Source organism: Epinephelus fuscoguttatus, linkage group LG11, assembly GCF_011397635.1.
Source record: "Epinephelus fuscoguttatus linkage group LG11, E.fuscoguttatus.final_Chr_v1".
Classification (NCBI taxonomy): domain Eukaryota; kingdom Metazoa; phylum Chordata; class Actinopteri; order Perciformes; family Serranidae; genus Epinephelus; species Epinephelus fuscoguttatus.
The window spans coordinates 9,506,471-9,650,649 of NC_064762.1; the positions used below are offsets into that span (position 1 = coordinate 9,506,471).

A 144,179-nucleotide genomic window follows, 5' to 3' on the forward strand; every position below is an offset into this window, starting at 1 on the left:
CCCACCTCTCCTCTAAATAAAGGACAAGTTGTCAGAAACACTGTGAAGAAAAATGATTTAACATAGGACCATAAAACGGTTCTTTTAAGGTGCGGACACACCAAACCGACATCAAAGAACTAGCGGCGACGAAAGCCAACCGTTGCGTAGTCTACATCACCTCACGTCGCCTCACATCGCCCTGTGTTAGTTGCATTTGAACACACTACACGGACTACATCCGACGGCCAAGTAGCACGTACGTTCTGCGCCTGCGTGAGAGAGAGCGGAGTGACAGAGTGGTACATCCTGACAGCCGAGGGGTTTCCTATCTGTGCAGCCGAGCACCGCAGCACCTCCATGGACTGTTACATCCAGACGGTCCCGGTGTTTCCTCCGCAGGCTCCGCTTCACTCAGCTGCCCGATAAACCCGCTGCTTCTTCCCACTTTAACCTGAATAACAAACCAGGGCTCGATGCTCCAGTTGGATCCAAACGGAGAGCCGGGGCTATCTCAGAGACTGGCGGAGGCTAACAGGCTGTGCTTCCCTCCGGTCATGCTGTGGCTAACGCTCCACTAACCCCGGCTCTTCGTTTGGATTCTAACGGAGAGCCGAGGCTAGCTGGGAAACTAGCGGAAGCTAACTGGCTGTGCTTCCCTCCGGTCATGCTGCGGCTAACACTCTGCTAGCCGCTCCCAGCTAGCTCCAGTTTGTTATTCAGGTTTAAGTGGGAAGAAGTCAGCGGATCTGTCGGGCAACTGAGTGAAATGGGGCCTGAGGAGGAAGCACTGGTTAGCCCCGGTTTCACTACAGGCAGATTCACTCGCTACAGGCATGAGGAAATAAAACCTGAACAGTCAATCAGAGTGATCTCTCTCACTGACAAGCTCCTGTAAAACGACAGACGCTCATCGACGGCCCGACTTTGGTTGGCGGCCGACTGTTGGCTTGGTGTGTCAGGGTCTAGTAACCAAATGTTGGTACAAATTCAGGTCCTTGCTGCTGCTAAGTTGCAGAAATCTGAAAGTTTGTTTGAGCTATTGTTGTATTAAAGGGTAAGTTCCGTATTTTATGACCTGGACCTTAATTTCCCCATGATTTTATTTCTAAATGACTAATGGGAACAATAAAACAAACTGGCAGCGGTGAAACAGACTGCAATCTCACTACTCGTCCATGTACATCCACTAAAAGCATTTGTTTTTGTCATTGACAGGCTCAGATTGTTATTCTAAGTATCGGACAACCTTATGGAAAGGATCCCTACAGAGATAGAGCTTTTTGTTAAACAGCCCAAAAATAACCATCGGCAAACCCACCAGACTCCATTTAAAAAAACAGTTATCTTGGCTGATCTTTCCGATGTAGGGCTGCGACTATAGGTTATTTTTCACTGCTGATTAATCTGTTGATTCATTTCCTTGATTAATGAATTAGTTGTTTGGCAAAAGAAGTGTCAGAAAAATGGTAGAAAATGCTGATCAATGTTTCACAAACCCCAGAAGTGTCTTTTTTAGCTACACCCCAAAGATATTGTGTTTACTGCCATAGAGGAAGAGAGAAACTAGAAAATATTTTTTAAGTTACAAATTAGCTGCTAATGAATTTAATAGTTTGAAACCAATCGATTAACTGCCGCAGGCTGAAAGATGCCAAAGTTACTCTTTAAACAGATGCAGTGACCTCACTGAAGAACCCTTAGCAACCCTTTATTCTCTCAGAGGAGAAGGAGAACAGAGAGGAGAAGAAGAGGAGTTCCCAGCAGTGAGGCCTAAACCTGTAATCTCCCAACACGTCAGCACACACTCGACAGCCAACGGGAACCCTCAGGAATCTGTAATGTGTCCAGATTATGGAGCATAGCTGTCACCAGCAACACCACCACCTCCAGTCACACCTTTGAGTCTGGAGTCTGTTCACACAGGTGCACACACACACACACACACACACACACACACACACAGGTTCATTTTTAGGTCTTAAATTCGAATGTTCTGGTTAAATTCTTGATACTTGTTTCTTGTGTTGGAAAAAAGGTGTTGTCGATTTCTCCCAGTCGTTTCTTATCTCTGTCGCCCAGAGTCATCCTCTGGTTTGAATTTATCGGAGGCAACACCCAGTCTGGAAATTCACACAGATTAAAGTGCTTTTATAAATTCTTTATTCATCCACAGGAGGCTGCTGAGTGTGTGTGTGTGTGTGTGTGTGTTTCACTGCCGCAGGTTTCACAACAGCAGAATTTACAAAAACGCGGTGAAATACATTTTTTTATAATCTTCCCCCTGCCTGAGCTGACGCACATTTCTATTTCTTGTCATAAATCTGTCTCCTCTGTCGACATGCAACACAAGATTTCCTTTTATCAGCCACCCTCTGAATTCTTTATTCTCTCATCTTTCTGCTGGAGCAAAGTTTTGTAATGCTGTGACGCAGCAACATCTTCAGAGTCCCGGGTCATTCCCTGCATCAAAAAATATATATATACATATTTAATGAAGAACTAAAGCAGCATGTTCTTCATCATCATCACCAGCTGTCATTAAAACACTAATCTCATCTCTTCATGTCAGTATGTGTGAGAGTCTGTGTTTGCAGTGAGAGCTCCACTTTCCTCTCAGATGTCCTGTTCAGCATTTGTCTCACCTCAGAAGGCTGTAACACACGTCACACACATTCCTGTTAATGCCTGTGCACACACACACACACAAACACACACACACACTGGAGAAGGGCATCTGTGGTCTGTAGCAACATTGTTGGATAAGCTCTTTCAAAAATCTTAAAAGTTTTGATTGATGTTGTTACTACTCTGCCCCCCAGTCCGGCGGCTGCTGGCTGCTAGCTGCACCGCCATTCAGCAGCTAGCTAAACATGCTGGTGCAGACTGTTTACTGGAGTTTACCAGCCTGTCGCTCATGTGGCATTTGGAGATAATTACAAGCACGGCTGCATTTGGCTTTCAGTGCCTGGTAGTCCACCACCAGCATTTTCGTTACATCTTCTCAACTAAAATTAAACATAGATTTCGTCTTAGTTTTTATTAACAAAATCTATTTTTAGTGCATCATTGTCTCCTTTTTGGTCATGGAAAAAAGGTCTTTAACGAAACATTTTCGTCATAGTTTTCGTCAACAAAATTCTTATTATCTTTTCTCTTCTGCTTAAAAGTGGTGATTTTACAGCTCACAGATAATATGACACAGTCGGTAACTTTTGTTTGATATCTAGTGTCGGCAAAATTTTTTTTTACTGTAAACACGTCAGAAACACGCTTGGGTTCAAAGGGGAACACACGGTAAAATTTAAATACTGTTCTGCCATACCTGCCCTCGAGCAAACCCATCTCTGTCTATGTTTCTTTTTTTCTGTTGTGAAATAGTCAGGAGCAATTTATAACAAAATTACGTGTTCATTTTACACAAACTATATAAACTCTTAAACTTTTAAAAATCAATTTAATGAATAATTTCTTATTTTATTGGGTATTTTTGTCATACACAGATTTGCAGTGACGACTGGTAACATGTATGTCGATGTCCAACGTCAAGTCTGTATTTGATCATGGGACAATACTATAAAATATATGAGAGATGTTTCGATGCAAAATGTGGCCCATCTTAACAGTGTTCACCGGGGCCCATCCTAAATACTGTACGCCACTGCTGGTGGCGCTACCAGAATGCATCCCGCAGCTGCATACACAGGCAGTGAATGGGAAGCGTGGAAATGATGAAGCCTGTGGGCACGGATCAGAATGCATGCAAGTTTAATTCAGATTTAACTGCAGACCTCAGATCAGTCTGCTGGTTCTGACATTCTCCTCTTCGGGAACGTGACCCGGCTCATTGTGGCCCTCCTGACCCCACACGTTCCACCGATGGGGGGCCGCAGCCTGTGTGCGTGTGTGTGTGTGTGTGTGTTGACATTTGTGGCACATTCTAAAGAGAGAAAGTGGGTGTGGGAAAGACCTGCTCGCCCATCTCTCCACGACACACACACACACTCTCACACACGGTCAGCTGATATCCAACTCCCCCAACTCTCCCAGCACTTTATCTTCTTATGTTTGTGTGTGTGTGTGTGAGTGTGAGAGAGAGTGTGTGTCGTCTGAGAGCAGAGCTGCTGGGAAAGTCCCGTCAGCTTCGATAATATTTCAGTGTGACTCGATGTCATACTCTGAGAAACATCTCTTCTCTTTCACATTTTAGGTTTTGTAGTAAAAACTCCCGCACACTGTCTCTCTTGCAAAATTACTGATTTTAATTTGACCATCATCAAGCAAAACATTTTAGTCTTTGAAATAAATAAATCTTCATCACATCTGTGCAGACAGAGTCCAGCTGAAGAGCTCAGAGGAGCCTCACAGTGGTTTGCATGTTTTAGTGTGTTTGCTGTGCATCAGGAGCGGACTGGCCATCAGACGGTTCAGGAATTTTCCCAATGGGTCGGCCTTGTGTGTGACAAATTTTTTTCCAACCCTGGCATTATGTTCCCTTTGTTAACCTCTTATTTTGAACCCAGACGAAGTCAAACGTGTATCCTTCTGCTGACCTCACCAAGTCCGTCACCATCTCTCCCCGTCAGCTCAATCTCTCAACAATTTTTGCTTTCTATACACACAAACATCCACCCTGGAAATCCAGAGTTCTCGTGAGAGCACAATTTGAATTTGCTCAGCGAGTCACTCTGGCAATCAGTAATGATGCTCATTACCCATGCCGTTGGAGCCGAGCTGCACCAATCACATTGGTGTATCTGATATATGCGGGCCAGAGGCGAGCTAAACAGATGATGACAGCGCTGCGACGATGAAGTCTGGAATCAGTCAGTAAACATTGCAAGATGGCTACGGATGAACACCAGTTGTTTGAAAGGGCTTTGGCCGCTACAATGAACGAGTTAGACTTGGCTTTTTCTCTAAAAGAGGAACAGAAGACGGCGCTCGAATCTTTCCTTTGCAAGAAGGACGTTTTTGCTGTTTTGCCGACCGGATACAGCAAGAGTCTAATCTACCAGTTAGCTCCGCTGGTAGCTAAGCTCTGGATACGTCACTCCGTGTATTGTTCTGATTGGTCGTAGTGTTATCCAATTGCGTGCAGTGATATTTACAAATGCATGCTTGGTGCCGCCCTCAAGTTGGGCCATTTGCATTACTCATAGCCAGACCCTAAATCTTTCTAGATTTGGGTCTGGATTTCCAGGCTACAAATATGGAGGGAAACCCTTGAAAACTAGTTTTGTTGTTTTACATTTGAGCCTCTCATAAACAATAATGACCGGCAAACGTGTTTGTAGGAATTTAGTTAGATTTACAGTCTTTACAATCACACAGGAAGCAAAATCCAGCCACCCAGGTGAAAGTCAGTGGTTGTTGAATCTATCTCACTCACTCTAATCAGACCTCCACCGCCTTAATGTTCATTGTTGTGCGGCTTGGTTTCCCCCTGACGCTGCTGGGCGCCATTAAACAATAATGACAACTGGCTGTGTATCATGCCAACATGAAAGGATGGCTTTTTTTTTGTAGCGTCTGACACTGGAAGTCACTGCCCAAACATCGTTTTTGGCGATGAAACCCCAGAGGCTCAGTGAGGGTTTTCGTCAGAATCGCTTTGAACCACTTAAACTGGACTCAACTAGATACTATCTTTACAATATTTTTACCACTTTACTTGCTGTCAGACAACCACTTTCTTTCACTTCCTATATTTTCTAGACCAAGACATGAAAACAGTTATAGCGAGTTACACTGAATATAGACATCGACACTCCACCCGCAAGACTGAGATAACTCGCATTTGCAGTGAACATTTCTCTAAAGAGGATTATATAACCACCACAAAATAAGTGAGAACACTTGCTGAAGAGCCAACACATTCTCACTCCGACAATGGACTTCGGACCTGCCATACTTGTGATTTTCTCTCTTCACCCAGTAGATTTCGACTCACTTACCTCACCACTACATCTACCTGCCAGCCTATCACCTGTCCACACATCTCCTGCTCCTGCCGGTCCACCACACCAACCTTATCAAGCCAACTCTGCTCACCTGTGGCTCATTACTCCCTGCTACAGACCAAGAGCTCTGTTGTGAGATTACCTGCTCTGCTGTCTGTGGTTTCCTGTGCTGTGGATTACCTCGCAGTGTGGGTGCACATTCTGCCTTTGAGAGTGCACCATGGAATCAACTCATCATCACCGCTGATTGTTTGACTTTTCGCCAGAGCCACCCTACCTACAGCGGTGTTGGCTTCCCTTGTGTGTTCTCCTGGGTTCGTATCCTCTGCTTGTCTGACATCGTCTTCTGCCTGCTTTCTCACACTACAGTTGCACACTATTGAGCTGTCTGGTGCGTGTGTGTGTGTGTGTGTGTGTGTGTGCATCTGGCAGATGCCGGCTACTCACCTGCTTTCAGCTTTGCCGAGCCACGCCAGGAATCTTGGACTGAACCTGTTTCTTGGGGGGCTCTGAGCCAAGATATCGACTCTCCTAGTTGTATCACCTGTCTGCTCATTCTGTGTTAATCAAAGTGGTGCATTAAAGTTCATTATAAGCTGTCCTGCTTGTCAGCAGTGTTGCTTTTGAGTCCTACACCCACCCGTCACAGCTCCACTTCAAGAAATCCAAACTACCACTTAAAAAAAAGCTAAATTTTCAGGTGAGAAAGACGTAATGTAGATGATTTTCAGATTCACGTTGAGATTACATTATGTTCACATGGACATCATTTGAAATGAAACAACTTCTCTCTTGTTGCTGTGTGCTTTGCTTGACTTTGAATCCCAGTGGGGCAGAGTTTAATCTCCTGCTGTGGTACATTAGGTTTGGTCAAGTTCTCTGACTCACAGTCACATCTGACATGATTTTTAGTTTCCATTTAAAATCTTAGACAAGTTTTCACTTCTTAAAACTCAGATGTGTGCGCTTCCATGACGACACGTCTTTACTTTGCCTTTACTTGTGAAAAGAACAACTAATGTCCTTTAAACTGATGAAAGAAAACAGTTCACACAGAAGTGTTTGATCTTTATCATTGCTGGTGCTGATATCCTCGCTCTTCTCACTAACACAGGAGTCTCTGTTTGATCCTGTCGACCTGACAACAAGTGAACAGCCAGTCATTGGTTTTTGGGTTTGTTTCTGGGAAAAAGCAGCACTCTGCACCATCCATCAAACGAGCCTCAGAGCGAACACGAACTCCACAAAAGTCCTGTTTCTTTATTTCCCATCAGTTTCTATAAATACAGAGCACGAGAAGCTTTGCCAGTGTTGGACCCTCATGGAGAGGATGAAGGGGATTTCTTTGTGTAAAGTTGCACTTTAAGTGAATTAACATTTGGCCGATGAAAGAAAGGAAGGAAGACGCAGAGTGGATGAAGAGAGAAAAGGATAATTGTGTGTTTCTGCTGTGAATGCGTGTTATTCTTTGGTGCTGCTGAGAGGCGATCATTGTTGAGCGGAGTTTACCAGTGGCAGCGGTCATCTGAGATCACACATCCTGATAGTCGCCCTCAGACCTGATCTCCACGAGCCGCCGGAGGAGGTTTACCCAAGATTATCTCTCTGATTCAGCACAAAGACTGCGACCACAAAACTGAGAGACCGCCTGTTTACTTGTTTGTTTGTTCATGCATCATGTGTCCCAGAAAAATTATCAGTGTGATGCATCTTACAGCTGTCTGTCTTTAGGCCAGGGGGACAGACACGGTAACTACACCGGTGAAAACAGGGCGATACAGAGGGATGAAAAATAAAAAGTGGCGAGATGACTTTGATCTGAGGGATGTGAAGTGCTAAAACTCAGACTGGAGAAGTTCGGAGGCTAAATTACACTGAAAAAAAATAAATTCAACAAGTTTAAGCTATCTTATAAGACTTTTTTCATGCACTCAATATAGATTTCGCTTAAATTTTGGTGCTAGTGAGCACTTCCTATTTTCCAAGATAACCTAACCCCGTCTCACTCCGAAATCGTCAAAAACCAGTGCTTGGTCAGTGACTTCCGGCGTCAGACACCAATGAAAAAAGACTTCCTTTCATGTCGGCATGTTACACAGCCAGTTTCCATATTGTTTAACAGCACCCAGCGGCATCATTGGAAACGCAGTGGGACAACAATGAAAGTGGTGGAGGTAGTAGGTTAGGCGGGAGGGGGTGTTGGATTGGTCCAACAACCACTGACCTTCACCCAGGAGGCCGCTGTTCATTTGAAAAGCCAAACTCTGTTCTTTTTTTCCTGAACTCAAACACATGTGTGTGTGTGTCGGGTAAACGTAACCACATGCGTTTGTTGGCAGTGTTGTACTGACTTAGTGCTTTTATTTTGAAAGAGACTGTATGCAAACTGTACATTTCCTGTGAAAACAGGAAGACTGCCATTAGCCCTCGCTCATATCAGGGCGCTGAAGCACGAAAATGTAACTGCAAAGACTTTAAACTTAAAGTCAAAAGTTGGCTTCCTTACAATGTTTGTGTGGTAATGTGATTGCCGATGGTGAGTTCAGGTGTTTGTGGGAAGGTGGGAAATATCTGCACTGCTTCGAACATGTTCCCCTCCTCCTCTCCTCCTGTCACTCCCTCCCCTCTGTTCCCATGGTTTTCCCAGGCCTGCTCTCCCAGGGTGTTTGACCCGACTTCATGCCCCTCTCTGCCCTCTCTCTGCCCCTCTCGCTGCTTTCCTGCCCCCTGCTGCAGCGACACAGGCTCTTATTGTAGCAGAGCCTACGCCTGCCACTGCCACTTAGGCATATTAAAAATGCTCATACATACAGAGGCAGGCAAACACACAAGAGAGAAATACTGTAATGCACATTATGATGTTTTGCTAACGCTGGGCTAACGCGACAGAGCAGGCTTTTTATCTGCTACACAGACTCCATCTCTGCAGCATGTGGTTGCTGCTAGTTTTACTGTGTGTATTGAGTTTCACAAAGTAATAATACGATTGGTTACAGAGGGTTTGGAAGTTTACACTCCATTAACTGGCACTGAATAAATTAACTGGATTGTTTCAACAACTGATTGTATTTTTCACATAGTTCTTTGTAGTTTTTACCTGTTGGAGGGCAGCGGAGAGAAACACAGAGAAAAATAAATACACCAGCTGCATAAAAATAACATACGAGCGCAACTTCGGAGGTCTGCTGTGGACATGTATGTAGAAAGCACAAACACACACACACACCCCCTTCCTTTCGTGCCTCCTTGGTGACTGAGGGGGAAAACCAGCCCAACCGTCACACACACTCACATTCACACACAGTTTTAAAGAACTGATTTATATTTTGTCTCATACTTTAATTGACACCTGCAGGACTGACGACATTCTGTACAACATTAATTGTCCCCAGAGGAACAATTGGTTGTACGACAGTGACAACGGTTAAGAAAAAACAAAAAAAATACAGTCAAACACACACACACGACAATTAAGTACAACATATAATATACACTGAACAAAAATATAAACGCAACACTTTTGTTTTTGCTCCCATTTTTCATGAACTGAACTCAAAGATCTAAAACATTTTCTATACACAAAAGACCATTTCCCTCAAATATTGTTCACAAATCTGTCTAAATCTGTGTTAGTGAGCACTTCTCCTTTGCCGAGATAATCCATCCCACCTCACAGGTGTGGCATATCAAGATACTGATCAGACAGCATGAATATTGCACAGGTGTGCCTTAGGCTGGCCACAATAAAAGGCCACTCTGAAATGTGCAGTTTTGCTTTATTGGGGGGGTCTGGGGGGGGTCAGAAAACCAGTCAGTATCTGGTGTGACCACCATTTGCCTCACGCAGTGCAACACATCTCCTTCGCATAGAGTTGATCAGGTTGCCCACTCAAGTCGGTTACGATGACGAACTGCAGTCAGGTCGAGACCCTGATGAGGACGACGAGCATGCAGATGAGCTTCCCTGAGACAGTTTCTGACAGTTTGTGCAGAAATTCTTTGGTTATGCAAACCGATTGTTGCAGCAGCTGTCCGGGTGGCTGATCTCAGACGATCTTGGAGGTGAACATGCTGGATGTGGAGGTCCTGGGCTGGTGTGGTTACACGTGGTCTGAGGTTGTGAGGCCGGTTGGATGTACTGCCAAATTGTCTGAAACACCTTTGGAGACGGCTTATGGTAGAGAAATGAACATTCAATTCACGGGCAACAGCTCTGGTGGACATTCCTGCAGTCAGCATGCCAATTGCATGCCAGAGAAAACTTGCGACATCTGTGGCATTGTGCTGTGTGATAAAACTGCACATTTCAGAGTGGCCTTTTATTGTGGCCAGCCTAAGGCACACCTGTGCAATATTCATGCTGTCTAATCAGCATCTTGATATGCCACACCTGTGAGATAGGATGGATTTTCTCGGCAAAGGAGAAGTGCTCACTAACACAGATTGAGACAGATCTGTGAACAATATTTGTGAGAAATGGTCTTTTGTGTATGCAGAAGATGTTTTAGATCTTTGAGTTCACAAAGTGTTGCGTTTATATTTTTGTTCAGTGTATGACAGTGTAAGACATAGACTAAAACATAAATTAAAACCGATGTTTACCAAACATAGTTGGCTGGTCAAATGAAATGACCAATTTTTACTGTACACTGCTTTACTGCTACTTAACATATGTTGGTTACTTTAATGCTACTGTGAGTGGAGGAAACAATTTAATGAATGTTTAGTCGTTATTTTAATCATGTTTGTCTTTGTATGAGTTGACCCCTTTTCCACCTAAATTATCCATTTCATCCGCTTATCCAGGGCCGGGTCTCGGGGGCAGCAGGCCAAGCAAAGCACCTCAGACATCCCTCTCCCCAGCAAAGCTTTCCAGCTCCTCCTGGGGGACCCCAAGGTGTTCCCAGGTCAGATGAGATATATAATCCCTTCAGCGTGTTCTTGGTCTACCCCGGGGCCTCCTACCACTGGGATGTGCCCAAAACACCTGCAGCAGGAGATTCCCAGGAGGATCTTGATCAGATGCTCGAACCACCCTAACTGACCCCTTTTGATGGGGAGGAGCAGTGGCTCTACTTCGAGCTCCTCCCCCTATCTCTAAGGCTGAGCCCAGCCACCTCATGAAGGAAATTCATGGGGTGGTTGGACCAGTAACTCGAAAGCTTTGCCTTCTGGCTCAACTCCCTCTTCACCATGATGGTCCGGCACAGCGCCTGCATCACTGCAAAAGCCGCACCAGGCCGCTGCATCTCAGGCTCCATTCTACCCTCATTCGTGAACAAGACCCTAAGGTACTTGAACTCCATTGCTTAAGGCAGTAACTCTCCCCAAACCCAAAGGGGACACTGGTTTCTGGCAGAGAACCATGGCCTCAGATTTGGAGGTGCTGACTCTCATGCCAACCGCTTCACACTCAGCTGCAAACCGCCCCAGTGCATGCTGGAGGTCATGGTGTGATGAAGCCAACAGAACCACATCATATGTTCTGTCTGCTCCACTAACATTAGCGCAGGTTTTTTTAAACACAGGAAAACCTGCTAAGATATGAGATAGACTCCTGTCCCATTACCAGTAGACCAGAGCCGCATACACAGCTCTGCTGCAGACAAACGAACCTCTCTGATTTTCTTTTTTCTGTACTGGTATGTCATGTTCGATGTCATGGGCAGGCTGGAAAACATAGTAAACAGTAGAAAGCAGCATGGAGGCCAGTGTGAATGTGACTATGGGTACTTCTTGTTATAAATATCTCTTATTTTGACAAGGTCAACCGTAACATCCTGTTAGACACACTGAGTCACTGGGTGGGGATATGTGGTTCAGCTTTGGAGTGGTTTTGATCTTATCTGCTGAACAGGAGGTTTTGTGTCTCTGTCAACAATCACTTCTTTTAATTTTCATCTCTTAAGTATGGTGTGCCTCAGGGCTCAGTCCTGGGACCAGTGCTTCCCTTTGCACACATTACTCAAAGACATTTTCAATTTTATGCTGATCATACACAGATGTACCTGACTGTTAGATCCACAGACCCTAGAGCAATGTGTTCACTCAATGACTGCCTTGCTGATGTCAAAAGCTGGATTTAAAACAATTTTCCACAGCTAACAAAACAGAGATTGTCGTCATCGGGCCCCAGACCATTACCCAACAAATTCTGCCTTTGGCTGGTCCTCTGGTGGGTTATATAAAAACTATTGCAAGGCACATCACAAAGTTGGAGCAATCATGTTACGTCATCTTAGAAATATTTCAAAAATACAATCAATTATAACTTTTAAAGACACAGACAATTTTACGTGCCTTCTTCCTTTCAAGCCTGGATCATTGCAACAGCCTCTTTTCTTGCCTGAATCAAAAATCTATTCATCGACTCCAGGACAGCTATGGCTACGCCATGTGTGGGTATTGTCATGGCCTGAATGGATGATGACAGATCCATCATGCAGCACTTGGCATCTGGAGCCAGTCCAGTGATTTTCATTTATCCCCAGGATGTCCAGAAGGTATCTCTTCATCTCACTAAGGACTTGTGCTGTCTTTGTGGTCTCGTACATGGTTTGGACATTCCACGTTCCAAGGCAGATCTTGGATTTTGGACCAAGTAGACCCTCTTTCACACTCCTGATTTCTTTTCGGCTTTCATCAGGAGTGCTCATCCTGCCACCATTTTAGTGGCTGGGGTCTACGAAGGGCCTGATGTCAATAGTCTTCTTCACTGTAGTTTCTGTAACAGTGTGTTTTCTATGGTTTGGCATTATTATTGTCACGCCCAGTCCCCAAGCCTGGAGGACCAGTGTGCTGACTTTCATCTGGCGCCTTGTCTGAGACCACAAGCTTCTCTTCCACGACAAGGTAACAGCACAGGGAGAAGAATCAACTCCAGACTGTGCAGAATTCAGCTGCCAGGCTTTTAACCATAACCAAGAGACATGATCACATGACTCCAGTTTTAACCTCTTTACACTGGCTTCCAGTACATTTCAGAATAGATCTTAAGATTTACTGATTACTTTTAAGGCTCCTCATGGTCTCTCTCCCAGCTCTATCTCTGACCTCTTAGTACCGTTTACGCCAGAACGTACTTTGAGGTCCTTGGGCAACAAAGGTCTCTTGTCTCTTCCAGAGGTCCCACTGAAAACTAAAGGGGACAGGTAGTTTGCTGTCAGGGTTCCAAGGCTCTGGAACAATCTGCCCAAGGAAATCAGGACAGCCAGGTCAGTGATCTCTTTTAAGTCTCTTAAAACATACTTTTATTGGTGAGCCTCTCCTGATTTTACTTGAATTTTAAGTTCATTTAAAACCTCCTGAGACCTTGTGCCCTCATATGAGGACATCACATTTTGGGTTTACTTGACCTAATACTTAATTCTTCCTTATATAGACCTGTTGTCCTCGTTCGTGGACACTTTTTGTGCCATCTAGTGGTAGTAAGAGCACAATACACAAATCCATGTAAAAACAAGATGGCAGCCATCAATGCTAGGTCAGTCTGCAGCCGATCCCAGCAAAAGTTGACAAGGTCCAAAACCTGATCACATGTTATGGATGAAACTTGTTTATTTATGATTAATGTCTATAGTGTGACATGGCAACATGTTGACCATTTTTAGCAACAGTAACAAGCTAAGACACTCTTCATTAGGAAATACTCGGAGACTGGGACTTTATGGTTGTCTCATTTGAGGACATATTACACTTATTGGGCCCTACCGATTCCAAGTACCTATAGCCCCTTTTACACTGCCAGATTTTCAGTGAATGTTGGGCCGTTTTGCCGGCAAGCTGTGAGCATTTAGACACACAGAGCCGGATTGGCGAGTTGATCCAAGGTGCCCAATTTTCTGCATCGTAGGGTAGTCATATTGGCGGAACACTTTTGGTTTAAACAGACCGAGGCAGCCTTCCACAACCGGAGGGGCTGTTGATGACGCCGCACGTGCGACCCACTGGTGGTGGATAAACAGGAAACAGCTGATAGCAGGAATTAGGGAGCAGCTAGTAGCAAGAGGTAAACACAAACCTGACAGACACTGTAAAGATGAGCAACTGGGGAGACAAGGAATTGCGCGCTCTCCTTGCCCTCGCAAACGAAGAGGCCATTAACCGTCAGATGACAGGGACGGTGAAGAACGGGCCAACTTATGAGAGAATCGCCGAAGGACTGACTAGCCCTGGCTTCCCTCCCACATCACTGTTTACGTCACATGCTGAGCTACATGTTTTGTTACTTGCTCACGCCCCCCATTGCCCCGAAAAAGGTGCATTCTGTATAAACAAAAGTAGGTAGGTGGCATTTTGCTGCACTCCCCGATTTTGTATTTATACTGCCAATGCTGAAAAAAGACTGATTGGACTTTCCTGCAAATTTGCACAATTCCTATCTAAAAAGGGCTTATGAGAAATCAAAAATTCACATTAAACAAAAGTTCAGGTCTAGGAGGTCAAACTGTCTTTTCTTTCCTCAGTTTTTCCAAAGTGTTTTTATCGTTTCTTTTAAAATTTGTTGTTTTCATGTCTTGTCTGTTTTAACTGTTGACACGTCACTTTGTAACTCTGTTTTGAAAAGTGCTGTATAAATAAATATTATTATCATCATTATTATTTATTCAGTCTCTCTTTCAAACTCAGTCAATGTTTGAGTGTGGCTGACCACGAAATACCACAGTATTTTGTGGTGGTGCATCGTTGCAATCTTTCTGCAAACTCTCTGGTTAAGGAGACTAAAATTTGTGTGTTCATCCAGGTGTTGCATTTCCATCAATGTCCTGTGACTACTGCAGAGTCATTTGGCCTGGAGGTGATTGGTGATTGTAACCTCTTCCATAAGCATCATCCATTAAAAGTGTGAATGTGTGAAGCAGCACGAACGTGGAGAGGGCCGTACGTTTGTTTCTGCCCTGGATAAATAAAATCAGGAGAAAAACAAGTCCAGCGCCAGTGAATCAGCAATCCTCCAGTTTACTGTAGAACAATGAGAGAGGAGGAGGACCATCAGAAATACCACTGAAGAAGGAGGGAAGTGGGAGAAAAGGAGGAAGAGAGTGAAGGACTCGGAGAAAGAAATGCCGCCCGTCGTGGCGTGACTGAAGGTGATTTAGTGGTAATTAATCAGAGAGAGAAGAAGAATAAAGAGGACTGTGAGCGAGAGCAGCGTTAGGATGTTGGAGAGGCAGAAAGCAAGGAAGTAGCGCACGGCGGCCGGAGTGTGTGTGTTAGGGTGTGTATGTGTGTGTGTTTGTTGACTCAGGCAGCGAGAGGCACGACAGCAATTGTTTGGTTTCAGTCCCTGAAGTCAGATTCTCAGGCTCAGAGTCCCCGACAGCTTTAAATACTCTCTGAGCCACTGGTTTCCTGACTGGATCCATGACTAGACCAGTTCATATACTCACTGGTTTAGTAACTGGATCCATGACTAGACCAGTTCATATACTCACTGGTTTAGTAACTGGATCCATGACTAGACCTGAATACCAGTTTATGTACGAACTGGTATTGAATTGTACTGCAAAGTGATTACAGAAGGCATTTTCTGTAATTCAAAAGACTGTGTGTGTGTGTGTGTGTGTGTGTGTGTGTGTGTGTGTGTGTGTAATTGTATCTCTTCTGGCCGACAGTGACCCATTTCTCAGCCTGTCTGGGACTGTGTTGTGTGTGTGTGCATACGTCTGCTCCCACGTCCTGATCACCCCGTTCCCAAGACACTGCCAACACCCCGACACACACACACACACACACACACACACACACACACACACACACACACACACACAGAGCTGCCGCTGTCTGCTGATCGGCTCACTGTTACATAACAAGAGAACAGAGAATGAAACGAAACAAGGGATGGAATGAGAAGAGAAAGAAAAAGACAGAAATGTGATACGAACGAAAAGGAAAGACGAAGATTTTACAGAATGACGGATGAATTTACAGTAAAATACTGTGTCTTTACTTTTTTTTTTCAGAAAAAACAAGGACAGCAGGCGGGGACATCACAGGTGAAGGTGAAATGATTAATATCTTGTAAAACAGAAAAAGAAAAGAAGCGAGGTTACGTTGTAGTGTCACAGATGACAGGTCCTTTATGTCCATGATCGTCCTTTAAGATCACAAAGGTCCTTATGATCCATAACTTTGATTCACGGAAAGCCAAAGGAGGGAGAAATCTTCCACTCATTCATAAACTACAGTCCATTCTGTATGTCTCAATACTGAGGGGAATAAAACAAAATTCACCTAACAAAATAAACATGTGCTAAATAAATGACCACTTCAAAGTCAAATAAAATTTCCATTTTTTAAAAAGAATATTTTTCTTTTTTTTAGTGGCACGTTTCAGGGAAAAAGTCAGTTGTTCCATAACTTAAATCTACTTAACTATTTCTATCCATTCACAGTTTGTTGGAGACTCTTTACTCAGCCATGTCCTGGTTATTGTTTTTTTACAACCTACAATTTTTTGTACTAAATATCTGTCCTGCTTTATCGGCCCAGTTGACACAAAAACATTAAGGCAGATTTATACTTGTGTTGGCCTACACACGAGGCCAACGCCATTGTGAGCATTTATACTTGTGCAATGCGGTCCGAAACACTACGCGGTGTTGGGGTTTCTGTTAAGTGCTGTAAAGTTGAGTTGATTCAAAACACACATTAAACACACATTAAACATGGCTTAATAGAGACAATTTCAAACACAAGTACACAAATCAGCTTCACTATAACTCGCAGCATTCACAAACAAACACTTGTCTTTATCTGGACACATTTTCCCCACAAATACAACATGCTAACGTTATTATCACGAGCCTATGGCATTTTACATTGTATAAGTTAGCAACTAGCAGAGTTTTCCTCTACTCATATGAAGCCAGGGACAACAGCAACATTTAACAAAGGTAACTTTATAAAATTCAGCTCCATTGCAACTCACAAGGTTCACTGACAAAACAACTGTCTTATACTAAACATGTTTTCCAAAAAATACAACATGCTAACGTTATTAGCACAAGCCTATGGCATTTTACATTGTATAAATTAGCCTAGCGACGAGCTGAGATTTCCTCTGCTCATATGAAGCCAGGATAAATCACACACAGGACTTAAAATGTTATTTTTTTGGAGGCTTTATTGTCTTCCCAATTTATTGTTTCTTTTCTGTGAAATTAAAGTAAATCAAAGCTTTGTTTGGTTTCAGCTTACAGAAACAGACAGGAGGTCTGTGCTGCCCAGATGTGTGGTTACATTTCTGGGGAGGTGCACGTCAGGCTACGGCGTAGGCTGTAAGTCGATGCAGAGCCTACACTTTAGGTACGGAGTCGATTTGACGCAGAAGTATAAATCCCGCTCTACACTTGAATAAAAATCCAGTAAAAGAAGAAATTTTAGGACACTCTCAAAAAAATACAACAGTGACCAGCAGACATGTTACCAGACATTCTCCAGCACCACTGACCATGTTCAGGTTTGTTGCTTTGTGATTTTTTAATTTTGGGAAGCTTTAAATGTTTCTCCAGCTGAATTTGCTCCACAGATCTGAGATTGATGTGGTAGATTGTGTCCTACATGTGTTGTAAATAAAAACTAATCATAAAATGGCTGCATATATTTTGCTGATTCTGACAAATGTTATGGTCGATTCTCTCCACAGATTTTCTTCATCCCTTCATGAACCTCAGAGTGACGTCATAAACTGCACATCCACGGTGCTCTCAGTCTGTGGTTTGTGTGTGTTTTTAGGACTTCCTGCTGCCCAGTTGAGCCCTCTGATTTCTAGAGACTCTATTTTTAGACTTGGTGACCTTTGACCCCCTGTTGCTTTATTTAGGCCAGTTAACAGTCTGGGAAACAAAAAGGGATTTCCCCAACATGCTGCATTTATTTTTGTGATCCTGTGTGTGTGTGTGTGTTTGTGTGTGTGTGCTCTGTGCATAAAATGAGACTTTTCACTTCTCTGAAATCTGAGCTTCTCATGAGATACTCCCTGAAATGTAACGTCAGTGTCTGGATAATGTCAGCTACACCGCATCCTCAGAGCTTTTTAATTAAAAGGGGATTTCAGCAAAAAACAAAAACTTTTATCAGCGTCAAACCTTCTAATTTGTCTGTAAACTGGCAGCTGAAGCCTGAAGTCAATCTGGGAGCCAAAAATAAGTGATACAAATTGGTTTTTCTTCTTGAATGATCCGTTCAGTAACTGAGAAGTTCAATCCTCAGTCAATCACTGACTGCTGCTGCAAACTTATATGACGACCACAGATCAGACAACCAGACTTCCGTGGAGTGCTTGAAAACTTCCTTTCCCCAAAAAAGTTCTCTCCAAGAAGACACCGTTTGATAACCATCTTTCCTTTCAAGAACGTCGGACAAAGGTCTGCATGTGAACAGCAGCTCGAAAATTATAAAAGCACAAAAATTATAAAAGCAGGAACAGTATGAAAAATCAATGTTATGAATTATAGTAAAACATAAATAACAAAGATCTGACAAAACATGAAATGTACTTCATAATCTCTTCTAGAAAAGTCTCAGTTTTTGTTTTACGGTTACATTTAAAAATGTTCCACATCAATTAAAAAAATACCCAAAGTTTATCTTAAATCATGAAGGCGACGTTTCCTGAACAGAGAAAGTTTTACGTAGTTGACAAAAGTTTTGTTGTCAGAACAATCAGGTAAAAAAAAAAAACATATTTTTTGTACAACAACTTAGTAATAAGTGCAAAAGGAGAAAATATCTGAAAGAAAGTCTCCCAATTTTATATGTTTTATTAACCGAATTATCTTAAAAATATGATTTATGATGCAGACAGGCACATTTATTACTGTACATTATGTTCATATTATCAGATCAGATCTGAGTTTGGAGTTCAGGACTTTTTGGAGCGATGTCGCCTCCTAGAGGCTCCTGATGAGACCTGCAGCCCTCACTGTCTTGTCCTGAAATGTGAATGTATTGAAAACAGCTGCCTGTTTCTGTCCAAAGGCAACATATCCACCTACAAGCACCCCAAGAGCCCCTTTATCCTCATCTCTAGGAAAGAAGGCAAATGAGAATATTCTCCAAATTTCAAACTTTTCTTTTAAAGCAGAAAACAACTGATGGTAGACACAGTAGATCTGTGGCAAGAGGGGATTGTGCAACACCTGAGGGAAGGTCTGCCTTTGGACACTCGGCTTTTTCAGTGAGAGCAGTGCACACATGGATCAGTCTATGAACACTTGTCAGAGACTGTTACACGTTCATTTAAAAATAACCTAAAATCATGGCTGTAAGACAATCAAGAGTGTGACTATAACTCATTTAAATTTTAAATGCGCTTTGTTTTTTAAGGTAGTTGTCATGACACCTGCCCAGGAACTACAGCTGAAAATTATCCAAGCTGGCTTAACTGGAAGATTTTCAGAAATGTTTATTACTATGCACTGTCCCTGTAATCTGTAAATAAATAAATAAACAAATACAATTAAGTGGTGAAATCTTCAGTAAGAAATGAAACAGGAAGTAAGGAAATATGGTTTGTCAGGTCAAGATTCTTACTTTCATAGTAAGACTTGTTTAATATTATAAATACAAAACAATGTGCAACAATCAGACATCATAAGTTTGATAAAAACAATAAATGAAATAGAATAAATAAATTAACAAAAAACAATAAAACATTATTAAATTGTTTTGAATAGTATCATATAAATAATAATAATAATAATAATAATAATAATAATAATAATAATAATATAAAACTTTATGCAAATCACCTCTGAAATGTGACGTTGTGACGCGCGGGGGCGGTCGTTTAGCGTCTGACCGGAAACGGAAACACACCGTTGTTTTCTTCTTCTCTCGTTTTTCCCCAGCAGGCAGGTAACAGGAGTTTTAATAGAAGATGGAGCACAAACTCATCATGGCTGTCTCCGGCTTCCCGAGTCTCTACGACACCAACTCTCCGACCTACCGGGACCTGAACATGAGAGCCGACTCGTGGAGACAAGTCTCAGAGATCGTCGGTGTTCCCGGTGAGTTTGCTTTGATGTTACCGGAGCTCCGGGGACTCTCCGTGACCACCGGGAGTGTCACCGCCCGGACCGAAAGGAGCAGAGTCACCGTGGCTGTGACCTGAGACTTTATCAGGCCACTTTAGTTTTACAGTTCTCTACAAATCTCTTCTGGAAAAGATCAAAACAAAAGATCAAAGGTCCGTCTGTGAATACGGTCCGACTGTCTGTGGCTGCGGACACATTGGTTCCTACCGAGGACGTCAATCTTTAAAAGCACCTCACAGATACAGATATATGGTTACATCCTTAAAATAGGTTCAGTAAAAAGCTGCTCACTGCAGTTGTTGGTAACGTTCACTATAACAAGAACAAAACACTTCTTTACAAGTAAAGCACGTGCATTATAAGTACAGTGGAAGTATTCTTAAGGCTGAAAAATACCCCTAATCCTAGGTATTCTTCTTCTTTTTCTTCTTCTTCTTCTTCCGAGGAAATCATACTTCCCATGGGTGAAAACTCACCAAACTTTGCACAAAGGTCCAGTCTCATGTCAGATATCCTCAGCTGTAAACTCAAGCCAGTAGTCCTGATGGTGGCGCTACAGCAAGCGTCTAACGTTCAAAAATTTGAAAATTCATAACAAATCAAGCATACGTGCTACAACTTCACAACTTTCATCAAACTGTAGCCCCAATACTGAAGAAGCTTTTGTACATTTAAACCTATTAAAAATTATGAAGTCCATCACTCTGTTTTTTTCAAAAAATGTAAAACTTCTTAAACCTATCTCCTCCCACAGTTTTTGCTCAATTGACACCAAACTCACTACAGAGCATCTTCAGACTGTCCTACACAAACTATGTTTCTCAGATTTTTGATTTATCAAAAATTGAGCCTACAACACAGTACCTAAACGGCACTGTAAACATATACATGCAAATTCTTGCTAAATAAATCTTCAGTGTTCATGAAATAAATGACAAAATTCTCGAGTCATGGTAGATGATGTGTGGCAAATTTCAGAACTTAATCTCAAAAACTGAATTTTTGACAGCATTTTGAATTTTGCTCTAATGTGAACAATTGGAGTCAATGTAAAAATGGCAATTTTAAACATCAGTTTTTCCACTTATGGAGCAAATCAATCATTGTTAAAATAAATTACCAACATCTCCATGCTGTCTAGATGCAATATGTGTATTTTCAACTGAATTTTTTGCAGCGGTGTGAAATCTGCTTTTCCATGCATGGACGGCTGCTAAACCTGCACGTCTGACTTAGTCAATTTGTGAAGCTACACATGAATTGTCTCTGACTAATTAGCTCAGTGAGATAGAAATTGATCCTTAGTTTCAGAGGTTGTGAGTTCAAGCCTCAGCTGATAAAGGCTTCCAATTCTTCTGCTTGTTGCTCAGAATTGCCTAAAAATGCCCGGACCCGACCCATCGCTGCGCAACAGCTATAATTTTTATTATTATTAATAATTGTTCAACAGAAAATTAAAGAGCAACTATTTTGATCATCAATTGTTTATCGTTTGCAAAGAAAAAATGGCAAACTGTGATACTTCCAGGTTGTCAGATGTGAGGATTTGCCACGCCCGTTGGTCTTATAAAATACTAAATTTGATATTCTTAGGTTTGGAAATGTTGGTTGGACAAAACAAGACATTTAATGAAGTCACTTTAGGCCGTAGGATGTCGAAACAGACAATTCTCATAGTTTTCTATAGATTCGTAGACCAATCGATGACGATAAAATATTGTACAGATTTATTAGTAACGAATATAATCATTAGTTATCAGCCAGTGTTGGCCTTTATGTTGTCCACTATGCACTGTAATGAAAAGTTGTTTTTTTTAAACAGAACATAATGTAGAAAAAAAAAAGGTTGGAGTAATTTAGGATTATTAAATTCCCAGTGAAGTTTACTGTGTCAGTGCACTGATGTCATTTTGGACAATACAATCTATGGTTTAACTGTAAGATATCCTTCTCCTGTTACATATCGAAATGCTCACAGAGTAGTTTGTTGGTTTGAGTCTTCACATGAGATTTTTTTTGGATATTAAGAAAAAAGAAATCAAATGTCAAATTTGTTTTAATGTCGTCATATTCTTGCTCCCTGTGTCCATCAGAGTCTGAATGCAGGAGGAAGTGGAAGACGCTGAGGGACCAGCACCGGAGGGAGAGGCAGCGGGAGAAGGAGAGACGCGAGAGCGGCATCGGGCTCTTTAACTACAGGCCGTGGAGATACTCGGCCATTTTGTCCTTTCTGAACCCGTTCATCGACGCCAGGGCTGCAGGCACCAACGGCTGGGCTCTGGACCCGCAGCCTTCTCACCTCCACGCGTCTGAAATGGGCTGCAGCACGACCACAGAGCCGCGGAGCGACGACGACGACAGTTACGGTTTGTAGAAAAGGATGTTGAGAATTCCTCTCACATATTGATCCAAGGCTGAAGGGACAGTTTGAAGAAGTTTATTCTTGTACATTTTTTTCTTTAAGATGGCAAAAAACTCAGGTGGTCTTAAGACGAGGGATGGTGTCAATTTAAAAGTCTTTCAAAGTCTCCTGGTGTGTGTCAGTCATAGGTGTTGAGATCAGATACTCAGCTGGAGTTGGTGGCTGTGTATTGAATATTAAAAGATCCTGCTGTGGGGTGAAAATGAAATTGTTTTACCTGTGTTTGCAGACATCTCTGTGGTAGACGCCACAACGACGTCATCGTCATCCTTGGAGTTTATTCAGAGGAAGCGTTCGTCTTCTGCCATCACGGACATGATCAGATTTAAAGAACCAAAGTTGGAGTTGACGGACACTGCCGCCAAAGACGACTGCGTCCAAATCCAACAACAGGATAACATGAAGGAGCTGTTTGAGATGATGATGCATTCAGTTACGTCTCTAGCTGCATCCTTAGCGTCTTCGCACTCTTCCTCGCAGCCCTCAGATCAGCTGATGCCTCCCGCTGCGCAGTCCGACCTCCATCACCCTCAGACGAACCGCGGCCTGCTGCCACCCTGCTCCGCCTCCAGGCTGAAGACAGAGGAGCAGGATGCCGAGGCGGCCGAGCTGCTGGACCAAACTGACGGAGAGGAGGAGTTCAGTGCCGCTGCTGTGTCTCCGCGTCCGACCCACGCCAAGAGGAAGAGCAGCGACGGTTTGCTGGAGGAGTACCTGAGGAGGATGGAGGCCAGGGACGCTCAGAGAGAGCGTGACCTGGACCAGAGAGACGATGTCACGCTGTTCTTACTGAGCCTGGCTCCGGCCATGAGGAGACTTCCTGTGGAGAAACAGTCGTGGCTCAGAACAAAGATCCAGCAGTTTGTGCACGAGGCCGAGTTTGGTGCGATGAGTTTTCAGTGATGTCAAACTATTTTACATTTTTATAAATACTGTATGAATCATATATATTTGTGGACTTGAACAATAATTAACTTGCCGACAAAGTTTTTGTTTTTTGCATTTTTATGATACAGCGACTGAACTTTTCTTTCTTCCTCATGTTTTTGTGCTGTTTATAATAAAATGACTCCTGTGACAGTATTTTTTATTTTGTCTGAGTCTGAATTGTATTTGATTTATCTGAGAGGTGATGCACCTTTTAATAATGCAAATCACAGCACACAACATAGCATAGCGCACTGATTTCATCTGTACCTACTTGATGAACAATATAAAGCCATCTGAAGAAAGATAATCAGAAAAGATCAAAGTTAAATTGAGTTGTTGAAATATTGTTTTAAGCACCCAGAACAAAAATGAAAATGAGTTTCTCTGTGTCTTCCTCTGACTCAGGCTCCCTTTCTTCAGATAAATATGTGCAGTAGGCATATCTATGTCCGCTAGATTAAAATGGGGGCTTTTTATGCACCTGTCGCCATGGTGACAGCGTCACCAAATTAACTCAGGGTCCAGGGTTACACTCAGAGCCTCTGTAACAGACACGGTTGGATCACTGCTGGTGTTTTAATTCAGAAGAAACACCGCCATCTATCGACGTCTTAGGAGTATTACAACTGCAACAGCGCTCATCCGGGTATTTGGATCAGCTGATCAAAACACGGAAGTCGTGCTGCAGTAGTGAAGCTGTCAGGCGCTAAGGAGCAGAGGAGCTGCTGGAACCGTTTTCTTTATGGTTTTTTGGACCGTTTTCAGGTTGTTTTAACGTTTCGACTTTGCGGTGAAGTCTGAAACTGATTCTCTTCCATCTGTGAGTACCGGGACATGTCGGTAACGGTCGGTAACGGTTGTCTGAGTCAGTTGATAACGTGTTACAGTGATTATCTGGTCATGTTGGATGTTATACATTTATTTTAACCACTATAGAAGATGTAAAGTGTTATAAAAGTCTTAAACTCATATATGAGCAGTGGCTGAAGTATTCAGATCGTATACTTTAATAAAAGTAGTGACACCACAGTGTAGAAATAATCTGTAGCATCAGCATCCAAAAGTAAAAGTGCTCATTATGCAGAATTATCAATCACAGAGCAAATCTATGATATAATTTAAATTATTAATGCATAAATGTGTTCATCAGTTCATTGTTGCAGCTCAGTTTAATCTGCAATAACACATCATATATTATTAGTTGATTTATATTTGGATTAATAATCTGAATCTACAAACCTGCCCTCCTCTGAGATGTAGTAAAGTAGAGGCAGAAAGAAGTATAGAATTAAAATACTTAAGTACAAGTATCTCAGAATTGTACGGAAGTATATTGCATTCACTTGACAAATAAAAAAAAGCCCTGTTTGTCTGAGTAATATTTTCTGTTTTTTAGGGTATTTTTTTTCTGGTTTTGGTGTATTTTTTTCAGTTTTTCTGAGCATTTTTTTTCTGTTTTGTTTTGGGTTTTTTTGTAATTTTTTTTCTGTTTTTCGTGGTAATTTTTTTTTTCCTGAAGGAGGAGACAAGATACTTAAATTACAAAAAAAATACTCAGAAAAACAGAAAAAAAAAACCAACAGAAAAAAAATTACTCCAAAACATTACTTAGAAAAATAGGGCTTTTTTATTTGTCAAGTGAATGTAATACGCTTCCGTAGAATTGTACCTGAGTACTGTACTTGAGTGAAAGTACTTAGTTACTTTGCACCACTGAATAAGAGGTCATTCTGAGGTCATTCTGACCTGCACTCTGTCCGCCTGTGTGTGGGAGATGAATAACTGAGATCATAGCTGACTGAATATGTGCTGTGTTCTCTAAATCAGATGTGCAGCGGTGATTTTATCGCTCAGTTAGAGACAATGTTTATTTATGATATCTGCTATCACAGTCAGTTCAGGGGCCGGTTTCAGAACGCAGGTTTAACAAACATGAGTCTAACCTTGGACTCTGAGTTAGTTTTTGGTTTCAGAACAGCTGATCAGAGTCAGTTTAGTTTACTCTGAGTATTTTCTATCTGTAAGTGTTGAATGAAAAAAGCCACCACCAGTGGAGCTCTGATACAACAATTCACCATGGCAACAGGTCAAGAAAAGGTAGAACCTCCATTTTAATCCAGTGGACGTAGAGTTTTTAATGCATGTATGTGGAGAATGCGCACTTATATCTTGAAAAAAAAAAAAAAGAGCCAGAGTCAGAGTGAGTGAAAGTGTCAGTAAGTTCAAACAAAATTTTGTTTAACCGTGTCCATTAATTCCTCATTTTAGATATATTTGTCCAGCTTTAATGTGACGTGGACTAAAACAAAACACAGGGGCCGGCAACTGAAGATAAATATAATAATATATATATGTGCGTGTGTGTGTGCGTGTGTATAAAAGTTTTCCTAGATAGTCCATTATTATTATTATCGTCCATTATTTAGAATTAGCATACGTAACATTATAGTTTTATATATAGTTTTCTCAGTCACAGAATCCAAAAACTGAGAAAATTCTTGATGAATTAGAGTAAAAAGGGGTTTGTTTGTGTTTAACAACAGCAAACTACATCAAAACATCTTTCATTTGTGCAGTCGTATGCCCAGTACTCAGAATGTTCAATAAAACCTTTCTATTTTAAACTGCACTAAAGGTGAAACTTACCTGTGCTCTCTTCAAAGCCAGACTCCATTTACAAAAACAGTAATTTTCCCTCACTGAACACAGGAGCTGCTGGTCTACTGCTGCCTCTATAAGTTAGTTAGTTTGTGTGACTTTGGTGTTTCAGAGGGTTCATTCAGATTCACCAGAGTCACACAGTCACACAAACTAACTAAGGGGGCGATCACACAGAAATGAGACGCTGGAAACACGGACGCTTCAAAGACGCTTGAAACGTTGGAAGCGCTTATTCAATGCGCTCTAGACAAAAAAAACCCCCAGCAAGGAGCGCCTGTGGAGCAGGGGTGCGTGCGCAACACACACACACACACACACACACACACACACACACACACACACACACACACACACACCTCCTGTCATCTCCCTATGTCTCCCCTTGAATCTAGTGTTTCCCTCAAAGACAGTAGAGACAGTAGCTTACATGAAACTATCACAAGCTATCAAATCAAATCCAACTTTGTCTAACAGCACTTTTCATACATAAAAATGCAGCACAAAAACTGCGAACTACGAAATAAGGTCACCAGCCCTCTCACATATCCCACTGTCTGAAAGTTAACTAGCTGCTACGACGGCTAGCTAGCTAGCATATTATCGTCGTCGGTCGTCAATTACATTGTACTCACCAGACAAATTCGTTGCGCTGCTCACACAGCTCCATGCGTGTCTCCTCCTGTGTTTGTTCGATTCGGAGGTGTGCATGTGTTGTATAATTCTTCAGAATCAAATATTGTCAGGATAAATTTCTCGTCTTCGGGTTGCATTGTGTTGTCTGTCGCTCGTAACTGCTGTAACTGCGGTAACCGACCAAACTGCGGTAACTGCCACAACAAAAGAGGATTTGGTTTGATTGGCTGCCTGGGCCAATGACGACAATGACGAATGGTGTTACTGGTGTCTGACACTCAAAGAGTTGAAAATGTTTTAACTTTTCAGCATCTGCGTGCATCTAAAAACGTGCGTCTAAAAAGATGCTGGAAAAACACCTGTCTAAAAAGTCACTTGAATGCCTGTCAGATGCGCCGTATCGTAGGAAAACAATGGTTTTAATGGCGTTGAGTTTCTAGCGTCTCATTTCTGTGTGATCGCCCCCTTACTGATTGAACCAGCAGCTCCCAGATTCAGTGAGATGAAATTATTGTTTTTGTCAATGGAGTCTGGCTCGCAGAGTTGAGCTCCACTCTCTGTTCAGTTTCAGAGAGGGCTGTCTGTTTGTGAAGTGCTGAGCATACACGTGACTTTATACTGCACGTGTTGTGTGAGAGTTTGATACAGTGTTCCTGTTGTCAAACGTGGACCCCTATGACCTCAATTCATCAAGACATTTCTCCGTTTTTGGATTCTTGGTTCACTGTGGAACCATGAGAGAAAATCAAAGTTTTCTTCATGAATTCAATACAACACCTTGAAAGTAACTGACATACAAATGATCATTTAGAGAGTGAAGTTTTCCTTTAACTCCACAGTCGGTCTCAGTGGAAGAAAATAGCCAACACTTTAATTTCTGTTTCCAGCAGGGAGCCCAGCTGGGCTGCAGGAAGCTGCTGAAAATGGTGAAGGTGTTTCGCTGTCCGGACCGTCATGGCTACGCTGTGGAGGTGTCTCCGTTCATACCCAACAGAGTGGCCTGTGCTGCCTCCCAGTACTATGGCATCGCTGGTCAGTATGGTGCATTTACTGTATAACGGCTCATACACCATCGGACAAGTGCTCCCTGAATGGTTTCTTTCCAATATCCAATCTGCTTATGAAATCCAAAAGTAATAAACGTTATTAGCTTCAACTTTAAACATTTCCAGCCAACCAAAACTCAACATTTGTCGTCTGAGAAGCTGAAAACACGACAGGTTTTAGAGGCAGCCTCATTAATGTTCACAGTCTGCAGCTGCAACCTGAATGAGCGGCACACTGATGTTTCCACTTACATGAGTGGCTTGTTCAAAATACTTCTCTCTGTGCATGATTATTAAGTCGTTGACCTCATAATGTTGATACGATATCAATAGACGTAGGAAATTCTTATTAAAATTGGATGTGACTCTAGAGAAGAGCCACCCCTCTGGTTGAGAGTCTTACTGAGGATGTTTCTTTCCCCACATATGATCTTTGTGTCAGTACGCACCCCGGCGTGCAAAGAACTCACAAAACCAAATGTTTCATTACAGCCATCACAGAGTTCAGTTAGTGACGGCTGATATAATCTGTTACTGGCTGAAAATAAGAAGCCTGTTACCTACATATTTTTTGTCTGCTCATAAAAAACAGGGAAAGATAAAAGGTTTTAGAGGAGGTTTACTAGCAAAGTGACAAAGCTTTATTTGCCTTACTCATTGATCTTTAGATATCCAGAGGTGGCACACACAGAGCACCATAAAAACATGTTGTTTCATGTCACACCATACCCCAACTTAATGAAGATAGAGTTAATGTTGAAAAACCCTTCAGAATGCCACATAAAGACACAAAGACCTTGAGGAACAACATAGAAAAATTCATGCTGTGATTCGGTCTCGAACACTTTTGACGATTAGTCGACTAATCGATGACTAATCAACTATTAAAATAATCCGTGACTATTTTAGTTGTTGACTTATCGGTTTGAGTCATTTTTCATAATGCCCGTTTCCACTGAAGAAGTTCCTGGTACTATTTGGGGGGCAGGAACTTTACAGGAACGTCCTCTCGCTCGGCCCTCTCAACCGCTGTGTCTCCACTGAGAGCAGAGTAGGAGGAAGGTTCCTGTAAAGTTACCGGGCTCTGGATGTGACGTAATCGTTGCGCGACCATTTTGACCGGGGCGACGCGGCAAAGAAACAAACAAACAAGAAGAACAACAAAGAAGAAGAAGCAGAAGTAAGAAGAAGAAAGCAGACATAAGAAAGACGATTATCAACATGGAAGGAGCTGAGGTGGTTGCTGGGTTTCTGGCGTGTCTCTTTGTTGGCAGTGGAAGCTATGAACAAGAGGACTCCTCGAGTTTTAAAAACGCCGGCTATTTTGTCGCTTTCTGTTGACGTCACATCCCGCCTTGAGTATATCCAGTCAGCACCAAGTAAACCCCAAGCCCCACCCAGGAGTTTTTCGGGGCCGTTCTGAGTACCTACCTAGTACCAACAGCCCCGGCCCCGTAAAATTACCCCGAAGTTCCTGTGGTGGAAACGGGCCTATAGAAAAGTACTATAAAGGTACTCCAAAATACTCTTATTGCAACTTGTTACGTTGAAATATTGGCAGCTTTACACACTCTCCCATGACGGTGAACTCAAACCCTTTGGCGTGAGTATGAAACAAGACATTAGATGACAACATTTTGGGGTTTGGGAGAGACAGACCGACATTTTTCAACTTTTTAACACATTTTTCAATAAAATGATTAGTCGACTAATCGAAGACGTAATCGACAGATTAGTCAACAATGAAAATAATCATTAGTTGCAGCCCTAATGGTGAGCACCTCTGCTAAACCCCCTTGTTGTCAGTATACTTATGAATGCCATTCATCTGCTGAACGCACCAAGTCTCTAGTTTGTGCCTGTAAAGTTTCACGAGGCTGTGACTATCTCAGAGGTCAGTACGGGTCATTTTGTACAGTGATGTCTGTTTCAAAGAAACGGTCTCATGACAATAAAATGGCTGCTGTGGGGACTAACATCATCGCACATGAATAAAACTGGGTTCTGTGACTACACAACAGCCTCAGCCGTGTAGTGAGACCTGGTTTATGCAATTTAAAGACTGCTTAGGGACCCCAGTTTCCTGAAATATCCAAATGTAATAGGTGAAAATAACATTTATACTGCATGGTTTTTGCCCCAATCCGCACATGATAAGTAGCCTGGAAATCCAGACCCAAATCTAGAAAGATTTAGGGTCTGGCCATGAGTAATGAAAATGGCCCAACTCAAGGGGCGGCACCAAGCATGCATTTGAAAATATCACTGCACACAACTGGATAACACTACGACCAATCAGAACAATACACAGGGTGATGTATCCAGAGCGCTACCAGCGGAGCTAACTGGTAGATTAGACTCTTGCTGTATCCGGTCGGCAAAACAGCAAAAACGTCCTTCTTGCAAAGGAAAGACTCGAGCGCCGTCTTCTGTTCCTCTTTTAGAGAAAAAGCCAAGTCTAGCTCGTTCATTGTAGCGGCCAAAGCCGTTCCAAACAACTGGTGTTCATCCGTAGCCATCTTGCAATGTTTACTGACTGATTCTGGACTTCATCGTCACAGTGCTGTCGTCACCTGTTTAGCTCGCCTCTGGCCCACCTATATCAGATACACCGATGTGATTGGTGCAGCTCTGTGCCAACGGCATAGGTAATGAGCATCATTACTGATTGCCAGAGTGACTCGCTGAGCAAATTCAAATTGTGCTCTCGCGAGAACTCTGGATTTCCAGGGTACATGATAAGCATGAAGAGGGCAGATTCCTTGCTGCAGCCTCTTTCCTGAGAACCTAGCGTGCTATGGTCTGTACAACTGGATTCTTGGGATTCTTCTTGTATCCTCATTCTAGCTTTAAAACTGGGCTGGGATTGCTGGTGGCCCGGCAGGTCTCATACAGGTAATGAATCTGGGTATTTTACAGACCAGGAACAGAGTCACAATGTGACCAGCTCTCTGAACCGATCCCTAAACTTCTGGGGATACTGGAGTTAGACGTTGCTTCCCACAACCGTCAAATAAGGAAACATGTTTGGAGGGATGTTGTTCAAACCTGCTGCAGAGTTCAGAGACTTTATGAGTCTGTGACTGTTAGTTTGGAAAAATATGATAAATTAACAAAAAATGCATGTGGTGCATGTTTCATAGGTTGCGGCACCCTCCTGGTTCTGGATGAGACAGAGACGGGGGTTGTTCTCGTGGGAAGGTAAAGTGTCTGTCTGTCTTTCCCCTCTGAATTTAGTGTTATTGTTTGTCTTGGCTTCTTTCACCCGGTTTTATAGTGAAGGGGAAAGTTCATCCCAAAAATCAATAGAACATATTTTTCCTTGTACCTGTAGTGCTATTTATCAGTCTAGATAATTTCAGTGTGAGTTGTTGAGTGTTGGAGATATCGGCTGTAGAGATGTCGCCATCTCTTCAGTATAATGGCACCAGATGGCACTCAGCTTGTGGTGCTCAAAGAGGCAAAAAACATCTCTCTCAAGATAATCCACAGACCTATATTTTGTGAGTATCTCAATCGCTGCCATGAACATTTACCACGGATCATAATGTGCCTCAGATCGGCTGTAACACACTGATTCATTTTTAAATGTAGTTTCCATATTTGTGAGTCAGTGATAATACAGGTGTTGTGTGTGTGTGTGTGTGTGTGTGTGTCTCAGATGGGAGTGGAGTGACGGTCTGTTCGACGTAGCATGGAGCGAAGCCAACGAGCACGTCGTGGTCGCTGGGGGAGGAGATGGCAGCCTGCAGCTGTGGGACACAGCCAATCACAGCGCTCCCCTGAGAGTGGCCAAAGAACACACACAAGAGGTGAGACACACACACACACACACACACACACAGACGGATAAATACGCGCTTTTTGTTAGGATGCTTTGTTTTGACTCTGTGTGTGTGTGTGTGTGTGTGTGTGTGAAGGTGTATGCTGTCGACTGGAGTCAAACCAGAGGAGAGAACCTCATCGTCTCCGGGTCGTGGGATCAAACCGCTAAAGTTGTGAGTTCAGTTTGTCTCCATACTTCTTTCTTTCTTTTTTTTTTCTGATGGCGCTGTTTTTATTTTTGTGTATTTTTCTTCCCTCCAGTGGGACCCCGCTCTCAGCCAATCACTGACCACACTCAGGGGTCACGAAGGGGTCATCTACAGCACCATCTGGTCACCTCACATCCCAGGATGCTTTGCTTCAGCCTCAGGTGAGCCAACACACGACACGAAGCGTAGAGATTTGTTCTTGTGAGTGACTGAAACAATGGACAGAAAGAAGAGACGGAACTAAAAGAATAAAGTAAGAAACAGAATAACATAGAATATGATATTAACTTGTGAACACTGGTTAAATGTAATCTTAGTTTACTCCGGCCAGTTTGATAAATTGGCTCAGTTTATGTAATCTGGCCACAAGGTGGCGATGTAGCAGTGTTATAGTACCAGCTGTGTCACATTGTCAGATCCTGCTGTTGGGATATTGAACCTCTCAGTGTGTTTCAGGCCTGTCGGGTTCAGCTTCTGTCAGTGACTTAAACGTTTGAACTCAAAGTCACAAAGGAAACATCACGTTTGTTGAGGTGGAAGATCAGACACAGAGGAACTGTTGTGCAGTGTTACATGTAAGGAAACAAGATGTTACAGTTGTGAACCGCAGTGCGATGGTGCTCAGGGTTTCAGATCATTGAACTTTTCAACTTGTTCTTAGATTTGTCAGTGAATTAAGGTCTAAACAAGTGAAGCTATCATTCTGTGTTCGGTATATTAAACTTATATGACTATACGTTATTTTATTTACACTACATACATGGAAAAACGTGTTTGAGAGTTTGCAGCAGAGGTGGAAGAAGTACTCAGATCTTTTACTTAAGCAAAAGTTCAAAACTGTTGGCATCAAAAGGGTTGGGGAGCGTTCACATTTGAACCGATAGCTTTACCACTGCAGGTACCTCAAAATCTGTATCGGTATCTTACTGCACCTTTTTTTCTACTTTACTCTTTCTGTAATAATAAAACTTTAATTGTTCACAAGCTGCAGTCAACAATAGAGTTGGGTATCATTTAACATTTAGCACTTTGGTCCACCGCCAGGACGCCGACGTCCTCGCCCCCCCCCCCCCCCCTCTGTTAAATGGTACCTCCCAGGCGCACTACGTCATCAAACCATGTGATGTTTGGTATTGTTAGATTCAGGAAGCTCTCGACTTTTCAAAAATAACATCGTTTTTCTTTTATTTATTATGTATTTCACACCAGAGCAGCCTAAACACACAAAGTCCAAAATCGCGATGAGTGGTGACAAGTCATGTCATGCCGTTTTTCGACGAGAAAAGTTAAAGGATTGGGGCGTGGGTGGCTTAGTGGTCGAGCAGGTGCCCCATGTACAAGGCTGTTGCCGCAGCGGCCTGGGTTCGACTCCAGCCTGTGGCTCTTTGCTGCTTGTCACTCCATCTCTCTCCCCCCTTTCACGCTTGTCTGTCCTATCAATTAAAGGCTTAAAAATGTCCAAAAAATATCGAAAAAAAAAAAAGTTAAATGATTACTTGCGATCTTATGTGGAGCTAGGGCTGCCACTAACGATTATTTTCATTGTCGACTAATCTGTCGATTATTTCTTCGATTAGTCGACTAATCATTTCATCAAAAAATGCGTTTAAATGTTGAAAAATGTCAGTCTGTCTCGCCCAAACCCCAAAATTACGTCATCAAATGTCTTGTTTTGTACTCACGCCGAAGGGTTTTAGTTCACTGTCACGGGAGAGTGTGTAAAGCTGCCAATATCTGAACATAAAAAGCTGCAGTAAGAGTATTTTGGGGTACTTTTACAGTACTTTTCTATGAAAAATGACTCAAACCGATTAGTCGACTACTAAAATAGTCACCGATTATTTTAATAGATGATTAGTCATCGATTAGTCGATTAATCGTGGGAGCCCTATGTGGAGCTGTTAGCAGGCATGTAGCTGTTTTATAAAAGGTAAGAGTCTCACTCCTACCACTATTTTTGGCTGAGATACACCGTCTAGAAAGTGGGATCATAACTTTCACGTTTCATATGGCTTTATTTGGTGATATTTTATGGTGTTTCTGTGTCATAAACAACATCAGCTATCATAATCACACCTGATTTCAATAAGGTACAATGTTTGAAGCTGGCTGGATCCGTCTGGATCTTTTCATGGATAAAACTCTGTAGAATGGTCATACTTTGAGCAATCTTCTTCAAATTTGAATCAAATGTTCATTGATAGTGTGCCTGCAGCTCCACAGTGTCATTTACCTGCTCAGATGAAGCCACAGACAGTTAGTCATCCTGAAAAACATTTTTTTATTTTATTTTAGGCAAAATCTTCAATTTTTTTTACTGACTTCAGAGGCCCATTACTCTGTCTGTGTATCACCTAGAGTGTTTCTGACACTTTCACAAGAAACTTCAGAGAGTTTTCTTTCTGGCAAGACCTCATGCATGCATGTAGTGAGAGCGGTTCAGAAGCTACAGTCATTTTAATTTGGGTATGTAATTTTAGGCGTTTCTGCGGCAAAATGGGGTTGGAGTACTGAAGGAAACAAACCGAATTATGTCGGGACAGCTGAGTACTGATTCATGTTAAATCAATTAGTGCCAAATTTTGGTACCTGAGAGTGCACTTTCAGACACGATGTGCAAGCATTGCAAAACGGCCCGAAGCCAGATGCTAGAAGCTGCCTGTGGAATTCGATGGATGGCCTCCTGGCTTCCTGGGTTCAGGTGCCTTGCAGCAGAGCCACCAGGTTCAGGGAGGCGGCAGATTTGCTTCCACCTCCTGTCCGAACCCGGCGTTCTCACCCAGGTGCTCTCTAAGGCACCAAAATTTGGCACTAATTGATTTGAGTGAGAAGAGCTGGTGTTCGGCTCCTGAAGTCTGTACAAACTTATCACAAGAAGAAATCAATCAAGCGCTTCTTGTGACTTGAACAATGTCTAAAAGTGTCCCTGTACAGAAAAGCTGTGATGATGAAGGTCAGAGTAAAGAAATGAAAATAGTCCTGCTGGTGGTTCTGATGCAGCTCCTCCTCCTCTCGCTCTATCGGGGAAGAAATGAGATTCATTCAGAAGACAATTAAGTCAATCAGTTTGGACCCAGAGGGAGAGCTGGGATTATCTTATCCGTTTGTGTGGGAGCACATACGCTAACATTATCAGAGGGGTGGAGCCTTGCTGCTGATGGATGCTGTGTTTCGTCAGCTCTCTGTTCAGATTGTAGACCGACTGGAGTCAAATGAATGTGCAGCAGCTGTCTTCGGTTCCGTATCAGTTGTGAGGCGCTCTCAAACAAGTTGGGCTAATGAGTTTTGGTTAATTGGTTTGTGAGAGCGAGCGGAAATCTCTGATGAGATTTTACAACCAGGAAGATGTTAAGCTCCTGTTTCTCCGGGCGTTCAACTGTGCAGCCTTTACGGTTTCATATTATGCAAAGAGTCAGCAAGTTTAAAACCCTTGTAGCCCACATGTAGACACCACAATAAAATACAAACATGTGAACTCACCTGTTGAAAAAGACACCAGTGATGTAAATAAAGATGAGTTTGAAATCAAAGACTAATTGAATTGCAGAATCCAGAGGTCAAGTGTTATTCGTTGAGTTTCAGACCAGTGACGGTGAGCTCATTAGATCAGATAAATCCTCCAGCGGAGCTCTGGAGCTCTGCTAAATGATTTACTGAGCACTGAGCTCCATAATAAAACCATTACTGTGGACTGACCGTCCATGTTCCAGCAACTACAGCTGCTTACCTCCATGTTCATATCTGATCTGATGCATCAACCTGCCAACAGCTCATCCAGACCCCCCTCAGTTCATGCAAAACACACACGCTAGGGATGCACCATGAAGCAAGAATAGTGGCTTAGTGAGGTACGTTGAGCCCAAAGTCAGAATTTTTCGTCCTAGGAACATGGCTTTCTATTTTTATGGCCCGTAATGACGACTAGGAAAATTCGTAATCAGGGCAGCCCTAGCTAAAAGCACTCCTAAAAGAAAAAGAAGATAAAAGCATTAAAAACAAAGTGATACCAAAAGCTAAACTACTCAAAGACAAGTTTTCTGTAGCAACACGCTGCACAGTCACTTCATGGTTCAGAGGAGTTCTCCAGTAATGACTACACCTCCCAAAACACTAAAGAAACAAACTTGTGTCCAGACTGAATTATTTGAGGCCGAGTCTGTGTTGCTTGTGTTGGTTTACTGCAGCACCTCGGGGTGAAGGTCCGGAGCTCCACTCTGCTTTCTGACCCACGGCAGCACCGATACAACACGAGAACAAATGACCTCCTGTCTTCATCTCCCTCGCTGTGTTTCTGTGGACCTGCTCCAATTCAGAGCAATTAAGCCGAATGCAGTTCAGTCGTTTATCTTGCTGCGGCTCTACTTTCTGTTTCTTTCTCTGTCTCGATTTTATGCTGTTTTAACTTTTCTCTCCCCTGAAGGCTCAGTCAGACTTTACTGCAGCCCAACAAACTGTCCTGCGATCAGAATGTAAAAGCTCGGGTCAGATGTAGAACCACTGCAGTTTAGTTTGGTGAAAAATGGGGTGATGTTTGAATCAGTGACTTCTTCTCAGAACACGTCTGGAGAGCATTGTTTCTAAAGTTCAACAAAGGTGAACTTTTCCAAGGTTTTTGTGTCTCAGTGACAAATAGAAACACATTATTTTTTAAAATTGCTCCAGTATTGAGTCGGGATGTAATGATTTATTGACACACCTTTAGTATGGAGTAGGGCTGCAGCAATATACCAGTTTGAAGGTATACTGTGATATTAAAATTGACAGTTATCATACTGTGTACATTTGCTTATGTACAATAGTGAAAAAAAAATCAACTGGTCAGAGAATCTCACCTTTATTTTAGTTATTTTCAGGACTTTTTGCACAGACTTTCATTTAAAAAACAGGTTTCAAGAAGGGTTGCCGTGGTCAGTCTCAACTTTATTTTACTTTTTACACAAACTTTGATTTAAACAATGGATTCAAGTTTCAATTATAGTTATAAAACGTTTGTTCAACCAAAAATAATCCCTCTGTTTTCATTCTTTTATGGGTCATTTTGAGTTACAATAATACAGAAGCATATTGTGTTCACTTGACAAATAAAAAAAAATCTGTTTTATTGAGTAAAGTTTTTATTTTTCTGTTTTTCATGGTATTTCTTTCTGTTTTTCACGGTAATTTTGTTTCTGTTTTTTGTGGGGTTTTTTGTTTTTCGGGGTCATTTTTTTCTGTTTTTCTGAGTATTTTTTCCTGAGTTAAGAGAGCAATAGAACAACAGACGCTTTCATTCCTTTCTTGAGAGCTTGATATAATGGAAGCAAACATGACCCGCTTGTTTAGTTTAATCCAGTTTTACTTTGTTTTGGGTTTGAGACACAGGGAGATACTCTTGTCTTTAAGTCATATAGACGGTGTTATCATTAGTTTGTCGACTTTACGCAGGCACCTTAAGACTTTGTGGTTGTTCAGACGAAAAGCCCATTCAGATCTGCTGGACATTGCAGTGTTTCTCCAGAATCATAACCGCAGAAAACAGAAAAAAAATTACCACAAAAAACATAAAAAATACCACAAAAAAAACCAGAAAAAAATTACCACAAAACACAGAAAAAAATGACCACAAAACACAGAAAAAAATGACCACAAAAAAATGACCACAAAAAACAGAAAAAAAATGACCACAAAAAACAAAAAAAATGACCACAAAAAAATGACCACAAAAAACAGAAAAAAATGACCACAAAAAACAAAAAAAATGACCACAAAAAACAGAAAAAAACGACCACAAAAAAAACAAAAAAAATGACCACAAAACACAGAAAAAAATTACCACAAAAAAACAGAAAAAAATGACCACAAAAAAACAAAAAAATGACCACGAAAAACAGAAACAAAATTACACCAAAAAAAACCCCAGAAAAAAATTACCACAAAAAAAACCAGAAAAAAATACCACGAAAAACAGAAAAAAATTACACCAAAAAACAGAAAAATAAAAAAATTACTCCGAAATACAGAAAAAATTACTCAATAAAACAGATTGGTTTTTTTTATTTGTCAAGTGAATGCAATACGCTTCCGTACAATAATAATAATAATAATTCTGTAATGCTGTGATACAGTGAAACTGTGATATTCTCTGGGACTAGGGATGCTGCTATCTGATATGCCAATATGTAACTTATTTGACTGATAACTGAGGCCCACCTAATTTTAGTGATCATCAAGTCTCTTCTGAAGTGAAATTAACACCAAAGTATACATGCATACTCTCATCGTGACGGCCCACCAGCAGATGGAGACATGAACTAGAATGCTTTTTAATGTATGTAGAGGGCGGGATATGAGGCTGAGCCACATGCAGACAATTCCAAGTTGATTTGGGATTTATTAAAGGAAATCGCACATTGGCAGGCGTTTTTTTTTTTTTTTTTTGGGTGTATGTACATTTCCTTATTTGTACATACGCCAAGATTTATAGTGGATTCTCCGCAGAGTTCAACCACTACAAGGAGTTAAAATGTCAGTTTAAGTGTAAGTGGTCAAAAGACAAGGGCTGGGCAATAAATCAGTGTTATATCTATATCATGATATGACACGAGAGATCGTCTCAGATTGTAAATGTTGTAATATTGTAAGTGTTGTATTTTCCTGAGCCTCCACTCTGTTTCTGCCCCCGAGCAGCAACGCTGTGTGTGTCTGTGTGTGTTCAGTATCTGTGTGTGTCTTTTGCCAGATAGTAAAGTGCTCATCAGCCCAGGGATGCACTCACACACACACACACACACACACACACACACACACACACACACACACACAGTTAATTATGTGTGTGTTTGTTTGTGTTTGTTCAACGATAGCAGGTAGGGTCTGGTTAAATAATTGATAGCAGGCATCCATCAGAGACAAAGGTTCACTGCCACACACACACACACACACACACACACACACACACACACACGCCCTGGCCTCGGGGAAGCCTTAGTACAACATGTACTGTAACTCTTTGTGTTCTAACCAAGAGCAACCACCAAACACCAGGAGAACTGTAAAGCACTCAGGGTGGAAAAAGCCAAAACTAAACTGGATCAACACACACCAATGTCCCAACCAGAAATAAACCAAAAGTAGACATAACTCACTCAAACTCCTGACTCAGAAAAACAGGAGAAGAGACGGCCATTAACCAAAAAACATACCGACCTCTATGTCAGTGGTTTTTGACTTTTTAAAGGAAAGCATCGTCTGCTCAAGATCTCTGTTCCAGTGTCAGATTGTTTTATTGGAATAGTTTTTAGGGGCCAGAAGAAGTAGAACTGTTCAGAGTTTCTCAGCTTTAAAGACAAAAAGTCCATTGTCAGGATAACCAAATAGTAAAAGGACGAACAGTTCCAGGATCCAAAGTTTGGTTTTGCTCCAATCAAAGCAAAACTGGCCAGAGAATAATGCTAGGGTACACTGTGCTAAAATGGTTTGTCATGTTGTGAAGCTTTAGAGATACTGAATATGTGTGAGAAAGTATGTATGTTTGTGTGATATCCTACAAATTTGCACTCCACAATTGACATTACGCCCTCCACGAAATTAAGTAACTAACGTAAAGTTAAGATTAGGAAAAGAAACATGGTGAGGACGTACCTTAAAATGACTCAAAGTTTCCACTGATACGAACACGTGACCTCAGGGGAAAGTTCCGGGCGAAGGTCAGTTTTTTTGTCTCCTTACAAGCGCTTGGGACTACCTCCTTGTTTACTGTCATTAGCACATTGGTCACGTGGTCGCAGCCTTTCAAAATACTTGGAATATTTACGAGTTTGGGTGCATTGCTTTTTATAGGAAAAAATACGAAACATTTGTGAGAACAGCCTGGTGTGGAATATTACTCGAGGCAGTTTAATCTTACAGTTCACCCTTAAGGGAACACAAATGTCTGAAACTAAACTTATTGAGGTACTTCACTACAAACCAAGCAGCAACCTCCAGGGCTGAAAAATAAAGCCAACATGATGCCAAAAACTGCAGTTCTTTTAACGGCCACTTGAGGCTGGCTCCAGAAGCCAGTGAATCCCCACAGACTCCCATGTCAAAGAAATAAACATGTTTACAGTCTGGAGCAAAAAACTGTTTTTTTTTTTTCTCTATAGCTAATTTCAACATTTATAACAACTGCACGGGGGCTGAATTTTTATATAACCCACCCGTTTATATTTTATCAAACCTTAAATGTATACATAATTAAGGGCGGGGCTGCTTTGACTGACAGACTGCCTTCTTATCGTATCCGCTGCTTCTCAGTCAGATCCACTGCTCGCTCCTTCCCAGCTCCACCCCTTGCCCAAATATGGTCACTTCTGGCTCCAAAAAACCAAGATGGCGACAGCCGAAGTGCCGATAAAGGTAGCTACGACCATTATTTTTACAGTTTATGGACACGTCATAATTACTTATAGAAATGACGGACAGTTAAAACAAATACTGTCACTTCTGGCTCCAGAAAACCAAGATGGTGACGGCCAAAACACCGAAGTCAAGGCTTCAAAACAGGAGTCCACAAACTGATGGATGATGTCACAGTCGCTACGTCCATTGTTTTTACAGTCTATGCTAAAAACCAAAACCTCATATTGGTGCAAGAGAAAAAGGAGGAAAGAAGGATTCACCGTCTGCAAGCTGTTAATATTTATTAGATATTATTTGACTATCACACAGCCGTTGAGATTTCTGAACTTTCTTTTCTTGTATTCTGTCCTGTTAAACATCGTGCAGCCCACCACATCTCCCAGGGCTGCTGATAGATGTTAGAACACTTACAGTATCAGTACTTAATATAACTGACCTCATATCCCCAAAGCCTTTAGTGAACCAATCGTAGTGCCCCTGAGCAAGGCATCAACGGATGAAATACAGACGATAGAAAAGTGAGACAAAAGCCGAGAGGAAAACAGAGATACTGAAAACACAATGTTGTGGTCTGCTGCTGTCACTTCCACACACACATACTAATACTATCTGAGGTTATACAGTGGTCACACACACACACACACACACACACACACACACACCTGGACAGGAAGGAGGAAGGACGCTCTGCAGGGTCGGTGTTGATCGAGAGTTCTGCTGCAGGCCTGGTCAGAGCTGTAATGAGAAGATGGCCAACGATCAATACATAAAGAAAGAGAGAAGCTTCCTGTGATAACACAACTTCATTCACATGTTGAATGTATTTACTGTGTGTGTGTGTGTGTGTGTGTGTGTGTGTAGGAGAACAGAGAGAAGGTGTTACTGAGGTGAGAAAGGTCGGAGTCGACTCATTATTTGTTGTGAAGTTCACAAGCTTGCTTTCTTCCTTGTCATCAGTGAGCAGTGCAGCTTTGTCGATGTTGATGTTTCATTGAAAGTTGGAAAGAGAGTGGATCGTTTTCTTTCAGACAAAAGGTTCAGTATTTTGTATTTGTCAGTCAGCAACAATATTATTATTATGGTTGGTGCAAAATCACTGTATTTTTGGAGACTAACAAAACAGCAAACTTGTACCAAAACCTTTCTTCCTGAGCTTTAGATCTCCCTATTACAGAATCAATTCTTAAACTCACAGCTGTGTCCTATCCTATCTCAGACCACCTATCTCATCTCAGAATGTACCGCTAAGCTGCTGCAGATGGACAAAGCTCTCATTTGCCACTGGCTAGCTAGTTTGCTATCATGGGCAAATAAATACGGAGGTTCAATTTTAGCAACGAGGCATCGGACACACTAATTATGCCGGTGGAGGACGAATAGCTATGTTTCCATCCAAAAGTGATTTGAATCATTGGGAAATGCGCATTAAAAGAAATACGAATCCTGTGTGTTTCCATTAAATGTACGGACTTTGGTGAAAGCTACAAACTCGCACGAGTTTTCCACAGAACCGGAAACAAAACAAGTCTTGCATTCTTCTTCTTCTATATTTTCTGGCGGTTGGCAACCAGCTTGTAAATGCATTACCGCCTTCCCGACCCGGAGTGTGGGTATCACCATGGAGAGAGGTGCACTACGTCAGACTTAATTCAAACATAACTGTTTCCATCCCCCGTTGTGCGAATCAACATTTTTTTGAATCAACCAAAACCCGGCTAAAGCGAGCGTATTTTAGTTTGTGCGAATCAGGGGATTTTAATTCGAATTTTGGCGTTTCCATCATAAATTTCCGATGCGATACTTCTAGATGCGCATTTAAACAGGCTGATGGAAACATGGCTAATAAAATTGAAATAATTTTTATTATTTAATCATCTTGACCCTTTTATACATGATTTGGGAAATTTAAAGCATCATCATATGGTTTGAGTAGCCCTTCAATCTTTATGTTTTGGTGAGACCCCAAAAAAGAGATTGTGCATATAGGCTTGGGCGGTACGTAATTTTTCGTACCTTCATACCTTCTTAAAATGTCTTTGGGGTATATGGAATATGACGGTATGAGTATATGGCATAGCCCCAAATCCCCCGAGCGGCAGGTCTGCTACTTTCCGGAAGCTCTTTCAGGCTGTTTAAAACTAATAAATAAACAATAGAAACTCACACACTGTTGAGAAAAGTAATATTCTCACATCTGTTTTCCTTATTAAACAGAGAAATACAACTGTACACCTTCTGAATTATTGTTTCTCTTGGTCAGGGAACTAAGACTGGCTGAACTGTCTTGTTAACTCACAATGACATGCAGCAAAGGGCCACAGGCTGGAGTTGAACCTGGGCTGCTGCGGCAACAGCCTTGTACATGGGGCGTCTGCTCTATCCGCTAAGCCACCAACGCCCCAGCACCTGGATTTATGATGGTATTGAAAGTTATACCATTTGCATTTCTGAATACCCTGGTATACTGTAATACCGTGCTACCGCCCAGGCCGAAGTGAATATACTTGTACTTTGCTTTGTAACTGGAAAATGCCAAGGCACAAATATTCCCCATCTTCACTGTAATTGCCATGCAGACCTTGCAACAGTGCTGCAGCCATTTTTGTCACTTACTTTAAATTTCAGACAGTGTCTATGCCATCCTACGTTAGGATTCCTAACTTGGAAATCCCGAAGTTAGGACAGTTTTGTAACCGCTAAATTCCTATCCTAAAATAAAACAAGTTTCTGTAATGCCAAAAATGATAACACCTAAATGTCATCCGAAACTGAGCTAAGACTTTAGACTTCTGTAATGAGCATTCAGGCCCCGAATTATGTACATTTTGGCTGACTGTGACTCTTAAATGGAAGTGTGCCACTGTTTGGGTTCGGCTTTTGCTGCCATAACAAACACCTGATGCTTAAAAGATCTGTCCATGTGTAGTAGCATTCAGATTTTTCAGATTAGGAAATTCAAAGTCCGGAAAGTAGAAGCTGGAACATTTTCTGTAGCTTTTACAGAGGCTCGCAAAACAAAGTAAGATTTCTGGATTGTGACAGTTTGTGTTTCAAGTCTTTTCACATGGACAGTTTAATTCCCTTTTCATTCAGAGTGAAAGTTCATTCCTATTAAAAGTGATCTTGTAAACACCTAATTTGGAATGAAAATGGCCAATGCGATTGAAAATTCAATCCGATGTAAGGGGCTAGAATATTCTGTTTCTAATTCCGAATGAAAGAATTTCTCGCACTTGTATACACTCATTCCTCTTTAAGTTCATTCCGGTCTTTCTGCGCATGCTCGTTTCCTTGCCCTTCTGGCACGATGACGTATATAGCGTGCATAGCAACGGGCTGAGATAGAGCAGCTGGACTCGTTGCACTCACCGGTTTCCATTCACCAAAGCACGGTCTTCTATCTCCCTTCTTCGACCTTCTACCTCCCTTCTCCTCCTCAACAGATGAAGCATTAGCAGAACAAGGTTGTTGTCGTACTGCTGCTTCAAGAATATAAGCAAAACAAGCCCAAAAAAGGCACTAAGAATGGCGTTGTCAAGCATCTTGTTATCCAAAGCGAGGACTACAGTGTTTTCTTCCGTAAACACGTAACATCCGCCCCGCCCCCTATCCAATCAGAAACCTTCCCTGCCCCAAACCTTGCGCAGACCCGAATAAAGGCGATTAAACTGATCTCCCGTGTAAACCCTCACTCGGAATGAATATTTCCCATGTAAACTACCTGGAAAGACTTTAATTCCAAATGATTTCATTCAGATTTATTTCATTCTGAATGAGAAGCCATCATGTAACCGCACCCAATATCGTGTCAAATATACAAATGCTTTTTAAAATATTTTTTTCCGACTTGACTTTTTTCGTGGGATTAAGAATGGAGATGTCTTCTTGTTGTGCAAAACCTGAAAATGTTGACTAGTCTGGATGAGACTGATGCAGCTGCACAGGTTATTGTATTTCAGTGTGAAAAATGACAACATTTAAATCAGAATGTTTCACAGACATGTCACTCACTACCAGCAACATCTTTGAAACCAGAAAATGGCCGACATGAAGACAAAGTCAGACTGATGGAGGAAGCGAAATGAAAGAATGAAGATGTTGGATGTGAAAGATGGATATACGGACCTTGGTGTAATGGTGTGGTTCCCAGTCTCATGGCTCAGGGACTGAACTGGGTCCCCGTGGTGGTGCTCAGTGACTACTGGTGATCTGGAAAGGAAATCGACCTTTCACTAGCACGTCTTGAAATTGCTCGTTTCCCTGTAATGTCATCCGTCTCAGTGGAGCTGCCCTGTAAACCCTCAGAGGTTTGTGCTTTTACGGAGAAGATAAAAGTGAAGTCAGGCGTAGCTGCAGAACACTTGGTGCTCACTCAGAACTTTAAAGGACTGAAATAAATCTAAGTGTTGCCTGATGCTTGGAGCTCAGAGGCCTGCTGTGGTGTTGTGATATAGTTTTTGTCTCTTTGACCTGTGGGTGCTGAACTTTGGGCTCCTGCAGACTGAAGCTCTTCAGACCAGAAATGTGTTGAAGAACTAAAGGCTTCAGAGTGCCTCAGATTATGGGTACATTTATGGAGCAGAAACAAACATTGAGTGGATCAGCTCAAGTATCTATAACTGGAATACTTGTTACAAGAGACGAGTTGTTTGTTTGCAGGATTCATTACAGATATCAGGGAAATCTGGTTTGTTCCCTCTGTCAGGGAACACACGGTACATTAACAAGGTGACGAAAACATAATTTTTCCACCTCAGAAACATCGCTAAGGTACACTAAATATTTTTTAAAGAAAGCTAAAAATGAATCTGTTTACTTTAGACTTCAGCTAGCTCTGACTTTCCTAATACAGATCTGAAACTTTCTTTTTAGACTTTTGTACTGCATGCAAAAAAACAGCATGGTTTTTGTTCAGATCTATCCAGGCTGGATCACAGCCTACACAGCTCCCATGTCATTGCTCACACACTGACAAACGTCCAGATGATCTAAATCCAGCAAAATATTTAGTCCAAACTGCCACTGCATTGCTTCAAATGTTCATAATCCTCCAAATATGATCCATAATTTCTCTGTCTTTCATGTAAGCAGACTGACTGGCTGGATGCCAAAATGGAGGCGAACTCCTGACCTTTCCATTAACACCTCACTTGAGCCAATACAAGCTTTCAAAGCTGTTGCTATGGCCTCAGGAGCCAACCAGAGCCTGAGCTGAAGGAACACATTTCCTGTAGTTTAGAGGTTGTTAAAGAGCCAGCGATTTGCTCACCTCACCCGAGGCTTATGGGTCTTGTTGTCAATAGCCCCTTTTACACTGCCAGATTTTCGCCGAATGTTGGGCCGTTTCGCCGGCAAGCTGCGAGCGTTTAGACACACAGAGCCGGATTGGCAAATTGATCCGAGGTGCCCAATTTTCGCCTCGTAGGGTAGACATATTGGCGGAACCATTTTCGTTTAAAAAGACAGAGGTGCCCTTCCACCACGGGAGGGGCTGTTGATGACTTGTGGGAGGAGCTGTTGATGACGCCGCACATGCGACCCACTGGCGGTGGATAAACAGGAAACAGCTGATAGCAGGAATTAGCGAGCAGCTAGTAGCAAGAGGGAAACACAAACCTGACAGACACTGTAAAGATGAGCAACTGGGGAGACAAGGAATTGCGCGCCCTCCTTGCCCTCACAAACGAAGAGGCCATTAACCGTCAGATGACGGGGACGGTGAAGAACGAGCCGACTTGTGAGAGAATCACCGAAGGACTGAGCAGCCACGGCTTCCCTCCCACGTCACTGTTTACGTCACACGCTGAGCTACACGTTTTGTTACTTGCTCACGCCCCCCATTGCCCGAAAAAGGATCACAGCTGTGAATCTGTATAAACAAAAGTAGGTAGGCGACATTTTGCTGCACTCCCTGATTTTGTTTTTATACTGCCAATGCTGAAAGAAGACTGATTGGGCTTTCCTGCAAATTTGCACAATTCCTATCTAAAAAGGGCTATAAATACCTTGGGTACGCCATGGATAAGTATTTTAGATGAATTTTACAGGACGCTTAAGAGAATCAATCTTGTTTAAAATAAAAATAAAACAGATGCATTTATGCAAACAGTCCTTTGCATAAATTGAGTTTGTTTTATGCTGTAAGCCACTGCTAAATGCCTGCTTGTTGAGCAGTTTGTTAAACTGGGGGTGCTGCTGCTGTTTTACATAATAACTAACTGTAATCATTCAGGAGGCCACTAAAGAGATTACATCGCTCAAAAAATATGTGAGAATATATTAAAAAAAACACTGTTCCTGAGAATAAAACATGAATAAAAAACCATTCCTAGTATGAAGTGCAGCAGCGATGTGCTCTTGTGTTGGGTCTAACAGATGGATGGATGATAATGAGTTGTCAGACAACTGTAGCTAGCATTAACGTACGGTGGAGAATTGCTGCCTTATCTCCCTGTGGAGGCTTCCCCTCTGGTGGCATTTTGCAGTTAGCATGAGAGGCTACTGCCACTGCTGGCTTTGAAGAGAGAGAGAAGGCGAGGAGCAGAGCGACAGAGAGAGAGAGAGGCGGAGATATGGAGAGAGCAGGGGGGCGATGGAGTCTCATTCTGATAAGCTTATCGGGGTTTCCCATGCTCCTTACTGCCTCTCCTCCTCGCATCTTCTCATGTTTCTCCTCCTCTTTTTCTTCTTCTCTCTCCTCTCATCCCTCTTTTCTCTTTATTCAGCCCCTTAAGCGCCACACAAGACCCCCACCTCCAGCATCAGCAGGAAGGAAGAGGGAGTGTGTATCTGTGTGTGTGTGTGTGTTAAGCTTCAATCTGCCCTCCAGATCTCCTCGAGTGTCATTTTGTGGTGCCAGAGTTGCTCACAGCTCTGCAACAAATCACAGCTTCAGTAAACAACAACTAAACTTTTTCCAGGTTTTTTTCCCATCATACAACCCTGCTGTATCAGAACGAGCAACAAATGATCAACCAACACATTCTCTCTCTGACCTCAGCACATATCAGCGTTTGGTCATGGACTTTCCACGTCCACATATGACGTTCAAGGTACCCTGGGTGTGTTGGTTGTTGACATTCTGGGATGCTGTGTCAACTTCAGCATCTCCTTCACATAGAGCTGATCAGGTTGTTGATTGTTGGACACTCTTCTTCAGACTGAGCACTCCAGACATGTTCAATGGCAACTGGGATGTTTTCCAACCCAGTCTCACTCCAAAGCCATCGAAAACTGGCGGTGAGTCAGTGACCTCTGGTGTCAGATACTGACCAAAAAAGCCATCCGTTCACATCGGCATGATATGAGGCTGGTTGCCATTATTGTTGGACAGTGCCCGGTAGCGTCAGGGGGACATGCGGTGGGACAACAACAAAACTTAAAGCAGCAGAAGTCCGAGTAGGGTGAGCGTTGGCTAAATGTAACCACGTGTGTTCGTTGTTGAAAGACAAATACTTCTATTCGCAGTGTTGTACCCACATAGTTCAAGACTGTATGCAAATTGTACATTTCCTGTGAAAACAGAAGTGTATTTTGAAAACAGACAACGCATGTAACAGGCTGAAGTTGACATGGTGTCCGGACCGTCTACAACCAACACACCCAGGGTACCTTGGACGTGGAAAGTCCATGACCAAAACGTGGACAAGTGACGAGGTCGGAGTGAGAATGTGTTGGTTGATCATTTGTTGCTCGTTCTGATACAGCAGGGTTGTATGATTGGAAAAGAACACTCGAGAAAGTTTAGCTGTTGTTTACTGAAGCTCTGATTTGTTTTTAGGATTTACAATTTTACGGGAAGTGAACACTGGACACCTTCCGGGTGAAAGTCTGTGGTTGTTGGATCCGTCCACCACCACTCCCAACTTGCCCCACTTGGACTTTCACTCACTTAACTTTGGTTGTTGTCCCTCTGCGTATTCCCCTGACACCTTCGGGCCATCATGCTGACGTGAAAGGATGGCTTTTTTTGTCACTGACCAATAGGGCTGCCACTAACGATTATTTTCATTGTCGACTAATCTGTCGTTATTTCTTCGATTAGTCGACTAATCATTTCATTGAAAAATGTGTTAAAATGTTGAAAAATGTCGATCTGTCTTGCCCAAACCCCAAAATTACATCATCTAATGTCTTGTTTCGTACTCACGCCAAAGGGTTTTAGTTCACCGTCATGGGAGAGTGTGTAAAGCTGCCAATATCTGAACGTAAGAAGTTGCAATAAGAGTATTTTGGGTACTTTTATAGTACTTTTCTATGAAAAATGACTCAAACCGATTAGTCGATTACTAAAATAGTCACCCATAAACTAGTGGCCTATGCCTCTGTCACTGTGTTTACGTACATAGTTAAGTCGAGCTAAAGTAGCTCGACAAGGTCATTTAACTGGACTACTGTCCTTGTCCCAGTATACAAGTACAGGACAGGAGTCCATTTATTGACCCAAGTATGTGCGACTCCTCTACGATAGGTGGAGATATGCCCCCTTTCAGCTTGTTAGTGTTGGACCTTTTTCCTGTTGACCTATAATGAACAGGTCTCCATTCTGTGTTTTCCTACCATCCATGTATTTTAAAACATCTAACTCTTTCAGCTGACACAGCATGAACTGTCTCTTCATCCGTCCACAAAGTCACGGCTCTGGATGTAGATTTCTCCATGTTGTTACCGGCTTCTTCTTCTGTTACACATTTAATGCTAGTGGAAACTGTGGAGCACGCTCAGAGCGCCTCGGCTAGCTTGGGTCTGATTGACTGTATACATGCAGGAGGAATTCAACTCCCAGTCACATGATCTGGGTGTGTTAGTGCAACTTTGAGAAATTCAATTTAGTACGATTTCAGTCAGACCAACATGTTGGATTTTTAAAAGTCTGGTTTTAGTCGGTCTAACACAATAAATCCATTTTCTCTGATGTCATGTAAATGTTCTAAGTGTGACCAGGAGAAAGTTGCTTCTGTATTATCAAAATAAAATCATACCATAAGATAAGGTGAGCAGCAGGTGCAATACAAAGTGGAAAGAGCAAAAATAAAAGTCTACATGTGCATGTAAATTGTACCAAAACTGATTTGCTGATTACTTGAAATCGGTTTATTTGGGTTCAAAGTTCATTGGAACCCAACTAATACCTGCTTGTATTTGGTCCCATGTTTGTGAAACACCTTGCACACAGCATCTGACATTTTTTCTCACCATGTTTTCTGTCACTGTTGACAGAATTGAGGCGACAGTGAGATGTAATCTCAGAATAAAGGCTTCACGGTGTCTTTAGTCTGCATGTAATTCCTCTGGTTGCTTGTGTTTCACCACATGGCTGCTCTGCCAGCTCGCCTCGATGGAAGACACGATCCGACTGTGTGTGTGTGTGTGTGTGTGTTTTCATCCCCATGCCACCGCACCAGTGGTATTAAAGATTAGCTGTGGAGGAGGTTGATGTCGGCTTCATCGTCTAATAAAAACAATCATGTAAATCTGTGTGAATGCAGCTTTCTGGCTTTTTATTTGAACCCTTTTTGCTGCAGTCACCCACACAGCTCCCTGTGATCACATTCAGCCTCAACTCTGAACATTTAGTGAAACGAGAAAGAGGTTTTGAAATGCAAATACCTATGCACAACGGGTGAATGTGAGAAATACCTCCGCCTGCCGGGGAGGGATTAGCCGGAAGAGATGCCATCAGCAACAGGGACTAGTTTTACTTTGGAACAGAAATGAAATGGCTTTTGGGACCACAGAAACGTGTCCAAGGGCCTTTATGGAAGTCAGTATTGACTGTTTTTTGGATTGCACCTCTCTTTTCTCAAAACTCTTTTTATTGGTGTTTTTTGAGACGCGTTTTAGCTGGTTTGCATTCTTCCCAAGAGTAACTGTGTTGGTGTTTTTGTTGCTATTTGCAGCGCTGTAGATGATGAAAGTAGCATTGATTGGTCAGAACGTATCAATATGTGGCAATCAGTGAAGTGTTTTCCTTTCAGAGTAACATTTCATGTTTATAAGTCAAAACAATCCGGTCTCACTCCGAAGTCTTCCAAAACCAGTGCTTGGCTAGTTACTTCTGGCGCCAGACATTAATGAAAAATGCTGTCCTTTCACGTTGGCATGATACGTGGCCTGTTGCCTTTATTGTTTAATGGTGCCCAGCTGTTTCAGGGGGAAACACTGTAGGATACAATTAAAGTTAAAGGCGCTGTATGTAAGAATGTGGCCAAAACGGTTACTGCACTCAAATTCAAAATACTGCCGCGAGTCGTGTCCGCCCCCCCTCCCCTACAGATTCGAGGTTGCTGGACAGCGGCACGCTGGAGACTGATTTGTTTGCCCACGGACAGCTGCCATGGCAGGACTGCGTCACCACGTCCTTGATCTTCCGTTTTCCAGCGGACCATTCGAGCAAGTCTGGCTTCTCTGCTGCTAACGCTGCTGCCGGGATACAGCTGAGGAGACTGCTAATGCTATGTACTGGGACACTGCTAATGCTGCTTGCCGTGCTGCTGTAGCTCAGTCGTAACTGTAACTGATGCTGAGACTCTACTGACTGTGTGACTGGTAGACAGTGGTGGGTGGCGCAACAGGCCAAAACACAAATTGTCCATAAAATATTTTTTTAAATGCGAATGTTCTGGCTGTACTATTGTTGTCGGTGAGATCAGTATGTTATATGAACATTATTCCTTCGTCTCTGTGACATATTAGGAGGATTTTACGACTATTTGCTTTAGATTTCTTACATATAGCTCCTTTAAGATGGTGGGAGGGGTGATGGATGTCCAACAACAACCGACTTTAACCAGGGAGGTTGGTGTTCGCTTCCTGGAATATTGTAAAGCCAAACCCTGTTATTTTTTTCCTAAACCCAACCACGTGTGTGTGTGTTGGCTAAAGGGAAAAAAAAGGTAAATTCGCAGTGTTGTACCAATCTAGTTTGTGTTTTTGAAAACAAACAATTCATGTAAGAGGCTGAAATTGACACACCCAGGGTACCTTGGACGTCATATGTGGACGTGGAAGATCCATGACCAAATGTGGACATGTGACGAGATCTGATTGAGAATGTGTAGGTCAGAGCGTCAGTGTTTTTAATCACCACGTCAGGTGAGAAGTTAGGATTTAATATCATTTTTAAAAACTGAAATCGAGTATTGACTCTGGATCCCGTTGAATCCCTTATCGCATCTAATTTTTGCAGGTTTAGCCTTTCACATTTGCCAAGTACCAAAACTCAAAGATCTCTAATCACTTCTGTTGTCAGAAGCTAATTAGTGTTCACAGCCCACAGCTACAGCCTGAAAATGAGACGAGCAGCAGATGATATGAAAACCTGAAATAACCTCTGACTCTACTGATTATTGGAGGTCCTGATTCAGAACTGTGAAGTCAGTCATATTAACATATATTCGGTATTTAACTGGGAGATTCTCTTAAAATTGACGGGATGCTGTTAGAACACCTACAAAACAGCAAAAACACATTCTGTTTGCTCTCAGAGTTACAGAGAAGCGATGACGACTCCAGTACTGGATGGACAAACTCCCATGGCCCCTGCGGCTGTCCTGCAAGGGTGCAGAGCTGTTCCACTGCTCTGAATAATGTGCCCTTTAAATAGTGGATATACTGCACCATTCTGACTTTAGACCAGGTTTGTGTTGGTCAGTGCTGCAGTCAGGTTCTGCTGCCTCACAGCAGCAACACGCCAACAATGAGCCTGACCACACCTCGATTTAAAACCTGCACGCTCACAGGCAGAAGTACATTTGCTACTGACACAATGTGGCCGCTGGCCATAAACATGACAACGGCATCGCTGTGAAAGTTGAGCTGCGCTGTGAGCCGGGTGTGAGATAGGGCCTGTAGTGTTCCTCTCTCCGTACATCTTCCAGGATTAATTCACTGGCATCAGGTGTGCGTTGTACATTGGCAGAATTTTAAAGTTGTCTCACGTCAGTAAGAAGCTTAAAAGTGGCTTTATGTGGGACACAGCTGTGTGTGTTTGTGTGTGTGTGTGTGTGTGTGTGTGTGTGTGTGCGCGTGAGTGTGTGTTTGCTGAACTTGCTGATACAGCAGAGATACCAGGTGTAATAGTGTGAGACCCTTTTACAGAAGTCAGCTCCTAATGTGCTGCAGAATCACACACACACACACACACACACACACACACACACACACACACATTTACATGCAGAGCCAGAGCCTTTTGGCTGCTGCTGCAAATTAAACACTGTTAAACTGTTTCAATGTTGTAAGCGGTGACACACACACACACACACACACACACAAACACACACACACACTACTGGAATGATGCCAGCGGAGCTTCCACATATGGCTGGGCCGCTGAGAGTGTGTGTGAGTAAGAGCATAAATAAAAGAAAAGAAGGACGTGAAGGGTTAAAACGGTTATGGAGAAATCGATAAAGAGCGGGAGGATGTGGTCTGGTGGAGGCCGCTGCTGAGAGTTGGTTTTTCATCCATCGTTTGGATTAAAGAGGAGGTGCAGGGAGTGAAGAGGACGGGGAGGAAGTGGTGAACGGGAGGAGAGGAAACAGGATTAATCTGCTGGTCAGTAAACATGAGGAGAAGCCAGGAAGGAGCTCCCTCGGTGCGCTCTTTAATCTGTTCCCCACAACAACAAACAGTCAGGATTTGTCCTGAGCTGTTTATTCTGGGCTCGCTCCTTCTTCTCACTGAGCTCAGATTCCAAAAAATATTCTGGCCGGTTTACTCCTGGTGCTCGCCTCATAGGGACTTCTGGTGGCGGTGTTTCGGAGTCCCAGTCACATAATCCTGTTAAGCTCATTCATTTTGTTGGCGGTTTCCAGATGGTGACTCCAAGGTGGCCCAAACGTTTATCCCTCTTCCTTCTTTGGGCCAAACAAGCACCATTATTAAAGTAAAAATAAAGCCCTTAGTTTTCCCAAAAGAAAATGTTAGAACCTCTGTTCTCTGAAAGGAGAGCAATGAGATGCAGCTGCCAGCTCATGTCAGATACTCCTGGTTGCAAGTTAAATACTAAAATGAAGTACAGCAGCCCTGTGTTGAATCCTGTCTTAATGATGATGGGGTAGATAGAATAGATTACATGGGAGTGAGTTACTGCCCCAACTGAAGGAGTTCAAATATCTCAGGGTCTTGTTCATGAGTGAGGGTAGAATGGAGCGTGAGATGGATCGGTGGTTTGGCGCGACATCTGCAGTGATGCAGGTGCGATGCTGGAGTGTTGTGGTAAAGAGGGAGCTGAGCGAGAAGGCAAAGCTTTCAATATACTGGTCCATATATGTCCCAACCCTCACCTATGGTCACGAACTATGGGTAGTGACCAAGAATGAAATCATGGATACAAGCAGTCGAAGGTAAGGGTCGGAAAGGGTAGGGTAAGGAGTTCGGACATTTGGAGAGAGCTTGGAGTAGAGCCACTGGTTTGGGCATCTGAGTAGGATTAGAGGTGTTCTGAGCATGTCCACCTGGCGGGAGGCTCCAGAACACGCTGCAGGGATTATATATCTAATCTGGCTAGGGAATGCCTTGGGATCCCCCAGGAGGAGCTGGAAAGCGCTGCTGGGGCGAAGGACGTCAGAAGTACTTTGCTCAGCCTGCTGTCCCCACGACCTGGCCTTAGATAAGAGGTTGGAAATGGATGGAGGAATGGATTGAAGGATCAGTGTTCATGAAGAGATCTGGAAGGCAGCAGTCGAGTTTCCATTCAAGTGTAGAGCAAATTCTAATTGCCAGAAAATTGGCAAAAAACAGCAACTAATTAATACAAGTTTTTGTCCACTCTGGGTCATTTCCTGACAATGTTGATTAGCCACACTGGTTGTTCAGCAATTTTTTTTTGACAAATAACTAATATATGCTCAAAGTTTTTTAAAACAGAGAGATGAACGTTTGGCTATAGTAGAAGCTGCAAGCTATAAACATCACTGTGAGCTAGCTAGTCATTGCCATTAGCACATACCTGCACTGAGCTGCAGTGTTGCAGTAGCGTCACTACAAGTAGCAACGTTACTAACTTAACTACATGTCTCAGTACCGTGGTGGTAACGTCACTACTTTCTGAGTCAAATAGCTTTTCAAAAGTGAAGTTGATTGATTGACCGGGTAGCGTGGCAGCGTCCACAGAAGTTACAAGCTATTATTCCCAGGAAAAGCTCTAAGACCTTTTATCCTGGATACAGCGTTAAAGGCAGGATGCTGTTCTTTTCCAAGAAAGTTGCTTAGTGGTTCGTGAAGCCAAAAAAAAAGCTATATTTCTGCGGTATAAGATTACCCAGATGATCAGTGCTGTGTCCGCATCATTGGGCCAATAGAACAAGCACACTAGCGACTTCCCGTCGGCTGAGCTGCCTAATTTGGGTTTGAATTGGGTTAAAATGATTTGTCCTTGTGGCTCTTCTAGACTTTCCAAATGTTATTGGACTGAATGGATTAAACATTTCAGGAGGTTGTAACACTCAAAGAAATGTATCCACTGACTTACAGATGTATCTTTCCCAATGTAATTCTATGGGGAAAAGTTTCTTGGGGCCAGACGGTGTCACGTGTCAGACTCGGGAGCAAAAGCCCGGCACACTTCCTGGGGGCTAAAAACCACTGCAGAAGAAGAGGAGCTGATTCAAAGAGCTCCAGTCAAAGCTCAAACCACGTGGAAGAAAACCTGATGGGAATACGACATTTCTGTTTCTAGTATTAATGTGAGGAGGTTACAGTCTCCTCATCACCCCACACACGTCTCATGTTTCCAGCTCGTCATGCTTCACGTACGTTATCATTTATTCACTCGGTCTGTTTCCATTTGGTTTTTAATCGATACTTGCCCACCTCAGCCACGGCGTAAAAACTCTTTTGCGAAATTTCAAATGTTCCGGTGTCTCCGCTTTTTAAAATTGAAAATTCACATAAAAACAGGCGGATGGGAAGGCAAAGGATTCGTTTGAAGCACACTGAGGCCTTCGCTCTGACTTTGGCGGACAGGCTGCAGAGTTTGAATAAACCTCTCAGAACCTGCTGGCTGTGAAATTAATGACGAGGAGGAGGAGGAGGAGGAGGAGGAGGAAGATGAGAGTGTAATGGTTCTGCTTTATGATTGTCGCAGTGTGTTGGCAGACCCTCAACCTCTGCCCAGAAACACACACACACCCACACCCACAGACACACACACTGTTGGGTTGACGCCATAATGAAGTGGTCCCTGAAATGAGTGTTCACAAGAGAATATGTTATACTGGGACACACACACACACACACACACACACACACACACACACACGTTAAAACAAAACCTGAGGTCTGAAGGAGCTCAACACTGGCAGCTGTGTTCCCCTCTATTAACCTCGATTTACTCTCTGTCTCCCTCCATCTGCCTTTAGTTAGATTTTCTTTCTCTTCACATATTTTCTGTCACTTTCTTTCTCTTTCTCTTCCTCCCTGTCTTTCTTGTTCTGTAACGTGCTCACTCTGTAATTCTCTTTCTAACTCTTCAAACCTCCATCAGTTCATTTCACATCATAGCTGCTCACATGGCTTGACACTTAAAGGCCATGACACACCAAGTGGACGATCGGCTGTTGGTCAGTGTTGGGCTGTCTGTGAGAATCTGTCACCCTAGTTGGTGCCGTTACCCCTCATCGGCCCGCATCATCTTTTTTCTGGCTGATTCAGCGTGTAGAAGCAGCGGCAATGAATGAAATCACTGTGATTGGCAGTTCAGCTCAGCTACGCTTGCGAGAATCTCCCCAAATGGAGACTTTTTACACCAACTTCCCTTAAAACTGGTTTCAGGAAAGTTTTCAGTGGTCAGTCTCAACTTTATTTTACTTTTTACACAAACTTTCATTTATTAAATGGTTTCAAGTTTCAGTTATAGTAATAGAACGTTTGTTCAACCAAAAATAACCCCTCTGTTTCCAATCCTTTAAGGCTCATTCTGAGTTAAAATAATAATAAGAATTATTTAAAGCCACTGTTATCATACCGTGAAAATCTCATACTGTTGCAACCCTAAGCTCAGCATATAGGGAGAGAAACAAAAGTGAGGAAAGTAAACAAAGAGCTAAAGTCCGGAGGGAGTGAGACAGAAACAAACTTGTTCCATAAGGTCAGATTATTTTTCTGTGGAGCAGAGACATTTCTTGATGGTTTGTGTTCTTGTTCACTGGCAAATATGCTCTGTTCTTTCAACATTGGATTGTGTTGTTAATGTGCTAACTGGCTAAAAAGCTTCATGACAGTCTTCCTGTTTCGCGTTTTGAATGACACATACAGGCGACCACCAGCTGCTGGTTATTTCCTCTCACTTAGGCTCATAACGTACATGCTTTTTGGCTGTTGGCTGTAGTCTTTGCAGCATGTTCATGTGCAGCCTTTTTGGCCAAGACACAGGGGACATCAGGTGGTGCAGCAGGGGGCCTTTGTCGTCGCTAGTTCTCTGAAGTTGGTTTGGTGTGTCTGCGGCCCCGTTTATACGACAGCGATTTCATTCATTCTGAAAACGGTAAACTTTAGTTGCGTTTTGGTTGATCGTTTACATGACAGCAGCATTTGGGTGCCTGAAAACTCAACGTTTTGAAAACAGGTTCCAGAGTGCAACTTTCTGGAAACGGCAGCGTCTCCGTTGTCATGCAAACTCGCAATATGCAGTACCTCTGAAAACGGACTTTTCACACATGCGCATTACGGTTCCAGTCACTAGGCATGCCGACCGTCACAACAACAATGCTGAGCTCTGTTTGTGCTGCTCACCCTGTTGATTTGAAGTGAAGTGTAGATCTGTTACTGTAGCAACTCCACCTCGTCGTCCATCCAGACAAAGTTATCTGTGCATGCTTTTGCCATTGTGTCTTCTTTGTTTTGGTTTGTAATCACCGCGTTGTAGAGGAAGGCGCTTCAGCGCAGGTGCATGGCGTCATGCCGTAGTGTTGCTTGCTTGTGCATACTACAGCGTTTCCAGTAGATTTTGCAGCTCTGTGTGAACGGGGATCGTTTCAATAACGTCGTCATATAAACGCAGAAGTTTTTTAAAACGCAAAGGACAGACTTTTCCATTTTTAGAGAAACCGTTGTCGTCTAAACAGGGCCTGAGCTGTGACACTCAGGGTGTTTTAACACCTGTAGTTTGATTCATTTTTCATTTGAAAAAAAAAAAAGATTCAGTTTTGATTCAGTTCCTGTTCACACTGATGTTTTGCGAATGAACCAAGAGAAGTAAACATGAAGTTCTATTGGCTGACAGGTAACTCTTTGAGTGAACAGTTTTGGTGTTTGTCGTCCTGCATCATCAGGACCCACGTGGGGAAATCTAACAGAGATTTCTTCAGCAGCACTTTAATGTTTCTAAAGTATTTATATGTTTTGTTCTTTGGTTTCACAATGAGCTCACAGAGAAATAACTGACTGTAAGCATTATTAGGAGGCTGTTATTAGACTGCTAATCAATGGCATGTGATGAATAATGACCAACACAGAGACAGGATGAAAAGAAGGCATCTTGTACAGTAATGATCCAGGGCTTCATACTGTGGGATCACTGTCACACACTTCTTAATGAACACAAAGTACATGGAGTTGATACAGTGATGGCAGTTTGAACAGTTCTTAATCAGGGAAAATACCCTCACTGACGTGTGTTACCGTGGTTACATGTATGCATGAGCATTAATAGGTTATGGGATATACATGGCCTTTATCACAATCAATGATGAGATGGCGGACAGATTTCACAATCAGCAGAGGGATTTATTTTTTGGTTTAGCTGTTGCTAAAATCACATATCTGCATCATTACATCCTGTGGTTGGTTTGTTTTCTTTCACACCACAAACAAACCGCACCAGGGTCCATTTGGAAGCAGACAGAGACCCACTTTTTGGAGTGGTCTTGGTGCAGTTGTTTGGTCCACACCAGGGTTTGATTGACAGCTTTCATACCAGCCTATGGTGCTGTTGCTGGGTTGATTGTTTGTTGTTGTTTGTTGTTGTTTACTATGAGCACTAAGTCAAATTCTGTATGTTGGACCAGTTTAATCAGTTTTTAACTTAATAATTGTTGATACAGTGGAGTTTGAAAATACAAAATGTAAAGGTTAAACCTGTTTCCATGGAGTCAGACGACAGTGGTGAAGTAAAGGTTAGGTTAGGGTTAGGGTTACACTACAGGGGAGCTACTAATTTCCTTTCTCACATTAATTTAGGTGCATGCTGGGTAAACCTGTATCTCTCTCTCTACTGTGTACTTTCAGGTGACGGGACGCTCAGGGTTTGGGATGTGAAGAGTGCTGCCTGTCGACTGGCCGTCCCAGCACACAAGGCTGAAATCCTCAGCTGTGACTGGTGCAAATACGACCAGGTAACCGCCCACCTTCTGCTGTACCTTTTAAAGGACAATACACTCATTTATTTTCAAATAACTGGGTTTTGAATAACAGTGAGTTGCTGTCTGTTTGCAGAATATTGTGGCCACAGGCTCAGTAGACTGCAGTGTGTGTGTGTGGGACCTGAGGAACGTCCGACAGCCTGTCAATCAACTGCGAGGGCACACCTACGCCATCCGCAGAGTCAAGGTATAAAAACACACACAGACACACACATGCCCTGGTTTCTGTTTGCTGTCGCATGCTCCATCAAATGTCCTATAACTACACTTTGTTCTTAGAGTTGACAGTCGCAAAGTGTGTGTGTGTGTGTGTGGTGGCAGAGATGCAGTGCAGGGCCTGACAGCATCAAAACACCCACTTAAATGGACCTAATAAGACCACACACACATATCAGATGTGTGTGTGTGTGTGTGTCTGTGTGTGTGTGAGAGAGAGAAAAGACAGCTGCAGAGGAGTCCCCAAACACATCCCACTGACTCAGATTCGACACATATCACTTCATACACACACACTGATGTCATGAATACGTACACACACTCACAAACACACACGCAAACACACACCTGAGTTCACCCAATCAAGGAACTGTCTCGCTCAAGCTGTGTTTTTCAGGACAGGTGTCGCTAATCGATCGAGATTTGAGACTCACTCTAAAACTGTGTGTATGTGTGTTTTGTCAGTGTTTGCAAATGTGTCTGCTTGCATCGATTTCCTGGAGGAAGCAGAGAGGAGCTGAAGGGATTCATGACCAGCAGGAAAAAAAGAGATAAAAATAAACTGAGAGATGGAGACGCTTCCATCCAACTGTCAGTGAGATTTAGGATAGTTTTGAATCTTATTTTAGTAGTTTTGTCCGTCATTCTTAACAGTTAAAATATTGTAAAGATCTGTGCTCACAGTTTTCCTGCATTGAGGTATAATTATGTACATTTCATCTCCAAACAGAGCGGTTTAGTTTATTTGGATAAACTGGAGGTTTGTGCTGCTGCGACCTGTGCTGAAGCTGGTGATAAACATTTTATGGAAATCAATAGGAGCGATGGACAAAATAAAAAATGGTACAAAGTGGTGCTTCTAACATCTAGTCTACCCTTATTGATATAAATGAGGTAGACAAATATTGAAGACTCTCAGTATTGAACAACACAGATCAACAGCACCATAAATAGTTTCCCTTGACAATGATCATCAACGCCTGTAAAACAGCTTCAACATAAACTAAATAGTATAACCTTCATGAATGAGGTCCATTTTTGAAAACCCGCATTCGTCGATACCCATAAAGCTCAGTACCAGAACCGACCCATTACCCATCATTATGTCTAAGGCAAACCTGCACCCATGATTGAACACACACAGGCTACAGTCACTCACATTAGGCTGCTTCCCTGTTCTTGAATTACAAATCCAGTGAAGGAAAAGTGTCTTTCACTGGCTGCACTTGATGCCAGGATGGAGAAAAGATTCTGCGCAATCAATAGTGGGGTTTCCATCCACCTATTTTTATTCGCATTTTCAAAAGTTGTGAAAAAACTTGGATGGAAACACCAGAAATTCGCAAAAAAGTTTTTACGCTTGGAGGGGGTGGATTTGTCAGCGTATCCATAAAAGGAAAACGTGACTTTTTGCTATGGAAACAGGTTTTGTGAACAAACGATGACGTACCGGCACACAGATCCTCAAATGTGGCCCTTGACAAACGGAAATGTTTCAGCCAGAGTTCGTGAGTGAAATGCTGCTGGACAACTACTTCCCAAAAGTCCTTCACACGCCTACGTTCCCATACACACAGAGAATGACGCAGTGGTCTCCTTCCAGCTATTTCCGACAGTACTCTTAACATTAAACTTATTCTTTGTCGTCTCTTCTTCAAGATGGTTAGGTACGCTGTGAACGCTGACAAAATGCTGACCAGAGTTCTCCCAAGAACCGACAGGTTTATCAGGAATCTGTTCATGGTCAGTTGTTGAGTGTCAGTTGAGTGTGTTGTTGTTTACAGTGGGCATAAGACGCTCTCTTATGATGTCATCTCATGGCATGATGTCATTTCTTATGATGTCCTACTGCTCTTCCTGTTGACTCCCAATAATCGCAAAACAATAACGAATGGAAACGGGCATAAATTCGCATTTTCTTTTGCACATTTTCATGAAATTCGCTCAAAAATTTTGATACATTTGGATGGAAACCCCACTATTGCCAGATGATGTAAATCTAAGGATATTGCAGTTTCAGATGTCCTGGTGGAAAATGATGTGGCATGAAGGTCGTCAAGTTTATTTTCAACATCTGGACAATGGCTTGCAGGATGCTGATGTTTAAACAACCTCTTGTACTCCACCCCCATTTTGTAGCAAAAACGCCTAAAATGACATACCCAAATTAAAATGACTGTAGCTTCTGAACCGCTCTGGCTACATGCATGCATGAGGTCTTGCCAGAAAGAAAACTCTCTGAAGTTTCTTGTGAAAGTGTCAGAAACACTCTAGGTGATACAGAGACAGAGTAATGGGCCTCTGAAGTCAGTAAAAAATTGAAGATTTTGTCTAAAATAAAATAAAAAATGTGTTTCAGGATGAATAACTGTCTGTGGCTTCATCTGAGCAGGTAAATGACACTGTGGGGCTGTAGGCACACTATCAATGAACATTTGATTCAAATTTGAAGAAGACTGCTCAAAGTATGACCATTCTACAGAGTTTTATCCATGAAAAGATCCAGGCGGAGCTCCAAATGACAAGTCGGTCACTCGGCTTCAAAACAGTACTATCAGTGATCAAAGAACACTCAGCCAGCTTCAAACATTGTACCTTATTGAAATCAGGTGTGATTATGATAGCTGATGTTGTTTATGACACAGAAACACCATAAAATATCACCAAATAAAGCCATATGAAACGTGAAAGTTATGATCCCACTTTCTAGATGGTGTATCTCAGCCAAAAATAGTGGTAGGAGTGAGACTCTTACCTTTTATAAAACAGCTAAGTCCCGACTAACGGCTCCACATAAGATTGTGAGTAATCCTTTAACTTTTCCTGTCGAAAAACCGCATGACATGACTTGTCACCACTCATCGTGATTTTGGACTTTGTGTGTTTAGGCTGCTCTGGTGCGAAATACATAATAAATAAAAGAAAAACAACGTTATTTTTGAAAAGTCGAGAGCTTCCTGAATCCGGCAATACCAAACATCACATGGTTTGATGACGTAGTGCGCCTGGGAGATACCATTTAACAGAGGAGGGGGGGAGCGAGGACGTCGCCATCCTGGTGGAGTTAGAGAGGTTAAATTTGAACGCCTCAACCTGTCTCGCTAGCAGAAGTTGACAGAAAGACAGTTTACGGACTGGTGAGTTAATTTCCTACATCCCGATGAGTTACTCACAGCCACATGCCACAAACGTCCAAAGTGGACCAAAAAAAGCACCACCAAGACAAGCAAAATAGAAAAAAGAGCATAAATTTAGCATAAGTTTAGCTAAGAAGTAGAAGAAGAAGAATTCCAAATACACACTTAAAAGATTGAAATGATGAACTGATGTTATTGAGGACAAATTGTTCTTTACTTGAAGACATGAACAGAAAAATGCTCCGGGATGATTGTGAAACGTCCCCACAGCTGCTCAGACTCTCGTCCTGATGATACCAATAAAGCAGCTGTTAATTTAACAGAGACAGAGAAAGACATAGAGACGGCTGCAGAGAGAAAGGTGTTAAACGAGTTAGAGAGTCCCTTTGAATCTGCCTGATAAGAAAGGTGAAACTGTCAGAAGCAGAGAGGTGGAACAAATGAACGAATAAATTAATTTGAGAGTGCTTAGCCGACAGTCGGTGAAATTACTCTCTGTGGACTCTTTTCAGCCTCTCTGTGTCGGCACAATCCTGTTACTGCCGAGCAGAAAACTCTGCTCATCCTGCCTGAAGCTGGTTTTCGCTTTGATGGGAAAAAAAGTCACGTTTTTTTAAACATTCACACCTTTTTAGAAGATGAGGGACGACCTCCAGCTGCAGTACAACACGAACAGAAGCTCTCAACAGATGGAAACATGTTACTCAGCAGGATCCACAACAAACTGTAAACAGCGCAGCAGGTGTTCTATTTGAAAAGAACAGCTCGCACCGTTCTTCTTGAGAGAGAGAGAGCTCTTTAGTTAAAGGGATAGTTTGGATATTTTAAAGTGGGGCTGTATAAAGTACTTATCCATAGTCAGTGTATTACACACAGTAGATGGCATTGGGCACACCCCCAGTTTGGAGAAGCAGGCAGGAGTACCAGCTTGGAAGCTGAGCAGTGCACTGCTGTGGATGGAGGCAGCAGCAAAACATATCTTAGACAGCTAAAAGAAAAATAATATCAATTTAAAGGGAAAGTGCACCCAAAAATGAAAATTCAGCCATTATCTACTCACCCATATGCCGAGGGAGGCTCAGGTGAAGTTTTAGAGTCCTCACAACTCTAAACTCTAAGAGGGGGTAGCAACACAACTCCACCTAATGCAGGCTGACGGCACCCCAGATTCAAACGTCCAAAAAACACATAATTGAAACCACAAAATATCTCCATACTGCTCGTCCATAGTAATCCAAGTGTCCTGAAGCCCCGACATAAAAAGTTGTTTGGAAAAACGTCATTTGAACTCTGTTTTTAGCCTCATTGTAGCTCTAACTTCCTCTCTGTACACCGCGCTCATGTGTGCTCGCTTGCATGCGAGACCAGCGAAAGCACGTGAACACACATGAAGGTGGGGCCCATGTCTCACAGTCTCTGATAATAATCTTTTTCATTCTTCTTTCTGCAGTTTTCTCCATTCAGTAAGACCGAGTTGGCGTCCTGCTCATATGATTTTACTGTCAGGTAAGATCAATGTATATCTACACTTTCTTCTTTGCTGGTGTAGCGTTGCCCTTTATATCTTTTTGTCCTGATCATGAAACACTCAGTGAGCTTCTTTAAATGAAGCTGTCAACGGCTTCTTTACAGTGTTTTACTGTAATACATCAGGAGTAAAGAGCCAAAGTGCCAAAATCTGTGAAGAATGCATGTAAATCATTTAACATTAATGATCCATGGAAATGAAGGAGGTTTTACAGGTTTAAGTTTAATGTGTTTTCACAAAGTAATTATACTAAACATTAGAGAGGAAAGCCAAACAGTGCAGCTGAGTTAGAAACCCTGGGGAGCTCATTCAGACTTCTCTCAAGGGGAAATCAAGTTGACACACATGAACAAATATTCTTGATTTTATTTTTTTCTCCTGAACTGAGTTTTCCTGATTTTTTTTCATTTGCAGTGATACTTAGACCAGCTCCTTCTTACTGTCACTTCTTATATGTATAGTAAAATCTTACAATGAAAAACATTTTTTTTCATTAAACAAATGTCTTAGTTTGCTGGATATTGACTCCATTATACAGGTTATTGACAGTTTTGTCTCTTATAATAATTTAGCAGAATTAATACTGCTGTACTGTCGGTGAAGGACAGGACAAACTCCACTCCACTCCACTGCACCGTCCATTATGGAATATTTCACGACATGTCAAAGAAATAGTTTGTATCTGGTCCTGGTTGACAAAGCTGGCACATTTTGTATTTTTTCACGTCAAAATCAACATGTTAAGAGAAAATTTAGTCCTCTAGTAAACCATATTAAAGCAGCTCTGGGGCACCGGACAGCTCTGACTTCCTGCTGGATTAGCAAACTTTCTGTTGCTGCTGTTACACAAGTGAGCAGGCACTGTGGGGTTTGTACTGGCTGAATTCAAGCCCCTACAGCTGTTGAGTGCATCATGGGGGCATTATGATTTCAGGTTGGCCGTCTGTCCATCCATCTCATTCTTGTGAACAAGATATCTGGGCGACTGTGCGGGTCGTCCACCAATCAAAAGATCAGTGGTTCGATCTCCGGCTCCTCCAGTCTGCATGTTGAAGTATCCTTGAGCAAGATACTGAACCCCAAATTGCTCCTGATGACTGTTCCATCGGTATGTGAGTGTGTTAGCAGGTGGCACCTTGTATGGTAGCCTCAGCCATCGTGTATGAATGTGTGTGTGAATGGGTGAATGTGACTTGTAGTGTAAAAAGCGCTTTGAGTGTTCGAATGACTAGAAAGGCGCTATACAAATGCAGGTAGGGCTGCAACTAACGATTATTTTCATTGTCGACTAATCTGTCGATTATTTCTCCGATTAGTCGACTAATCATTTTAGCGAAAAATGTGTTAAAATGTTGAAAAATGTCGGTCTGTCTCTCCCAAACCCCAAAATTATGTCATCAAATGTCTTGTTTTGTACTCACGCCAAAGGGTTTTAGTTCACTGTCATTGGAGAGTGTGTAAAGCTGCCAATATCTGAGCGTAAGAAGCTGCAATAAGAGTATTTTGGGGTACTTTTTTCTATGAAAAATGACTCAAACCGATTAGTCGACTACTAAAATAGTCACCGATTATTTTAATAGTCGATTAGTCAACGATTAGTCAACTAATCGTTGCAGCCCTAAATGCAGGTCCATTCATATCTCAAGAACGCCCTCAAAGGAATTGGCACATAAGTCCACTTGGACTCCACGATGAACTGATCAGTTGTTGGTGGTCAAGGGTCAAGGTCACAGGTCACTGTGACCTTGTCTGTCTCATTCTCTTAATGCGATATCTCAAGAACACCTTAAAGGAATTTCTTCAATTTTGACATAAACATTTACTTGGCCTGAACAATTAACTAATTAAATTTTGATGGTCATAGGCCAAGTCTGTGGGACCTCCTCTATCTCATCCTTGTGAATGTGATAATTCAAGAATACTGAGGGAAGTTCTTCAAATTTGGCACAAACGTTCACTCGGACCCAACAATGAACTGATTGGATATCGATGGTCAAAGTTAGTGCGACCTTGCATCTGTCTCATTCTCATGAACACTTTATCTTAATAACACCTTTAGGGAGTTTTTGTAAATTTGACACAAACATTCACTTGGACTGAAAAATAAACTAGACTAGAATTTTGTGGTCAAAGGTCAGCCGCGTTGTGACATCATAACGGCGGCTGTAATTCTAGTTATGTGATGTAATAGACGAGTTTGACTGTTTGAAACCAACTTTTCTAGAGGTTAGAGGACTGCAGCGGTGGATGTGGTCTCCGGCGTGGAGTCCCCTTTCTGCTTGCACTCCTCTTCTTTCAATTACCAGCCAAAGCAGATGAATGGTGTCATCCTGAAAGTGGTAATGAGTAAGGACAGTGCGATAATGTGTGATAAAGTTAACTGGTGTGTGAGATGGAGAGCTGCACAGGCTGAGTTAATACAGTCTGTAATATCAAGCAAGACTGCCTCTGTGTGTCTTATGAGAATATGCTACTTAATAATCTCACTCTTTCTCTCTCCCTGTTTCAGTCGTAGCTTTTATGAGTTTCTGCAGCTTGTCATTTAATATACAGTCTATTCTGCTGATGAGTCTCTTATACCTGTCTGTGCATCGGTTATGATGGATAAGATGGGATCAGATGGATAGATAGATGAATGGTAGAGAGATGAAGGGCAGGATGGCCTACAGCCCTTCAGAAACACACCGAAGTTCATCATTATAAATTGAATAACTTTGGGGGGTTTTGGCTGGTCGAGCAAAATAAGCAATTTAAAAAAGTCACCTCAGGCAAATGTAATGAGAATTTTTCTCTATTTTTCTTTGTCTTGACAGATCAATCAATAATAAAAACAATCAGGCCTTGGATGGAGGGATGACAGAGGAGGAGTTTAGACCTCTGGCAGTATTAGTCTAATTGGAAATTTGCATTTTAAAGAGGAACACCAACTAAATTAAGAATTCCAATATGTTATTTCCAAAGTTATTTAATCAATACTAGTGAACATGACCAGAGAAGGAAGTCTCAAACTAGAGACTCGTTTCATAACACATTCTCACTCCGACCTCGTCACATATCAATGTCTGGTCATGGTGTGTCCACACCGTGGGATGCCGTGTCAACTTCAGCCTGTTACGTGCATTGTCTGTTTTCAAAATGCACTTCTGTTTTTACAGGAAATGTACAGTTTGGGAGATATAAGCTGGAAAAAATTTACTGAAAATTCAATTGCAAGACAGTTTGTAGATTAAATATTCAGTTGGGATTGTTGTGTTGTCAGAACAAGGCATGCAATTTAATCTTTTATTAAAAAGATAAATATAATATAACATAATGACTTTTCTTGGTTAGCAGCAGAGAACAGCAGAATGACTGTAGTAAACATTGTGTTCAATGTACCGATGCTAAGGAGAATGAGTCTTGAAAGTGTTTCAGGTATTCAGAATCAATACGTACTGACAAATCAATATTTTTGACAACACCATGGGACTGTCAAAACAATACGTGAACCAGAAAGGACGTGAAATAAACATCAGATACAAGAAAAAAAAATATATCTGTGGCACAAAATTACTTCACTTGTCCAGAAGTTCCCCGACTCTGCTTTTTATAGGATCACAAGCAAATAGTCCCAGAAATATTGGAGGGATAAATATCACCGTATGAATATTATATCAAGGTCTTTTCACATGTTGTTCACGCCTCCCAACCTGAGCAACTTTTGTTTTTTCAGCATTCTTCCTGCTTTTTACATATATTTTGTTTGGTGAATGAAGACATGAAAAAAGAGAGAGATGGAGGGACCATTGGTGGCAAGTTAAAAGAGGAGTGATGCTGAAATAAGCATCCGGCTGTTGGATATCTTAAATGATGGAGAGGGGGAGGGAGGAAGGAGGGAGGAAGGAGGGAGGGAGTAAAGTGCCAGAGGAAAAGAAGGCAGAAAGATAAATGTGGTGAGAGCTGGCTCTGTTCCAAACCTTGTGTTTTATTGATCTGAGCTTTCATTGGCTCAAATACTCGATGCTGAGTACTGATTTCATTATAGGCTCCCCTGACACACACACACACACACACACACACACACACACACACACACCACCTGGCAGATTCTGGAGTTTTGCCTACGGCGGCTCAGATCATCTCTGTAAAGTAAGAAACAGCGTCTGCACTAACAATAATCCTCAGAAACAATTCAAAAAGTACCAAAACAACATTTATTTTTGTTTTCCAAGAAGCCTGCAGGCTGCAGACAAAATAAAACAGATTGCCGGGCATTAAACTAATGCATAGACATAATTCATGACAATACATTTTTGGAATCCTTTATTTACGTGAGGGTGGTTTACTGAATACAAATGCTCCCTCCCTCTTAGTGGCGCAATGCTTTGTAGCCCCTTTTCCACTGCACAAAAACAAAAAAAAAGCTAACATGAATGTAATATGAAAGTTTACAATAGCCATTCGCACCTGCAACACACTCACTCCAGCCTTGTCACATATCAGTGTTTGGTTATAGACTTTTCGAATCAAGATATGATGTCCAAGGTACCCTGAGTGTGTTGGTTGTTGACGTTCTTTAACTTACGCTGTTATCCAGCTACGTTTCCCCTTGATGCCACCAGGCGCCGTTAAGCAATAAGAATAAGCACTCAGTATTTAGTATTTTAGTGTGGTTCCAGTGTCAGTCTTTGGGTGGGATGGGTGGGATGGGTGAGGTGATGGCTTTGACAGCCTGGAGGAAGAAGCTGTTAGTGAGTCTGGCTGTTCTGGCTTTAAGAGAACAGTATCTCTTTCCAGAGGGGAGGGGGGAGAGTACGAAATGTCCAGGGTGAGTGGGGTCTGTTGTTGGTCTGATGTTTCTGGCCTTCCTGAGAAGTCGGCCAGTGTAAGTGTCTTTGAGGGGGGGCAGTGTGCTCCAGATGATCTTTTCTGCGGTCCTCACTACTCGCTGTCGGCCCTTCCTGTCCTCTGCGGTGCAGCTGGTGAACCACACTGTGCAGCAGTAGGTCAGGATGGACTCAATGGAGGCCCTGTAAAAGTTAACCAGCGGTGGGCCTGCTTTAACTTCCTGAGGAAGTAAAGTCGCTGGTGGGCCTCCCTCACCTGATAGGAGGTGTGGACGGACCAGGTGAGGTTGGCCGAAATGTGGAGACCAAGAAATTTAAAGCTCTCCACCCTCTCAACGTCCTCTCGTTTGATGGAGAGGATGGGGGGCTCAGTCTTTTTGGATTTTCTGACATCCACAATGATTTCCTTGGTTTTGGCTGTGTTGAGGTCCAGGTTGTTATGGAGGCACCAGTCTGTCAGGCGTTCAACCTCCTCCCTGTAGGCTGACTCATCATTGTTCCTAATCAGTCCTGCAATGGTGGTGTCGTCAGCGAACTTGACGATGGTGTTTGTGGGGTGGATGGGGTGAAGAGGGAGAAAAGGAGGGGGCTGAGGACACACCCCCGTGGCCGGCTGCATATTAGGCTGACGTGAAAGGATGGCTTTTTTTGTCTGTGTCTGATGCCAAATGTCACTGACCAAGCGTTGGTTTTCTACAACTTGGGAGTGAGATCAGGTTGGCATACACGTGCTAATTTTGGTGGAAAAGGGGTGTGTGACGCGCTAGTGTCAGTTTTGGATGCTCGGTGACAGCGTATCAGGTTCTGCTTGTTACATGCACAGTGTCTTTTAAAAATAAACTTCCAGGAAATGTAGGTTTTATCACCCAAACTACCTAAGATTAATGCAACAAAACTCCTTGGTTAAATTTAGAAAAAGATCACGAGACCTCACATTGTGTCAATCGCGTTTGCACACCGACTCTGAAATTTTCGTTGATCATAAATTTGTCAGATAACATATTATAAAAAACACAGACTCAGTGTGCAAAGGCCTTAAGTCCTGTGTTTCTTTGGCCCCTCCACCTCCTGAACCACATCTGTGTGCAGACTTTGGGCCTGTCCCAATACCCACACCTCCCCAAGAAATACCCACTTGCACTTGGTTGTGCGCGTTCACGTTTAGGCTAGTTGTGTCCCAAAACAGAATTGAGGTAGTGGAAGTGGTTTCCAAACTTAAAATCCGCCCTAGATTCCAAGGGAGCCCCGACCCACACTTAGAATGAAGTGGAAGATGAAGTCAGCAACTTCAGCAAGTTTTGGAAAACAATTTGTTACTCTACGATCCGAATGTAGGCTATACAAACAACAGATGGTTGGACTAGTGAAACTCATCAGCAAATTGGTTGAACACAGCGTCAAAATATTGAAACAAATCGACTTACCCAAACAAAATCAATCAGAACTAGAAGACGTCGTAGGCACCTCCTGTTTTCAGCATTTTTTCTCTGTTGATTCATCAGACGGAGAAGAATAAACATAGCACACACCACAACATAAGCACTGGAGCCGGCATTTTCATTGCATCGCTACTCTGCGTGACGTATGCCTGCACGTCGGCCACGCCGATTTGCATGAAGTGGTGTCCCATTTCTTAAGGAAAGATCTCTACCCTAATATTTCTCACTTCCCTCATCAAACAAGGGCACTCAATACCAAGTGAAAGATTTAAGGGGTAGAAATGGGACAGGCCCTAAGTCACTCTTTGTACTATGTCATTGCTGCAGATGGGTTTACATTAGAGTTAGCTAAACGCCCAGTGAGTCTGATACAGACACCAAAGGGTGGGTTATGTGTTGGAATAACAGACTGTATAAATAAGAGAAGTAGCCACCGTAATGTCAACGATTCGTTTGTGGACTCCCACTTTGAAGCCTCGAAGTCGGCATTTTGACCATCGCCATTGTGGCTTTTTAGAGCCAGAGGTAACACTAGGGCAGAGGAGGACGCTCTCGGCAGAGTGCCTGTCACTGAACGCTGCCTGCCCTTAATTATGCCTAACTTTAAGTCTTAATACAGTTTTCATAGGTGAATTATATAAAATTCACCCCTGTCCAGTTGTCATGAACGGGTAAATTAGCTATAGAGACCAAAATTGTTGCACAAGGTTGTAAACATGTTTATTTCAGCTGTGAATATGGACATTTTAACATGGTGGTTTATTGGGATTGACTCGCTCTTGCAGCCAGCCTCAACGGGCTCTTTAAAGAATTGCAGTTTTTTGCATTTCCTTGTTGGCTTTATTTTTCAGCCCCGGAGGTTGCCATTTGGTCGAAATCTGTTGCCAATGCGCACTGACCAAACTGCTATGTTTGATACCCTGGGAATGAGAACGGGTAGAAAAGTTCAGGCCCAGACACACCAAACTGACTTTGGAGAAATAGCAGCAATGACGGCCCCCTGCTGCGTACACAGTCCAATGTTGAAGTGCACCAGTGGACAGTAACACAAACCATTACGAAATGTTTCTACTAAAGAAAAATAATCTGACCTTATGGAACAATTTAGTTTTGGTTTTGCAGCACATTTACAGACAAAGTTAGAGACTGGCTGTTGAACACAGTGGAGCATTTAGCAGCTGAAGAGGCAGATATTTTTCTCAGGAGCTGGTGGAGCCCAAAAATTGAGCTTAAATAGAGAAAATATTAGACCGACATTTATCAGGTGGACACAAACATCACTCTGATGGGATGATCATGTTTCTCTGTGTCTGCTGGATGTGTAAATAGAAACTGTTTAGCTGTAATAACTTTATGAGTCCTGACAGAACACCGTCACAGAGCTGCCTTAAAGCTGAACGTTAATGATGTGAAACATGAACACGACGATTTGTTCTCAGTGTTTCATCAGAAAGTCACCAGAACGTGTCGGTGCAGAGGAACTTTTTTTTTTTGCATTCCTTTAACATCGTACTGTATCTTTAATTTAATCTTCCACTCTGTCTTCTCCTTTATTAACTCGCCTACTGTCCATTCTTTGAGATCATCCCTAATCCATTCATTACTGCTGTGATACTACAGTTTCCGTGGGTTTACTTCATCTGATGTTATCTTATTAAAACACTGTGAATGGGACAGAGCCAGGGCTACAAATTATCCTGCGTTTTTGTGTGTGTGCTTTCCTCCGTAGCAACATCACGTAGGTTTGTTTTGTGTTAGATACAAAGGGTATCAAGCTAATTATCACCTATTCTTAACTTGTGTCCAGCGTGTGTGTGTGTGTGTGTGTGTGTGTGGCCATGCGTGTGTAAACCCTCTAAGCATCGATCATGACTGACTGCAGGAGGCTCTAATCACCTCATTAACTGAAGAGTCGTCTCTTTACATCGTTACCCATTAGTCTCTCCTTGGTCTGTTGACCAGCAGATCATTCCTGCACTTTTTAACTTCTTGTTGAATTTCAATATAACTTCAATTTAAAAAAAAATCTGAAATACACGATTAAATAACATGCTGAGTTAAAATTGTGAATGTTCTAACACACATTTATGGAGCTTTCTTAGGGTTTAATATAACATTTTACTACCAACATTAAAAAAAACATACATTTCTATGTAAGAAATCATTAAACAAAAAGTTCCAGGGAAATAAACTTGTCCTGTTTCTTGCCTTTTTAGGGACCTTATGGGAAAAAAAAAAATCTGCACGTTATTTTTACTTCTGCGGTGGTGTGTCTGTGTCATTCTGCAGTTACACCTCCAAAACACTAGTCGGCGGTGGAGGACTGTGTTAAGCGCTGTAAAGTTTAGTTCAAATCAGACTTTATTTATATAGTTGATTCAAAACACACATTAAATATGGCTTAATAGAGACAATTTCAAACACAAGTACACAAATCAGCTTCACTATAAATTGCAGAACTGACAGACAAACACTTGTCTTTATCTGGACACATTTCCCCTGCCAATTCAACATGCTAACGTTATTAGCACAAGTCTACGGCGTTTTACATTGTATAAACTAGCCTAGCGTCTAGCGATCTTTCCCTTGTCTCATATAAACCAGGGACAACAGCAACATGTAACAAAGGTAATGGTACATAATTCAGTTCAACTCACAAGGTTCACTGACAAAACAACTGCCTTATACTAAACATGTTTTCCAAGCAAATACAACATGCTAACGTTATTAGCCCCAGCCTATGGCATTTAACATTGTATACATTAGCCTAGCGACAAGCAGAGATTTCCTCTGCTCATATGAAGCCAGGATAAATCCCTGAAGGATAAATCACACACGACTTAAAATGCTATTTAAGTGGAGGCTTTGCTGTTTTCACAATTTATTGTTTCTTATCTGTGAAATGCAAGTAAATACAAGCTTCGTTTCCACTGAGGGAAATGGTGTCAGCTTACAGAAACAGACAGGAGATCTGCGTCACTGTGGTGCTGAGCGTGAGGGTGGGTGAGTTCAACTTTCTGTCAACAACGGGGGTGTTTTGAAAACATCCCCATTTTCACAGGTAACTTAGCCTGTCCCCCCCGCCGCAGGAAATAATGGATTAATCCTGGAAAGCTGTTGATATAGCACTTTTCTCCTTATGACAGTAACACGGCGATTATTCGACTAATGAGAATTTGATCGGACGAGAGCATAGCGACCAAGTAATCGACTAGTCGACCAGGAGACTACAGCCCTACAAATCTCTGGAAAGATATTGTGCAGAACATTCAAACTCTCAGGCCTTTGGAAGAGGATTTGAGCACCCGTTAACTCCATTAAAAGTTTTTATAGCTTTTAATAAAACCTATAAAGCTGTCTGACCAGCTGTAATCAGCTCAGCTGCCACCGTCATTAGAAATCCACGTTGCTTCGCTTCACATGATACTTTAGGGGAAAAGATGGCTCATTCTACCAAAGGCATATTTCCTTGTTCCTTCTCTTCTCGCATCTCATCCTTTCATCTCTCCCCTGTGACTTACAAGGGCGGATCTAAGATGCAGAATTTAAGAATTTAAACATGAGCACTTGATCCCATGTACACATTTTGATAAGCACTAAGAAGTAGGGTTAGGTCCTACAAATACCAGTAGGTTGTATTGAAGTGTACTGTTAAACAATGTTTTTTGTTAAGGTTTGAGGACTTTCTGCTAAATTTTAAAACAGCTTTTGAATTACTCCACTAAAACCTGCTGAAATGAAGCTTTTGATTATTTGGGTTATTACATGTGAAGGTGTATTAAGTCTTAAATCTGAGCGCCTTCATCCACCTATTGGTGTGTTTGGCCCGTTACACCTTCCACTGTGTAAACACAGACTGCTCCCACACACCTGCTTCTGTCTGCTTTCCTGTGTGCTGTAACATGTACAAATACTGAGCTAATCCACCTGCACACACAAAGACCAACACATGAATGCACATGCAATACACTCAAATGAAAATACACTCTTGTATAGCCACATGCACATGTACACACAGAGTTCTATTAATCCTTTTTCATGCCTCATTTCCGCTCCCCACCCACCTCATCCTCTTTCCGCTGCTTATTTAGTCGTAGTCTTGACAGTCTCAGCTTGGAGCCGAGTGTCCTGAATGCTCAGTTCTTCTTATTAGTTTCTATAATTTACTATTTGATTCAACAATGTTGCTCAAGAATTTCTGTGTTTTAAATGTCAGAGCAGTTGGCAGTGTTTTTTCAGGAAAACCAACACTCAGAGAGTACGGACATCTCTGCAGTGACTGCACAATCCACTTAAATTTATTCCAATCCTAAAAACTGAAACATCTTTTTTTAAAAATTTTTGTGAAGATATTCATGCTCCCATGAGGATAAAACCTAATTACATTGGTGTCCCTCTGACATTTCATGGAGTGCCAAATTTTTGTCAGCCCACAAATATGTGACGTTTATACAATTCATACGTATCATATCAGCATTTCCAAAGTGACTTAGTATATGAGCTGACTTTGTCATCTGGAGGTGGAGGGGATGATGGATGGTGTGACACCTAGAGGAGACACACTTTTCAAGACCATTAAACAGCAAAACCAGTTGTTTTTTAGCAACCCGTCATTACATTTCCAGTGGATTTTTAGTCATCAGACATGGGTGTTTTTCAGTGATCCATCTCTTTGTTTCCTGCTGGGATAGTGCCACGAAAAGCAGTTGTTTTTAACAGACATCACTGCATTTCCTGCCAAGATCGTGCCATGAAAAGCAGTTGTTTTTTACTGTGACATCACTGAGTTTCTAGCCAAGATAGTGCCACGAAAAGGGGTTGTCTTTTACCAAGACAGCCCTGCATTTCCAGCTGCAATAATGCCTTGATAGGTGGTTGTTTTTTACTAAGACATTACTACGTTTTCAGTTGGAATAGTGCCACGAAAAGCAGTTGTTTTTTTTACTGAGATATCACTGACTTTCCAGCCTGGATAGATACACAAAAAGTGTTTTTGTTTTTTTTCTTAACTGAGACATTGCTGAATTTCCAGCCGTGATGAAGCCACAAAAAGTGGTTGATTTTTACTGACAAATTGCCAGTTTCCAGCCACAGTAGTGCCATGAAAAGCAGGTGTATTTTAATGAGACACTAGGGCATTTCCAACAGAGGTTGTGGCACCAAAACTGAGTATTTAAGCCAAAACATGATTTTTTTTCCTCATCTTAACCAAGTGGTTTTTGGGTCTAAACCTAACCACACATTCACAGCTTTGTTGAAAAATAAAGAAACGTAAAAGTTTAATGTATCCGTTAGACTTGCACCAATTACAATTTTTTGGGCCAATACCGATTTACAGAGTGTTTGGATGGCCGATTCCGATTTCTTTTTTTTTTCAAACCGCTTTACAGCACACAAGATATTGCAGTATTTTCTATCTTTCCTTTATTAGAACATTTTAACCAAGATACAACCAGCTCTTCAATAATCATCTCAAACAAACAAACAAAAACAGTGACACAGGTGAAGAAACATATTCCTTTTTGCTCAAATATAACTTCAGGTACAGTATTAAAATAAATAAGTAAAAAAGGCATACATAAATAAAAACGTAGATTAATAAAATAATAATTCTTGGTGTATAACATTTGTGGGTAATTTCTTGAATAGACAAAAAAGTAAAAATATCTCCTGTGGAAAATTCACAGAGGGCTTCAAAATGCTCCACCAGTAAGTGCGCAGACACGTGCCTCGTCAGTTTCAAGCGGCACAGTGCAGCAGTGAGAACTCTGCAGTTCAGTTTAACACGGACAATTAACAACTTTCTCCTTCTCTCTTTTGATGTGTGTGCGTGTCCATGTTTAACTTCCTAACATCGCTCGTCTAGTATCCGTGACATAATAATGGATCCATGACTAAAGTATAGTTTGTGTTTTGCATCAATCATCAATTGTTAGCATGCTAACACATTACATTAAGATGGTGACAATGGTAAAGTACACCTGCTTAACATCAGTGTATTAGCATTTCAAGTTTTAGCATGTTAGCATGCTGATGTTGGCCTACAGCTAAGCACGTGCTCACAGATCTGCTACAATGGCTGTTGACGATATCTGGATCCAGATCTGCATCATCATTTGAGCCTATCTTGAATGTTTCCTGTGATCTAAGTCAATTGTTTTTACTGTCCTTTGATGGTGTCCGGTGGACAGTGGGCTCCAGATCGAAAAACATTCAGTAAGTCAGTTTGAAAGGCAGTGACAAACGACGTACAGTATTTTGTTAACTTTGGAGGACTTGTTGTGTCGTCACTTCTGTGCTATCATTTTCTTTTTTGTCCCCTTTGTGATGACAGAGTGAGTTTTTCCAGCCTCTCTTTGTTTCCCATTTTTGTGGAGGAATAATATCCATAAATGTGGTCATTGCTTCTCTGTGGAAACACCACACGCTCAACACACAGTCAAAATTACTGTTTAGTATGAAACCAAGACTCTGAGTTCACGTTTTCCTTTTTTTAACCGCAGGTTAGACGTCTCATGTTTGTTTTAGATAACATGCTCTGTGCTCGTGTGCCTCACACCAGTCTGTGTCACTCTTAACATTAATTTCCTGTTTAAATTAAAAGCATCATTTACATTGACTCATGGGAGGATCGGATTTACATTTCCACCTCGCTTCCTGTTGTCGTCTCTCACTTTTCTTTTGTATCTTCAGTTTTGTCCTCATGTCCCCTCCTTCTCTTTCCCTCTGTGTCCTCGGTGACTTAATGATTTTCATAGTAATAGTGAGACGCACACACAGAGCTGACAGGTGAATGAACGGTTCCACAGAATGAAATACAATAGAAGCTAAATAATTACCTACCCTGGAAACTGCGGACAAAAGACAGCGTGAGCCTCGCTTTATACAAATAACATGGTGTGTTTGTCTAACAGTCATCTGGTCTTACCCACACACACGTACACACATATGAACGTCGTCTAAACCTATAATCTGAATCACAGTCTGACACTTGGGTTTGTAGAACAGTAGAACAGTAAGTCACAAGACAGATCCGACGTCCTCTCCCACACAGTTTATAAAAAGGCTGATGTTCTTTTTATCAACCAGAGTTTGTTGATTGTCTCGACGTGATGTTGCGATTTAAGTTGTTTTTTTTTTTGGCTCTGATTCCTTTTATATAGGATATAATGAGTCTGAGTCCATACTTAAATTTATACAGCAGCTGAAATTTTCAACGCCGATTTAATGTGTATGTGGTCCATTGAAATAACAGCTGAAGCCCACAGAATTTGATGCACAAGCTAAAACACTGAAGGACCTCGTTCAAAACTATTAAGCTGATCAGTTTAAATTAAATTATTATTATTATTATTAATGAAAGTGGCGAGACATCCTCATGCACTGGTCGATTTTAAGATCTGGGGCTATTTTGCTTCCATAACAAGTCTTCTTTCAGACTTGTGGAAAGATAAATGCCCAAAATACACACTTAGATGTTGAATCAAGCTCAGATTTCCCTTCTGGAAATGTATGCTAAAAATGCAGATTTAATTAGATATGCCTTATTTGCACATTCAAACCTGAAATTTTAGACAACTAGTAATACAATAAATAATTATCTTAATGTAAGTAATCAACTCAAGAGGTTTGATGGTGATATCTGATAGCTAAACTTTTTACCCTAGTGTCTAATATTTTGTCTAAAAACGTATGGTATGTTATAGCACATATCTTTAAAGGCTGTTTTCTCAAAATATACCACATTTTCCAGTTTTATTCCCGTCTATATTCTGAAGGTGTTTACAACGGGTTTGTTCATATATCATTCATCATTTATAGAACATTTATTCCTAAAAACTTGGCAAAAATTGTTTTGTTTTTTTAATGGCAGATTTTATGGAGTTATAAAAAGAGACATTAAAATTTCCCTCTGTAAAAACCTTTGACTCGAATATGTCAGCAAAATGAAAAAAATTATTTTTAACCTGTCTTTATTCAATGTTCAGATCTTTGTTCTGAACATGTATGCAAATTAGTGCATATTTATTTGAATAATATCTCATTTGTTTGCCAAAACATAAAATTTCAGAAACTTACAATACAAAAATTTTTTTAATGGAAGTAAACACCTCAAGTCAAGTTTAATGTTGAAATTTATTAGTTAAAATTTACCATAGTGTCTATTATAATATTGAATAATATTTTGGCTTAAATGTATGAACTTTTACAAAACATATCTTTAAAGGCTGTTTTCTCATAATAAGGTAGCACTTACAAACACCAAATTTTCCAGTTTTATTCCTGTCTACAATTCTGAAAGTTTTTACAGAGGGGTTTATTCATGTATCATCCATAGCCTAAATTATAGACCATTTTATTTCTAAAAACATAGTGAAAATGGTTATTTAATTTAAAAAAAAAGCCTCATTTGTATATTTAAGCATAAACTTTAAGAAATAATTAATACAAAAAATAATTCTCATAAGTAATCAACTCTGAAAGTTTAATATTGATATTTATTAGTTAAAATTTTTACCCTAGTGTCTAATCTTTTGTCTGAAAACATTTGTCTAAAAACAACACATATCTTTTAAAGGCTGTTTTCTCAAAATTAGTTTTTTTTCTCTCAAACTCTGAGCTATAAATATCCACCAGTAGCACTTACATACACCAGACTTTCAAGTTTTACTCTATATTCCCAAGGTAGTTACAGAGGGTTGGTTCATGTATCATTCACAGCCTGACATACAGAACATTTAATCCCTAAAAACATGGGAAAATTGATTTTTATTTATGAAATGATAAAAACTGATGTCCAAAATTCCCTCTGTAAATACATTTGACTCCAAAAACATGAGGAAGAGAGAAATAAGTCAGAGCTATCTCAACTTCAGTTGGAGTTCAGACTGGCGCTGCTGTGCCCAAATGATTTTTCACATTCACAGTCTGATTTCCACTCACAGCGATGTGCTCACGCTGTCGGCTGTAGGAGAGCAGCACTGAAACATGAAGAGGCTGTGGGCAAAATACAGAACCGTAAAGAAACAGAAGAATACAGTAAAGGAGAGATTATGTCCTGCTTTATTTAAGTTGTTTTCACAAGAGGCTGTGAGATGAAACTAAGGATTGTGAGATCATATCCAGCATACGAAACAGTGCTACTTTAACTTGTAATTCCACTCCTGCTGCTGTGTGTTTTTTAAAATATATTCAGATCTAAAAAGCCGCCTCACTTCAGTCGGCAGTAAATCATTGTTGTTGCTCATTTTATGACGCCAATCAGGACTATAGTGGCTCTTAGCTGCAGGATCATTACTCCTGTTCCTAATGCACTGAATGGGAGTGCTGTGACAGAAATGCATTCATTTCAGTTGAGATTTTTTTATTGCTGCTGCACTTCATTATGTGGATGACGTATTGCTCTGCACTATGGCTGATGAATGTGTTGGACTTTTACTTCCTGCACATATTTGTGAATGAGTAAGCAAAGAACCCATTCACTGTGGTCATGCATACTCAGGTATTAGAATAACACAGAATAGAGACATACGTTAATGTGTTTTCTTACAGCTTAAGGCCACAGTGTACTTCAAACAAAGGACTTGTTGGGTCATCTAACAGCGTCTGAAACCATCTTTCTAGGACTGGAGATAAACTTGCTAAAGTGTTTGCATGCACATGATGGTTGCCTTGTGCATCTTGTGTCCATTTGGAGTGTTTGTTGGGGTATGTCCTTAGAAAGCCACAAAGTACTTGATAAACCCATAGCGTCAACAACCAACACACCCAGGGTACCTTGCACATCATATCCTGACATGGAAAGTCAATGACTAAACGTCGATATGTGACGAAGTTGGAGTGAGAATGTGTTGGCTAACCTGGCTTGAACTGGTTTTCCGACTTGTTCTGGAACGTGATCAAAGTGTGACGTCATTCCCAGCTCCAACCTCTGACTTCCAAAGTAAGTGGAACACAGCATAAAGCTCTGTTAAGACCATCTATATCTCAAAAAGAAAGTCTGGAAAAAGAACTACAGATGATCGATTTTGCCAGATTCATATCGACCAATCAACAAACATGTAGATGATAACTCACTTCCTCTCCAAACTACCAAAGACTGACAACTCAAGGTCCACTTTGCAACTTTTACTTGAGCTTTCGACTTCATCTCAGTCTAAAGCAAATGTGACTTGATCACTGTAAAAAGTTCCACATGTAGGTTAAGTGATAACTTCATCGACGTAAGGAAGACTGAGAGATGCAGCGGAATACCCTGGAAAATGTTTGGACCTTGAGGGGGTTTTTTTGTCACGCAACTGTTTCTAAAGTCGTGACTGAGTTATGACTTTACATATAAAATGAAGCAGAATTTTGATTCTATCGGATAGTTTTACCATATTTCCAGTACAGGTGTAACCTGGAAATCCAGATGCCCCGCCCCTAGCAAATTCGAATTTGCACTGCATGTGAATCTGGCCCCCGACGAGCAGAGCCTGTTGGACTCTGTGCAGGCGTAACATGATGAGGACAGCGCTGCGCCGCAGGAGTCGAAAAGTAAACAGCCAAGATGGCAGCTGCCAAAGGACTGCGGCCATTCAATTTAGCTTTGGAAGAAACACTAAGCCAACTACACTTATCTTTTTTCTTGAGAGAGGAACATAAGACTGCCCTAGAAGCCTTCGCTTCCAGGAAGGATGTTTTTGCTGTTTTGCTGACAGGATACGGCAAAAGCATAATATATCAGTTAGCCCCACTGGTCGGCAAACAATTGGGGCTTAGTGCAATGAATACGTCACCTTGTTTTTTGCTCTGATTGGCTATCGTGCTATCCAATTGACCTATGGCTAAGTCCCGCCCTTAAACGCGATGAGGTATCCAAGGTATCCTGAGAGGCTGGGTGTCGAGGTGTATTTTTTACAATTTAAACCACATCTCAACCGAAAAAAGTGTCTCCTTTGGATAAAGTTGTGTGGTAACGTTAGACCACAACATCAGCTCAACGTGAATAAGATTAACAATGATGTCTACATCTGTTCTAAGGTAAGTCAACATTGTGTTTGAGGCAACATATTGTCACTTTGCTGGAAAGAAATATAAAGTTATCTTTAACATCTCTAGCTAACGTTAGCTAAAGTTAGCCTAATGTTAGCTCCTAGCTGCGTTGTTCATCATGTCACCTTGTTTGCTGGGAGTTCATTAGCCTATTTTGTTCTAGTTTTGTACTTTGGTGATGGTACATCATTGTTAGCTGTTGTCCAAAGGGCTCTAGTTAAGCTAACGTTAACTTCTGGAGCTTAGCTTCATTAACTTATCTGTAATGGCAGAGATAACAAAGGTTGGCAAACGTTATGCTGAATGATTCAGTGTAAATACTGTAGCACCAAACTAACGGAGAGACACTCTTGGTAAAGATGGTAAAAAGGCCGTTATCCTTTTCTCATATTCTGAGCCAAAAACCTTAACTTCAGTGGCACTTTAACTTGTTGTCTTTGATGGTGACGGCAACAAGATGCGGTTCACAAGCGTACACTGTGACCTGTAAATTTTGGCTTGTAATTTAAGCTTTTCATCGACCTTCTCAACAATAAAATGATGAATATATCCCTCCAATGCGTAGTTTAGGCCCTTTTGGTTACTTCTCAATGACATCTGATCGTTATGTCCCCAAAAATCATCAATTGCCTCCTGTGAAATGCCGTGTACTGTGACACCTGCCATAGCGCCGGTCACTGAATGTTGATGGTTTGTCCGAGTGAGTGGAGGGGGGCGTGGCTTAGCCATAGGTCAATTGCGTGTGGCGGCATTTAATATTCCTCAGTTAGTGCCGTTCCTTGGGTAGGAAGGGTGTATCGTGAGGGCCAGACTCAAAATCTTTCTAGATTTGAGTCTGGATTTCCAGGCTAGAACAGCTGCAGAGTTTTTCCAAAAGAAAAATGGAGGCAAAGATCAGTAACAGCCCAGACAAGGTTACATCAATCAATCAATTTTATTTATAAAGCCCAATATCACAAATCACAATTTGCCTCACAGGGCATCTGACTCGTCTGGTGTATGAAGAGTTCATGATGATGTCACAGGGAAAATACACCTGTCAATTACCAGATGTACAGCCGAGAGAAGAGAGAAGGCGTTACCTGCTACTGAATCCTGTCAAGATTTCTTCTCATGCAACAACAGGTCTTCCCCATGGGGATAAATGAAGTTTAATCATGTCTAAGTGCTGCTGTATTTTGCTGCACTGAAGCCCAGTTTCTCTCTAAAGTATCTTCATACTGATCGGCCAACTTCTCTTTAAACTCCCTGATTATTTCTTCAGCAGTTTGAGTTTTCGATCAGTGCCAGAGTCGGGGAACAAACTCACTCCGCTCATTAGGAATGAATGTAAACCAGTCTGTACTGCAGTATTGATTAACACACACACACACACACACACACACACACACACACACAAACACAAACAGATGTACATGTACACACAGGGAAAGCGAGTGTGAGCAGTGATTTACACTAACAAGTCACTCAATATGTAATATCTCTCAATACCTGACTGTCCCCAGACACCCATCATTCATCGTGTGTGTGTGTGTGTGTGTGTGTGTGTTGCAGCTCCAGTATTAATACAGGCCTAATGGAGCCCAATGGGAGCTGCAGTGTTCCCTCTGAAAATGATTTAATTACATTTGCAAAGTGGATGAGTCTGGAGGGAGTGTTTGCTGCGTCAGGGCTTTGGCACACACACACACACACACACACGCACACACACCCACACACACACACACACACCACTCTGTCAAGACCAGGAAGAGGCACAGTCTTTCAATTAGTCTGATTGGCCGCTGCTGCCTGACGTCTGGAGGCAGTGTTTTATTGGCTCTGTGTTTCTTTTCACCTCTCATCTCTCTCAGTCTCCTGCTCTCCTCTTTCTCTTTTACTTCTTACTTATCTTTATTTTTCTTAATTTCACTCTGTAGATTGCTTCCTTTTTACATCCATCCCTATTAGTGTCTTTTAAAGCCTTCCTCTCTCTGCATATCTCTTACTCATCTTCCTCCTCTCTTTACTGAATTAAATCATGCATAACTATATGATGTGATAGAGGTCTGATCAGGTGTGTGCTTCCTCTCCACACACAGTCACTCAGCTATCAGACCTCCACACACATCTGGTTTCTCGGCCTGATGTATTTCGACATTTTTCTTTCTATGGAAACAACACTTAGGGCTCTAGTATCGCAGACCGGGTGAGGCGGGGGCGCAGCGCACCTGCGCTTCGCCAACTGGGTGTGGCCAGGCGGATTTTGCAAGTTTGGCACACTATGCGTGCTGGCGCAGCTACTCCTCTTTCCCACCTCCGTCCCTCCTACCTGCGCAAGTCAGAAAGAGGGAGGAGAGAAGGCGTGGAGTGGGTTTTACACACATCACACCAATCAAATGAGCCCCTCTCCTCGCCCTTAAATGTGCTGCGCGAAAGCGTAATGAGTTTACTCAATTCGCCATGGCAGAAGAGAGCAGCAGCATCAGACAGCCAAACTTCTCCCAGGAGGAAACTGATGTTTTGGACCGGGAGGTCCAAGCTCGCAGTGTCCGAATATACGGAACTGCGAGCAGACCTCCACAGGCTGATGATGCAAAGGTAGCCTGGGAGGAGGTCACCACAATTGTAAATCAATGTTGCGTTTCTCTCGTGCATGCGCGTTCTCTCTCGCAGTCTCACTCTGTTTCTTTTCTTTTGGCTTTTCTAAGATGACAGATGCTGAATATATACTCCCTATCTGATGCTGTGGCTGTTTGTGGTTGGCTGAGAGGGATGTGAAGTCATTAGTTTGCAGCTGTGCTAATCAAATCAGGTTGGGTTTCCATTACGTGTGCCAAACGTGCCAAACGGTGCCAATCCCCTTTGATCTGACATCAGATGTGACGGGACAGTCGATATAGAGATACATTTATGTGCTGATTGCAGATAGTTACATTGAATAGTGGTTCTTTGGGTATTTAATGCATTGTTAATGTGCCTGATATTCTGGAAACCTGCCTGTGAGGTTTTGGTGACGTGTGCGCACTGTCCGCCGGTCAGCCTAACTTCAGCTTACACCGGCTGTGCTCCGCCTGCGCTGACAGTAGACCTGGTTTCAGCTGGTGAGCTTTTAGCGCACCTTCGGCGAAGCCTTTTGGCACTAAACTGTCACTGCGCCAAGCTGCATCTGTCAACACCTCCCCCTGCTGTGCCGCCACACCCATCTCAGCGCACCTCGGTCTGTCAAACTACCAAAGTGAGCGCGCCTCGGGTTGCACTGCTCGAAACTAGCTCTGCGCGGGATTGGCCACCCTGTGCCACCCTGCGCTGCGTGGGGAAACAAGAACCCTTTATGTCTAAGTGAGAGGGTGAGCTGTTCGTTGCACCAAAATATGAATAATACTGCGACAAAATGACCATTACTAGAATTAGAATTTTTTCCATGGGTGCACAAAAAAAGTCATCATCACAATCTAAAAGGTTCTTCCTCTTGCCAACATGAAAGTTCACAGAAAACTTTAATTCAGTCTCTGTATTAGACCAAGAGATGTTTTTGTGTAAATGTGCTTATAGTGTAGCAGTTTGGGTTTCAAATAGGAGTCTGAAATAAGTTGTCATTGTCTGGGGAGCATGAATGTGCTCCGTAAATTGGATTGAAAAGGTCAAGGAGTTCATATATTTATATATAAAAATAAAAACATTAAGGATTTATCCAGATACTTGTCATGAAGAACGTTTCGGCCCACTGAAAAAAAAATTGACCTGCTGTGACATTTGATGAAAGGCTGAGGGTTCACCAAAATCAATAGCCTTGATCCTCTGGGGACCAAGAATGTCAAGTGTCATAGAAATCCAGTCAGTAGACATGTATCATTGTGTCACTGATGTATGAAAAGACCCCTTACCGTCAGGCCCAAAGGGAATCAGCAGATTTTTAAAATTGTTTTTAGAGTTTAGAGTTCTGCATAATATTTATTTTCTTTTTTTGCTCATAATGCAATAGACAGTATTTATTTATGAACCTAAAATGAACTCAAGCAGCTTAATGAACTGCTCAGTAGATTTTAGTAGAAACTTTGAATCACAAATTTAATTTAATCATGTATGCTTCAAGAAAATATTTAAACGTTTTGAGGAAAAGTCAATCAACAAACTGTGGGACACATAGCCGTTAAAATGGAAGGTTCAGTATGGAGCAGTTAGAACAAACATTCATTTGCCAATCTATTAACAGTCTGTTAGCAGTCAAACATTTCTTCTCACTACACCGTTAACTTTGATTTTAATACTAACTGAATACAACACACGGCTGTCACACCTTTGCACAAGGAGATGGGGGAGACAGTGACAACATTATGACTTTTACAAGCAGTATCTATATTCTGAAAATCTGCATGGGCCTGTTGACCATGCACCAGTGCAGAAAAAAGTCAGAAAGGTACCAGGATCTTTGGATGTATTTCCTTTGCACAATCAAATATCCGTCCCAGATGGTAGATGGTAGTCTGACCAATAGTCAAAGAGACATCATGCTCTGGATAAACTGTGAAATGACCAGAAAAACAGACTGAGCACACCTCTGTGTTCTTTGTCCTCTTTGCTGGTAGAGCAATCAATTCAATTCAATCAATTTTATTTATAAAGCCCAATATCACAAATCACAATTTGATATGAGTTAATCTGAGGGACAGTGAAGCACAAAGGCTCCGGAGAAGAAGCCGAGTTAGTGACATCCAGAATGCCCGAGTTAGCAAGATGCAGTAACAGGACATGAGAGAGAGAGACAAGGAGAGAAGGTGCCCGGTGTATTATAGGGGGTCCTCCGGCAGACTAGGCCTAAGTCAGCCTAACTAGGGGCTGGTACAGGGCAAGCCTGAGCCAGCCCTAACCATAAGCTTTATCAAAGAGGAAAGTCTCAAGTCTAGTCTTAAATGTGGAGACGGTGTCTGCCTCCCGGACTGTAACAGGAAGATGATGAGCAAAACTAATGTAAATTTTTCTCTGCTACTTCACAGTTATTGTCTTTATTTTAAAACTGTTTTAATTAGAAGCTGGGCGATCGGTTTAAAAATACTATTATGATATTTTTAGTGGGAATCGTAGCAACGATACAGTAGTATCCCAATACTTGTGTGACATATCATGTTTGTGAATCTTGTGTGTTATGTGTGTGTGTTTGAGAGTGCTACAGGAGATAGTGAGAGAATGGAAACACTGACAGGTGTTTCATACTGGTGACTTAAAAAAACAATGTGACAATTAATACTCAACGTTTGCAATACAGTCATATAGAGTGTATTCATAGATATATTCAACATACATACATACATACATAAAGTATATTTGACATATCGCCCACCCCTACTTCTTTTCAGTTTTTTCGTGGGGTCTATTGGCATGTAAAATAATCTGTGATAATTTCTCATTTTCAGAAACTCAAAACTATGAAATGTCAAAATTTTCTATTCAAAGGTTTATTTTACATTTTACCTACATTTTAAGGATCTTGACTTTTTACTGTTTAATCTTTTAGAAAGCTGTTGGTGTAATGTAAGTCATATGTCATATGTGTCATATGAGTCGTGTGTGTGTGTCTTTGTAGGTTCTGGGACTACAGTAGGAACCAGCCTCTTCTGGACACTGTGGAACATCACTCAGAGTTTGTCTGCGGACTAGACTTCAACCTGCATATCCCCAACCAGGTAACACACACACACTTCTTCTTCTTCTTTTACTCAAACAGTTAATTTTTCAGTATCACCTGAGGTTGACCTTATCTAAAGTTCACATAAACATTGCAGAGACATCGTTCTGAAACCTACCACCTGTGCTTAACCCTGTGATGACTGGAGCTTTGTTGTTGCAGCTCCTGCTTTGGTTTCCTGCAACAAAGTGGACTCAGGTCAGGGCCAGGAGTAGTACAGTGATACTTATGGATCGCTGTCTTTAGGAAGGTGCAAAACTTGTTGTATTGGACTGTTGTGGTGAAGACGCTGCTGATACTAGAGGTGCAATTACACTCCACCAGAGGAAGGGAAATGGTTTTAAAAAGGAGGTCTGCACCGTCGCAACGTGTAGTTTAATTTCTGGCGAGGTACATGCCAGGCTACAGTGTAGGGTACCCAGTTACACAGATCCTATGCCGTAGGTACAGCATTGATTAAAGGCATTAGTATAAACTTTAACATCCTATAAGCTAGTTCTTTTCTAGCATAACCCGACCTTAAAAGCAACGCTCTTGATTTTTTCAGACGATTATTGTTCGCATAAATAAAACATGGATATAAGCAAATGAAACAAGCTTCCTTCTCAGGATGTTTTGGCTCACTCTCAGGGACGTGGAGAAGAGTTCACATATTTGGGGGAAATAAACCTGCTGAGATGGTCCTTCTTGTGAAGGAACCACAGATCTGTTAAGAGACCTGTAAAAACAAAGGTCAGTCATTTTTTATATGTAGGCTCAAGGAGGACTGCACAGTCAGAAAACAGTGGTATTTATTTCTATTAATTCATGAATTTCCTGCCGACTGTTGCTCTGTATGCCCAAAGTAAAACCGGAACCGAGCTCACAGAGAGATGGATGACTGGTTTACAACGAGAGTTAGCCTTAAGACTGTGTATTTCTATCATATTCTGAATTTGCATCTTTGATAGTAATAAATAATTATTATACAAAAAGAAAATTTGCAGTGTTTGCATTTCCCCGAGTTGTGTTCCAGATTTAGGAGTTTATCTTTCTTTCTTTTCTCACCTCTTTGTCCTCCCGTCAAGTCTGTGGGTGACCACTGAGTCACCGTGTCTACATCTGGTTCTCTATCTGTTTGTGAGTGTTCGCGGTAGTTCTGGAAAATGGGGCCATCCATCAAAGTGTCTGCACATGAGCAGGCCGAGGTTAACCCACACAGTCACACACAGTCACACACAGTAACGCAGGGCTGTCTGGCAGCTGTGCGTCGGGGTTGAGAAGCAGTGAGTTGAAAAGGCCACTCGCGTCTAATCCAGTTTTTTTAGCTAATTTGGAAAGGCGGTGTCTGAGATCAGCCTGATGTCAGCGGATAAATGCGTGGGAAACAGTGACAAAAAACAAAAAACATTCTGGGATGGGCACTGTGATTTGGGAAATGAGTGTTAAAGACTCCTCTGTGACCTGAGGTTATCACCCGGCCGTTACTACATCAGTTTGAAACTCTTCAAGGAAAGTTTAGCTTTCTTAGAACGGCTTTAAAAATGCCTCCAGCCTTTATAATGTGATATATTTTCATGTGTCCATGTACTCACATAGAAAAAGAGTGGCTTTGCATGTTTTAGCCCATTAACTACAAATGATGCATAACACCACTGCTCACCATTTTCCAAAGCGTACCATTAAGGTTGAGATTGATTTCCCACCTTCAGGGTGGATATCGGATTCACTTCATTTCAGTAACACTGTGAAAATCAACCAGCAGAGCCAGGTTTGAAAACTTTTCCACGAGACGCCAACACCCAATGATGTGAGTCGACTCAGTGGTGTTGTGAAGAAGGTTTTGAGTCACAAATAATAAAACATCAGCTTTTGGGCACTGTGAATATAAACTCTAGATCTGAGGGCAGTTTCTGGACCCAAGTGTGTGACGGACGGACTGAACAATCGAAGTGACCATCTGTTGCTTCTGCTTGAGTGGTTCAACCTTTAAGGCAACAAAATATTTAGCTGAGCTATCTCAATCAAGTCTCTGCAGGTTGAATTTTGTGGCATCTGTGTTTCTTCCTGAAATGAATCCACACGTTGGACTGTTTCTTTTTCCCCGCCATGACTTCTTCTTGTTGCAAGTTTCCAGCAGTTTAGACACATGAGTTTGATGTCATTGTTTTCCAATGTGCAAATGTCGGAAAAAATATGCGCGCATCAATAAAAGGAATTGATAAGCTCAGAGGCGCATGATTCCAATGGATTGAACAATTGGGAACCGGTTCTTGATACCCAGCCCTGATCACTTTGCTCCAGGCAACAAGCCAAAACGTCTGGGAATCACTGTTTCAGTCGATGAGCTAAAACTTGTAAAATCCCTGATGTGATCCTTTAAATTTTAGTCTATGCAGCATGTGAATTCTTATCTAGGACACAGTCTTTAATGCTTTTTACCTCAGACAAAACCTGCCTCACAGATTACTGCAGCTTGTCCTTGAGAAATGTACAAATCAGTCGGATGTGGAGCTGTCCCTGGTTCTGAAGCTGCTGCTCTGACAGTGGATGAGTCTGAGGATATACATCCGCTGAAAATAGTCCCCAACATTTGCACTGTTTCCTCGTGTTTGTTTGATAAAAACTTCACTGAGCAGCTGTTTTAGGAAATTAGTGTCTTTTTATGCCTCCACGTTAGTACAGCTGTGGGAGTGGGCAGTATGTTTTGGGGTTGTCCATCCATCCATCCATCCATCCATCCATCCTATCCTTGTGAACACAATATCTCAAGAACAACTCAACAATTAAGTGATTAGTTTTTGGTGTTCATAGGTCAAAGGTCAAGGTCACTGTGACCTTTTCCGTCTCATTTTTGTCAACGTAATATCTGAAAAACACCTCAGAGGAATTTCTTCATATTTGCACTAAAGTTGAATCTTGAGGATGACTGTTGTGGAAGTTCTCTGCTGCTGGTGAAGAATGAAGAAAGAGCCCTCTGCCTGCCGACAAGGTTTTTTACTTTCTTTGCAAAGAAAAGGTCAATCAACACACGAGCGGTCAGAATGAAGAAAGACCTCGAGCAGGGGAAGGCCTAAACATTTATACCTGAGGAACGCCTCTTAAGGTGTGATTTACACTCTTTTGTCTGCTGCAGGTATTGGTACCGACCCCCTAGGGTGTGTTTCACACCTGGGGTATTCTGCAGGGTTTTGTATCCAGGTGGGAGGTTAAGATTCTAGACATCACAATTTCAAACACAAAAGGACCTGGTATCTTGGTGAGAAAGCGGGAGGGGGGGCATCTCAAGTGGTTGAAAACAGAAAGAAATTGAAATTACAATTACAATGACCTGGTAAGATTTTGATTGTCAAAGGTCAAGGTCGCTGTGACCTTGCCTCCATCTCATTCTCGTGAAAGCAGTATCTCAAGGACAGCTTGAGGGACTTTCTTCAAATTTGGCTCAAATGTCCACTTGGACTCGATGAACGCATTACTTTTTGGTGGTCAAAGGTCAGGGTCATTGTGACCTTGTCTGTCTCATTTTTGTGAATATGGTGTCTTAAGAATTTGGTACAAGTGGTCACTTGGATTCAACAATGAACTGATTGGGTTTCGGTGGTCAAATGTCAGAGTGACCTTGCATCTGTCTCATTCTCATGAACACAATATCTCAAGAGCACCTCGAGGGAATTTCTTCAAATTTGGCACAAACATTCACTTGGACTACAGAATAATTTGATTCAAATTTTGTGGTGAAAGGTCAAGGTCAGCGCAACCTTACATAATATGTTTGTGGCTATAACTCAAGACGTCATATGCTAATGATGACAAAATTTCACACAAATGTCTAGCAGGATAAAATATTGATGTGATGACATTTTATATCCGGAAGGTCAAAGGTCAGCTTGACTGTGACATCGTCATGTTTTAACGTCATATCTCAGGAACGGAAGGGGAGACATTTGGTCAGATACTGAATTGTTGACTCTAATCTTGAAACTGTGCTGATTGTATAGATCTTCTGAAACTATTTATTTCTGTATTCGGAGATTTATCTCTTCTGTAGGACTCAATGGGCGTGGAGCTGAGAGCCACAGAAGCTTTTACAGGTGCTGTTAGTCTTTTTATGGAATTCATTGACAACAACAAAAATATATCTCAGATTGCTTTTGCTGTAGAGTTGCCTTCACATTATCCTCTCCGCCTCCACTTTACACTTTCACTTCACAGCTTTATTTCCTCAACACGCACCTTTTATCACGAGTTCTCACACAGAACCAATAATAGCTCACTGGAAAATCCGGGTGAGGACTTTTCCAGGACGCAGATAATGACGAGGTGGAAGTGCGTACGTGATAATGCCTCATGGGCCGGGGGGTTGAAACCAAGACGTCACAGTAAACAGTCCGTATCCCACGGCAACCAGTCACAGGCTGTGAAGCTGTCCCAATTGCAGAGTTCCCCTTTCCAGTCTGACAGACAGTGTTCGGGCTGCATGTACATGTTTGTGTCGACAAGAGAGATGCAGTAATGAGCTGTATTGTTCCTGTTGTTTGAGAATACGTGTGTGTGTGTGTGTGTGTGTGTGTGGGAAGAGGCAACAGCAGTAATGAGCTGTATTGTTCGTTATGTTGTTATCAGACATGTCATTACAGAGAAGCAGGCTGTTTAACACACACACACACACACACACTTACAAACAGCTGTGACAGTGTTAAGGACCTTACAGTGACCTCACACACCAGATCTCTCCGCTGTTTTCAGTGTTTCTGTCCTACATTGTGTCGTCCCCCCAACCCTCTCCATCTTTGATTTTCTCTGTTTCTCACTGGCTCATTTTTGCCACCTCTTCGATGTACATATTTTTTTCTATATACCGTCTTTTCTCAAGATATTCCCAGTGATATTGTGAATAAGAAGAATGTAATAATTAATAGTAATGTAGATGGAATAATTGTTTGTTTGTAGGCCTGTCATGATAATTACAATATTGATTTACACAACATATGTATATGACCTTGATCATCTTGCTGACCTCAGTGTTGCCCATTGCGTTGTAATATGTGTTAACAGCATGGTTCTCCCTGACCATTATAATGTTGTGACTAAAACAATTTGCGTGAGTGACTTCCATGTAAAGACGTAATTAGACATGAACTCCCATCGGGCAGTGTGATGGATGTGAGAGACACGACGCAAATGAATCAAAATTCGCAAATTTTGCGGCACAAATTAAGCAAGTAGCGCAATTTCGCCTCACACGCTTACTCGAGAGAGTTGGAAAATCTGAACTTCAGTGACCAATTTGCGCCGCAATAGCCATTCAGCAATAAGGTCCTCCGATGACGTGTGTCGCTGAGGGTGTACTGGCGGAAGTTCATTCATCAGTTCAGAGATTTCAAGTGAGTGTGACACGAGTCAACACAAAATATTCTAGAGTTCAAATTTGTTCGGTGTGAACACAACATAGGAGTGTAGCACAGTGATTCTCCATTTGGATTCTTGGTGAAAGTCAGGCACTGCTGGGCCTTCTTGACCAGATGGGAGGTGTTTAGGATTTAGGTCAGGTTCTTGGACAGAGGTATGGAACCAGTCTGTTGGTTAATGTGCGTAGGATTCTGAGTCTGCCTGAGGGTAGGGTGGAAAACAGGTGGTGTCCAGGATGTGAGGGGTCCCTCCTGATGAGGTTAAGGAGAGGTGAGCTGATGATCCACTGAGCTGTTTTTATTATCCACCGTAAGTCCTTTCTGTCTGCAGCGGTGCAGCAAGAGTACCAGACTGTACAGCAGTAAGTCAGGACACTCTCAGTGGAGCAGGGGTGGAAATTGATCAAAGAGGTGTTTAGGGTGTCTGTTGAACCTCAGGGCCTTTGGGAAAAACAGATGCTGGTGGGCCTTTTTGACCAGACGGGAGGTGTTTAGGATTCAGGTCAGGTTCTTGGATATGTGGACTTTCAGGAACTTGAAACTGGCCACCCACCTCCTCCCCACTGATGCGTAATCCAGTGTTATGTGTTTTGTTTGGGTTTTTTTTCGAAGGTCAATGATGATTTCTTTTATTTTTTACAACACCATGAATTGACATTTTGTTCCCTCAACAAAAAAGCATGTGGTTATGTTAAGCACACACACACACACACACACACACACACACACATACACACACACTCGTGGTTGGGTTTAGGAAAAAAGAACAGGGTTAAACTTTACATTCAAACAGGAAGTGAACACTGGCCTCCCTGTTGAAAGTCAGTAGTTGTTGAACCCATCCACCAAACCAAACTTTTTGCTCCCATAACTTATGTCGTTGTCTGGCCATGGTTCCCTCTGACACCGCAGTATCATGCCAACATGAAAGGACAGGTTTTTTTTCCGTCAGTGTCTGACACTGGAGGTCACTACCCAAGCGCTGCTGTGTGACACCTTCCGAATGAGACCGGCTTACGTTGTATACCCATTACATCAGTGGCATAAAATAGTCTCAAACTGGCTATGATATTGTTTACTGTAAGTATTTCTGAGTGGATATATCGTCCAACAAAAGCAGTAATTATGATAGGCTTAATTGTTTGTTTGTTTGTTGATTTTTTTTACACTATAACTACTTTTACTCTGTTGTACTCCCCGTAATTCTTCAGATTTTTCAGTTCAGCACATACGAACAAACGCATAATTGTAGAGTTAAAATATTAATGATCACATCTGGTCCTCAGAAGTCACGGTGCAGTGACTCTCCAGTTCATGGTGTGTGTGTGTGTGTGTGTGTGACATTGACAGCTGTGATCTACTGTTCCTTCCTCATCATTGCAATTGGCTGAGTCAGCTCTTTGTTCTCCATGGTGACCACTGACTGCAGCTCCCATGTCTCCATGTGGGTGGTTACACATGCACGTGCACGTGTGTGCCTGTGTCTTTTCATCCTCATCAGGACGACCCTTGACGCGTCTCTTGATTGAAAGCTTCTGCCCAACCTTTGTTTCTTGTACACAGGCGTGTAGGAGAAATTCTCCACTGACTGCAGTAGAGACAAACACTGTGCGGTGTCGTGTAAAAATGTTTAGAAATAGTTTTTCAGCCCTCAGACATTTTTCAGGTTAAATGGACCACAACAGGAAACAGTGAGAACAAATAAGCCTCACAAGGCCATCAACATTGAGACTGGCAGCTGTTATATCAGTAGAATTTACTATGCAATTTATTTGCAAGTGCAAATTAATTAATTTAGCCTATCTTAAGTCAAGCTAGAGTGGGGAAGCAATTTCTTTCTGTAACAACCACAATTTCATAAAATATACCAAAGTATCATCAGCATATGTGCTTATACCAGCTGCATCAGTGACACCAACCAAAGCATTTTTTAATTTCATTTATTATGCTTATTACAACTTATTTAATTTCACAGCTTTAGTTCTTTTTTTTTTAATAGGTAATTATCTCATCACATTCACCATGTTAATTTCTGAAATCTCTGAGACCATGGTGACATCACTTTGGAAGCACGAGCAGTCAGACGATCAGACTAAAGTGGGATTTACACTTGTGCGTTGAATACATACCGCACCCATGGCGTAGGCTCTGCATAGACACGTACCCTACGCTGTAGCCTAACATATACCACCCCAGAAATGTAACCACATGTCGCAGTGAAGCAGATTTCCTGTCTATTTTTGTAAGCTGAAAACAATTTTTCCATACAAATTCAACATGCTAAAATTATCAGCATAAGCCAATGACATTTTACATTGCATAAATTAGCCTAGCGGCTAGCAGAATTATTTTTTCTACTCGTGTGAAGACAGAATACATTACACACAGGACTTAAAATGCCATTGTGTGCTTTATTGTCAAAATTTCTTATGTGTGATATAGAAGTAAATAAAAGCTTTGTTTCAGTCAGGGGGTCTGCATCGCAGTGAGGGCCTGCGTCTGTGAAGTATAAATCCTGCCTGACCTATCAGACTTTGTTGTATTGATGTCATTGCGTTCTCAGGTCTATGGATCATAAGAAAAAGAAGATTATTAGTAATTATTCAGTGCTGGGATGACGTGAAGTGAAAATTTTAATTAAAATCGCTTGAAGCCTCAGTGTGTAAAAGTGGTGAGTAACAGTGACATCAGTGGTCAGATTCTAGATTGCAGCGCTCACTCGTGCTCACTCACTCACCCCTCCCGTCGGGTAAGTGGCGGTGGCCTCGTAGGAAAAAAAGTCTTGTGAAGACAGTAGAGTTTTTTGAGTTTTTCAGGAGTATCTAGCGATGAGGTGAATATTTATTTAGGAATCTATACCATTTTACGATATGTTATCGCTTACCAGTGAGATATGTGTGAGATACATGTTAGGAGTGTTTTATTTCTAATTGTTTTGGTAACACGAGCATTAGCACAGTAATGCTAAAATAACACGTTTTATGTTTCACGGCACAGTGCGGCAAATATAGGTTGCTACGATTATAATATATGCATTTCCAGAGTGTTCTTCCACAGGAGATGAGGGAGAGGGAGAGGGAGAGAAGGAAGACCAGGAGAGGAAGGGGGCGAGGGCGTACAGGCGGTGCAGGAACGGCCAGGCGAAGAGGTGTGTCTATTGACCCAGAGGGAAGAGGAGGAGGAGAGGGTGGCAGCCTTCGCAGCAGCGCGAGAGGAATCAACAGATTAGGCTGTAGGCTAGGCTAACCATTTAGCTGTAGCTCTGGGATAATGTTAGCCAAGGCTAGGATAATGTTAGCACTTAAACCTAGCCGTCACTCGAACTTAGACGAGAGGGAAAAGTAGTTGCAAATATGAAGCCAAAATGATTTTAAAATATCAGATTGAATTACCTGTCTAGCAGAAAGCAGGCAACCTCCGCATCCTTCGTGAAGCCTTCTCCTTCAGGAGTTCTTTCCACCTGGAATAAGCAACGCCGATATTCACTCGCGTTTTGTCCCATCCTCGCTTATCTGATCTTTTTCTTTTATTTGGTGGCGTGGTTTCCCTCTTACGGGGCAAAACATATGTGTGGTCCTCCATTTAAAGTGCGACAGAATCATAAAAGTACAAAGCAGGTTCACGCAGAAGCGCCCCGGATTGATCTTCACCTTAACCGTCTCCAGTGACAGCAAGTTCTAGGCAAACGCGAAAGGCGAAGCGGATATATCCCTTTCGGCCACTGTATTCAAATATGGCAATGCAAGAAGGCAGCCTCCAGCAGACCGCGCCCTGCCTGTGTTTATATAGAGAAATCATTCTAAGCCTTTGAGAAAGCTTCCCTTTGTATGTGAATTGCATTACACTTTAGCAAATATATATTTATGAAAGCAATAGTTGATATTTGCTAATAAACAATCACGTAAATTACACATTGTAACTTTAAATTGCAAACATTATTCCTTTCAAATCAGCCCAACTTGAATGTAATGTAACTTTGGAAAATGTAATCAGCAGTTCTCAGCAATGCTCTTAAGAGCTTGAGTCAGAGGACATGGAAGGCCATCCACAGTTCTTTAGTGGCAGTATACTAATATTCCATCCATCCATTCGGGGCCGGGTCGCGGGGTCAGCGGGCTGAGCAAAGTACTCCAGACTTTCCTCTCCCCAGTGATGCTTTCCAGCTCCTCCTGGAGGATCCCTGGGCATTCTCAGGCCAGATGAGATGTATCATTTCTCCAGCATGTTCTGGGTTTGCCCTGGAGCCTCCCACCAGTTGGACATGCCTGAAAAACCTCTAACAGGAGGCGCCCAGGAGGATCCTGATCAGATACCCGAGCCACCACAACTGACCCCTTATGACATGAAGGAGCAGCGACTCTACTCTGAGTTCTCTCCTGATGTTTGAGCTCCTCATCCTTTTTCTGGGGCTAAGCCCAGCCAGACTATGGAGGAAGCTCATTTTGGCCACTTGTATCTGTGGTCACTACGCAGAGCTCATGACCATAGGTGAGGGTTGGGACACAGATTGACCAGTACACCGAAAGCCTCGCCTTCTGGCTCAGCTCCCTTTTCAGTGAACCATGGCCTCAGACTTGCCCCAGTGCCTGCTGGAGGTCACAGTGTGATGAAGCCAACAGAGTCACATCATCTGCAAAATTCAGAGATGCAATTCTGAGGTCTCCAAACCCGACCAGATCCCCCCCCCACCCCCCCGCCCCCGCTGTGCCTCGACATAAAATATTACAGAATGTTTGTGAATCATTGCAGGTGTGGCGAACGTAAAGCTGAGATGCAGTTAAAGACTTTTAGGGAAATGTTGTGCTGCATTAGCATTTTGTTGAAAGAACTTAAAATGAACTTTCCATAAACACGTCTGCCTGGTTCAGTAATCCTGACATCAGGCTAATCTGCTGCACACTCAGCGATGCCACACTATCCATCCCACTGAGCGATATCTAACTCCTCTTCTACTGCTTTCGTCTTTCCTTTATTGTCTCTACTCTCACCACCACTCCATCCTTTCTTTCCTCACATTCTTGTTCTTCCCTCCAGACTCTGTCTGCTCCTGTGCTTTAATTTCCTCCTCTGATATCAGTGCTGACATGTTCTTATCTCCTCTCTTCTTCTTCTCATCACTCCTTGCCCTGATCACTTACTCTTTCCTTTTCTCTCACACACTTCCTCCCCGGTGTGGTCTCTGGTCTTATCCAGGCGTAGCCACATGTGCCTGATGGATCACCGTCCTTAAGGCACTGCTGGCCAAACACACACACACACACACACACACACACACACACACACACACACACACACAAACGTACTTACACACAATCCGGCATACAGGACCTTTGCTTTTTTGGTGTGTGTGTGTGTGTGAGGGAGAGATAGGATGAGGTGATAGATCATACAGGAATGCAGGATGACAACCATTTGCAGGACTGAAGGTTGGTACATTTATAAATGTTGTTTCTTATAACTGCCACAGTTACATTTGTACTGGTGTGCTGATACGTGATTCTGTCCGCGGTACAGTACGACTGCAAATGGCAGCACAGGATGTTTTTGTGGTATTTGTGGTACCAATACGAAGCATTAACACCCTCTTTATGTTTATTACTGTCAACAAATCCCATAAAAACACCCACAATATGATGTCAGTCTCTAAATACTTGACAATTTTTAGATACACTTTTTGCACAAAAATACCAATTTATCTCTGATTCCAGCTTTTCAAATGTAATTTGCTGCATTTTTCTCCTATTTCAACACGTTTTTCAGTTTTGGACTTAAAAAAAAAATGAGTTGTTTTGTTTGGACAGAGCAAGATTTGGACAACAACATGGACTCTTGGAAATCATGACGGACCTTTTGCACTATTTTATGACTTTACAGACAAAAACAGTTAATTGATTAATCAAGTTCATGATCAACCCAATCACTAGAATAAATGTTGGCATTGTATGTTTCTGCAAACCATGGAAACATTACATTTGTATGTTATTATGTAGCAGAGATGCTAAAACTTTACCTTTCAACAGTGCAGTGGTTAATGTGTGGATAGGTTTAGGCACAAAAAAGAAAAATGATGTGATGTGGAGGAGCAGCGGCTCCCGGATGTCCGAGCTCCTCACCCGATCTCTAAGGCTGAGCCCAGCCACCCTGCGGAGGACACTCATTTCGGCCGCTTGTGCTCGCGATCTCGTTCTTTCGGTCACTACCCAGAGCTCGTGACCATAGGTGAGGGTTGGAACGGTCACGCGAACCAGACTTGCACTCCTTCGGTAAAGGGACTGGATGGCCCTTAGCAAGGGGCCACCAACCCCATACTCCTGGAGCACCCCCTACAGGATGCCCCTGGGGACATGGTCGTAAGCCTTCTCCAAATCCACAAAACACATGTGGACTGATTGGGTGAACTCCCATGCCCCCTCCATGAAAGAGCTGGTCCAGGGTTCCACGTCCGGGATGAAAACCACCACCCTGGGCTGCCACTCCAGAGGCACTCCTCCTGATGTCCATGCAATGTTGCAGAGGCATGTCAGCCAGGACAGCCCTACAACATCCAGAGCCTTGAGATACCCAACACAACAGTGTCACGGTGAAAAACAACCACTTCCTGTAGCACTATCCCGGCTGGAAATGCCGCAGTGGCTAGGTAAGAAGCAACTGCTTTTGGAGGTGCTATCCCGGCAGGAAATGTAACTATCTCACATTAAATAACAACCGTTTTTCGTCGCACTATCCTCGATGGAAGCAGAGTGATGGGTTGCTAAAAAACACTGATGTTTGGTGGCTAAATAGTTGCTGGAAACAGCAATGACTTACCAAAATAAAAACAAATGTTGTCGTTTGTTGGTCTTAAACTGTGGTCTGCAGCTTGGCAGGCATGTCGGCTAGGTGTCACATTATCCACCATCCCCTCCACCTCCCAATGACAAAATCAGCTCATATACTGCGTCACTTTAGAAACACTGATATGATACGTACGAAACGTACAAATGTAACGAACCAATGGTTTACAGAAGTGTACAGTGACAGCAGGTAATTGGTAGTTGCTGTATGTGGTACTGCACATTATTTGTGAGTTGTGATTTTAAAGCATTAAAATGAATCTGTTTACTACCTGAGCACATGACGACCCCTTCTTCACTTTGTCACTGGTGAAGTGTCATAAAGCCGTCACCCAAAGCCTTGTTACCATGACAGTTTAAAAGTGATAACAAGTGTATTGTGCTGTATGACAGCTGTGTGCCTCTCCCCTGAGAGGACATAACTGCTACAAGCTTATTAGTGTTTTAATTATTGTTCCTTTATTCATCTTTTTTCTCTCTATTAGAAATTTTTAAAAGACCTTTTAGAAGATGTGAAATATTAGTCAGACTTTGAACTTGCTTTTATATTGCCTTTAGTCTTGTGTTCTTGTATTCCTCCTCCTTTTCACCGCTGCTCCTCCCCTCATTACACATCTTGTCGTTCCTCTCTCTCTCTTTCTTTGTGCTTTGCTGCAGTCTTGGCCGGTGTGTGTGCCTTTCCATTACGGCCGGCTGTTAAAGTTAATTAAAGAACGGCATTCCTCTCCTCTATGGCTGACTCACTGCACGACTACTTTGCTTACTCATGCTCTGTATAGCTGTTCAGCTTGTTGACTCACTGATTCAAAGATCGGTCAGGATAACGAAACAAGCAGAAGGACAGCCTGATGGTTCAGAGGGAGGGTGATAATGTGATGATGAAATGCATATGCGTACAGAGCAAACATACGATGTAAACATATGTTATTGAGAGCCAACCATCTGCATGTTTTCACTCCAACCAAAGAAACCGAATAAGTCAGAGCACATTAATATGTCAGATTAGAAAACAATTAAATCCATTGTCCTGGAGGGTAGTAACAAACTATGAATTTAGTCGCTTAGTTCAGAGGATTTGTTGTCATTACTGTGTGTCCAGGGTCAGAACCACATGTGAATCAGCGAAGAGCCACAATCTAAGACCCTTACAGACCAGAGGAGTTGTTGCCTCTGTTCACCTCAGTGGGAGTCTCATGGTGGCTTTGCTGTCAGTGGAGCAGCAGAGGAGGAGGGGGATGCAGTCGCCAACCACATGAACAGGCACAGATTCTTCTGTTTTTTGATGCTGCAGTTTGACCTTTTCGAACTTTGCTGCTCGCTACTCTGTGACTCTGGCAAAAGCTATGTAGGATCAGTAGCAGCTGCTGAGTTGTGGATGATTGTCTCAAATAAACACTTTACTGGCCACACTAGCAGTGGGGCCCGAGGGAGGGCAATGTCCACTGGTTGGTTGGACCACAAACAGACTGAAACTGTTGAATGGGTTGACATAAATTGTGGTACAGACATTCATGTTCCTCTCAGGGTAACTGTAATAACTTAAGTGATGCCTTAACTTTTAGCTTTTGACCAAATACATGAGGGTTGCACGATAATATTGGCATGTCATCTGTATGGGACAATATTGGCTTTAAAATTAAGTATCATGAGCCTTTTTTTTCAAATTTTCCCAGAATAATCCATCCACCTGACAGGTGTGGCTCATTGAGATGCTGATGAAACAGCCTCATTACTACACAGGTGTGTCTCGGAATGGTCACAATAAAGGGACCCTCTAAGATGTGCAGTTTGATCACACAACACAATGACAGATAAAGTGCGCCATTGGCATTCTGACTACAGGAATGTCCACCAGAGCTGTTGCCCCTGAACTAAATGTTCATTTAAGTACCATAAGCTATCTCCAGTGTCGTTACCGTTAGCAGCACATCCAACCATCCTTACAACTGCAGACCAGCTCAGGGCCTCCACATCCAGCATCTCCACCTGCAAGATCATCTGAGTGCAGTCACCTAAATAGCTGATGGAACAACTGGTTTGCAAAACTGAAGAATTTCTACACAAACCATCAGAAACTGTCTCAGAGAAGATCAATCACCCTCACCAGGGTCTAGACCTGACAGCAGTTTTTTGTCGTAACCAACTTGTGCCATGAGGAGGTGGGTTGGATGTACTGCCAAATTCATAGAAACAATATTGTTATGTCTTATGGTAGTGAAATGAACATTCAGGTTACTGGCAACAACTCTGGTGGACATTCCTGCAATCGTCATCATCCGCGGACACTCGGGGTCGAGTATGTCTGTCCTCCTTCTTGGTCCTTATGGGTCTTCAGGTGGGCAAAGAGGCCGATCCTGGACCCGCATATTTTGAGGCAGTGTGGGCATGGGTGGGCAGTGGCGATTGTGGGTTTGAGTGGAACCTTTTTGTTGGAAGCGATCTCCTTTCTGCATCTGCGCTTGTCTTCTGCAGCACTATGGAGATCGTCATTATACTGCACAGCTCCATCTCGGACAAGTTGTCTCCAGGCCGCCCTGTTTGTTGCTGTGGCCTCCCAGGTTTTAAGGCCTGTGTGGCACTTCTTGAGGTTTGCTTTGATGTTATCTTTGTACCTTTTCTTTTGGCCTCCTGGGGCACGCTTTCCTTGAACAAGCTCCGAGTCGAGGACTTGTTTGGGGAGGTGAGAGTTGGGCATCCGAATCACGTGGCCAGTCCATCTGAGCTGGTGTTGGGCGATGATGACAGTGATGGTGGAGATGCCAGCCAATGACACGCTCCCTCACAACTTGTGACATGTGACGACAACCACAGACTTTCACCTGGGAGGCCAGTGTTCACTTCCTGTAAGATTGTAAAGCCAAATCCTTTTCTTTTTTCCTAAACCCAACCACGTATTTGTCAGTTGTGTCTAAGCAGGGAGTGAAAGAGACAAACACCGTCACAGGCACAGAGAGACAGAGCTCCACATGTGATTAAAAAAGAGGAGAGGAGCAGAGCCTCTTGCTGACTGGTGCTTCTGATGTGAACAGCCAGGCAACTGCTGGTATCTCATATTGGAGCAGACCAACCAGGTGAAATTTGATTAAGTAAAACTAAAACATTTTGCCGGTTAGGAAAGTTGATTTGAAATGTTTAAAAATATTTTATTCATGGAAAATGTAATCCTGGTGGCATAGCGTTTCTGTCTTATCTAAAACTGAGCTTCCAGGAGTCAGGGTGGAGGGTGTCGAATGTTGCACAGATACAAAGAAAACTTGATTTTTAGCCACCAGTCACAGGCTGAAGCAACCATTCAGATAACAAGTCATACAAGTGAATGGCTCAGGACACAAAGCAACAGTGACACAGCAGAGAGAGTAAACACAAACAGTGACTCAGATGTTCCGGCGTGAATAAAATACATTTTTTTTAATCTTTCACTGACCTTTTTTTTTAACATTTTTATGAAGCACAACCACTGTGTTACTGTAGTACTATTACTTTAAGCCTTTTTTAACTCACACATAGAAAACACAACAGCAAACAGGTCTGTGTAACACCAGGAAAGAAATCTGACAGGTAAAATAACCTTTGACAGATTTTTAACAGCCTCTGTCTGTCACAGTGATGGAATATAATTAATTATAGCACAACCTCTGCTGACATGTTAATACATTTCCTCTGACTGAGCTTATTTCTGATTGGCTGTGCTGCCAGCAAGCCTTTAGGACCTTCACTCCCAAAATGCAAACAAGTTAAGAAGGAAAAAACCTGCAGCAGAGTGACGGACCAAGATTTCTCTCAGTGTGCATCAGGAATTTATCTCACTTCCCCAACCAGCCGGCTGCAGCTTCCCTTTATGTTTCACTGTTTGATAGAACACAGAGTGTCCTAACACCTGTGACGATATAAAATAATGTTTTTAATTTTATGAATAATAAAGTGGCTTTATGGTCCTTGTGTTGAAAGTGAAGTGGAACCGGTGTTTTCCTTTGAACGCTGTGAGCAGAGGTCGGACTCATCAGGCGAGCTGTGTGTTCTGCAGCCGGGACAGATGACAGCGAGGAAGTGTGTCATTCAGATGATAGCCACGTCCACACAGAGGCATGTTATTCAGCTGATAGCCATGTCCCGCTTGATTATAGAGTGAGGAGAAGGAGGTGGAAACACAGCTGTATTTGCATCCTCTGAAATGGTTTGGAGAATAAAGAGCTTCAGACAACCGAGAACATTTGTTTACCTGCAGAGGAAATCTCTTCTCAAATCAAAGTCGTCTGAAAACGAATCTGAGTTTCACTTTGTCTTTGCTTTGTTATTGTTGGTCTGTAATTATGTTGCCTTGTGAGTAGCGCTGCAAATTATGCTCTTGATTGAATTGACAATGGTTCGGTCTAAAGGATGTCAGAAAATAGTGAAAAATGTCCATCACAATTTCCTGAAGCCTGCGGTGACATCTTCAAAACCGCCTGTATTGTCCAACTGACTATCCAAGACCTTTACAGCTTGTCTACATGTACACAGACATTTTTGAGAATTTATATTTTCCTGCGTCCCCAAAGCCAGGGATCAGCATGTCCAAGGCCTTGCCCCTTCCTGTTGCCTGGCACACAATGCACTCGACCCTGATTCGTGTCCCTGCGTATGGTGGGCCCACAGGGCGGCAGCTCCATGTTAATTATTCGGGGTGAGCCCAACCGGGCCCCATGGCCCAAGTCCCAGCCTCCAGATGCTCGCCGGTGAGCTCCGTCCCCCAGGTCTGTTTCCAGACCCCGGTGCCAATACCGGGCGAGGTACTTCAAGTTTGAATATGCTGAGTTGTCAAGATCTTCTTGAATCTCTTTCAGTCTGGCCCCTCCCCCACCACTTGGGAGACCCTGCCAGGAGTTGTTAGCCCAGGACAACACAGCTCCCAGGATCATGGGGACATGCAAACCCCTCCACCACATTAATGTGGTGATTGGATAATTCTTGGATGGATGGATTTTTTCCCTCTTCTGTTTCACAAAATAATTCTGTCCATACGACCTTTCTTTTATAAAATATCTCCATCCACACAAGTATATAAAAATGACTCCAAATGCTCGCTGGCGTTAGCTGTCTTCAGCAGTCTCCCCTTGTCTCAAAGGCTAATGTTACCTTCAAAAAAACACCTACTGGAGATCTCATCACTGATGATTCCCCTTCAATAAAAGGATAAAGGAACTCAGTCAAAGGTTCGAGTGATGATCTAGACATGCAAAAGTTTTCTTTCCACTCCTCATCGATAGCAGTCCCACTCAGAATTGGTACAAACATTTACTTGGTCTCAAACATGAACTGATTAGAACTTGGTGGCCAAAAGTCTGATGGTCAAGGTCACTGTGACCCCACAAAACATAAATTATGACAAAATTTCACACAAATGTCTACTGGGATAAAATGATTGTGGGATGACATTTTATATTAAGAAGGTCAAAGGTTAACATCACTGTGACATCATAATGTTCTGCATTAAACACTCCTCTGGCTGTTACTCAACATCATATCTCAGGAACAGAAGGGGAAGCATTTGGTCAGATACTGAATTGCTGACTCATCTTGAAACTGTGCTGATTGTTTAGATCTTCTGTGCTGCTGGGGGAAAGATGTGTGTGATGCATCTGTGTTTTCATTGACATAGATTTAAACTGTAACTTGACGTGTTCGTGGTGACATACAACCGCAAGACAATAATTCTAGTTTGAATATAGTAGTAACCACTTTGCAGACCAAAGCTTCTGGGTTAAGGTGTTATTTTCATGCTTGTCCTCTCTCTGCCATTTTCCATCTTATTTATGTGTTGGGAGGATAAATGGAGTCGGAGATTGCGACTGAACAAAAACCTTTATGATTTGATAAAGGGCGTGTAAACCCCATTCCTTCTGTGAGCGTACTAATGGTTGTGGGGAACCATCATGTTCAGCAATTAGAGATAAAAACACATCAGAACTGAGAGAGAAGCTTTAGGAGTATATGTACTGAATGTTCTCTGCTGGAAATTGTCAACATAAAAACAGCCGGTGGTGCAAAGATTGGACTGGTGCAGTGGATAAACATACATGCTTCAACGAACATAGAAAATATAAGAATATAAAACTTAAAAGATTTACAGGCAAACGATTAAATAAAAACTATAAGTGTCACTGTTAAGTGACTTATTAAAGGTGGGGCGATATATCGATGTAACATCAATTACGAAAAACTTTGATTTGTAAAACGTGCATCAGAACATCACGATAAAGTGGGCTGCACCTGGTGAAATTATGGATTCCTCCAGACACTGAGCTGCAGCTGAAAAGCCTACAAGGTGAAAATTACTTCTCACAGGAGAACAGCTATAGTGCACACTCAAAGCGAAAGCAGAAGCACCAAAAAACAGCACCAACAGCTCCGTCCTGTTTACTTTTGTCCCCAACAAAGCATGATATATCAGAACTATCAACACACGAAACGTGTTTCTGTTAGTAGTAGTAACTAATAAAAAAAATATCTTTAGAATGATCAAAAAATTAATCATTAGATAAATTGTTTGGTGCAGCCATAGTCCTTATTTATACAGTCTTACCTAAATGAATACCGTCCACTAGTTAAATTACTCAGCTTGGCTTTTTCCACAAGACAAACATGATTAAAGGTCACAGTCAATCTGCATCTTTTTGCCTTAAAACAAAAAGCGTACATTAGTGAATGATGAAAGCAAGAAGATGAATTACACTAAATGAGGGATGTCTGTTTGATACGAACAATCTTGTGGTGAATCACAGTCACAGTTTGTCCTTTGATTTTGTGGCCGCTGCTGGGAAGAGAGATTTGAAGAAAATAAAGACAGAGAAAGACAGAAGACAGATTTAGTCTGTAGAGTGGAGACCAGGGGCCAGTCAGCCATCTCTGAAACCTCAGGTTTAATCGACTGATTGTTTCAGAACCACCTGAGGCGCCAGTATTGCTGCTATGGTTACCTGCAGTTTGATATACGCCCACCTCGTCTCTGACAGTGTGTGTTGTGTTGTGTTGGCTGCAGGTGGTGGACTGTTCCTGGGATGAGACGGTGAAGATCTACACACCTGCCTGCCTGACTGCTGGAACACACAGTACAGCACCATAAAACACACGCTCATAGGTACTACTGTACTTCTGAGGACACTGGATTGAGATTCATGAATTGCCTTAACGATGGCCTTAACCCAGGGGTTGCCAAACTTTTTCCTGTCCGCCCCTCCGAAATACGCACCTACCCTGCAGAGAAATTCCGCAATATTGATGCAACAAAGACCCTTAATTACACCAACTTTGTTTTTTACACAGAACCAAGCAATGCCAGCAGAATAGCTGCCTAACCCCAGTGCTTACTCTTACATCTGCCCTTAATGTAACTCTTACCCTAAACTTAAATCTAAATCCTGAAAATAACAGTTTACCTTGTGCTGTCCCCATGTCCGTTATTGTCGACTCGGAGGGTAAGGAGTATCCGGATTGGTTTAGTTTAGTTTAGTTTCATTTAGGATCCTCATTCGCTGCAGCTATTCTTCCTGGGGTCCATGGTGGGTCGCACACATATCATGTCATCAAAACGTTACACTTGTCGCGTCCTGTTGACTCAAACTTTTTACACAGACATTGATTCGGTGCTGGTACGACCTGCGCTGCTGGTTTAAAGGCAAGGCTATTCTTTACCTCTTATACAGGACAATGAGGCAGAATAAAGGTGCAACGTTGCCGCCTTGAACAGGCAGTGTAAAGAGGCAACTGACACATGTAGCTGCTTTGAATTTCCAATATTGTTGAAATAATGACAATGAATTCTACTGAAAAAAAGAGAAAACAATAACTGATTTTCACAGTGCTGCCATCAGAGTAAAGCAACGTCCTTTCTTTTCTGAAGTTTTGTGCACAGTCTTATTGGAGTCACTTAATTATTTTATAATCTGTATTTAAAGTCGTTAAAGAGTCATTCACATCCACAAATCTACAAAGAACCAACAATTAAACTGTCAGGATTTCGTGCAGAACATTTTAACAGGGACTTAACTGAAATTAGGACCAGTCCTGCTGACATTAAAAGAAGAAAAAGCGTTTTACTTAAGTACCACGTTTCAAGGAGAATCTGACACAAGGAGCAGTATGTTTGCATCTTGGTAACAAATCAGAGCAGCACATCCCACTGCAGAAAAAATAGATATGTTAAGGAAGCAGAGATGAATAAAGGTCTGCATCAAACCCCATCATATTTTCTCATATTTACCCGACACATAAACATCTCCATGCTTTTCTCACAGAGCTTCTATATTGTGCACCTATTTGTCTAAATTCAAATGGGAGCCACTGCTCTGACTGTAACCATAACTGCTAGCTGCCTAACCACAGTGCTTACTCTAACATCTGACCTTAACCTAATTTCAATCCTAAACTTGAAATCAAATCTAAACCCCTGAAATAAACAGTTTACCTTGTGATGTCCCTCGATGTAAGTCTCCAGGTAGGGTCCCCACAATGTGATAAAAACACAAAAACATACACGTACTTCCACACACACATTATCAGCAGCACGCTTTGAAAATTTCACAAGATGCACTGTTATTTAATTTTCATACTGAAACGATTCAAAATGTTTAATTCAGGCTTGATTAAGTTGTGTTGATGTTTCTGTGAATGAATAAGTGTGATCCTTAATATCCATGTCATTATCTGCCACTCCTTTATCTCACTGATATTCTGTAACTCGAGGGACAAAATGTCAACTGTGACTAATTTAACCCCTGAAATGTCATCAGTGTAGATATGGTGTTGATGATGATCTGTATGTGCCTTCAATAAAGATGTAAATATCACATGAAGATGATGATATCATCGAGAGAGTGGAGTAAAAAGCACATTTGTATCTCTCTAATGTCGCAGAATAAAAGTATAAATGGGCTTTTATTTTGTAACTGGAAAGGTTGAATTAAGAAGAAATATTTGTATATTTTCATGTTTGTGACAGTTAAAGACATTGAAACTGTAGTGAAAGGTGATATAATGTCAATATAATCATCAAAACACCATTTCTGTTTTCTGTTTTTTGCTTTTTGCTCCTATTCTTCCCAACAGGTTCAGCCACGGGGTCCAGGTTTCTTCTTAGTCAGTAGTTCAAGGTCCACATAGTTTAATACATTCAGTGTCATACTTTCATTTGGCCATGTAGTTGAGCTAGTTCACTGTCTCTGCCAAGAGGCTGTCAGTTAGTCACTCAATGTGCAGCAGAAAACGTCACTTCAAAATAAAAGCTCTGTGCTGGAAATTCACTGTGCACCAAAGTAAAGTGTTTTTTACAAACTTGACATGTTTGAGAGTCACGTGTGGTCCAGAATTTGTGGTTTAAAATGGACCCGTAACCCATTTATGGCAGATGGGCTTCAAACTATGACACTCTACATACCTATCTAGCATCAGTTATGGACATTTCGGTTTCTGCCCATTACATGCATACAGTGTCTTTTAAAAATAAACTTTTAAAATTATGATCAGACATTTGATTTAAAAACTTAATCTCTTTGCTTTGTTTTAGTTTTCAGTCAAAACGGATTCAATATGACATGTACGTGTCAGACAAATGAAAACAAAAACTGTATTTTTCTTCAGTATGTTGTATAATACTTGACACCAGAGAAATGAGACATTTTCTTCCACATGGAAATGATCATAAAGTGTCACATAAAATCATCTTTCAGCTGTTTCTAACCAAACATCATTATAGATATCAACTTTTTCCAATCACTCTTATTATTTATTTTTTTTTAAACTTTTAATAACCACCCAACCCTCCCTGTTCCATAGACCCCTTCCCAAAGTGAGCTGAACCATGTAACATATAATTCTATATTAAATATAAATATAATCAGAGCAGAAAGAAAAAAGGAAAAAAAAATAGAAATGTATATAAACAAACAAACTAAATAGGAAAATAGGTACTTAAATAAATGGATATGTGTGTGTATATATATATATATATATATATATATATACACACAAATATATACATATATACATATACATACATACATACACATAATAAAAAATAAATAAAATAAAATAAATTATATATATATATACACACACACACACACACACACACATATATATGTATATATATATATATATATATATATCATAAAATAAAAATACTAGCATCAGAGTCATTTTGATGGTCCACTAAAGCTTCCCGAGGTCGAGTAATAGCTGGCTGTGTGTGTGGTGGGCAGGCAGCAGAGATGTTAATTTCTACAGTACCACCTCACCAGAGGGGAGGCGATTGACATATTCAATTAGTGGTTTTCAGTGATCATAAAATTTATTGACAGAGCCTTTCAGAGTAAATTTTATTTTCTCTAATTTAAGCAGAAATAAAACATCCTGTAACCAGGCTTTAAAGGGCAACTGTGTAATATTTGGCATGGTTTATTGTCAATCTGAATCTGAATCTTCCACCCATTATATGTTTATACAAGTGCATAATCGCTATAAAATAAAATTCGTTTGGTTTTCGTAGCCTTATAATTATGCTTTTATATATATATATATATATATATATATAGCAAGGGCCTTGCTTTAGAGAGGTCGCCATCTTGCGCCGCCATGTATGTACGGCAGACCGAGCGGACAATCCAGCCAGCCAGAGAACGCGTTTCGCGTGTATAAATGAACCAACGAAGACAGCGGAAGGAAGGAAGAAGGAGGAAACAGCAGAGAGTGTTAGTAGTTCGTCGACAGAGAGTAGTGAAAAGTTTTTTTAGTTATAAAGTTTGCGAATGGACCACACAGCAGGAGAGAATGAACCCAAACCGTCATCTGCGAGGAAAAGAAGACGCAGCTTCCCTCCTTGTGATGCACTCTTTGCGGCGCTTTTCCTCCTGGTGATATATCTCCCCAACGATGGCAGCAGTAGCACCGAATCCCATTCTGTGCATTCAGCCTCTCTTCTCGCCCGCTCAGCATCAAACACATGGAGTTCCTCATCTGTATGCTCCGGCTCAAACAGGTATGGCTCTGGGTCTGTGTCAGTCAGTCAGTGTACGGGCTGGAGATTGGTGGAGCAGAGAGGGGAGGGAGTCCCCACTTGGTATGGTAAACAAGTATGTGTATAAAGTTGTGAAGTGTGTCTGTTACGCTAGAGGAGTCAGAGTTTGGGACGGAGTGGAGTGTCACCAGAGTTTCTGGAGTGCTCAAATAAACGGGCCTTTTTCCCGAACGCTCCTCTGGTCTCCTGCTCGTGAGGGATTCATTACAATATCGTAACATGGCTTAGATTTCTAAATAAACATTCACCTCGTCGCTAGATAGACCTACTCCTGAAAAAGTCGTGCACAAGGCTTTTTGTCCCTACGAGGCCACCGTCATTTACGGGAGGGTTGAGCGAGTGAGCCCTGCAATCTAGAATTTGACCACTGATATCACTGTTTTCAACCCATTTTACACACTGGCCCTTTAAAAGAAGGCAGCTAAGAGGATTTCCATAGGAGAAGGATTTTTCTACGTGCAATTAATGAAGCAAAAGCAATGACATTAGTTTGAATAGTCGTCCTATTGTTTCTGTCTGGAAATATGGAAATATGGAAATCTTCATGTTCAAGGTTTCTGAGATTGTTCTAAAAAATGAATTCCAAAAGCAAAGTAGTTTGGGGCAGGACCAAAACATATGAGTTAAATCACAAGGAGCTTGGGAGCATCTGTCACATTTTTCCTCCGCTTTGTCTGGATAGAGTTTAGAAAGTTTAGCTTTACTATAGCGTAATCTGTGAAATACTTTAAACTGTATAAGATTAAGCCGAGCATAGTTAGAAGAGGAGTTAATAGCTCCCAGAGCTTCGCCCCCAAAGTCGTCGGAGAAAGTAGTCTGGAGTTCTTTTTCCCAGCAATTTCTTATTTTGCTAAGCACGGACTCATCTGCCTTAAGTGTAAATTTTGGAACCGAAAATTCTGAGGTTTCAGTTTCAGAATCATTAGGTTTGGACACCAGAACAACTTGGTTAGGTTTTAGGAAAAGATCGGGGGGGAAAGGTCCAATACTAACAAGCTGAAAGGGGGCATATATGTATACTGGGACAAGGACAGTGGTCCAGTTAAATGGCCCAGTTGAACGGTAGCAGTTAGATTTTCAACTGTGCAACGTACTTAGTGTTTTTTGATTACCTGGGAATGAGAACAGGATGAATGAAAATACTCAAGTAAAGTACCACTAATACCTCAAAACTGCGTATAAGTAAAATACTTCCACCACTGCTGAACTATGCAGTAAATGTGCCATCAAAATAAAAAAGCAAAAAGAGGCTAAAAAAGTAAAGTTGCTGATGATTTGTCTCTAAAGTCCAGACCAAAGTTCAGACCAAAGACTGGCGACAAGACAAAACTGTTTTAGAACGTTGCAGAGAAAAGTAGCAGTGATAAAGTCAGCTGACGCTCAGCTGGTCAAATGGCTGGAGGCTGCAGCAGGTGCTCCGTCCCCGCCGAGCCCTCTGTTTCCATCCTTACGGTGTGCCAGTGTCAGATGGTGGTTCGCTGCTGCTGCTGGCTGGCTGTGCTTATGCCCTGCCCACACACACACATTCTCATTGACTGATGAATTATATTATTGTGGCGTACTGATTATGAATACAGTCCATCTGATGCTGGTGTTGTTTCATCACTGTAGCCAGTATCTCACTATCACTATCCTCATTCAGACTTTAAGAAGCTACAAATTATATTCAGCCACAAAATAAGTCAACGTTACAGATCAGAAGCACAGAGAGTTGTTGACTAGAGATGATACACCGTCTCATGGTGGTCACTTCCTGTCAACGTTACAGATCAGAAGCACAGAGAGTTGTTGACTAGAGATGATACACCGTCTCATGGTGGTCACTTCCTGTCAACGTTACAGATCAGAAGCACAGAGAGTTGTTGACTAGAGATGATACACCGTCTCATGGTGGTCACTTCCTGTCAACGTTACAGATCAGAAGTACAGAGAGTTGTTGACTAGAGATGATACACCGTCTCATGGTGGTCACTTCCTGTCAACGTTACAGATCAGAAGTACAGAGAGTTGTTGACTAGAGATGATACACCGTCTCATGGTGGTCACTTCCTGTCAACGTTACAGATCAGAAATACAGAGTTGTTGACTAGAGATGATACGCCGTCTCATGGTGGTCACTTCCTGTCAACGTTACAGATCAGAAGCACAGAGAGTTGTTGACTAGAGATGATACACCGTCTCATCTAGTTGCATCAGTGTATACCTGCATGTTTTTACAAATCTTTGGTCTGAACTGGGCTCATGACTTCTTTCAATTCCGTCCAGTTTTTTTTAATTTATTTATAAAGCTCAACATCACAAGTCACATTTAGCCTCAGAAGGCTTTACAGCATACGACATCCCTCTGTCCGCAGACCGTCACTTTACGCATGGTCACGTGATCAATAAATATTCTGATTGTTGGAGCTTTAAGTCACAAACACAACCTACAGTCTCAGAAATGAAGCAGACATGATGAGCTGAAGGTGTTTCTACTATTTTGTCCACCCTCCCCTCCAGTTGTGCAACGAAGATCCTCTGGAATGTGCCAGATGATGATGATGATGGTGATGATGATGATGCGTGTTGTACAGAGCTCCCCCACCGCCCTTGCTGCGGCCAATCACAGCTCTCCTGGTGATGATGCGTGAAGGGTTCCTCTCTGTCCTGCAGCCAATCTCTCTGCAGGGAAAAACCCGGCCTCACTTCCACCGGGAACAAAAACACTGTGAAGACAGATTCTCTACGCCGCTCCTCCTCCTCCTCTTCTCCAGCTCTCCTCCTTCACTCGTTTCTTTCCTTACTCCTTTTTTCCTTTTTCGTTTTATGCCCCAACGCTCCTCTTTCTGTCACCATGTTCAGTCGTCCTCTCATCCGTCTTCACCTTCACTCCTGTCTTGGCTTTTCTTTTCCTCTCCTTTACCCTTTACTTTTACCCTCCTTTTTCTGCCTTCATTTTTTCTTTCCCTTCTCTTTTGTCTTTACCTCTGTTTATCTCTTCTTTCCCTCATCACTTTGGCCCTCCTTTCATTTCATGTTGTCCTTTCTTTCCCTTCCTTCCCCTTCCTCCTTTCTTTACTTTCTTTCCTCTCTTTCCTTTACCTTTGCTCTCTTCCCTTCCCTTTCCCCCTTTTCTCTCTATTCCTGTCCCATCTCCACTCCACACAATTTGCTTCCTTCCTTTCCTTCTTTCTCCCCCTTTCTTTTGCTTCTTTGTTTCTTTCCATCCCTCTCCTCTCCTCTCTGTCCCTGTCTGTCCCATCCTTGTCCTTCACTATTCCTTCTCTTCTCTTCCCTTTCTTTTCCTCTCTCTCACTCTCTTTATATCCATCTTCTCCCCCCCCCCCCCCTCCTCCTTCTTCACTCTCACACAGACTTTAAATGGCTCTGCAGCAGTTGATGTTTTAATACAGTTGGACAGTTGGAGTCGTCTCCTCACAGAGGACGTGTGTTCGCTGCTGCAGTCTGTCACGTCACAGAGCCTTTAAATGAGATGAAGAGCCGTTCAGTCTGAGTCGTTGTCTCCACCACAGGGTTATATCATGATTCTCTTTCTGTGGGATTCATGGAATTAAAAGGATTTCCATTTAGTCTGAAGAGAAATGAATACAGTCTCTGAAACATACATCACGATGTCTTGTGCAGATTACATTCCTCTCCTACTGCAGGATTATGTGACGTTTATGTTAATTTTTATCACATGAAAGTGTTAAAGGAAAGTTAACCCTTTGTTAGAGGAGGTTTGGGGTTCATAATTCTTCCTCTGATCTCGTCTGTTTTACACACTGAACTCTGCTTTAGTTTGCAGGACACCTGTCATTTACAGTTGTGTGTTAATGTTTATTTCAGGCTGTGGAAATGCAGCGCATTCTTATAATTATTTTGTCTGTGCTGCATAATTATGACTGAGCATCTTGTACAAATGAATTTCTGATTTCAGTACACATTGTTGCAATGACCCCTTGGGTGTCACATTTATGCTGCTGATTTACCTGTCTGTGTGGGCAGGGGATCGTTAGGGTAACTGGGAACACGTTCCGAACACGTGTTCCAGGTTATTTAAGCCTGTGTGCAGCGTGAAGCTCAGGCTCAGGCTCACAGTGTACGCTTGTGAACCACATCTCGTTGCCGTCACCATCAAAGACAACAAGTTAAAGTGCCACTGAAGTTAAGGTTTTTGGCTCAGAATATGAGAAAAGGATAACGGCCTTTTTACCATCTTTACCAAGAGTGTCTCTCCGTTAGTTTGGTGCTACAGTATTTACACTGAATCATTCAGCATAACGTTTGCCAACCTTTGTTATCTCTGCCATTACAGATAAGTTAATGAAGCTAAGCTCCAGAAGTTATCGTTAGCTTAACTAGAGCCCTTTGGACAACAGCTAACAATGATGTACCATCACCAAAGTACAAAACTAGAACAAAACAGGCTAATGAACTCCCAGCAAACAAGGTGACATGATGAACAACGCAGCTAGGAGCTAACATTAGGCTAACTTTAGCTAACGTTAGCTAGAGATGTTAAAGATAACTTTATATTTCTTTCCAGCAAAGTGACAATATGTTGCCTCAAACACAATGTTGACTTACCTTAGAACAGATGTAGACATCATTGTTAATCTTATTCACGTTGAGTTGATGTTGTGGTCTAACGTTACCACACAACTTTATCCAAAGGAGACACTTTTCTCGGTTGAGATGTGGTTTAAAGTGTAAAAATACACCTGGTCACCCAGCCTCTCAGGATACCTTGTGTCAGAGTTGCATGTACCCCATGCACACCGTTTGACCATTTTTAAACTTCAAACCTCCGAAAAAGCTCATAAAACCGAACAAAACTGACTTCCTGTAATGCATTTCAATGAATGTCCAGGCAGAGAATGTCCGTCCATCGCGTTTGAGGACGGGACTTAGCCATAGGTCAATTTGATTTAATAATTTTTTTTTTGTCAATTTTGCCATGATGTGTCTCAGTTTTTGTTGTGACCATTTGAGCCGGGTCATAACTAATGCTCAGCCTTAATAATGAGATATTTCAATGATTAATTAAAAATCTACTATTTTTTAATTAATGCAATCTGTTCTTGTACATGAAACTATACTGCCACTGCAACATTTCATGTGAAAGACTTTTTGGGAGGGCACAGAAATCAGGGTGGACAGTAAAAAATAAAATAAAAATTAAAAAAGCCCAGTCACCAGAGGAAAATGTTACATTTGTATGATTCGAAAGCTGACTTTGTCATCAGGAGGTGGACAGGATGGTGGATGGTGCAAGACTGGCGAGATGCCTGCCAAGCTGCACACCACTGAGACCAACAAAAAGAAAAGGTTGCATTTGCTGCATGTTCAGCAGCTTCTAGCCACCAAATGTGAAAGGATATTCCACCGGGGATAGCGCCACTAAGAGTGGCTGTTTTCCAGATATATTGCTGTGCTGGGATTGTACTATGGGAAGTGTTTTTTTCAGTGACATTGCTGAATTTTCTGCCGGAATAGTGCCACAAAAAGTAATTGTTTTTTACAGACACATATCTGTGTTTCCCCGGCAGGATAGTGTCATTGGAAGTGATTGTTTTTTACTGTGACATCGCTGCGTTTCCTCCCAGGATAGAGCCACAAAAAGTGGTGTTTTTATACAGACACATTGCTGTGTCCCCAAAACCAGGTATTTTAAGCCAAAACATGATCTTTTCCGGACCGTAACCAAGTGGTTTTTGTGCCTCAACGTAATCACACATTAATCACAGCGTCAATGAAATGTGAAAAATACACGGAACGTTTCAACATACCTGCTCCAGAATAACGTGCAAATGTGCTTTTATATGATCTGCATAAACGTAAAATAAAAAACATTTATTCTGGTGATGGGGTTATAAAAAAAACTTGATTGATATTATTCCCTTTTAATTGCTTAATCAGATACAAATTAAAGCACAGCACAGTTTTTACTTATGACAAAATATTTCTTACTTATATATTTTTAAATCTATATATAGATTTAAAGTTAAAATTAAAAAAAGACAAAATGATCAAAATAACAGAGGTAAAAGCTGACAGATCTGTCATTCAGCAGGTAAACCAACACAAAATATTTAATAAACATGCTTTCCATTGCAGAAATGTGACTCACTGGCTGTTCTGTAACTCTTCTCATTCCTCCACCATGATTGTGTGCTTCATATTCATGTAGAATCCATATTAGAGTGGATTCAGGTCTGTTCCACTTTGTGTTTTAAGTGAAATTACTCGGCCTAATCTATATTAGCTATAGTTTGTGGAATAATGGATGCATGCATTTGGTATTTTTCCCCCTGCAGAGAGTCCCGGTCTAAATCCTCGGCCCGGTCTTAATCTCCTCACGTTTGAAAGCGTCTCCGTCGTCTTCTGTCTCCGCGTGTTAATTGGAAGCTAATGGTCTGTGCTGGATAAGGGCGGCTCTTCCTCCCTCGTGGCCTGGAAACTGATTTTCTGATGAAATATTTCAATTAAAATATTGTCCAAGCCATTTCCACGCCTGTTATGAGTGATGGGGATGTCTCTGTTTCTGATAAGGAGGAGGAGGAGGATGAGGAAAAGACTCACACAAGTGGACCATGATGGCAAACATCCAAACATTTTTATCTACAGAGAGAAAAGCTGCAGGTGTTTTTATTGATTATTTACTGCTTTACGTTTCCTGGCTCGGTGCCAGTGAAGGCAAATCTTAACGCTGCAGCAGCAAATGATCTTTTAGTAAACAGTCCGACTTTGTGTCAACGTGACAGCTCCATAGAGAAATGGGTTTCCCAGTTTGGCGGAAGAACCTGACTGGTCTGTGCAGAGCTGTGACCTCAACCCCATCCAGTGCCTTTAGGATGAACTGGAGCACTGATGTATGAAGCCCCATGACCCAACCCAACCCCCGTGATTAAACACATACAGGCTCCAGTCCCTCACACTAAGCTGGGTTCTCCGTTCTTGAATTCCAAATCCAGCAGAGGAGACGTCTCTTTAACTGGATGGTTAAAACATTCAATCACTGCCAGATTTTGCGTCGTGGAGATCGTAATCTTTTGAGTGTTCAAACCTGGCGACGTGTGTTTCTGTCAGCGGGAGTCTTGCCAACTGTGTTATGACCTGTTTGTGCACACCACAAGATTTCTCCACCGAGCCCTCCCGACAGAGCCCCAGAAAACGCAGTGACGTCACCAAACTTGGAGACAACACATCGTAAAGGCATGGATGTTCTCCCCAGTGTTGAATCAGATCTGCCTCCAGGGCCTGGGTCCAAACACAACATGCTCCCTGTGATCCTGTGGACACCACCATTGTTGTTGTTGCTTGCCAGCTTATCAGTGTTGCCAGATCTTGGGAGAGAAACAAGCAACCAGGGCTATGGAAACAAGCCCAAAAGAAGCGACTATCATGCGTTTAAAGCAGCTGTGCAGAACTTTTTACCATTTATAAAACTGTCCCCAGTTCATATCACCCCCCCTTGAGGAGCCGCATATTTATTTGAACCCAACAGTGACAAAAAAGCCTTTCTCTATATGGCTATTTAGCGTAGCCTTGCTCAGGTCAGACACAGCGGAAGTCAGCAAACCAGAATACGGCACCTGGAGGCGGAAGTAAGTCTACACGACCGCAGCGGCCCGCAGCCATTAAACCTCAGAAGAAAAAGGAGCCGTGTTTACGAGTAGGATTTAAGAAACAGGCTAAATGACATGTAGTAGGGAGTAGTGAATGATTTCGGACACATTACACACTCTTGTACGTTGAGATCCGCCAATAAATGGAGAGAAGAAGAAAAGCCGTGTTTACAGAGAGCGTTCTTCGAGTAAGCGGTACGCAACGGGCATTGCTGAACACATAACAGTTTTACCAGATGTATCTATAAGGACTTGGTTGTACTCTCGATGTCATGGCGGATAAAGAAGGAGCACCATCTAAAAGAAAAAGAACAGAAGAAGGCTAAACGGGACAGTGATAGGGCTTGAGCCCAAACACGTGTAAACCTCGGTCGGGCATTCACCAAGTGGAGAGAGCTGAGAGATTTGAAAGGTTTTAAAACTGATCCCGAGTTGGCCCTTTTCCTAATCGACAGGTATGTAATTTTTGTTTTTATTTAGAGACTATACCGCAACTTGTTAGACGTTGTTTCACTTCAATATATGACGACATGGAAGTTATAAGCAAGCTAAATGTAACGTTAGCTGATGTGAACTGCTTTTGTCTAGTAACGTTCCAACAAACGCCACAAAATTATCTGTGACTGTGACCATGAACACAAATATACAGCAGGCAGTTGTCCTCAGTTTATAAGAAATTCAGAGCTACACCAGAACATTTATGATTTTCCTCTCACTCTCCAAAACAAATGCATGCAGTAATTGCCAGTTGCAGTCGAAATTTTACGACACCAAGCTGTGAGTGTCATACCGCTTCGACCAACGGGGGCGCTATAATCAACGAAAACGTAAAGTTCCGCACAGCTGCTTTAAATAACTTATTAGATGGATATATATAGAGGAAGGTGACATTTAGAGAGCAAGCCCAAATAAGCAACTCCACTTTCGAAACAAGCCAAAAGTCGTGGCTAATAAGCGGACCTGGCAACCCTGCGGCTTGTCCTCCTCACATTTCGTCCATCCTCCTGCGTGCTGACGTGGGACGTATCCCGCCTCCCATTGGCTGATGCTCTTTGTCAGTCATGTCAGACTTCTCCAGTTTTCTAGCATGCCAGATATCCAGCCCCAGTCACAGACGAGGGGGCGACTTGCTTGTCGGCCTGTTCACATATGAAGACTCGCCGTGGCAGACTATCTGCCGACTCAAGATCCTCTGCGACGTCAAAATTGCGGTGAAAATCGTGTAATGTGAACTAGGCTTTAGTGTAACATTGGACACTAACAGCAGTGTGCTGGTTAGAAGTCCAAGTTTCTTTGACATATCCACCCCCCTTTGGTCAGATGCAGACTGTCTTGCTTTTTATACTTAATTCTTATATCCACCATGACAAAAGATCCTCGTTGACTTTGCATTGGCATTGATTTGTGTAATACGTTGTCCAGAATTTCTATAACATCAGGCTGTTACAATATATTTTTCTTGTTTGTGTCTCCATTAGTGTCCCAGTGTCTTGTTTGTTGTTTGTTATTAACCTGAACTTGTATGAAAACTGCCTGTGAGAAGTCCCATTAATGAGTTCACATGATCACACCTGAGGCAGAGACAACGCAGGAGCCTCCGCCCTCCTCAGGTGTGATCACTTCACCTTAACGAGAGGCTTTATAAGCTGCTGTCCTCTTTTGGTGCTGAGCTCTTGACCCCAGCAAATTCAGTTTTTAATTTAACTGAAATATCACACACTATTTCTTTTGGCATTTGATTAAATATTAATAAGTCAGTTCTCTCTTTGCAGAATTTAATGCACAAAGAGACAAATAAAGAAATCTACAAATAAATGAAATAACTGGACTCCTCTCATTTTTGGGTCTTAAACATAATCCAGCTTCACACTGATTAACTAGAGGAAACTATTTAGTCTGTCTGCAAACTTTGCATCCAAAATAACAATTTATTAATAATTGAAGTCATTTCTATTTTCTGCCTCCAGCTTCTTCTCCAATGTGACAATTTAATGATTTTCTCTGTTTGTATTTTTATAAACTGGATCTTTGAGTTTTCTCCTGTTGCCGTGAAGATGTCAACTGAGTAAAAGTGTGTCACACGTGTTTCACTTTTTCCTGACATTTTAAAGATTCATTAAGACGACGTTAATCAGAGGTGAAAAATTCCAATCATTTCTGTAGACAAACTCTCCTGCTGCTCGTGTTGTGTGTCCATGTGCACAGATTTCTCTTGCACTGAATGTTCTAAGCTGCTCCTACATGTTAATGCGCTTTTGCAGAATCTGTTGATTTAATCTTGTATCTGTTAATTTATTTCATCATGTAAATCTTTTATCTGTCACGCTAATAAAGCAGATTTGAAGTGAACTAGATTGAACTGGGAGGAGAGACAGAGGAGTACAGTGAGGTAAACAAGACCAGTGCAACAGGAAAAGAGAACATGTGCTGGTGAAACAATTTGTTATCGTGCTGTGTGTGTTTGTGCCAAATGAGTTTTCTTCTCGTGTTAACGTGACGCTGACATCTGTGGTTTTGAGTGAGAATTCTCAGAAGACGTTCAAGGTCTTTGTGAAGTTTAATAAACCTTTGACTTTTCATCTGGTGTCGTCATCAAGACAACATTTGAGTTGCTTGTGCACACGTACACTCTGGAGTATTTTCAACCAAAGAGTTCTGGGGACTCCCCGAGAACTACCAACCTTCAAGGGCTTTTTTCTGTTTGCATTTGCACTAGGGCTGCAACGATAAGTCGACTAATCGATGACTAATCAACTATTAAAATAATCAGTGACTATTTTAGTAGTCGACTAATCGGTTTGAGTTATTTTTCATAGAAAAGTACTATAAAAGTACTTCAAAATACTCTTACTGCAGCTTCTTATGTTGAAATATTGGCAGCTTTACACACTCTCCCATGATGGTGAACTCAAACCCTTTGGCGTACGAAACAAGACATAAGACATTAAATGACATAATTTTGGGGTTTGGGAGAGACAGACTGACATTTTTCAACATTTTAACACATTTATCGATAAAATGATTAGTCGACTAATCGAAGACATAATCGACAGATTAGTTGACAATGAAAAAAATCGTTAGTTGCAGCCCTAATTTGCACCACCACTAGGAAAACTAAAGTGACATCATCCAGCTGGCGGTTGGTATAACAACATCATGCTATTTAAGATTCTTACATATTTCACTTTGACAAGTCAAACTCACATATTTACCTGTCGCGTTTGTGCATTGTAAAACCCAGACTTCACTGTCTTTGCATGTGTCTGTGATATCCAGACAAGATGCCGGCCAAGCTGCAGATAACCGCCCAAGACCAACAAACAACAAAAATGGTTGTGTTTTAGTGAGTCATTGCTGTGATCCAGATGCTTTCTAACCACCAAACAAAGGTCTTTTTTAGCAATCGTTTTTCCGCTGGGATAGTGCCCCGTGAAGCGAGTGTTTTTTAGCGAGACATTGAGTGTGTTTACATGGACAGTTTAATTCCCTTTTCATTCAGAATGAAAGTTCATTCCTATTAAAAGTGATCTTGAATATTCCGTTTCTAATTCCGAATGAAAGAATTTCTCGCACTTGTATACACTCATTCCTCTTTAAGTTCATTCCGGTCTTTCTGCGCGTGCTCGTTTCCTTGCCCTTCTGGCGCGATGACGTATATAGCGCGCATAGCAACAGGCTGAGATAGAGCAGTTGGACTCGTTGCACTCACCGGTTTCCATTCGTCAAAGAACGGTCTTCTATCTCCCTTCTTCGACCCTCATTCGGAATGAATATTTCCCATGTAAACTACCTGGAAAGACTTTAATTCCGAATGATTTCATTCAGATTTATTTCATTCCGAATGAGAAGCCATCATGTAACCGCACCCACTGACCGATTCTCCAACATGATCTTTTCCTAACCATAACCAAATGGGTTTTGTGCCTAAACCTAACCCCAGTCTAGGAACTCATTCTTAGTTCTTGCCATGTAGACAAAACAAAAAGGTTTGTTCATCATTAGTTCAAGTTTGATGCAGTTTGATATATTCAGCATCATCAAGTTGTCAAGCTAGTTTATCGTCTCTCTCAAGCAGCGGTCTGTTAGTCACTCACTCTAAAGCAGGAAACTGAACTTCTTGGTAATAATAAACGTGCACTACTTAAACTGTTGAGCTGTGGGGAGACTCACCCAGGGCACTAAATATGATTGGGTTTATTAAAAGGTTTTTGCCAAGTGGTCAAAATAAAACTGCCTACCCCTGCTTTAAATGCTAGCTATTAGTCTCTTGATAATTTATCCTTGTCTTCAGATGTCCCTGCGCCCGTTTTGAACCCTCTCTCAGTGTTGTGCTTTCATTTATCTGTACTTTGGTAAGTTTAATGTCTGTCTACTGTGCATGTTGATTTCTGCCTTTGCATTCATTGTCCCGTGGACACAGGGCGCCTGTGCCAAAGAGAGTGAACAGCTTTTACTGGACCACTTGAATCCAATGAATCCTAATGAGGCTACCTGAAGTTAGCAGAATTATATTTATTTTTCTTCCTGTTGGTTTTGTGGATGCTGATATGAGCCTATGGTGAACTGATACAAGACACAAGCTCTCTCTGCCTCTGTCTCTGTGTGTGTGTGTGTGTCTCTCTCTCTGTGTCTCCCTCCCTCTCTCTGTGTGTCTCCCTCTCTGTGTCTCCCTCCCTCTGTGTCTCCCTCTCTCTCTCTGTGTGTCTCCCTCTCTGTGTCTCCCTCTCTGTGTCTCCCTCCCTCTGTGTCTCCCTCCCTCTCTCGGGTACTCAGCCAAGAGGCGCTGCGGCAAAATGTCATATTTCACTCGCAGCTCTCTCAGAGGACGACCTCCCCTCTACTGTACACCTCCTGTACATCTGCTGCGCCTCTATTGTACTCCACTGCAGGAATCACTTCTTCTCCTCTTTCTTTGCGTCTTTCTCTCAGTTACCGGAGGTTTTTTGGTTCTTTTTGGAACACAAGCGCAAAGAAAAAGTCACTGGTGAAGTCTTCTGCTGGTGTTAATGAGTGAGTGGAAACTAATTCAGAACATGACTGAGTTTTTGAGTGTTTTTAATATATGAAAAGGAGCTGAACTGAGCTGCGGTTTGAACTGAGGAGAAAAAGACTCAGCAGACCCGAGCCGAGGCTCTCCTCCCGCTCCTGGTTCCCTCCTCTCCACCTTCAGACCTCACTCACACTCACTGTTTTTACTAAAAGCTTCTAAGTGCAGACTGTTTTTCCTTCATAGAGTGGTACAATCGTGGGCTCTCTCCAGCCTCACGTCCTTCCTTTCCTTCCGTTCCTCCGTCCAGCAGCAGTGCGGCTGTGCGTAAAAACCCTCCCCCTCATTTCCGAAACTGAACCTCTCCAGCCCGGGCTGTGACGGCGGGGACCACCGGCACCGACAGCACTTTGTGTCTCCTGTATGACTTTCTTTAAAGCCAACAGCAAGCCACCATGGATGTGCTGAAGAGCCGGTTTTTGGGGATCTCCGTGGCCGTTGCGCACGGCGTTTTCTCCGGCTCTCTGAACATCTTGCTGAAGTTCCTCATCACTAATTATCACTTCAAGTTCCTGACGCTCATCCAGCTCCTGACCAGCAGCACAGCGGCGCTCACGTTGGAGATCCTGAGGCGGCTTGGGAAGGTCACGGTCCCGCCGTTCAGCCTGCAGCTCACTAAGGTAAAAAGTGACCAAAATCACCATTTGGTGATGCGCAAACTGGGATCACCAGACTTCCAGGGGTGCGTCTAGCTGCAGTGTAGACTGACTGTAACCTCTTTTACCTCGTAAAATATACCAGCCTGTTTTTATCTCTGTTATTTATCATGTAATAAGGCTGAACATCTACAAAAAAATATTGACCTTAAAGTGTTCTGATCTGTTTCATACGGGCATTGAAAGTTTTAATAAAACCATACAGTTACTATAAGAAGTTAAACTCCACTTGAAGACTCTAAAATGATATAAACATTTCACTAAATGTACTTAAACTTTTCTTGGTCTTTTAAATGTACAACAAAATAATAGCTGCCATCAACCTGCAGCTGTAAAATTATTCTACAAGCCAAGTGAATATTTGGGAGACTGTTTAAATGTTTCAAAAACCAAAGCACAACATTTATTTTGATTCAGCACCATTAACGTGTGGCAGATGAGGGTGAGTAATAAAAAGGTTGCCTTATTATCAGTGTGTTACTGCCTCCTGACAGTTAAATGTTAATGATGAACATTTAATTTAAAGGAAAGATTAAAGCACTGTAGACGCCCCCTCTCTTATCAATATTAGTAAAAGTGCCTGCTGGTGTTTTCAGTCCATGATTGATTGATTGATTGACTGACTGTCTGAGTGGCTGATTGACCGCTACGATTCATTAACTTTATTGGCAGGACTGTTTATCAAAATCACCAAAGCCAAAAAACACCTGCCAGAAGCTGCACAGGAAGAATGTGTATGCAGCAAAAAAAAAAAAAACTGTGGAAAAGAAAGTTAGAACATCTTTAGGGTGAACTGACATTAAAATTAATTTAAGAAAGTATTACAGATATCCTCAGTGTTTGTTCCATCTTTTGTAGTTGCAATATGGTTGTAAATACAGTTAATAAAAAGAAGAAATTGCATGTTCTTTGAAGGGACAGCGCCCCCTGCATTAGTGTGTGGTATCCACTTGAACTGATACTGCTGATTTGATTGGTGCAACATCTGTGGGCAGGCACTAGAGTGTGTGAGAGCGGCCGATGACGCTGAAAGTAACATTTATTGGGAATCAGTTAGCAAGCTAGGCTAACAAGCCTCCAGATTCTGAGTGGAACACAAGCTTAACAGCACAATGGATTCTCTCAAACATGCATGTGGGAACATATTTTCGCCGAGGGGTGCTGCCATAAATTAGCATGCATGACTATGTACTGGCGCCAGCTGCAGAAAACCTCAGACAACTGCTCAAGACAAACAAGCCGTGATTGTGTCACCAAATGGGGGAATTTTTTAGCTAAAACAAGATCTTTTTTCGACTATGACCTAATGTTTTTTTGTGCCTAAAAAAAAGTTATTTGCAGGAGCATAGAGCTGCAGGAAAACTGCTCAGAAGGCCCTGACACGCCAAGCCGACGGTCGGCTGTCAAACAAAGTCGGGCTGTCGGTGAGTGTCTGTCGGCCTAGTTTTTGTGGTGCGTCCCGCAACGTCAGCACTTTGGCATCGACGTTGGCGGCTTTTCGGCCGATTGAGCATGTTGAATCGGTGGCGGAGCTTGTCGGTGAGAGAGATCACACGCTGTTCAGGTTTTATTTCCTCACCCCTGTAGCGGGTGAATCTGCCTGTAGTGGAACCGGGGCTAACCAGTGCTTCCTCCTCAGGCTCCACTTCACTCAGCTGCCTGGCAGATCCACTGCTTCTTTCACTTTAACCTGAATAACAAATCGGAGCTAGCTTGGAGCGGCTAGCGTTAGCCGCAGCATGACCAGAGGGAAGCACAGCCAGTTAGCCTCCGCTAGTCTCTGAGCTAGCCCCGGGTCTCTGTTTGAATCCAACCGGAGCACCGAGCCCTGGGTTGTTATTCAGATTAAAATGGGAAGAAGCAGCGGGTTTATCGGGCAGCTGAGTGAAGTGGAGCCTGCGGAGGAAACACTGGGACCGTCTGGACGTAATAGTCCGTGGAGGTGCTGCAGTGCTCGGCTGCACAGATAGGAAACCCCTCGGCTGACAGGACGTACGTGCTACTTGGCTGTCGGATGAAGTCCGTGTAGTGTGTTCAAATGCAACTGACACAGGGCGACGTGAGGCGACGTAGACGACGCAACAGTTAGCTTTCATCACCGGTAGTTCTTTGATGTCGGTTTGGTGTGTCCGCACCTTAAGTCCAAAGAATGTGTGCTCGCCTCAGACGCAGTGTCTCTCTGGACTGCATATGCCAAAACTTATATTATTTTCTTTTGGTAAGGTGTCGGACATCCAGTTGTCTCTTTGCTGATGCCACTCATGTCCCTGGGGTAAATCGTATCGTTGTGTCTGCTCATCTGCAGCTCCATCACTAGCTGCTGTAAAACTCCATCCTGATGCATATGCCCCCGCAGTGGCAGTCCCTCCTGTCAAAGATATTTTATGGATCTCAAAGCAGCTCCAGAACTGTCCTCCAGAAGTGCTCCCCCACCCCGGGTTCAAACCGCAAACCCTCTTGCTGTGAGGCAAAGCTAACCTAATAGTTTCTTCTGACAATCTTAACCACAGGTAATGTGTGCACGAGAAAGAGTCATATTTGAAAACCTGGGATGGAGCATATTGGATTAGTTGCACTCACAAGTTGAATGACAGAGCAAGCTGGAGATTTATATGCCCTGAGGTTGCTGGGAGGTGTGTTGCCTCAGGCTGCGCAGAGAGAAGAACCAGTAATCTGTACAAACATGCAGTGTAATGTTACACCACAGCTGCGTCCTGTACTACACTCAAAATACTGGAAGAAAAAAATCAATATCAAACTACTAAAATGAGAGTAAAGTTAGTGGAAGAACAAAACTACTAAATCAACACGTTTGTGATGTGAACTTCCTCAAATTTAGTTTAAGAGCTGCAGTGTTCTGTCATAAACCAAAGTGATAAATGAGGACATTTTGATCAGGTGACCACGACTGGACCAAAGAGTTTAACTAACTGACATGGCTAAACATTAAACCTTAACCATCTCTGCTGCTCCCTAAACATGACGGTTCTGCCAAAAGCTTGGACTGCGCAGGCCTGTGTTGAGTCAACATGGATATTTGAGCTCCTTGGTGAATTTGAGCTGACCTGAAGGTAAAAGGCAGCTCAGGCTAGATAGTGTGCATAGTGTGCACAACTCATCATTAATACCCAGACAGAAAGTTGAGTTAGCTGAGAGGCAGATTGACACACATCAACAGAGCTTCTCTGGAGAAATGAAACTTGATCGTTTACAACTAAATCTGAGGTTTTTTTTACATACCATGAAAACCAAGATGATTCATATGACGTCTAATCAGACTGCACAATAAGTAACGTTCAGTAAGCAGTAATAATCATTGGATGCTGCTATTGATTGATTGTATAAGCACATTTTTTACCGTTTACTTATTAGACTGAAGGGCTCCCTCCTGGGATCGAACTGCCCTCATCTTGCTGGTAACCTTCACACCACCGTGCCGCCCTCAGTTGGACTAGTAAAGGATTATCTTATCTTATCAATGACTACATTTAGGGATGCATGAAAATAGCGGCACATCATCAGTATCTGCTGATATCGGCTTTAAAATGAACAGAATGATCAGAATCGACCAACATGCTTTTTCTAATTTTGCGCAATAAATGAATATTACATACGATGAAAAGTATTTCATGTCTCCATCTGCTGGTGGACCGTCATGATAACACGACGCATGTATACCATGATGTTTATTCCACTACAGAAGGGACTTGATGATCACTTAAATTAGGTGGGGAAAAGAGTGGATATATCAGATTCGGTTATCTGCCAAATGAGTTGTTATATATCAACAAAAAAATCTGATATCATGCATCCCTAAGTTTGCAGTCACAGTGAAGCGGAGCTACAGTTGCAGCTGGACGAGGGCATTTAACTGGACTACTGTCCTTGTCCCAGTATACAAGCACAGGAGAGGAATCCATTTATTGACCCAAGTATGTGCGACTCCTCTACGATAGGTGGAGATACGCCCCCTTTCCTGTCCTGACCTATAATGTCACAGACCAAACAATGGACAAACAAGTTAGCTACGGTTAGCTAGCAGCTAACTGCTACCATGGTGGACAACTTTACAGCTCTGTACATTTGGTCCGTCCAAAAAGTCACGGCTCTGGATGTAGATTACACCATGTTGTTGCCGGCTTCTTCTTCTCTTACACATTTAATGCTATTGGACTAAACTGTGGAGCATGCTCAGAGCGCCTCGGCCAGTTTGGTTCTGATTGACTGTATACATGCAGGAGTCACATGATCTGGGTGTGTTAGTCTGACTTGGTATGATTTCAGTCAGATTAACATGTATTAACATATATTTGAAACATCTGGTTTGACTAACACAATAAATTAATATTCTCTGATGTCAGTTAAAGTGAGTGAAACTGCAGCTAATTGGCTGACATGGGAAGGTCGTCAGACTGATGCAGTTTGCTGTGGCCTTCTAGGCTCTTAAAGCAGTGGGTCCATGTGTTCACTCTGTCTCTCCTCTCCTACAGCTGACGTCCACCCTGCATCATTTTCTCTTGGCTGCACTTTCGACACCCCCACAGCACATCAACCAGACACCCATGCACAGCTTTCATAGCTGATTAACATACTTGTAACACTGTTCATTTGAGTTAGCCTCAGTTTAAATAAATCACAATTGTTGTAAGTAAATATTATACACGGAGTCCCTCCTTGTTACAGTCCACGGTCCAGTTTGTGACAATATATTTTCATATCATGGTGAAACCAGTTTATCATTACAACCCTAGTATTAGCATGCTCACACATTTTTACGTGTAATTCACTGTGACTGCTGACTGCCAAGTGTGTGTCTGCGTGTGTGTGTGTGTTATGCACATTGTGGGGACTAGGTCATACAGTCACTCTACAGGGACTTCTCTCTCATCTGGGGACAAAAGCTGGTCCCCACAAGCTGAGCCAATAAATCTTAGTTTAAGGTTAGAGTAGGGTAATGATATGTGCTGGGCTGGCATGTAGTCACTATGGTTAAGGTCGGGGTAAGTCTCCAGGATATTAATGCAAAACAACACAATATCTCATTAGGTGCCTAAAACATTTGTGCGTGTGTGTGTCTCCCTCTCTGTGTGCAGGAGTTCGGCCCGGTGTGTATTCTCTCCACGCTGCAGTCCACTCTAACGCTGTGGTCTCTGCGCGGCCTCAGCCTGCCCATGTATGTCGTGTTCAAACGCTGCCTGCCGCTCTTCACACTCAGCATCGGAGTATGTGTGCTGAGGAACGGTGTGCCGTCCATCGGTGTGGTGATTGCTGTGATCATCACCACTGGTGGAGCTGCGCTGGCTGGTAAACACACATCATCCACATTTAGTGCACACACTCAGGTCACTGTCTTTTCAGTGCCTTGAGAATATGGGTTTTTCTGTGATTACTCTGCAGCACAACATGACTGTTTGCAGTGGCTTTCCAAAAATGTCCATGTTTGCCTTTTGAAAACAGTGCTGCACCGGTTTAGCATTGCAGTGTCAGCCTCACGATAGACTTTTTTTTTTTGAGGATTTTCCTGAAAGACAATGTACAGACTCATACAGCAGTAATCTCTCTCAGTTATCATTAATGACCCACTTTCAGTGTATTAATCTGCAGAGACTCTGCCCTCTGACTGCATTTTATTATTTTCTTCTTGTTTTCATGTTCTTGGGACAATGTGCAAGTGAGGTCGGGACTTTATACAAAGTTAACAACCAGATGCCAGACCAGAGCTCCATCCAAGAAAAAGCTATTAAAATCGTGGACAAAGCACAATGAAAATGCAGATATAGCGTAACAAAACGCCTGTCTGTCGTTAGCTTTCACTTTCTGTGGCAATACTGTTTAGAAACAGTAACTGAAAATTCTTGCACAGTGTACCTGAAAAAAGTATTAAAATGAATGCAGCTGACTGCAAGCAGTTGGGTCAGAGATCTGGTTGTGTTCTGCCAACCTGTTCTCATTTCAGATTTGCCAAAGAGTGTTGCTTGGTCAGTGATTTTGACATTAGACACTGACAAAAAAGGTATCTTTTGCAGCGTTATGATTCACCACTGGGCAGTGTCAGTTTGAAATGCTGCAGGATGGTATCAGTCGGAAACATTGACAGATAAGAACACAATTTAAAGAGCTGATTCCTTACAGGGAGTGGGGGATGGGTCAAACAAACATTTTCACCCAGGTGGCTTCTGTTCACTTCCTGTATGAATGTTGAGCCAAACCATGAGGGTTTTTTTTTCTAAACTTAACCAGGTGCTTTTTTTGCACAAGGAATTTAATGTAATGCGAGCTGTTTTACCGACACAGTAAGTTTATGGATGGAAAAAGACTGCATGCATCTAATGAGCAGAATCTGTACATTTCCTGTGTACTTTGAAAAGACACAATCCGTGTAACAAGCATAAATTGTCAGCAGTCCCAGGACATCAACAACAGACGCAGGAGGATACCTAGTGCACTACATGTAGATGTGAAAGTCCACTGACCAAACCACGTTATTTTGTGGGGATGAGAACGGGTAGGTTCTGCTAGTAAGCTGGTGTGCATCTTCTTTCGAACTTTAGTTTTAATGTGGAAATCTGAAGAGGTAAAATGTGGCCATATTTTTGTGGGTAAATGCAGGAGTTTGTTTTAGCAAGAGATTAAATTTGCATTTATTTTTGCGGTGATGACCAAATTTAAAGTTCCTGAAGGGAATCTCCTTCTTTTACCGTCTTTCACATCCTCATTCCTGATCTTAGTGGGATACTTTGCCATTTTTCAACCTGCTTTACATCTTAACAATGTGGGCAGTGTGTGTAGATGAACTTTGGTAAACTTTTTCTTTCTTTTCTCTTTTTTCTCTGGTCACAAACCCGTTCAAAACAGACGTCTTGCAAACGACCACGGGAGATTGTTGTTTGCATGATTCTTTTTAAATCTAAAATAAGGACCATGATAGCTAAAGCAATAATTCTTTTTGCAGAGAAAAGCTGAGGCCTCTGTCTTCCCTGTCATCACGTCATGCCCTTAAGTTGCTTTACCTTACGTGCAATGCAAACGTGGTATTTCTGTAATGGCTGTGGGAAATTGCTGTTTCAATAATCCTATGCATATATCAATCTAAAGTTAAGACCTGGTTTTAATACTTTTATTAATTATTATGGTTACTTGACTTACATAAACCTTTAACTTTAAGAAATGTCATCACAAAAACCAAAAATACTAATGTAGGCACTAGCAAAGTATTTGCGTCCATCTACTGCAAAGACAGTTTTATGAAAAGACCATCTTTACAGCGGTAAAATACTTCTTCTTTTTGGATCTTCCTCTCTCCCTCTCTTTTTCAAATAAAAGTGGCAGGAGTCCACGACTATTTTACGCACCAAATATTCATCTGTCTTTGGGGAAGTGAATCTGAGCTCAGTAATCTGAGCTTTCACTTGCATCTTAATGTCATCATCAGTAGGAACTCGTCCTCTCTCTCTGATAACTCCCTGACTTTATCCTGCCTCCTCTCTCCCTTTAATATCATTGTCTCTTTTTCCTCTTTTACTTTCACAGTGAAAAGACAGAATCTGACCCCAAACAGCATTTTTTTTTCTTTTCCTGTGAAGCAATTTTTCTTTCACATGTAAAACTGTTTAACCGTTAATTTCTGGTTCTGTAAAAAAATCCTTTAATTGTCTTTCACAGCAGTAAATTCCCCTCTTCCATTACCATTAATGATCCAGAAGTCATAAACAAAAAAAAACCTCCTACACAAACTTCATTTCCTGAATCAATCTCTACCACTGCTGTCTCAGGCAGGAGGGGGGTCCAAACATGTGCAGAATATGAATCTAATGGACTGATTCATCATTGGAGGTTTAATCTTGGTGATAATCGCCTTTTCTCCTCTCAATAATTTAATATTTGCATGTTCCAGACGTCTTTCATGGAATAATTAAGTGAGATAATGTCATTTTGCATGTATGTAGATTAAAATGCAGATCATAAGTAAATATTATTTTCAGTCACTAGAAGAAAAATAATGTACAGTGGCTTTAAATTGCCTTACTGCATTATTAACACCTCAAGAAAGGATTTTTGTTGAAGCATTATGACATAAAAACCTCTTGTACTCCACCCCCATTTTGTGGCGCCTAAAATGACTTACCCAAATTAAAATGACTGTAGCTTCTGAACCGCTCTGACTACATGCATGCATGAGGTCTTGCCAGAAATAAAACTCTCTGAAGTTTCTTGTGAAAGTGTCAGAGACACTCTAGGTGATACAGAGACAGAGTAATGGGCCTCTGAAGTCAGTAAAAAATTGAAGATTTTGCCTAAAATAAAAAAAAAATGTTTTTCAGGATGAATAACTGTCTGTGGCTTCATCTGAGCAGGTAAATGCTGTAGGCACACTATCAATGAACATTTGTTTCAAATTTGAAGAAGATTGCTCAAAGTATGACCATTCTACAGAGTTTTATCCATGAAAAGATCCAGGCGGAGCTCCAAATGACAAGTCGGTTACTCTGCTTCAAAACAGTACTATCAGTGATCAAACAACACTCAGCCAGCTTCAAACATTGTACCTTATTGAAATCAGGCGTGATTGTGATAGCTGATGTTGTTTATGACACAGAAACACCATAAAATATCACCAAATAAAGCCATATGAAATGTGAAAGTTATGATCCCACTTTCTAGACAGTATATCTCAGCCAAAAATAGTGGTAGAAGTGAGACTCTTACCTTTTATAAACCAGCTATGTGCCCACTCACCACTCCGCATGAGATCGTGAGTAATCCTTTAACATTTTCCGTCGAAAAACGGCATGACATGACTTGTCACCACTCATCGCGATTTTGGACTCTGTGTGTTTAGGCTGCTCTGGTGCGAAATACATAATTAATAACAGAAAAACGATGCCAGATTCAGGAAGCCGAGACCTTACTGAATCCGGTGATACCAAACATCACATGGTTTGATGATGTAGTGCGCCTGTGAGATACCATTTAACAGAGGAGGAGGGGAGCGAGGACGCCGGCGTCCGAGGGGAGTTAGAGAGGTTAAACAGCCACAAAAATTCAAAGGTAGAAGTTCAGGGAAGATGATGGCTTGACAAAGTGTGTGACTTTGACACTGGAGACTGCGGTTAGATTTTTATTTCCTTCCAACAGACAATGACCACAAACATTTTCTATCCTTAAAGGTCCAGTATGTAGGATTTATTCCGTCGTAGAAATGGAATCTCTTTTGCGTATAATCACATGACACAAAGTGTGTCATACTTTGTGTTTTGGTTAGCTTCAGGTGGATTTAAAGGCACCGTATGTAAGAATGTGGCCAAAACGGTTACTGCACTCAAATTCAAAATACTGCCGCGAGTCGTGTCTGCCCCCCGTTTGAGCAAGTCCGGCTTCTCTGCTGCTAACGCTGCTTCCGAGATACAGCGGAGGAGGAGCCGGCTGCTAATGCTATGTACTGGGACACTGCTAATGCTGCTTGCTGTGCTGCTAACGTTTTGTTTCTCAAAAAAATCAGTCGATGACCCACCTGCACATGGGCTACAATAAATGATCCAAAATGAATAACAGTTGAAAGTATTCGAAATGTCCATCCCCGTCTAGCTATGATGCTAGTTAGCCAACTTTGGCTAAAGCTTACCTGTGGAGGAGAAGAGTAGTCACTTCGACATCCGATTTCAAATTTTTCTCCGCTTTCAACTGTCTCCACCGTTAAATAGCATCTCCTATATAGACCCTCGCTTTGCCTCGAGTTTTGTCTTGGCATTTTTGGGAATCATAACAAAGTCGTTTGGGTTTAGTCGTTTGGGTTTAGTCAGCCATTGTAGCTCAGTCGTAACTACTGGCAACCCGGATACTGATACTCTACTGACTGCGTGACTGGTAGACGGCGGTGGGTGGCGCAACAGGCCAAAACACAAATTCAAAACATAAACATGATTTGCGGACCGTAATTTTTTTTTGTCTTATATTAAACATGTTTTCTCCACAAAAACAAAATGCTAACATTATTAGCATAAACCTATGACATTTTACATTACATAACGGCTAGCGGAGTTGCTCTCTACTCATATGAAGCAAGGATGAATCAAACACAGAACTTAAAATGCCATTGTGTGGGTGCTTTATTGTTTTCAAAATTACTTTTCTATGAAATGAAAGTAATTAAAAGCTTTGTTTTGACACAGTAAAATGGTTTTCAGTTATCAAAAATAGACAGGAGGTCTGCATTGCCGTAATTTGTGGTTACATGTCTGGGCAGGTGCACGTCAGGCTACAGTGTAGGGTATGCGTCTTTGCAGAGCGTAGGCCATAGGTACGGCATCAATGCAATCAAATACCAGTGCTTGGTCAGCAGCCCTCTGAGTCAGATACTGAGCATTTTTTGATAGTCTGAGTTAGTGCTGTAGTGAAAAGAGCAAGACAGTCCGCATAGGGCAGGTGGAGGTGGACAGGTCAAACAGACTTTCACCTGAAAGACCGCTATTCATTTCCTGTGTGAGACGGAAAGTCAATGGAATATATTCAATATTCAATTTTCAAAAGATTCAATCCAGGGAGTGTCCAAAACTGAAGCAGGAGGCTACCTAGAGTGTCCCAGGTTTGAAGTGTGGGGCCACTAACTGAGCGTCTGTATTTGACAAGTTGGGAGTTGGGAACTGAAACCCTTGTGTTTTTCTAATCCGAAAAAATCAAGTAGATTTTATTTATTTTGCAAAAAATCACAAATCATATTTATGTCTGTGAGGGCTTTACAGTCCTTGAAACATTCATTTGTGTTCGTCCATCTCTACATCTACATTTGACTTCCTGTCTGTCTCTCATCTCCAAGCTCATTGGCTCCTACTGAAGATGCAAAGCTTTAAAAACGGTTATACAGTTTTATCGGTAATTCCTCAAACAGCTGTTTAGTGTAGTTTTTATCAAACAAACAAGAGGAAATACGGACTTTGTTGGGGACTATTTTCAGTGGTGGATTAATCCACATTTGGTGCTCTAGTGTGTATTTGTGTCAGCAGGATGGTGTGTGTGGGATTGAGTCAAAATAAATTACAGTGTGTGTGTTCATGGTAATGAAGGAAGATGTCAGTGACACAGTTTGGCTCACTGATGTGTTTCTAACAACACTGGAGGAGGAAGAAACATCAGGCTGTAGAAACACACACTGTCATAATCTGAGTCTGAAGATTTGTTCACAATGTGAAAAATATTATATATTTTAAGACATATATTATAATATGATTTTGACTTGGTCAGCCAGTCACTCTGTCGTTGTTCTCATTTAATGTCATTTATTGTGTCACTGATCCATTCCAGCTGCTCATGTGTGGAAATTAAATTTATTTCGATTCTGATTGATTTCGGATCAATCATCATCGTGTGTGTGTGTGTGTGTGTGTGTGTGTGTGATCAGCTGTTTTTTGTTGCTCTCTGAGTTTGTATATTTGTATTTGAATGTAAGTTTCCAGCCCACACACAGACACAGAACAGGATTAATTCTCCATTGCTCTCCTCCTGCTCCATTTTCTGCTTTCATTCATCATATCTCCTGATTCCTCCTCTGCCCCTCCTTCTTACTCCCACACTCCTCCTTTCTCTCTTTTATCATTCCCTCTCTTTCACAAAAATGATACATCGCCAACGAGCAAGAGAACAAATCAAATGTAGAGAAGGGAACTCAGTGTTTAACAATGAAGCCAGGCGTTGGGTCTCTCAGCCGTCATCAGCGGTCTGTACCATGAATTGAGATTAATGGGTTAGTGAGGTATGCTGAGTCTAAAGCCAGTGTTTTCCGTCCTACAATGTTAGCTCTAAATCGTCATGGTAACTTATGCAGTACACCTAGCCTGGTATGGACCAGTTTCTGTTCCAAGATTCAGCTTCAAACCCTACTCCGTGTCACCTTCAGCCTGTTACATGCATTGTCTGTTTTCAAAATATACTTCTGTTTTCACAGAAAATGTACAGTTTGCATACAGTCTCTTTCAAAATAAAAGCACTACGTCGGTATAACACAGTGATTTTGTTTTTCCTTTAACAAAACATACACACACTTGATTTGGTTTAGGAAAAAAGAACAGGGTTTGGCGTTACAGTCTTACAGAAAGTGAGCGCCAGCCTCGCGGGTGAAAGTCAGTGGTTGTTGGACCCATCCACCACCTCTTATTTTGTCGGTGTCATTGACCAAGTGCCAGTATTCGTTAGCTTCAGCATGAGACCATGTTGTTTGTCCCCATGAAATGATCTCCCAAATAGCTGTCAAATTCAAACAAAATTCCTATTGATTATATTCATTTTAAGAACACTGGTTATCCAGATTTGGAAATCTTGAAAGGTTTGCATCTGGATCAGGGTGATCCAGTGTTGCTATGAAAAACAAGCACAAAAGTCAGATGTTTAGCTGATTCTGGACAGCTGGACTAACTGGGCCCAAAGAAATATATCAAAGGAAAAGAAATGTAACACAAACACTGCTGATTTCCTCTTCAGGTGCTGGAGATCTCACTGGTGATCCCTTTGGTTACGTCACCGGTGTGTTGGCGGTCATCATCCACGCCTCCTACCTGGTTGTGATCCAGAAGGCCAGCCATGACAGCGAGTACGGGCCGCTCACAGCGCAGTACGCCATCGCCATCATGGCCTCACCGGTAAGAACCATCCAGCAAGGCTTTAACGCTACATGGGGTTTGAGGTTTGATTCCAACAGGGCCATGTTTTCGAGACGTGTGTTCGTCCCATCCATGTGAACACAATATCTCAAGAACACCTCAAGGAAATTTCTTCAAATTTGGCACAAATGTTCACATGGACTCAACGATCATCAGGGAATTTCTATAAATTTGGCACAAACATCCACTTGGACTGAAGAAGAAACTGATTAGAATTTTGTGGTCAAAGGTCAAAGTCAGTGTGACCTCACAAAACATGTTTTTGGCCATAACTCAATAATTCATACACTAATTATGAGAAAACTTCACACAAATGTCGAACAGGATAAGATAATGAAGGTCAAAAGGTCAAAGGTCATCTTGACTGTGACATCATCACATTTTAACGTCATATCTCAGGAACAGAAGGGGAGACATTTGGTCAGATACTGAATTGGTGACTCTGATCTTGAAACTGTGCTGATTGTTCAGATCTTCTGTGTGTGAAGCATCCATGTTTTCACTGACATGGATGGAGACTGTCAGAGACACTGGGCTGGTGGGCGGAGTCATACAACCACATGGCAATAATTCTAGTTTTCTGTGTGTGGTGATTGTGTCTCTTAATTCTTCATTCTTTTCCTCTCCTGTTGTCTTTTTGTTGTGTCTCTCCTCTGTACTTTTCTCTTTATCGTCTCTCACCTTTCTCTCTCTCGATTTTAAATTGTGCTTCTGTTTTATCTTTATCTTCCACCTCTCTCCTTCTTTACTTATCTCTCGTTGTTTTTAATGTTTTGTTGTTTTAATCCTGCCTCCTTGTTTTTTCTTTTGCCTCTGGTTTTCCAACTAACTTCCGACTTTTTGTCTCTCTGTCTGCCTCTCTCAGGTGCTTCTCGTGTGCTCCTTCATCTCCCTGGACACCATCAACATGTGGACATACGAGGGCTGGAAGGACCCCCACATCACAGTCATCTTCGTTTTCTGCATCTTCATTGGCTGCGCCATGAACTTCACCACGCTGCACTGCACCTACATCAACTCTGCTGTCACCACCAGCTTCGTCGGTGTGGTCAAGAGCATTGCCACCATCACTGTTGGCATGCTGGCATTCAGCGATGTCGCGCCAACAGGGCTGTTCATTGGCGGCGTGGTGGTCAACACCATCGGCTCCATCACTTATTGCGTGGTTAAATACTTTGAGACAAAGAAGAAGAGTTTGTACGAGGACCTGGAGGAGGCTGGGAAGGATGGAGGGCTACCTGGCGAGCCTTACAGAGAGAAACCATCTCTGAACGGTGACGGGCCATCTGCCGGCGATGGATCTGACCCAGGACATCCAGAGGTAGAGGGAGTGTTGAGCAGCGACAGGAAGGAGGAAGTAGTTGGATTGGCTAACGGAGAGGTGTGGACAGGACAAGGAGATGGAGAAGCAGGCGCTAATTCCCGCGTCATGACGGAAAAGGAGGTGCTGGAGATGCAGAGAGAGCACCTCCACCAGGAGAACACCACCCCCAGTCAGTCGGTTAGTGACAGCTATGTCGGGGTGTGGAGGTCCATCAGACATCTGCAGTTCATGAAGAAAGACCCTCTGATTGATAACATGGAGCAGCAGAGTCCATGAGCGCAGGACAGAGACCTGGACAGACTCTAAAAAAGAAAATTCGGAATAATTAAAAATTCTTGAACATGCTGCAGAAGAAAAAAAAAGACAGAATAAAAACAAAGACCGAGGAAAGCTCTGTGTCCACCGGGAACTTCTTTTATTAGCAGTGCTGAACAAATGCTTGTTGGAAACATGTTTGCTGCTGTTGCTGTGATACCTCAATGAAAGCCCACGCTTTTTGTGCTAAAAGTTCAGTTTCATCAGACGAGGCTTTGAGTGCAGAGAACAGGCTTTTGATTTTGTTAAAAGCAGTCAACAGAAAGTAATTTTCTTTGTTTGTTTTGAGAATAAAAAGAGGTTCCTGGTGGAGGAAAGTGGATGAAGAGTTTTGGGAGAAGCTGCCTGTTGGAGATAAATTCTGCCTCTCGTTTCAGCTCTGTGGCGTGCGGTGGGGACCAAGCTAGCCGCGGCTTGGCATGATTTGGTTTGCGTCCCTGCTGATCAGCCAGCTATCCAAACAAAGGCAGGTCTTGTAGAAAAAGAGTGCATCTTGTGCAAACGTCCAATCAGGGAGCAGCAAACAAAGAGCAGCAGACGCCTGAAAGTTTCTGTTTTGTTCTGTGTGAAACCTGGGTGAATTCTTGTTTCTGATTGGCTGGAGGTGTGAATTAAAACCTGTAATGCACACGTGGATCAGATTGTTAAAGCATGCGCTGGTCACTAAATGCTAACTAATCTGCTGTGTTCACACTAAAGTTGTTTGAGTGTGAAGGTGTTTGTGTCCCTCTAACCCTGCAGGTCCTCTGTCAGTCTGTTGGTTTACCTTTTATATCTGTTCACCATCATGGATACAAAACCATGTCTGCGCCTGTTTTGACGTATTCAGGGAAATGGAGTGAAAAAAATAATAATTTGCTGTCATGTTGAGCTTCAAAATAATTTCCCGCTCTGATATGACTGAGGTGTTATATCTTCTTGTTTCTGTCTTTGTGCTGTGTTCACACCAAACTGAAGCAAATTTTCACCTCACATTGCTGGATTATTTTGCAAACGGCGAGTATTTGCCCCCAAGAGCTGTGTTAATGTTTGTACCAACACATTCTCACTCCGACATCGCCACATATCAACGTTTTGCCATGGACTTTCCAGATAAGATAAGATATGACGTGCAAGACACCCTGCGTGTGTTGGTTGTTGACGTTCTGGGACACCGTGTCAACTTCAGCCTGTTTTACATGCATTGTCTGTTTTCAAAAAACACTTCCGTTTTCACAGGAAATGTACAGTTTGCATACAGTCTCTTTCAAAATAAAAGCACTACATCGGTACAACACCGCAAATTGGCGTTTTTTTCCCTCAACAACACACGTATGGTTGGGTTTAGGAAAAAAAAAAAAAAGACCAGATTGGTTGTGCTCACTATCTGGGGAAATCCAGTCTCAGCCCAACCACGTAAAAAGAACAGGGTTTGGCTTTACAACCATGCAGGAAGTTAACACAGACTCCCAGGTAAAAGTTGGTGGTTGTTGGATGGCGGTTGTCCGACTGTGTTTTCCCCAGATGCTATGTATGATGCTGATGTGAAAGACCATTTTTTTGTCAGTGTCTGACACCAGAAGTCACTGAACAAGCACCAGTATTCAATGACTTTACAGACTTAGGGCTCTAGTTTCCCGGCGCAGCGCAGGGTGGTGAACCCCGCGCAGAGCTATTTTCGAGCAGCGCAACCCGAGGCGCACTCAGTTTGGTAGTTTGGCAGACCGAGGTGCGCTGAGATGGGTGTGGCGGCGCAGCAGGGGGAGGTGTCCACAGATCCAGCTTGGCGCAGTGACAGTTTAGTGCCAAAAGGCTTCGCCGAAGGTGCGCTAAAAGCTCGCCAGCTGAAACCAGGTCTACTGTCAGCGCAGGCGGAGTGCAGCCAGTGTAAGCCGAAGTTTGGCTGACCGGCGGACAGTGCGCACACGTCACCAAAACCTCACAGGCAGGTTTCCAGAATATCAGGCACATTAACAATGCAATAAATAGCCAAAAAAACACTATTCAATGCAACTATCTGCAGTCAGCATGTAAATGTATCTCTATATCGACTGTCCCGTCACATCTGATGTCAGATCAAAGGGGATTGGCACCATTTGGCACCGTTTGGCACGTTTGGCACACGTAATGGAAACCCAACCTGATTTGATTAACACAGCTGCAAATTAATGAGTACACATCCCTCTCAGCCAACCACAAACAGCCACAGCATCAGATAGGGAGTATATATTCAGCATCTGTCATCTTAGAAAAGTCAAAAGAAAAGAAACTGAGTGAGACTGCAAGAGAGAAAGACAACGCGCACGCACGAGAGAAACGCAACATTGATTTACGATTGTGGTGACCTCCTCCCAGGCTACCTTTGCATCATCAGCCCGTGGAGGTCTGCTCGCAGTTCCGTATATTCGGACACTACGAGCTTGGACCTCCTGGACCAAAACATCAGTTTCCTCCTGGGAGAATTTTGGCCATCTGACACTGCTGCTCTGTTCTGCAATGGCGAATTGAGTAAACTCTCATTACGCCTTAGTGCGGCGCATTTAAGGGCGAGGAGAGGGGCTCATTTGATTGGTGAGATGTGTAAAACCCACTCCATGCCTTCTCTCCTCCCTCTTTCCGACTTGTGCAGGTAGGAGGGACGGAGGTGGGAAAGAGAAGTAGCTGCGTCAGCGTGCACGGTGTGCCAAACTTGCAAAATCCGCCTGGCCACACCCAGTTGGTGAAGCGCAGGTGCGCTGCACCCCCGCCTCGCCCGGTCTGTGAAACTAGAGGCCTTAGCGTGAATTTCTTGGCACAGTGAATTCTTGGAATCTTATCAGTGCAGTTGACAGGCAGCCTTTCCAAAGAAATATTTCTAGCATGTAACCACCCATAAAACCACAACTTCTTGTTTTTGCCAAATTAAAAAGCAAGCTAATTCTAATTTCATCTTCTGATTATTTTTTCAATTAATTAGTTGGTCTATAAAATTTGCACATCACAGTTTTCTTGAGCCCATGCCTTCGTGTGTTGTTTGACAAAAAGTCAGATTGCTGTTACATAAAACAAAGAAAGGCTGAAAATCTTCTCAAACAAAAAGCTGGCACAAAAGTAAAAGCAAATAAGTCAAAGTTGTTTTTTTCCTGTAAATCGACTAGTAATTAATTTTCAAATTATTGCAGCTCTAACAGAGGTACATCGTTTGACCTTTTACATCTGAATGCATCAAAAATACACACAGAAATGGAAAAATAAAGTAATTAATCCATGACAACACTTAAAGAGGCAACAGATAGGATTCTTTTTTTTTTAGCTTGGCGCCACCTAGTGTCAGTGGTGGAGCGTTGCACTGTCGCAACGACCAAATTGACCATGGGGATCAGAGATAATCAATAAAATGTAGGCTGTAAAGCCACCAGTATACCTCTATGTATATGTAGAATGAGAAGGTGTGTGGACACTCTACTGAATAAATGAGTAAAGAGACCGAGCAACAATTATCAGATTTATCTGAAGAAAAAACAAATATTAATGCAAACAATTATATCAGAATGCACAGTACCACTACAAACAACTCACAGTAAATGATACCAATATGTACAGTATCAGTACAAACATCAGTAGACAGTGGAATTATACCAATATGCACATGTAAACAGTCCCCATTGTAGAATAAACAGTAGCGTATGGAAATGATGCGGCCGGTTGGAGCTCAAATTGAATGGGAAACAAAGTCCAGTGTTCACTTAGCTGGGCGTAACTTAGCTGGGCGATGTCCGTCGATAGCTGCCTCCATGAGAAGAGAACAGAAGGAAGGGAGGGGGGTATCACTGTCCGAGGGCTGCCGTAGAATGGCAACCAGGATGTCAGCAGACCAACACTCGCTACCCGGTCCCTGGTTGTGGCGATTTGCGATGCTGGCCAGCTAGGAATGAACTAGCAGCCAGTACAGTACAGTCCTCTCTCGGCTAGCTAACATTTAGCCGTGTTACTTACTGATCCATCAGAAAGAAAGCTAGCTGGACGTCGGTTTTGAAGCCTCTTTGGTCACGAGCTCCCTCCATCTCTTGAACGCCTGACTGAGATTTACTCTTGTTTTTCCTCTTCTTTCATCACTCTCCTTTTTGCTCTTCTTTGCCTCCTCACACAGAGGAGCTCCTTTTCTTTTTTAGGCCTTTTTTCACTTGTCTCCAAACTTTGTCCGTCTGCCATTGTGCTCGTGACTCAACTATCTCATGCCCAACTCCTCATAACGACCAGCTCCAGTCCCTGATTGGCTGACCAACCAATTTTGCAATACATGACGCGTTTCCTGCCATAAAGCACTACTGTGGCCACTACTCTGTGCAACCCACATTATTTTCATAATGATATATTTAGGAAAAGATGCTGTCTGTTGCCTCTTTAAAATCCCATGAAATTTCGATCCTTCCACCAAATTTCATTCAACATTTTGAAGTTTTAAGATTTCCCGCAGCAGACAGGACAGAAAAGATCAAGTCTCAGGTGAAGACAGTTTAAATCTGTTTATAATCTAATGCGAACCTGTAAGACATGTAAGCAGGAGACTGAAACAGGGGCTGTTGATGCTGAGGCAGCTATACGTTAGAGTCCTGGAGCTTCATCAGGCATTTAACAAAACACACAAGAAGCAGCATCTTTATACTTTAAAGCCTCCTCCTCCTCTGACTTCCTCTAACAAGCAGTCAGGGAAAATTTACTGTGGTTTGCACGGAGCTGAGCATCTACAGCCTTGTAAGCCGTAACATCTGACCTTCAGCCTCTTGATTTCTGTATTTAAACTCCAAACTGGACACATTTATCTCCTCTCCTTCAAACATTGCCTCTGTCCACACAGGAAAAGCTACAGGCATCTTGAATTGTGCGGAGAGAAAAAGCTGTCAAGCCTGATATTGATCGATATAGATTTTTTCTTCTCACAGTGCCCAAACTTCATTTAACGCTACAAAAGATCTGATGTCCCCTCGAGCTGCAGCAAACAGGGCGTGGGCTGTTTGTAGCAGCCTGCTTTATCTGTTGTTCTGACGATTAACGTGTTGCTAAAAAGATAAGTGTGGTTGTTAAAGCATGACGTGTTTGGTGTTGCAGGTACGTGTTGGGGTGATAATGAGTCAGCGGGCACCACCATGATAACCTGTTTATGTTGTTGTGTTTGTAATTGTTTAGATTCTTGATTCAAGTTGCCAAAAGTGCATGAATGTTTTTGAAATACTTTTCCATTTAACATCCAAAATTAAAGGATGGGAATCACTGAAATCCTGCTGATCTGGACAGAAAGCTAGGCAAATTATATTCAGACCAAATTTCTTATGAGGGAGCTGACAAAATAATAATAATGATAATAAAAATACTAACTTTATTTAGGTAGCACAGTTCAAATGCAGTGCTTTACATAATTAAGTGAGAAAATACACATATAGGACAGTATAACAGTAAATAAGGTTCAAATACATAATGACACGCTCACCCAGACACACACATAAAAAATACAAATTAGGTCTGAAACGAAATAAATAAAAGTTACATAAATGCAAGTCTAAAAACTTAGGTTTTAAGATGTCATTTGAAGCTGTCAACTAAAGTCTGACTTCCTCTGGAAGGCTGTTCTAGGGATGAGGTCCAACAACACTGAATGCAGCATCACTGTACTTTTTAATTCTACTCTGGGGGACATTTAATAGACCAGAGGTGGAGGATCTTAGGGATCTAGAGGGAATGTATTTGACCAACATATCACATAAACAGTCAGGAGCCTGTCTATTATGAGATTTTAAAGACTAAAAACTAAATTTTAAACTGAATTCTAAATAAACAGGAAGCCAATGAAAAGCCTTTAAAACCGGAATAATGTGTTCTCGATGTTTAATCTTGGTGAGTAGACGTGCTGCCATATTTTGGATCATCTGAAGTTTGTTTAAGGGTTTCTTTAAGAGGCCTGAGAGCAAGGCATTAAAGTGGTCAAGTCTGCTTGAGTTAATAGCATGAAAACGTTTTTTGGTTTTGTTTCTCACTTGGGATTCGAAACACAGGTCACAGTCAAAAATGACACCAAGGTTCTTTGCTTCCTGCTTTTTGTTCAGAGCCAGCTTCTGTAAATAAGTGTTAAATTGAAACAGCTTTTCTTTTCATCCAATGTTTAGAACCTCTGTTTTGTCCCTGTTGAGTTGCCAGAAAGTTTGGGACATTGACGTATTAATTTGGTCAATACATTTAGACAGTTTTTCAATTGCGCTTATAGCATCTGAAGAAAATGAGTTATACAGGAATGGAAATCAATGTCATGCTCTCTAATGATTTTTCCCAGAGGCAACATGTACAGATTAAAAAGAGTGGGTCCAAGAATGGACCCCTGGGGAACACCACAACTGACATTAAATTATTCCTTTGTTTTCTCACATTCCTCTTTTAATGCATTAACCTGCGTTCATTCTGCACATTGTATACACTCCTTTCTTGAAAAATATAAGTACTTTAGAGACGGCAGTGTTAATTGTAGATCACATTAGTCACAACATTTATCCAGTCTAACAAAAGGCCACCTAAAACAGAGAAAATTAGGACTAAGCTTTATTTTACACTTTCAAAAACTTTTAATTTCCAACCATGTTTTCTGGTAAGAACTTATAATAGAGAAAACTAAGATAATTGGAGTGTTCACTTGGTTCACTTCCAGTTCATTTATTCCAATTAATTGCTGCCATAACCTCTTTCTAAGTCTTTTAATTAGCGCACCGCGGATCAGAGGAACATGCAGAAATCTATAATTTTTCAAAAGACAATCAGGAAAGAATGGGTTAAATGAAGTTCATATATTCCCTATAATTAATAACAAATTACACAGTTCTTTCAGGAATATTCCAACAAAATTAACATCGGAATTACTGTTAAATTATGTGTGCAGAAGAAGTTAATTGCAGAGCGACTGTATGTTTGTCTTTGCGGCAGTGTCTTTCAGTCTGTAAGTTTTCTGTCTGTGTGTTTGTTTTTCTAACTGAAAAAATAATTTGAGCTCCAGTAAATGTGCTGCAC

At 42.0% G+C, this 144,179-nt stretch overlaps 3 protein-coding genes and 1 long non-coding RNA gene across 7 annotated transcripts; all 4 read left to right on the plus strand.

Annotated features, from left to right (window-relative positions):
* Positions 1-14,924: 14,924 nt before the first annotated feature.
* Positions 14,925-19,697, plus strand: LOC125897129 (uncharacterized). Its single transcript, XR_007450384.1, has 4 exons — positions 14,925-15,031; positions 15,905-15,943; positions 17,137-17,403; positions 17,590-19,697. It is a non-coding gene; the product is annotated as an uncharacterized LOC125897129 (long non-coding RNA).
* Positions 19,698-19,758: 61 nt separating this feature from the next.
* LOC125897103 (uncharacterized) lies at positions 19,759-23,486 on the plus strand. The gene is made up of 3 exons (XM_049590179.1): positions 19,759-19,954; positions 22,075-22,347; positions 22,633-23,486. Exons 1-3 carry the CDS (start codon positions 19,825-19,827, stop codon positions 23,304-23,306), a joined length of 1,077 nt encoding a protein of 358 aa, XP_049446136.1. The 5' UTR covers positions 19,759-19,824; the 3' UTR covers positions 23,307-23,486.
* Positions 23,487-24,015: 529 nt separating this feature from the next.
* pex7 (peroxisomal biogenesis factor 7) lies at positions 24,016-107,555 on the plus strand. Of its 3 annotated transcripts, none has more exons than XM_049590183.1 (11): positions 24,016-24,179; positions 27,518-27,659; positions 30,817-30,874; positions 31,335-31,485; positions 31,594-31,671; positions 31,760-31,868; positions 58,321-58,427; positions 58,528-58,641; positions 63,258-63,313; positions 86,198-86,297; positions 105,538-107,555. In XM_049590183.1, the coding sequence occupies exons 1-11, from the start codon at positions 24,168-24,170 to the stop codon at positions 105,619-105,621; spliced, it is 1,011 nt and encodes a 336-aa protein (XP_049446140.1). In that variant the 5' UTR covers positions 24,016-24,167; the 3' UTR covers positions 105,622-107,555. The 3 variants fall into 3 exon arrangements, with proteins under 3 accessions (XP_049446140.1, XP_049446141.1, XP_049446142.1); XM_049590184.1 differs by having other exon boundaries at positions 24,016-24,153; positions 27,515-27,659; XM_049590185.1 differs by having other exon boundaries at positions 24,016-24,153.
* A 13,950-nt stretch (positions 107,556-121,505) lies between these two features.
* LOC125897087 (solute carrier family 35 member D3) lies at positions 121,506-139,742 on the plus strand. Of its 2 annotated transcripts, XM_049590154.1 has the most exons (5): positions 121,506-121,531; positions 122,413-122,846; positions 127,976-128,186; positions 135,354-135,511; positions 136,398-139,742. In XM_049590154.1, the coding sequence occupies exons 2-5, from the start codon at positions 122,622-122,624 to the stop codon at positions 137,130-137,132; spliced, it is 1,329 nt and encodes a 442-aa protein (XP_049446111.1). In that variant the 5' UTR covers positions 121,506-121,531; positions 122,413-122,621; the 3' UTR covers positions 137,133-139,742. The 2 variants fall into 2 exon arrangements, with proteins under 2 accessions (XP_049446111.1, XP_049446108.1); XM_049590151.1 differs by lacking the exon at positions 121,506-121,531 and having other exon boundaries at positions 121,965-122,846.
* Positions 139,743-144,179: the final 4,437 nt, after the last annotated feature.

Excerpts from the sequence above, each read along its gene's own strand:
- LOC125897103 (XM_049590179.1), top strand. The coding sequence starts at position 19,825 with ATGGAGCACAAACTCATCATGGCTGTCTCCGGCTTCCCGAGTCTCTAC. Across the intron at positions 19,955-22,074 it reads AGAGATCGTCGGTGTTCCCG|AGTCTGAATGCAGGAGGAAG; the intron begins GTGAGTTTGCTT and ends TGTGTCCATCAG. Across the intron at positions 22,348-22,632 it reads CGACGACGACGACAGTTACG|ACATCTCTGTGGTAGACGCC; the intron begins GTTTGTAGAAAA and ends CTGTGTTTGCAG.
- pex7 (XM_049590183.1), top strand. Across the intron at positions 27,660-30,816 it reads CCAGTACTATGGCATCGCTG|GTTGCGGCACCCTCCTGGTT; the intron begins GTCAGTATGGTG and ends CATGTTTCATAG. Across the intron at positions 30,875-31,334 it reads GGGGTTGTTCTCGTGGGAAG|ATGGGAGTGGAGTGACGGTC; the intron begins GTAAAGTGTCTG and ends TGTGTGTCTCAG.
- LOC125897087 (XM_049590154.1), top strand. The coding sequence starts at position 122,622 with ATGGATGTGCTGAAGAGCCGGTTTTTGGGGATCTCCGTGGCCGTTGCG. Across the intron at positions 122,847-127,975 it reads TCAGCCTGCAGCTCACTAAG|GAGTTCGGCCCGGTGTGTAT; the intron begins GTAAAAAGTGAC and ends CTCTGTGTGCAG. Across the intron at positions 128,187-135,353 it reads TGGTGGAGCTGCGCTGGCTG|GTGCTGGAGATCTCACTGGT; the intron begins GTAAACACACAT and ends TTTCCTCTTCAG.